The sequence below is a fragment of the Cupressus sempervirens genome, chromosome 7, assembly GCF_028749045.1.
Source record: "Cupressus sempervirens isolate cs-2001-9-10 chromosome 7, ASM2874904v1, whole genome shotgun sequence".
Lineage (NCBI taxonomy): Eukaryota > Viridiplantae > Streptophyta > Pinopsida > Cupressales > Cupressaceae > Cupressus > Cupressus sempervirens.
In genome coordinates, this window is record NC_143124.1 from 82,089,839 (window position 1) to 82,234,017 (window position 144,179).

The following is a 144,179-nucleotide window of genomic DNA, read 5'->3' on the forward strand; positions in this document are numbered from 1 at the left end:
AATAAAAATACTTTATTTTCTAAAGGATTTAGGTGTCTACATTTTGCCCCTCTTTGACATAATGTTGAGATAACACTATTTCAAAGAAGTTTGAATATAAACGACATGAGGAAGATATTTTAGCAACAAAGTTGCCCTAGTCTTGGATAAGAAGGAGAGCCTAAACTATGAGATGTCCCCTCAAGAAGGTGGTAGGGAGAGAAAATGAGACTCGACGACTTCTTGAAAAATACAAGAATTTGGGATAAGCAAGGAGACTCATATTAGCAAACAGAAGGGGCTAAATTAGCTCAAACTCTCACTATGGGAGAATGATAAAGGAGAATTAGATGCACAAGAGGAAGCAAGCTTAAGACTTTAGGGAAGGTGGAGGATGAAGGAGCGGAGCACTATAAAAAAGAATCCAAGATAGGGAGAAGGATGAGGGGATTATAAAGATGATGCAATAGGATTTCAAAGAGTCATATTGGCGGAAGATGGGTTTTGGAGATCCCTAGGACTAGGATTGTGGATCTCAAAAGATGAGGCTTGGTGGATTGATTGGATTGGTGGATCCCTAAGACTAAGATTGTGGATCCCTAAAGATAAAAATGAAGATTGATTCAAAGAGATACTAATGCATAAGCTGGGGTAGGAGAGACAGATGCTGGATATGGATGGGGGATAATGGAGATGAAGGGAATCCATTGAAGCTTTTGGAGTAGGGGGATACTTCAAAGAGATGTACCACCATGTAGTTGAGCACTAGATTTTCTATAGGACTATTGGTTAATTACCAAGATTACCAAGAAAATCGAGGCCGTGTCACCAACCATCTAGAGGAAAAACAAACTAACTCGAAACCAACACACAAGGATTGCCCCAGCATCAAACATGAAACCTAGAGGAAATAGCATGGAACTGACACTTGGTAACCCACAAGCAAAAAAAGAAACAAATGAATGACTTGATCAAAACTGTACGCTTAGAGTGCCCCATTCGTAGCATACCATGATATGGAAGATCATGGCAACCTTGAGGAGGGAACAAAAAGATTGCTTGGAAAAGATACTTCAAGACCCAAAAGGGAAGATTCCAAATCAAAAGAAAGTGAAAATCCAAAAGAGAACCATTAGCCAATGAGATGGGTAGGATGAGGTACTAGCAGACCAAGATCAGACATGAGCAAAGCTATATCCTTCAAGGATCTATCGAAGAGCACCTAAACTGGTGGATTTGGATGAGTGATGCATCTAGAAAGTTGAACTAAGAAGGATAACACTTTGGTGATAGAAGATCTAGCTAGAGGATGCATTGGAATAACTAGCCAAGATTTGTGCGATGTGTGCAAGATGCTAATCAAGGATGAACTGGCATGAAAGCTGGATAGATATAATGGTACTAAGCTAAAGAGGATGTACAAGCTGACAGACCAAGATATGTTACAAATGTACAAGTTGTTTTGGACAAGATTGGATATACAAGCTATGATACAAGCATTGGATACAAGATTATTTACAAGCTGTACATGAGCTCCAGATGATAAGATAGCGAGATGGCTCAAGTTGGTGCAAGATGTAGAAGCTAAGGATGAGGTGATAGCAGAAGATATGGATTTGGTAGGATCCATCTAATGATGATGGATGTGCGACCAAGGATGGGGACAATGCAAAGGTTGGTGGTAGCTGAGCTGATAGATGGTGCTAGAGTGAATGGCTAATGAGAGGATGACATTGGACTTGCATGAGGATAGCCTAGAGCAAGATACCAATGACAAGGGAGGATGGAAAAGACAAGATCTCCAAGGAATATAGTGCCCACAGTCAGAAGATGACATGCAGAAGGAGGTCTTATGATGGATGTGATAGGATTCAAGCTAGGATGGAAAAGTTGAAGGCACTAGGGAGATGGATGATAGCTAGGATGATGGGGTGAGGTTGCAGAAGATAAGTGGATAGTGATAGATAAAAGCTAGAGGATCAAAGATAGGTGGATGAATTGGAAGATGGAGCCAGATGGTAAGATGTGACCAAAAGCATGAGAATGATAGGCTAAACTAGGTATGGCTGGATCATGCATGACGCTTGTTTGCCAAGTTTTCATCATGGTACTTGTCCAAGGTGCTTGAATTGCCAAGTTTTCACTAGTGGATGCTTTATTTTTCTTTATTTTTTTAACTTTTTGACTTTTGACTTAGCTAGAATGATTTTGGCTTTCTTCAGCTATTTTTGGTTTTTTTGGGATTTTTCACTAGCTATTGGAATGTTCAATTTTGTTGCTAGCTATTTGTACACTGGATGTGTTATTTATGCAATAGATCAAATTAGATGGGATTGATGGTAGGAGATGGAGGGATGAAAATGCTGGAAAGGAGCATGAGATTTCGATGCTTGCAGGATCAACATTGGCACATGTTGGGACGGGTGTGAAAAGAGCATATGGGGGATAGATGGTAGATGCAAACTTGATGGAGGATTTTTGGAAGCATGCTTGGGGATATAGGCACCCAAGATGGAGTTAGGAGATGGGGGACACGAATCACTAGATGGGGGATTAGCAATGGTGGATGCCATTATGCATTGGGTTTCAACTTTTTTCTTTAGGATCCACATGGTTTTGGATTTTCTTTTCATAGGCTTTTGCATTGTTTTGCATTCTTTGATTGGATTTTTCCTTTTTGGAGTTTGTCTTTTAGAATAGATATATGATTTCCTAGGATGTGGATTTTTAGCTTTATGCATTTTGAAGTTGGCATTCACATTTTTGTGGTAAGCTTTGGGAAGATGGTTAGGAGAAGCTTTGAGAGATGGAGAGGATATGGAAGAGCATGTAGGGGGATCATGATGGATGATGTGCCCTGATATGTGCCTTTGTTGATCTTGCATAGGAATGGAGGGAATAGGCTTTTTATGATGGTTGATAGGAGGATGGAGGATGGTAGATTTTGGGACATGGGGACCCAAAATGGATTTAGCGAATGAAGGGGGGATATGGTAGGTTTTTTTGGGTTACAAACATGGTGGAGGGGGGATGACATAAGATTTCTTGAAGGAGTGAGGGGAGACTGGCATAGTGGGCCTAGAGATAGGCTTGGATTGGGGATGGCGTGTACCAACACTTTTAGATGGTGAGCTTTTGGATACATATCCAAGACCATAAAATCTTAGATTTTTTTATGCAATAATAGGCTTTCTGATTCCTTGTTGTTGTGGTCCTAAACCTTGACCTCGATAATGCCATTGATTGAGCATTTGAATGAGCTAAGGAAACTTTTTGCTTGTGGAAAATGGTAGAAGTTCTTTATTAGATGTACTGAAATAGGGAGATACTATTCTTATTTCTTTTTTTGAGAGGTGGCTAAAATGGATGAATGTAAGTGAACCAAGAGGGTAGATTATAGGTGGTGGAATAGCTTGGATAGGTGGTAAGATGGAAGCATGGAGTGGAGGAGATGGTAGGATAGGATCTTGATTTAGCTAATGGGATGAAACGATATCCTACAGTAGAGGAGGTATGGCTTGAGGTTTTGGAGATGGAGGGGATGGTGACTGCACTATGGATAGAAGACATGGTACGATGATATCTTTGTTTATTCTTTGGGGGATGTCAACATGCTTTTGGGCAAGATCTTGATAGGATTGGATTTGAGTGGATGGTGTGATAGGAGGTGAAGGGATGGATTCTTCAAAGGCAGTGGATGGATAGATGGGAGATTCGGTAGTGGAGATGGGTGAGTAGAAGATGGATGCATAAGGGTCATTATGGGAGATTTGGGAAATGCTTGGAGGTGATGTGGATAGGATTTGGAGGGATTTGATAGGTGGTGGGATTTTGATGCTTGTGAGAAGTGGGAGGATTTTAAGAAATTTGATGGATGGTATGGGGATGATAGCTATGGGAGATGGAGGTGATATTATAGATGGGGAAGCTTCATCACTGACTACTTCACATGGTTGGATTAGATGACATGGCTTATCCACTGTTGGAGGTGGCTTTTCTTGTATTTCCTCTAGGAGATTCTTGGGAGACCCATGTGTCAGAGGTGGAGGTGATGAATTGACAGGAATAGATAGTGTGATGGGGGTGGAAGATTGGAAGCTTGGTTGATTGGGTGATGGAGGAGAAGCTGTGATATGAGATGGCATGACTAGATAGTTTGGAGGAATGCTTGGATTTTGGGGGATGGTTGGTGGAAGGCATCTAAGGCTCTCAAGATACCTGTCATAGTCAACAAGATTTTAATCATCATTCGAATAGGATGTAGTGGGAGAAAGGACAATGCAACCAAACTCATCATGATAGGGTTGGGATTTCATGTTTTGATGATGAGTTGGATGGGGATGGAGTCTTGCATATGGATGAACACGGAAGCTCATGGTTGGATTTGGATTAAGTGCAGATTTTGGATTGGTTGATGAAGAATTTCCTAGGGAGATTCAAAGCTGCATGACAAACATAAGGAGGATTGGATGGATATTTTTGGCTTTCCTGTGGATGGAAGACTTCAAGGTTATGCTATCAAAAAGTGAGAGTTTTTCTTTCCTATGTGCATGATTGGTGGTTTTTGGTATCAACTTGAGGATAGACAAATGATCCTATGGGCATGACACGAGATTGACCACTTGTGGATCCCAACCTTTAGCTTAAGGTGATGAGGGATGACAAGTGACAAGGCTAGATTACCCTAGACAAAGCTCTATCAAAGGGATAACCTTGGGGAGATTGAGGGATTTGGATAGATTGATTGGATAGCAAACTCTGGTAGAGTAACACCAATTCCTTAAAGGAATGGGTGATTTTGGATTGGGTTGCTAGCTGGTTGGGGGGATGATTTGGATGGACTTTGGATTTGGGATTGTTCTAAAGAAAATAACTAGATAGATTCGATTGCAATGAGGGAGCTTGGATGATTTTCTAATGAGGTAGTGGCTACGCTAAGTATGCCTTGAGCTGGGAGATTTTTTCTTTTTTGGGATTTTGACCAAAGTTGGCAAACATTCATTCAAAAGCTATGAGTAAACAAGCAGACAAAAGTTTGGAGCAAGCACGTCAAACACACCAACATCCTAGGAAGCTTTCTACAAGGATGAAATTTGGTTTAGCTAGGGATTCCTTGATAAACGCAAGGTATGTGAGGCCCAAATCCATACATAAAATGAAAAAGATGTCACACATCCGAGAGGAACGGTAACCCACTTCTCCTCTTTCACTTCTTAAGGGTATAAAGTTCTTTGAGGCTTAGCCCGAGTGACAAAATTTTGATCCCAAGAGAGGTGTCTTTGGATTCACCTCCTAATCTTTATACTCTGCCAAAACGTTTTAGTTGAGGTCATCCCAAGGGGTGATGAAATCTCTGAGCAAGCCTCATAAAACTTAAACAAGATTTTGGATCCTAATCTTATGCACCCAAGATGGCCTTGAAAGAGGACAAGGGGAGATAAGACTTGGATGATCTTGGGCTAAAAGATAGAGTTGTTTTCCAACTAATGCTTAAGCTTTTTGATCTAGACTTTTTGAAAACACACGTGATTAAGATGCAAAGGTTTAATTCTAATTTGAAATGTGCCAACAAAATTCAAGTGATCAAAGGATGAATACACAAAGGAGAGTTAGGGTTAACAAGAAAGTAAACCCGCGTGCCCGGAGGCCCTCCATGTCAAGTATTGATTAATTTCCTTTAAGGCATTCAAGAGTTGGTGTTTGTTCATTTTAAGGCCAAAAAAAAGATGTGTGTAAAGCTCAATTTCAAGTGCATGCTTGGAGGCCCTCCACATCAAGATTTGTTCAATTTTTATGCCAAATGAAGTGTTAGCGAGACTAACATGCATTCAAGAAATTTTCTATCTTAAAAAAACCAATAAAAGCTCAAGTGAGTTGAGTTTGATTTTTGTGGAGCATTTAACACCTTCTAAGGTAGACCCATCTCCATATATGGTGCTGATACTACAACAAATGGTTAGAATGATGAGTGATTAAAGATGGTGAGTCTAACAAAAAACTCACTCAAAGTGTCTTTATTTTTTTTTATAACTTAGAAAGTTTCTAAAATGTGGATTCCTTTTATGCTCCAAAAGATGAAGTGTGATGCATGATAATGATTATTGGATTTGTGGCATTCAAGATTGGATTTTTTATGTATTACAATGAAGAAAAAAAAACTTGATTTTAATCCATGGCACTCAAGAGTGATTTTAGCAACATGCATTCAAAGATGAGTGTTTAAACATTCAAGTTCTTTCCTTTGAGCATTCAAGATTGAGATTTTGTGTGTTGTTTTAAGAACTTTGAAGTGCTTTGTTTTAACCTTAGATCATTCAAGATTGAGTTTTTTTGAACTAAAATTCAAAGAGGGAGGAATAGGGATGTTTTTCTTTCCAGTTTAGATCATTCAAGATTGTTTTTGACTCAAGAAAATGACTCTTTGGACTTTGTTTTTCATTCAAGATTTTGTGTTCTAGTTTGCATGTTTTAAGCCCAAAAATGATATTCCTAGATTGTTTTGATGCATGAAAAACCTAAGAAACATTCAAAATTTTGCAACAAGACATTTGTTTGGAACAAATAACAAAGCTTTTAGGACAATTTTGGCAACCATTTAGGACTCTTAGTTTTCATGAGATTTTAAAATAACTTTGAAATATTTGCAAGTGAAGTTCATTTTAGTTTGATTTAGATTTTTGTGTGCACTTAGTGTTGATTTTGAACCTTTTGAAATGGAAACTTGAAGTTCTTTTTAAGTTTCAAAAAATGAAGTGTTCCTAACTTTTCATGAATGCATCTAAAACATTGATGTTGGAAGGATGCAAACGATTGGATTGATTTAGTTTCATTTGTTAAAAGATTTTTTTGCAAATTTTTAGTTTTTTAATGGATTTAAGTATGATTTAGGGGTTCATTTTAAGCACTAAAACAAGGTGTGTGTGATTTTTCTCCCTTAAAAAAAAAATTGGCCAAGATCCCACAAGAAGAAGAAGAAGAAGAAGTAAATGGAATAGAAGAAGAATATAGACAAGAAGAGGAAGAAGAATTCCAAGTGCTTCGTCCACCTATAAGCTTGAAAAAATTGAAAACACTCTAAATCCCATTTGAATATTTGCAAAGAACTCTTGCTTCATCTTCTTCTTGCTTCCTTGGACCTACAAAACCTGATTAAATGCCCCTACCAATCACCAAAACATGAAAATTAGCCAAAGTTAGTACAAAACATGCAATTCTGACTACAAATGATAACAAGCATGACCCATGTGGGGTCCCACCAAGTGTGCTAGAATGTATACAAGGATTAGTAATACAAAGAACACTAAATATCAAATCAAAAGTATTCACAAAACTAAATAAACGTAACTTGAAGATAGACTAAGATGAGCTCTTAATTGAGAATATGAGCCATTAATGGGCTCTCTCAATGAGAAGCTCTCTTGTTGAGTAGCTTTGTCTAATTAGATAGAATGTATGCTCGATTCTCCAAAGGCTTCAATGGTGTTCTTGATGGATTTTGACTTGGGTGAATGGATTTGATATAAAATGGCTTCTCAAAAATGGCATTATGGCTTTACTTCATGATCAAAATGGCATTACTTTGTTACTATGGGTGATTGTGTTAAAATTTCTTAGGAGAGGATTCCTTAAATAGGCAAAGGGCTTGAGGGATCAAGGGCTAGGATGCAAGGATGGGAGAAAGCTTATGGAAGGTTTAGATTGAATAAGAGGAGAGCAAATGGATTGTGCTTCCTTATAGCTAATCAAAGAGTGACACATGTCACAGGGTGATTGGTTAGAGAAAGAGGGGTTGAGGGGTCAACAAAGGAGGCTCAAAGCTCACAACGACCCTTATAATGGCTTGTAAGAGCAATAAATAGGCTTGTAAGAGTCATTTATGACTTTTTGGGCTTCATAAAGTTTTATGGTTGGAATATTTGTGAGAGAGTTGAGATATTTTGACTTGGGTTGGATTAAGAAAGTCTTAAGCTTGACCTAGGAATGTGCAAATGATTAAAGCTTGGATTAGGCTTGGGTTATGATTAGATTAGGCTTGTTAGAGATGGGCAAGTGGGTGGAATTTAATGAGGGTGGGTGAAGGAGGAGATATTTGTTGGCTTTGCCTTGGGTTAGCAAGTCTTAAATCATGTTTAGGGAATGTGACAAGGTTGGGGGGGGATTAGGATTAGGGTCAAAGATAAGGATTTACATCTTCTAGAAGAGTCTAGGCTTTGGATTGAAATCTATCACTAAACCTATATCTAGAAGACTAAATGTACCTTTCTATTCTAGACCTATCACTATGGCTATGTATGCATGTGGACTGAACTGATGTAGTGACCTCTCACTATAACTATCAATAGAACCCCACATGTTTGAATCTGTTGAAGCACTATTGCTAGTGTCACTATTAGTTTCCACACTGTATGATGTGGGAAGAGGAGTAGAGGACAAGCTAGGTGCACTTTCCTCAAAGTAGACATCCTTCTCCATAAAAATATGATGTGTCTAAGGATCTAGAAGTCTATATGCCTGCACACAATCTTCATAACCAATGAAGGTACAAGGCTGAGGTGGTTGTTCCTTGTAACCCTTGGAAGATCTATTCACCCATGTAGGACAATCAAAGACTCTAAAGTGTGTCACAATAGGTTTTCTCTCACACCATGCCTCAAAAGGAGTTTTTCCATCTAAGGCTAGATGAGGAGAATGATTAAGAATGTAAGCGGAACTTGAGATTGCTTCAACTTCTAATGATAGATCGAGAGACTTGGCTTGAAAAATGTAACTTTCCATAGACTTAAGAGTTTAGATCTATAATGCTGCAACATCTATCTTATGTGGACTGAATGCTTGTAGAGTTTGAAGATCAATTCCCTCAAGTCTACAAAAGTCCATAATTCTTCTATTCACATACATGCTTGCATTTTCCATGTGGAGTGTTTTGATGGATTTCTTGTATTTATATTCTACATGAGTCTTGAAGTCTACAAACATGTCCAAAACTTCATTCTTATTATGAAGAAAGTAGACCCAAGTGAATCTTGAAAAGTCATCAACAAAGGTAAGTATATAGCAACCATGGCTGAATCCAAAAGGACCTACTAATATCATGTGAACCATCTGTAAAAAACCTGGTGCTCTTGAAGACTTCCCTCCTTGTAACTTCCCCTCTGGATGCATATCCATTGAATCTATTGAACATTCACCCTTAGAAAAGTTGATTTGAGGTAGACCTTTAACCATTGTTTTTGTGCAAATTTGCTAAAGATAACGAAAGTCAAGATGCCCATACCACTCATGCCATAATTGCATGTTTGAAATGGATTGTGATAACAAGGCCTTTAAAGGAGACTTGGGCATAAAATGGGAGAAAGAGTATAACCTTTTGTTATGATTCACTTTCCCCACTGCAACCAATGAATAATCTTTAAGACTGTGCACCTTTACTGAGTCTGGAAGTAACTCAACTCTATGTTCATCTCCAAGGTTAGTGATTTGGTAGATTGAGAGGAGATTTGAACTTAGGTTTGGAACATAGAGAACCTCTTGAAACTCACCATTTTCCATCTCCATGTTTCCTTTTCCTTCAACTTCCATTTTGCTATCATTTCCAATGAAGATGTGTGGTACATTGGACTGCTTCATTGAAGAAAAATCCTCCTTTGAAGAACCCATGTGATATGAGGTACCTAAGTCAAATATCCATTCCTTTGAAGAGTTTGAATTTTCCATGAGTGCTTGCCCTTTGCTCTTTGAATTTGAATATGATCTTTTATCCTTATAAGCATTAGGCAATGGAACATTATGTTTCCTCATGATGTTGGTCAACTCATCAATCTTCTTAAGATAACACTCATGCTCTTCACGACCCTATTTCTGTCAATAGGCACACTTTTTCTTCTCCTTATTATTTTTGTCCCCTTTCTTGTTGGAATTTGAGGACTTTCCTTGTTGATTGGATTATGGTGTTGTCTTTTTTGCATCCTCTAATTTGTTCTTCCACTTCTTCTGACCCTTTCCTTTATTTGAAGACTGTCCAACTGAATTATGAGAACCCTCATTGTTAGCCACCAATTCTTTAGATTGAGGTGATTTGAGAATCCCCATTGATTTCAACTTATTTTCTTCATAATCCAAAAATTTAGCATATTTATCAAAAGTGACTTTCTTGCAGGTAGACCCTAAGGTTGTCTTAGAGGTTTTAAAATAAGATAAAAATGTGGAATACTCTGATGACATTTTTTTATAAATGAGATAGATCAGTCTCTCATCTTTGATAGAAATCCCACAATTAGTAAGCTTTGTCCTTAGTTCATTCACCTTGATGATGAAATCTTGTATTGAGTCATATGACTTAGGATCTAAGGAAACAAGATCATCCTTAATTTTGAAAACATCCTCTTCAGAAACTTTACCATAAAGGTTTTCGAGGGTATCCCAAGCTTCCTTGGATATAGAACACTTCTTGATTTGATACACGATCTTATCATCAACCCCCAAACATATATCACCTAGGGCTTTCCTATCCATTGCTACCCTAGCAAAAATATCACTTGCTAAAACTTTATCACTTGCTGATTTAGGAAGAGTACCATCTACATATTGTGAAATGTTGGATACAATTGTTCAATTGTGTGTTGTCATTGATGTTACACAAATGTCATATTAGTTATTAGTCAAAGTCTACCGAGCTTAGTTGATCAGCAAGGCAAAAGATAGAGTCTACCAACTTCAAAAGGTTAGCAAAGAAGATTTACAACATCTACAGAGTAGATAGTTGTTACTGAGCTTTCAAGTTTAGTAAAAGAAATTCAATGTCTACCAAACTTACTTAGTTATCAAAGGGAAATATGGCAAAGAATAGTTCTTACCAAGCTCTCATGGTCAGCAAAGGAGATCAAGTTCTTACTAAGTTCACTCAATAACCAAAGGATTTTAAAGAAATTTGCCGCATTAACCGAGTTGAGATACCTAACTCAGGAAATTATTTTCGAAGTAGTGTTTACCGAGTAGGGTCGGCCAATGAAGGATTTCATTGTTTTGAGAAATAAAATTTATTTGTTTAATGTAATATTTGTAGCCAATTGATGTATGGTTTATTGGTAAATGTAACTTTTAATTGAGCTGACTTGACAATTTGTAATGTATAAATAAAAAGGTCAAGTTGTGGATTCTAATTGCAAGAAATGAGTATGCAATAAGCTAATTGTGTGAAGAGGTAGTGTAAGAAAATTTTGAAGAAGGATCAAATATCGTTGAAGAGAAATAGAGTTGTATTTGATCAGTAAGGATCTATTGAAGCAAAGTAGAGATCTGTATCAACAAAGTTTAGTTGCATCTCATTTAGGTCACTTATTGTTACTTACTCACCATTGTAGCAATATTTCCTAAAGCTCTTAATAGAGTTGGTTTAATAACCATTTTGTAAATCCTTTAACAAGGTGGATAGTTCAACTAAATTGTTCTGAAGACCTCTAGCAAGGCCACTCCTAGCAGGGTGATTAAATCCTCCAACAAGGTCACACCTAATAGTGTTTTTGTAACCTTTAATAGGGTTGGCTCCTAATAGGGCTCACTTCAAATGAGTGAAAATTGGTAGCTAGTTACTTGGTATTTTTTTCCATATTGGGTTTCCATGTTAAATCTGGTGTCTCTTGTGTTCATGTTATTTACTTTTGCATGCATGTTAATAATTATGAATGCTTAAAGATTAGTAACAATTTAATCTACCAAGTTACATGATTTTGTGAATGTTTATCGAGTAACAGCAGTAAGTAACTTGTTTGACATCTAAGGGATCTATGGATTTGTTTTTGTAGTAACTGATTCACCCCCCCTCTTAGTTACTCCATCTATAATTCCAAAAATTGGTATCAAAGCTTTTGATTCTTGCAAAAAAAGATTTCAAGGATCTAAGCTAAAGATTAGGATGTCTTACAAGAGGGAAATTCCAAGACAATAGGGATAACTTCTCAACATGGTAGGGATTGATGAGACTTCATCTGACTTTAATTGGAGATACAGGACAGAAATATTTGGATGAAGCATATGTAAAACCTACTGACACATTATTTGTCAATGATATTGCTGAAAATAAGACTCACAACAACATGATGATAGATATTGCATCTACCCTAAGTTATGAGGAATTTGATGATATCAAGGATTGTAAAACTACTTTTGCAATGTGGAACAAGCAAAAGGAAATTTATGGAGGAAATGATAATGTGAGAAGATCCAAAGTAGAAAGTTTAAGAGGTCAATTTGATCTAAAAGGATGAGAGAGAATGAAAACATAGCAAAATATGTTGAAAAAGTTAAAGTAAGTGTTAGTGCAATCAAAGCATTTGGAGGAGATATAAAGGAGGAAACAATTATAAGTAAAGTTCTTAGAACACTACTTCCCATTTATGCAATTAGAGTTTTACAATTCAAGAAAAAAGATGTGAAGCAAATCATAAGATAAAATTAGAATCCATAGTTGGAAGATTGACTGCATTCAAGCTAGATAACGATGATAATTATGTTTCAGCTACCAAGAAAATTGAATCAGCATTTGAAGCACTCAAGGAGAAAGGGAAGAAGATAAAGGATCCTCAGTCAAATAGTGAAGAAGAATCATAACAGAGTTCTGATAGTTATCTTGAGGTGGTTGAAGCTCTACTAGCAAGAAAATATTCAAGAGGCAAAGGGAAATAAAAAGGTAAAGTTCCTCTAATCTATTTTTCTTATGAATAAATTAGACATATTGCTGCTAGGTTCCCAAATAAGTAGAAAAAGGATGAGAAGAATGGTCACAAGTGCAATGGCAAGAAAGACTTCAAATCATTCAAGGACAAAGGTAAGAAAATTTGTTTAATGGCTAAGGATTATAATGATTCTAATGATGAAGAAGAAGATGAAATTGTTTACAATACTGTAAAGGATGAATCTGATAATGATGAGGAAATGACACTCATTTCTCATGTGAGAAAAAATGATACATGGATTATAGATAGTGGTTGTTCTCATCACATGACTGGTGATAAAACTAAGTTTGAACATTTTGAAGACTATGATGGTGGCAATGTGAGGTTTGGTAATAATGAACCTTGTTGAATAAAAGGAAAAGTAAGAATCTCACTAACCAAAGAACTTTTATGTGATAATGCATATTGGGTAGAAGGACTAAAACACAATCTATTGAGTGTGGTACAACTACTCAATAATGGATTCAAACTAGAATTCATCCATGGAAAAGCAAGACTGCTGGATGACAAAGAAAAGATGATTGGATCAAGCACTCAAACAAAAGGAAATTTGTTTTATCTTGAACTTGGTGAATGTTCATGTTTTATTGCTCAAGTTGAAAAATGTAGGCTATGGCATAGGAGGTTGTGTCATGTGAAGTTTGATAACTTGGTGAAAATAAGTAAATTTGGAAAAGTAAGAGGCATTCCTAACATAAAGAAACCTGAGGTTGATCTATGCGAAAATTGTCAAATTGGCAAGATGGGAAAGACTAACTTTAAAAGTAGAACTATCAGTCTGAAGAAGTTTTAAAAATTGTGGATATTGATTTGTGTGGACCTATTGGAATTGAAAGTTATATTGGTGAAAAATTCTTCATTCTTTTTGTTGATGATTACTCAAGAATGATGACTATCATGTACCTAAGAGAGAAATCGAAAGGATTCAAGAAGTTCAAATGCTATTTGTCCAGAGTAGAGAAGGAAATAGGCCAAAGACTGAAATGCTTGAGATTAGACAGAGGTGGTGAATTTATTTCACATGAGTTCAATAACTTTTGCATTGAAAGGGGAATCAAAAGGCAGGTTTCAGCACATGGAACTCCTAAACAAAATGGAATAGCTGAAAGAAGGAACATGTTTATCATGGACTGTGCAAGAACCTTAATTATTGAAAAGAACATTGCTATCAAATACTGGAAGGAACTTATCAGCATTGTAGTTCATACCTTGAATTGAGTACAACTAAAGAATGATTCATTCAAAACCCCCTATGAGTTATGGTATGGCTACAAACCCAATGCAAGTTACCTAAAAGTATTTGGAAGAAAATGTTAGATTTTGTAAGAATCTAGAAAAGGTAAATTTGATGTGAAGGGTGATGAAGGAACACTTTTGGGATATTCTTGCAAAAGTAAAGCATATAGATGTTTGAATTTGTCTACTCACAAAGTCATAGAAAGTGCACATGTGAAAGTTGGTGAGTTTGTAGAAAGAACTGAAGAAGAAAGCAAAAGATAACTAGAAGACTACAGGAGATTTGTTTTCATTGAACCTGATATAGTGCTACGTACACCTATCAATAAAAAATATTCTACTATAGAATCTTATATAACTGAGTTATAGGAAGTTCAAATTGAGCTAATGCCTACCAAGTTGCAAGGACCTGAGTTGCAAATAGAAGCTACCGAATCAATAGCTATCGAGCCCGAGCAACTAGAACTAGAAGTTGAAACACAAAAAGATAACAATGCAAGTCATTCAAAAGGTAAGGAGCCTATGCTAGCCAAGTATGTCAGCAGGCATCATGCACTAGATTAGATCATTAAAATAAATTTGAAGGAACTATGAAAAGAAGTAAGTTGAGAGGTACTTGTTTAGTTGCTGAATTTGAACCTAGAAGTGTTAAAGATGCATTAGAAAATGAAATTTGGGTTGAGGCTATGAATGAAGAGATAGAGTAGATAGAGAAAAATAAAACATGGACTCTTGTACATAGGCCTAAAAACAAAAATGTGATTGGAACTAAGTGGGTATTTAGAAATAAGCTAAATGAAGATGGTAAGGTGTTAAGAAACAAAGCTAGATTAGTATGCAAAAGATACTATCAAGAAGAAGGTATAGACTATGGAGAAACTTTTTCTCCTATTGCAAGATTGGAAGGTGTCAGAACGTTTCTTGCATATGCTACATATAAAGGATTCAAATTTTATTAGATGAATGTCAAGTTAGCATTTTTCAATGGTATACTAGATGAAGAGGTTTGCATTAAAAAACCTGAAGGTTTTGTTGATCCAGAAAAGAAGGACATGGTTTGCAAATTACATAAAGCATTGTATGGTTTGAAAAAAAACCCTAGAGCATGGTATGAGAGATTACATAACTACCTTATTCAGATTGGTTTTCAAAGAACTAGTGATAATAGTAGCTTGTATATCAAAGAAGGAGCAGATAATAAGATTGTTTTGGTAGAAATATTTGTAGATGATACTTTGTTCATAGGAAATGATGATCTTTGCAAAGAATTTTTAGAACAAATGAACAAGGAATTTGAAATGTCAATGTTTGGTGAGATCAAATTCTTTGTTGGTCTTCAAATTCAACAAAATAAGAATGGTATTTATATCACTCAATCAAAATACATCAAGGAGATACTGAAAAAGTTGGTATGGAAGACTGCAAACTAGTTGAGACTCCAATGTGTATTGGATTGAAACTTACCAAGGATGATGAATCAAAGGAAGTGGATCAGACATTATATAGATCTATGATTGGGAAGTTTTAATATGTAGTGCATAGAAGACCAGACATTGCCCTTGCAGTATAAATTGGAGCAAGATTTTCAGAAAAACCAAGAGAAAATCACATGATGGCAATCAAAAGGATCATGAGATATTTTAAAGGCATTGAAGATTATGGATTGTGGTATAAAATTGGAGAAAATTTGGATTTAAAAGTGTTTATTGATGCAGATTGGGTAAGAAATATTGATGATAGAAAGAGTACAAGTGGAGGAGCTTTCTTTCATGGGAAGAGGTTGGTTTCTTGGACAAGTAAAAAGAAAAATTGTACATCCCAATCCATAGCAGAAGTAGGATATGTTGTAGTAGTAGTAAACTATTCAAACATTTTTAGGTTTAAATAATTATTGGAAGCCATGAAGGTAGAGATTAAAGAACCAGTTGTCATGTTTTGTGACAATACAAGTGCAATCAATATATCCAAAAATTCAGTGATGCATTCAAAAACCAAGCATATTGTCATAAAGTATCACATTGTCAGATAATTGGTGCAAGATAAGGAGATTAGATTTGAATATGTCCATATAAAGGAACAAATTGCTGACATATTCACAAAGCCTTTATCTAAGGATGCATTCTTATATCTAAGAGGTAAGTTAGGGGTCATTCCCCTATCTGAACCTCACTAAAATATAGTTTTAGTGATGCATGAATAGGAACAGAATTGAAGATCTATCAGTTGATGTAGCAAAGTAATGAAGACATTGCATATGAATCAACACTTAAGGTATGTTGGAATTCATTTGAGTTGTGTTGTCTTTGGCATGTTTTGTCAAAGAGGGAGAGTTTACTATCATATCTTTCTAAAATTTGCAAGAAAAAGAGAGTTTATGCAAGAGGGAGATATTACTATGAAAGAGGGAGATTTTTGTATTTGAGAAGTTTTGTGGAATGAAATATAAAAGGGAGAAGCATTCTGTCATAAAAGACTTGTTTTCAAATTTCATTCTGCTATACATGTTGTGTTGCCATCAATGCCAAAGAGGGAGATTTTTGGATACAATTGTTCAATTGTGTGTTGCTTTTGATGTTACACAAATTTCATATTAGTTATCAATCAGAGTCTACCAATCTTAGAAGGTTAGAAAAGAATATTTACAATGTCTACCAAGTAGACAGTTGTTACCGAGCTTTCAAAGTTAGTAAAAGAAATTCAATGTCTACTGAGCTTACTCAGTCATCAAAGGGAAATATGGAAAATAATAGTTCTTACCGAGCTCTCATGGTCAGTGAAGGAGATCCAATTCTTACCGATTTCAGTCGGTAGCCAAAGAATTTCAAAGAATTTGTAGCATTAACCAAGTTGACATGTTTAACTCAAGAAATTATTTCTAGAGCAGTGTTTACCGAGCAGGGTCGGCCATTGAAGGATTTCATTATTTAAAAAAATAAAGTTTATTTTTTTAATGTAATATTTGTAGCTGACTGATGTATGGTTTATTGGTAAATGTAACTTACAATTGAGCCGACTTGACAATTTGTAATGTATAAATAAAAAGATCAAGTTGTGGATTCTAATTGCAATAAATGAGTATGCAAAGAGCTAATGTATTACAATCGTCCACTTGCAAATTTTGGCCTTCATGGACTTCTAATTTTTCTTATTACAACCTCTTAATGGATTACAAATCTAGAACTTTACAATGTGGTACAATTCTGAAGCAATACAAAGCAAAGAAACACCCTAATGCTGAAAGTGAATTTTTTTCACATAATGTTATAATCTGACTGAAGATTTGGAAAGTAGATAAAAAATAACAAACATTCAAAAAAAATGGAACCTATTTTTAACTTTAGATGTTCCCATACAGAGCGTTTAAAGTTGAAAAATGTAGGATTATGCAGGTACAGTCACAAAAAAATGCAATTTCTAAATAATTCATGCACCAAAACTAGAAAAGAGTTGTACCACTAAAAAAATTGGGAAATTCTACACGATTTCAAAATAAATTTCACCTAATTTGGAGTCTGGATGTCTGAGTTATGGCCTCCCAAAGTTGGACTACAAAAATGAAAATCAATCTGGAAAGGGGTTGCATTAGTGAATGATAGGGTTAAATTTGATGGTCATAAAACCATCATAATAGTTCTAATTTGGCCAAGAATGATGGCAGATAGCCATCAAATTTAGGCTCATGAAAGTGATGACATTAGTGACTCCAAGCTCAGTGATGATGTCATCCATATGAAATTATATGGATGGGTGACATGGAAAAATATGTACGCTGACTATGCAAGTGACTCAGATGGTTGATTGTGCTAGCATGTGGATGTTGTACACTAACTAGATGATAGCTAGTCTATTGATGACATGAGTAAATAAAATGATGACATGTGTCTCAAGTTCCTACAGATGCAGGTTAGTGAAATGACACCGCATGGAGGTAGGTGGGAAAACTATTGCTACATGGCCAAATAATAGGAGGTCACATGTCTAATCATGTGGCACTGAGACCACACAATGTTTCCAAGTTGTTTAAAACTTTCAATGCCAGAAAAGTTTGGGGAAGTTAGGATATCGATTAACAAGGCCAGAATGTGTTGTTGTCATGCTAGAAGTATTACAGTGGCCAAAAAATGAATTTGAAATTGTTAGTTATGCTTGTTCATTCACTTGGTTGGATTTCATAAATCCCACATGCATGGGGTAAGTTCTTAATGTGGCTTTTAAATAGAAATGCTCATGGTTAACATAGAAATAAAGGTTGGGGGTTGTGTGTGAAGGCATTCACTGCTAGTGGGGATTGGTGGTTGCCAGTTGGTAGAAATTATATACCCTCCACTGGATTGTGTATATTATGTAGTATGGCTCTGATTTGGTTACTGGATTAATGAGACCAAAAATAAATAATAATGCCCTAAATTAAATAAACCCTCAAAATACAAAGCTGAGATCTGACAGCCTAGTTTCATAAAAAAAAAATTCTCTGTGACTAGCCTGAATGGACTAAATATTTTCAAAAATAAAAATTTGAAAAAAATATTGCAGAGAAATTAAAATGATTCAGATCTAAAATACCATAATCAAATCAATTAAATGATCAAACCCAAACTGCAAATTAGGGCTCTGGGTTCTGATTTGAGAATTTTTTTTGCCTCATGATCAAATTTCACCTAGCATAGGTAAATTTATAGTTGATCTTCACTGAATCGATGCTCTAGATGCAATGGTGAGGTCAAATCTGGCTCTAGATGCTCTCAATTTCTGTGGATTCTTTGGATGCGTGTCAAGGTGTTGAAGCATGAACGACCTCAAACAGCTATGTGTAGAGAATCTCCCCAAGCTCTGATACCATGTAAGAATTTGGGTTATGCCAGAATTCACCCAAGACCAAGGAAGTTAGACAAAAGCACAACAGTAGATGAAAATAGAGAGAGTATGATCAGAATGATGATATTCATTCAATATGCCAGCTTTAGAGTACACTAGGAGTGCCTATATATAAAGGCCTCAGTAGAGCTTCTAGAATGCATAGAATTCCTCTAACATGATAAGTCATACAACTAGGCACATGTCCACCAAATATGAGTTATCCTCCATTAAACATAAAATTAAGTGCGATGATGTGAGGATAAGCCTACAATGGTGTAGCACACAAATTAGTGTTGTAGACAACATGTGCTTAATTAGGAGTGCTAATAACTATGTTTTCAACATGAGAACTCAGTGAATGATGCATAATCCTATGTTGTAGACACCATGTATATAATTAGAGTTGCGTAACTCATGAGAGTACACAAACTCCTAAGTGTCTCACCTAAATAAATAATAAAATAATGCAAAATAATTAAATAATGCATTAACCTAAGTAAATTTAAGTAAGTGTAATAAATAAATACTTATCTACAACAACAATGTCCTTAAGTGTAATAAGTAAGTACTTATTTACACCAACAATGTCCTCATTATCTAAAACAAGAAATTGTATTAGTTTGTTTCAAGTAAAGATTTAACTCAAGAACTCCATTATAATCCAAGAGTAATTTTTTCTCTCTAAACTTGTTTATAATTGATTTATATCTTGAAGTGAGTGTTAAATATCTTAGCTATACAACAAAAGTCTTTGAGGCCTCTCATTTGTAGCTTGAAGTTTGGATGCTAGAATTTGTCACAAGTTTTACCATGCCAAATAATGAATACATCACTAAATCCATTGTCATCCACTCAATGTGATCCTTATAAAACTAAATAGTGAGCATACCAAAGTATAATTATGATGGATACATTTAAATTTCACAATGTATGTGTGAATTTTGAACCTTTAAATTTGTTTCCATCACATTATATGTTTCTAAATAGATTCCATTACCTACTATGTTAGATAGCTAGTGAGGTTCTTGAGCTATTCAATATTCCCCAATTAGAAAATAATTACATTCACCATCCTAGTGCATAATTATTATAAAATAATAGCACTATTCAATATCATTTACTCATTAATATACTTAGAGATATTAACAGTTCAACTAAATTGAAAATGGAAAGCATACATATAATACAATCCTTATCACATCAATGACTTATGTTGAATAATATTTATGCATGAGTGAACTATGGAAATGTTAAAGTCTATTTGGACACTAACAAGCTTCATTTCCTAAGATATGATTTGTGATTAATTGATTACCTCTGACTTGCATGAGTAGTTAACCATGCTTTCTATGAGTTTCGACTCTTTACACCAATAACATGGAACTTACTAGTGGGAAAAATATATTCCAATGGTATTTCTCCCATTTTTGGCTCCTCTGAGAAAATATAATTTCCAAATAAATATTACAAACATTAAATGTAAACATTTATATAACATTTATCATTACAAAGTAATTAAATGATATTAATATATGCATTTTTATGTTTATTAGGAGTCCTCTATGTTTTGAAATGAATTTTGTAGGAATTTGAAGGAATTTAGAGTTAGCATCAATAAAAGTTGCAAAAGTGACAAAAAATATTGTCATGCAACAATTTTTTTGCTGAGCAACTTTTGGAATTTTTTGGGAAGGTAAAAGTTGCTCAGCAACAAAAATTGTTGCATGAAATTTTTTTTTAGAGTTTAGAGTTTATTTGATGTTTTGACATGAATTTGAAATAGTTTGAAGGCATTTACAGTGATAATCAATAAAAGTTGCAAAATTGACAAAAAAAAAATTGTCATGCAACAATTTTTGTTGTTGAGCAACTTTTGGAATTTTTTGGGAATGCAAAAGTTGCTCAACAACAAAAATTGCTGCATGACAATTTTTTTAGACTTTAGAGTTTAGTTGATGTTTTAACATGCATTTGAAGGAATTTGAAGGCATTTAGAGTGATAATCAATAAAATTTGCAAAATTGACAAAAAAAAAGTTTGCTTGCAACAATTTTTGTTGCTGAGCAACTCTTGCAATTTTTTGGGAAGGTAAAAGTTAATAACAAAAATTGTTGCATGAAAACTATTTTTAGAGTTTAGAGATTAGTTGATAACTTGACATGCATTTTTAGGCATTTGAAGGTATTTAGAGTAATAATCAATAGTGAGGTACTTACTTTTAGTGTGTAATATATGGGAAATGATGGTACGTAACATTAATAGGCTTGACGCAAGATATAAAGATAGGTATACTAAGAGTTTTGTCCAATATTTTTAAGTCTTTAATATAAAGTCTAGGTCTGCATATTATGTGTTTTTTGTAGGAGGTGTTTGGCCTACAAGAAGCTCCAAGGGGCTTTCACAAGATTCATCATCTCTAACTACTCCCTTGAGAGAGAAAACTAATTTATGGAGTTTGATCATGTAGTAGTTGGGGAAGTTATGAAGTTGGAGATGGATAGTGTAAGAAAAATATTATACCCCAACTAATACACCACTAAGGTTTCATTGGAGTTATTAAGTGGAAAAATATCTCTGAATCAAGTCCTTCAACTCTTTCCAACAATGCCTTATAATGTATAAACTCTATTTTTAAATAGCTCATTCCAAAGATATAGTTTACTAATCTTGAACCCTCTAAAGAAGTTGACATGTCAAGACAAAGGAAGAAGATAGAAAACACCATCCTTATCAAGTATATAAAAATAATTGCTAATTAATTCTGCATAGTTTGTAACCTTTAGCATATAGAAAATGTTGGGTATTGATCATCATGCACTACAATCATCCTTAACTACCCTAGCTAAGCTCAATATCCACACTAAACCATATATATCAAATTGAGAAGTGTCATTTATGCATTAATTGGGACATAGTGAAAGGAGTGAAGATAAAGATAAAATGTTGTGGATCAGATAAAGACAAAGAAATATTGAAAAATGAAATAAAAGAAAGAGTGAAAGAGGAAGGAAGAAATATAAATGTAAAGAGAGAGATTATGTACAAAGAGATATAAATAGAAATACAAAGAGATACATAGAGAAAGAAAATAGTTTGGGAAGACAAAGAGGAAGGGTGATTAGTATATAGACTATAAGAAAAATAAATAGATAGAGAAGAAGAGATCTATAGAAAGTTATAAAGGAAGAGAAAGAGTGAGTGAGGGGGGAAAATATTAGAGGAGAGGCTAATATGTGTGCAATTATGATTTTTGTATTAGTAGTAAAAAAAACAAGAATGTTGCTCATATAAAATAATAGTCCAAAAGGCATAGAGGGAATATATGCAACAAATACATTTTCTTAAAGTCTATTTTTTAATATAACAAACATTTCTAATTCAAACTTCTAAGTTATCAATACCTTAATAAGTAATTCATAGTACTTATGTTTAGGCCATTTTTAGGTGTTCATCTAGAACCTACTATGTTCAACCACTATAAGTGAGAAGTATTTTGGAGAATTCAAAGTTCAAGAATCCCTTTCTATAATAATGATAATAATGCCTATGAGAGACAATAATGACATGATACAAAAATAAGTTATAGCTAAAATTCTTTTAACGGGGATATAAAATCCACTAATGTTTTAACCAAATCATAAATTAATAAAAGGGACTGTTAGCGTAGTAACAAACCTCAAGTATCATTGTAACTTGGGCAATCCAACTTTAAGTTTTCTAGTTTTTTTTCTCAATACCCTACAACCAGATACAATGAAATCATGATCAATTAGCATTTATAACAACAAATTTAAGATCAAGATCAACATGTTAACAATATGGTTGCAGTTAGAAGAGATTAATTTTAGTGAATAAAGGCATGACACATTTCAACAAAGGAAAAAAAACATTATCTTTTATAACATCAAAATGTAGAATGTAGCAATATTAAAAAAAAAAGGAACTCAACAATAGAATGTAAATAGTGAAGAATCATTATCTACAGCTAGTTAAGAATCCATATGTCTTTGATTTCTCTCCCTCCCATCCAAAATAAGATTCAACCACTATGAATTGAGAATGTCAATGCAACAGTGTTCCATATGCATAGATAATAGGAAAAGTTGAAAAAATGCAACACATTTACATTAATGACCTATATAAAATATGCAAACATGTTGCATTTTTCAGCTTGACCTAATGTCCTATGCATATCAATTGAGATTGCATATTGAACTAGGGCCTCCTTCTGCATTGCTTGAAATCAAGATGGATGAAAAAAATTAATCCAAAATATAGATTTAATCCAACTCTTAGAAGAATGCTTTCATTATTGTAAGCTGAAATATATTAATGGAACCATCCTTAGAAAAAAAATACAAATAAAAAATGACTGATGCAAGAGGACCCTCCATAAATCATATATTTCATTCCTAATTTTTTGCATTTAAATCACTGAGGAATTATATTCTAGAAGAAATTACACTTATCATTAACATTTAAAGCATATTTATATGTTTTGATTGATATAACAACACATTGAATGGATTTTTGAATAATGGAAAGAAGAAGAGAGAGAAAGATGAGAAAAGGAAAAAATTGTGTGAGGAAAAGAGGTAGAGCTATACTACTGAGAAAGAGATAGATGATAAGGCTGGATTTCATGGAGCGGAAGATGGGGTTGAAGCAGTAAAATGATGAACAACTTGAAAATGAGCTTGTTCAAGATTTGTATGGTTCAAGATCTGTATGGTTCAAGTGCATTGATGTTATTTATTTGGTTTGAAGGTGTGTTCAAAAGGTTTGGATACTTTCATGTATCACTATTATGCCACAATTGCAGTATGACATCTAAATAAAATTGTGATGGAAATGGCTAAGCTTCCATTGGGAGTTTGTTCATAAAGCCTTTGTAATCAAAAATTTAGTTTGATACATTTGATCCTATTTAGAAGGTTTTATGATGCTATTTAGTGAAGGTTTATTAAAGTTTCAAGTTGGTAAGGCATTTGGAAACAATTTATGGCACCATGTATTGTCGTTTAGTTTTGATAGGTTTAGTTTGAGCTTCACTTGGTTTCGAGAATCATTTCATATTCTCTACTTACCAAGGCTAACAACATGAAGGTGGAAGCTTATTTGGCCTCTCCCCCCTATAATCACTCTAAATTCCCCATTAACAACCAAGTAAATGTTTCATTCATTCATTTTACAAGTATATCATTGAATCATTATAATCACATAAAATTCATTAACACAACATAAAATTAATTAATATGTATAAACATTCATCAATAATTTGTGAACACATCAATAATTATATTCACATAATATCCACTAACATGACATACAATTCATTAATACCTATAAACATTCATCAATAATTTGTGAACACATCAATCATTATAATCACATAACAATATTCAATAACATGACATAAAACTCATTAATAAGAAAAATTCATAAAAAAACATCAACACATTCTTCATCAAACAAGGTTTTTAACATTCATTTCTTCTTTTATTTTTTTCTTCTTTTTTTTCTTTTGTTGAATATAAGGGCTAATAGGCACATTGTGACTATCTTCATTATTCTAGTATGGCTCTTGAGGTTCTAATCTTATGACTTGAGGTTCCTATTCTTTTCTTGAGACAAGGTGGATATGCCCATATAAATTGAAATAAATGGGTTTAATTCTAATTTTTAAAAAATATTATAAGTATTTCATTAATCAAAAGCACATAATAGGGATTTTTCTTTACCTGATAGTGCCACATCATCTACTCTCACATTTTGTTCAGCCCTAACCTTAACATGCTCAACACTAACATCATGGTCTGCATACTCAAAAATTATCACATAAAGGTTACACCAATTTCAATTTTAGATGTTAAATTTTATTAATAATTACATAATTAATGTTTAATAGAAATTGAATTGGTACTAGTATCATTTGGATGCACATCAAGGCCTTCATCATGTGTAGGATCTATGCTTTCATCTTCATGAGTAAGATATATGCTAGGAGTAGTAGGATGCAGTGAAATGTAATGCATGCATTGTTATCATTGTTGAAAATTAACATCAAATAGCTTATTTCTCATAAGGTCCTAAATTTTAGTTAAGATTCATTAGGCCTATTTACCTATGTGTGAACCGGTGCACCTAAATCTTCCATGTATCTCTTTGGCCACTAAAATCTGTGTGGTTGTAGGAAACCATTGGTTTATAGCGTTTCTTGAATTTCTTTTTTTTTTTTTTTTGTCTCTAGATTAAATTCAATGCCCTACATTTTTTGCATAATATCATCAATATTGAATGTATTTCTTATTTGTAATATTATATAAAAAACATCGATATTAAATTCCATTTACTACTACTTACAAGGTGTGACTAAAGTTTCATATATCCACTAGAGTCAAGATGGTGTTGACCAACCTTCTCTTTCCTAGCTTGTGTAGCATTTGATGTGTCTTATAGCCTGTATATGTAAATTTTGAAATATATTAGCAATATGTTAGATTATATAAATATAAATATCACTAATTTGTGCATAATTACATAAATATGACCATATACCTTTTTTTATCAGGTCTTGGGTTAATTTCTTTATCTCTTAGTCTAGCCTCTTTTGCATCATTAATGATTTCATTCCACTCCATCTCTAGAACCTTAGGAGGACACTCATTATTTGGGTGTTTCTTTAGAGCCCTTCTATATTGGTCTTTAATACTCTTTAGATGTCTTCAATATTTTTTAAGAATTTTTACTATTTTCAAAATGTATTGACCAAAGATCTCCTCCGTAGTTTTTATGAGCTGATCTTTTAATTTAGGGCCTTGTTCATTCCACCTTTTAACAAAAACCAAAATTCTTAGATAAAAACATTAGTTCACACTATGTACCTTGAATATATTATACCAAATGGATGAATGAAAAAATGTAGAAACCAATTATTGTTGGAAATACAATAGAAAAACTAAACTCTAAGTTGGGGAGTGAATCAACACTTCAAAACCTTAACCATAAATTCATTCACCACATATCCATCTCACAATTTGCATGTAAACTAAAATACCAAATTAAGCATATACATCCATAGCATGTAAAATAATAAAAATTCACACATATGACACAAGATATGATTACCCAGAACCCGTTCAATGAGAAGGTAAAACTAGGGGGGGTGACATTGACAAATCTTCACTACTATAGTTGTAAAGTGTATCTAATAAGGTTACAATATTTGATCATGAAACATGATCTCGCATGTGAAAGGTCTATTAGAATATTAAAATAGGAAGAGTACTTCTAGGGGGTGGTGAATCAGAAGTACCACACTTTTCACCTTATTCATCCTTTAAAAATATAATTGAAAAATAAACTGCATGCATGTAAACATATAAAGAAACATAAAGTAAATCACGTACAATAAAATATAACACTAGAATTGATAACCTAGAAACCCTCTAGGAATAAGAAGGTAAAATTGGGCTGGGGATGATACCCATAAAAATCACTACAACAATAATAGTTCAACCACTTCTAATGGTTTGCTCTGTGAAAGGCCTGCCCTGTTAAAGGCTTGACATTGTGTCAATAGTGACCTGGTCAGAGGATTTACAAACACTTTACATGAAGTGTCACCTTGTTAAAGGATTTACAATAGGTTGTTAAACCCACCTAATACATATGATTTTCAATCATCTTCTCCAAAGGTTCTCCAACTTAGCTATTAAGCTAACCTATCAATATGGGATTACTGCATCTAATACAATTGTAAGAAAGCATTAGAATGTTTGACCTGATAGTATACAACCTCTAATTGTTGGATTCAGGCACTTGATCTACTCTTCTTGATCTTGATCCTTTGAGATTTGAAGTCTGATTGTGTTCCTTGTCCCTTATGCTATTTTGATCAACTAGATATAAACTTGTTGCTCTGTTTCTCTAAGTCTTTCCTTCTTCACACTAAGTTTTTTGCTATAGTCTTCCCATACACTATTTTTATCCTCATATGCAATGGGTTTTCAACCTCCTTTTAAAGAATGTGAAGACTTAGGGTTAGGCATGGATCTACGATCCATATTGAATCTCAAATTCCTTCTCATACCTTGCATTTTTCTCATTGGTTGCATGTCTCCCCCATTTTTCTTATTGGTTGCATGTATATTTCATAGGGAATGTAAATGATTCATCCTTATCCTTTTTCCTTTTCAAAATCTCTCTATGTCAGCTCCAAAAATGGTTTACATTTGAGTTTGTGAAGGCACAAACTCGTATGCTAATTCTATGTTACTCATGACTTACTAGACTACTGATGCTCAACACATACTATCCTAGATTGCTCGGCATTAACTATACTATGTCTTGCTTGGCACATATATTATCCTAGTTTACTCAGCATATACAACATTCTAGCTTGCTTGGCACATACTATGACTTGACACCTATATATCACTTGACACTTATATATTGCTCAGCACTTGATGTCACTCAGCACTTGTTGAAATACTAACTCGAGACACATTGTGGTTTAGCATACATGGTGTACTTAGCTTCAATAAAAAAAGTGATTAAGTGTGTTGACACTCAAATGTAAAAAATTTCTAAGGGCTAGCAATCCCCCCATTTGACATGAGTGTCAAAAACACTTAACTAGACATTTATTCATCTATTCTTATGCATGCCCTATCTACAATTTTTCAAAATTTGTTCAAAATACCTTAACTCCCCCAGAGTTGATTTGTACCTTGTCATTTTGCAATAAAAATTATTTTTTGACTATGTTGATATGCTTTATCTTCTATCATGTACCTATATTCTGTACTTGTGTCTCTATATTGAAGTATTTTCCATGTGAGTGTAAAAATGTCAAAATTTTGTATCTCCCTCTCTTTGAATGTCAAAATTTATATCTTCATCAAAACATATATCTCCCCCTTTTTGTCAAAATTTCAAAATTTTGTATCTCCCTCTCTTTATTAATTCTTCCCCTTTTATTAATTCTCCCCCTTTTTGACACTTATTTCAAAGGGTTCTAAGGAGTAATACCATATTTAGCCAAAAAATTATTGTTTACCTCCATTATTATTTTTAGAGCTACATCCCAATTATCCAAAGCTATGTCAAGTGACTTGTGCTAGATTGTAGTCTCTATAGCAAGGTGTACAATTTGGATCTTTCTTTAAAACTATATCAACATAGACATGTTCCTTGTGGAGGACTTCTAAATGAGTGGTTATGGAGGACTAGATCTGCATTAATTTAGCCTTAATATTTGCTTCCTTTGCTGTTAATAAAACTAATTCACTTTGTGTGTGAAGTGATTGTGCAAAATGCTTCACTTTGAGCTAGATCTCTAAGTAATTATATGCTAGAGATTTTCAAGTTCCTCTCCAAGCTCATTATTCTTTGATTAGTTTCTTGTCTAAAATTGAAAAAGTCACACAACTTCCTATACAATGAAAAAATGTTTTCAAGAACAATTTTAGCCTTATCTATTGTCTTGGCCAACTCTACCTATTTAAGAGCAATGCTTCTTGATATCCTTTAATTAACCTTCCCTTGAAACTTTCTTTTTGAACATTCCATGAGTTTAACATTGGTCTCCTAGTCTTCATTTGTCACCTGGTCAACTATGTCTGATAGTTGCTGAATTATTTCCTTTCCTTCATTTGGTGACTGCAAGTTAAAAGCATGCATGAAGATGTCCTTGATGTCATGAAGTCAATGCTTGTATTTAAAATATTTCCTCAATATCTCTTGCTTGATCCTTCTATCCAATGCATTTTTCATTTTAGTCATTTGTGCTATTGTGATAGTTTTGGAATCATAAGAGGGTATCACAATCTCTTTATCTAATTCAGGTACTCCATAGTGAAGTGCCCTAGCCACTCTTGTTGAACTCAAGCCTGGTGTTGAAAATTGCAAGGGGATAGCATCATTTCTTGGCTTCTAAATGGTCTTAGTAGGAGTACCAATATTTGGTAGTTCTACCAATGTCTGAATGGCAACTTCCTCCTTCTCTTTTATTGCATCTTCTTTTTCCGCCAATTTCCTCTCCTTTGCACTCGACATTTGAACATTATCACTTGTTGCACTTGTTGGAGGTGGTGTTGGTAGCATCAAAACTTTAGTTCTAGTAATAGTGTATGTGAAAGGTTTCTCCTTTGGATTTAGCTTTTCTTTTTGTGGTGTTGCTACTGGTTTTTGTAATTCATCTACACTCACCAATATAGGGCTTGTACACAATTGTGCCTTTAGAGTAGATTGGTGAAGGATCTTTGAGAGATCCTTTGCAGTAAGTGGATTGATCTTCTAAGGTATCTTATTAGTAACACCCTTTATGATTACTATCTCTATAGGTGTAGTGATTAATTGTGTATCTTGCACACTCTATTCATTTTCTTACTACTTGTTAGTTGTTGCCATAGTTTCCTCTCCCTTTGTTGATTCCTACTCTTCTTTATCCTTATTCTCCTCTTCTCCTTTCTCTTCCTCACCTTTCTTTTCCTCTTCCTTTTCTTTATCCTCTCCTTTCTACTCTTCTGCCCTCTTATTGGCATTGGTTTTTGCCTTATTAGTTTCCTCCATTTTATCATCAGCAATCTTGTATATTGTTTTCTAGATTTCTGTGGATTTAGTTACTACATCCTCAATCTTGTTTTGAAGAATGCAAAAATCTCTGTATTTGGGTGCAAATTTCCCACTATGTTTCTTATTAGCCTTGTTTATTTGAGCCTTTAACATATCAGGCTTTACCTATGCTAGAGTGGATTCTCTAATTTCCCTTTCCATCTTCAAACAATAATGCCACTTATCCTCTACTATTTCATATAGTTCCTTTGGCATTGTGTTATCAAGCTCTAGAGGTGTGTTTTTGAATTTTTCCATCATGGCATACACAAATTCCTCTATCTTATTCTACTCTTCCCTACTAAGCTTATTGAAATTTAAAGATTTTAAATCATTTAGATCTACATTTCTAATCTTATTATAAAGTTTGTTAATTGTAGATTTTGGAAGATGACTTACCACTTTGAATTGGCTTATATCCTCAGATTTTATTTTCTCATCATCTATATCTAATTGAGCCACATATCTTCTTCTTTTCTTGGGCTCTTTAGCTAGCTACATAGTGGATTTCTTCTTCTCCTTTACTACCTCTTTGGCTTTTTGAGTTAATGCTCTTGTTGCGGCCCTTGTTGTTGGTGGTTTACCTAGAGTTGGCTTCATTTGAGCTTTCCTTGTGACCTTCTTGGGCTTTGGCTAAACTATAGGTGGTATTTTTTTTTTCTTTTCTTCTACTTGGTAGGTGTAGGTGCTTCCTCATCTTTTTCTTCCTTAGCACCTTCTTCTTTGTCTTCTCCATGGCCTTGTTCTAGCTCAATTGGCCCTTGCCTTTGCTCTTGTTCACCTTCTTCTTCACTATCACCTTCTACTTCTTCTACTTCTTCATCTTTTCTTTCAATGTCTACTCCAAATGTCTTCTTTATTTTTCTTACCATTTTGTCTTTCTTTTTGATGATTGAAGTAGTTTTCAACTCTTTTTCAATTTTGGGCTTAACCACATCATAAGTCCCAAGGTGAGGAGCCTCTTTATCAATTACTTTTGCTAGAAATGTCACGATTGTTGTTGTGGCTTCATCTATGTCAATCTCATAACCTAATGGCCTTATCCATCTTACCCTTGGTATTATTGCTTGAATATAAGTAAAATCAATATCAACCAAGAAACATATATCATTGACATGTTTCTCACCTAATGAAACTGGTATCCTCATTCTTTGCTTCATAGACTTCTTAAAGTCTTCAAAATAGCTTGTCATCTGTGCCTCAAAGTTATGTCCCATTTGACCAATGAAATCATTAATTTGGGTGATTTCTGACTTATTAGAGTTCCTGTTCATCTTTCCAATTGAGGGGAATTCTTCCATCACATAAAAGAATATGCACATGAGAACTGAACCAAATTTGCATTGTGCACCCTTTCATCTCCTTATAGCTCATAAGTTCTCATCGATTTGCTACGACATAAGTTTAGCTAGATTATAGGTATGATCCTTCTTCACCAGTTTATATGCCACACCAATAGCTATGTAGGGTACACTATTCAATATGCTAGATTGATAGAATTAATGTGAAATTACCCTCACAACAAAGTCAAGTAGGGGTTCAGTCACAATTTCAATAGTCATTCCCCTATTGTTTCATTTTGCACCTATGTTCTTCTCAATTACTTCCTTCTTGTCACTTCTCAAAGTCTTTGGCTAATCTAGGGTTGGGAGACCAGTAACCCTATGCACAATCCTCTTTGTAATCCTGATAGGTCATGTCTCTAGCCATAGAAATCCATCATGAATTTGGCTCAGAACAATGTGAATCCATTCTATTTAGAACACCATAGGAAAAACTAGGGTTTTGGTCAGACCCTTCTTCTCAACAATTTGAAACTCATCCTTTAGTATTCCATTGTCACACAGCTTATCATAGGCATGAAAGATTTCTAAGTCTCCTATGGCACATATTTTGAAATTTTAGCACTTCCTAATATTTTGAACCATAATAACCTTGGGTGGAATGATAGATAATGCACCAGCTGGGTTAGTTCTATATGCAACTTTAGGTATTGGTCTGAATTCAAGTTATTTAACTTCATTGCTGACTAGTTGAATCCATGGTCTTCCTTAGCATTAGGGTTTCTAGAGCTTAAGGTCATTTTACCAAATCCAGGGATTTAAAAAGTATTAAAAGTATAACTCTTCATAGCTTGACACTTGATAAATGCCTTTGAATCGATGCATTCATGTTGAATCTCTATTGAAATTGATGCAATCAATTGTAAGGTAGCTGCTTTCTCACCTCTTCGCTCTTCTCATCTTTTTTTTGCATTCAAATGATGAAAATGAACAAAATTTGACATTATACCTATCAATAACCTAACATTAAATGCTTCATGCTTACAGCTGTAGAACTCAACACTCGAAGGATTTGCCATCACTTAGTTTCTTTTGTAGTTCATTTACTTGGCTTCTACTAGACTTCTACTTCACTTGGCTTCAAGTATTAGCTCGGTAGTTATTGGAAACTTGGCATCCATTGAACCTTCACTCGACATCTAAGGGTAACTCAACAGCTTCTTCAAAAAATTTCTTGGCATCTTTTCTCATGCTAATTTCTTCTTTGCAGTACTTCTTTGTTATTTTGGGCTAATGTATGATACATCTTTTATATATATCAGCCCCATGTACCTATCTTGTACTTAATTAGATGGAGTGTGATCACTCGACCTCTTGGGTGAAGTGATCTCACCAGTGGATGAAATTGATCCATCTCTTCTTTGCCATGTCTTTATTATTTTTTTCCTGATGTGTTCCACATTAAGTTTTCTTTTACCCTTATCAACTTTTGGTTTGGGTACCTTGGCCTTTGTTGGGAAATTCCTACTAATATGACTAGTCTTCAAGCAACTAAAACATGTGGTTTGGCTTAACCATCTACTGTAATTTCCTCAAAAATGCATCCTTATGCAATTTTCAGGAATGTGTCCATACTCTTAACAATAGTGACAACTATAGCTAGTATTGTAATCCCACAGTTAGTGGTATGTATTGTTTTTCCTCCTTGCAGGCTGATTAGGTATCCACTTAGGCTTTGATCTACACTCAGAAGCTTGATGTCCATATTTTTGACAATTGTAGCAGTGACCTTCAAATCTTGGTGTTCTCCTAGTCTTGATTTTGCATTCATGTACTTGATGTCCCTATTTCTTGCACTTGTAACAAAGGCTTGCATTTTTAGGCTTATCATACTAATTACTATTCTTGCTCCTACACACATTAGAGGTATGTCCCTTTTTTCCACAGAAATGATAAGTAGGTTTAGTGTTCTTACCTTTGTTGATTCTTTCTATTGCAGCCTTGGATGATTCTCCTTATTTAATACTAGTGTAACCAAGTTCTAAAGTATCATTACTAGCCCTTCATGATTTTAGTAACTATTCAAAGTCCTTGATAGCCTCATTAGGTTTTTTGTAGCATTTTGCTATTTCCTTTTCTCTCTTCAACTCATTCTACAATTGTTCATTCTGCATTTTCAAGGTGGAGATCTCAATGCCCTTCATGTTTAGCTTATGATGAACATTCATCATCTAGCTTAAGGTGTTTAGCTACATGTTTTAGTTCTTTTCAAACTCAATTGTGATCTCTTCCATCCTATTGGTAAGATTTCTCTTGTCATCTTCTATCATGGCCTTGTCTTCAATAGCTCTTTTCTTTTGTTTAGTCACTTCACAAAGCATTATGGCTTGTGATTCTTGTTCCATTTTAAGAGATCTGATCTCTTCTACTTGAGTTCTATTTTTCTCCATCAATTCTACTATTGCTACATCAAACTCCTTGGAGTCTCCATTGGAAAACACTTGTGTGGTATCAATCTTCTTGTAGTGTATGCCATTTTTAGCTATGGCTATCTCCTTTCTTTTTTTCAAGGATTGTCTCAATTCCTCTCTAACTTCCTCTACTTTGTGTAGAGCTAGATGCACATCAATCACTTGATTTTCAATAATCTTCCCGAGTTTGAAGACTTCTATCCTTTGATCTTTTTCTCCAAGCTATTAGACTTCTTCCTTGTAAGAACCAAGCTCTGATACCAATTTTTGGAATATTCAAATGGGAAGATTACTTCTAAGAGGAAGGAGGGTGGGGGGGCGTGGGGTGAATCAGAAGTACCACACTTTTCACCTTATTTAATCCCTTAAACATATAACTGAAAAATAAACTACATGCATGTAAACATATAAAGAAATATAAAGTAAATCATATGCAATAACACATAACACTAGAATTGACAATGTAGAAACCCTCTAGGAATAAGAAGGTAAAACTAGGTTGGGGATGATATCTACAAAAAACACTACAACAATAATAGTTCAACCACTTCTGATGGTCTGGCCTATGAAAGGCCTGCCCTATTAAAGGCTTTACACTGTGTCAATAGTGACTTGGTTAGAGGATTCACAAATACTTTACATGAAGTGTCACCCTATTAAAGCATTTACTAGTTTGTTAAACCTACCTAATACATAGGATTTTCAATCACCTTCTCCAAAGGTTCTCCTACCTAGCTATTAAGTTAACCTATCAATATAGAATTACAACATCTAATACAATTCTAAGAAAGCATTAGAACATTTGACCTAATAGTATGCAATCTCTAATTTTTGGATTTAAGCACTTGATCTGCTCTCCCTTATCTTGATTCTCTAAGATCTTATATCTGATCATGTTCCATGTCCCTTATGTTGTTTTGATAAACTAGAGATAAACTTGTTGCTCTATTTCTCTAAGTCTTTCCTTCTTCACACTAAAATTTTTGCTATAATCTTCCCATACACTATTCTTATCCTCATATGCAATGGGTTTTTGACCTCCTTTTAAAGAATTCAAAGACTTAGGGTTAGGTATGGATCTACAATCCATATTGAATCTCAAATTCCTACTCATACCTTGTATTTTTTCATTGGTTGAATATCTCCATTTTTCTTATTGGCTGCATGCAAATTTCATACGGAATGTAAATGATTCATCCTTATCCTTTTTCCTTTTTGAAATCTCTCTGTGTCAGCTCCAAAAATGGTTTACATATGAGTTTGTGAAGACACAAAGTCATATGCTAATTATGTGTTACTTGGCACTTACTGGACTACTAATGCTTAGCACATACTATCCTTGATTTCATAGCATGAACAACTCTTTGTCTTACTCGACACATATATGATTCTAGTTTACTCGGCATATACAACATTTTGGCTTGCTCAACACATACTATGACTCAGCACCTATATATCACTTGACACTTATATACTGCTTGACACCTAAAGTCACTTGGCACCTATTGAAATACTAACTTATCATGCATTGTGGATCGGCATACATGGTGTACTCAACTTCAATACAAAAAGTGATTAAGTGTGTTGACTCTCAAATGTCAACACTTTCTAAGGGATAACAAGGTTTGCCTTGTTAAAGGCTTACAAGATTGTTAGATCTTACCCTATCATAGGATTTCAACACCTTGTTAGGAGTGTGCATAGTTAAAGGACTTAAAACTTAAATTGAAGTAAGAACCTTGTTAAAATATTTACAACAACCTGTTAAGACTACTTTATTAAGATATTTAACTGATTCACCTGTTAGAATGTCTCAGCAATGATCCTACGGTTAGCACTGTACTACTAGATAATAGATCACCTCTTTGCATGTATCCTTGATCATCTCCAATAAAATGTATCTCTTCTATCCTCTAATTCATTTCCTCTATTCTCCTCTATCTAATTCTGTAATTAACAACTTAATGATCACAATTCCTTAGTCACCCCTAAGTGCTCTATTTACACATGCAAAATTCTCTCTTCACTCTTCTCACACTCAATGTTTTAGGGTCTACCTTCCTTAAGAAGATGTAGGTGACATAGGGTTAGGTATGAATCAATGATTGAAATTTAGCAATCTAGCTACTAAATTCATCCCTTTAACTTATTTGCTACATGTATAGCATAGGGATTCTCAATAGAGATTTGTTCTTATCATCTAGGATGGAAAAAAAATCCTTGTGTCAGCTCCAAAATAGTTTACATAGATGTTTTTGCTATTACAAACAACTATGTACAAAATTATATAACTTGGTATTTGAAGTCTCTAATGCTTGACATCTACTATATCTTTAATATTGTTACTTAGCCTCTAAATGGCTTAGCATCCCTTGATCACTCAACAATTGAATCAGTCGACACATACTAATTACTCAACACTTGAGTGACTTAGAACTAACCTTTTACTTGACACATACTATATATTTGGCTTAGCATACACTATCCAACATCTTATTCCCGACATGCATTACTTGTTTGATATGAACTAAGTACTAATTTATAGTTGACTTAAGTGTATTGTTACTGATATTGCAAAACCAATCTAAGATTAAAAATTTCCCTCTTAGACATGAGTGGTAAAAACACTTGGTCATGCATGAATAGCATTAACTTATGAGCATAAACTCAGATACTCTTTATTTTTACTCAGCATATATACAAATTTCAAAAAACTTGTGACATATCAATCATACCTCAAAATTTTGTAACTCCCCCTGAGTTGATTGTAGATTTCTGAAACTGAATCCAATACTCCTGCTAAGTAAATATGCTGAATTGTTGTGCTTTGTTCTAACTCTATTTTTGACTCCCCCATGTTTGGTCTCCCCCAAAATGTTGGGTGATGTGACGCGCTCCCCTACCCATAGGTGGTTAATTATGTGGTGTTCCATGTTCACTAAAAGTCATGGCTTTTGGTGCAACAACAAGTGCGACCTAAAATTGGTATCAGAGCCTGGTTTTGGCTTGGTCATGGGTTCAAATCTCCCTGGTGCCTTCTCGACCCATGTAAGCACCTGGTATGAGCGCCAAGGGGGAGATTGTTGGGTGATGCAACGTGCTCCCCTACCCACAGGTGGTTAATTATGTGGTGTTCCATGTTCACTAAAAGTCATGGCTTTTGGTGCAACGACAAATGGGCCCTAAAACAAAACTTATCCATTCTCTCCTTTTCGGTCCCATTCACCCCTTGTATTATTAATATTATTATTACTCCTTCTTTTTGACACTTATTTAATGGGTTCTACATGTATAGTGTGTTTGTCTAGGAATGATTTATGGACCTCTAGTATTATCTTTAATGTTGCATCCTAGTTACCACATACCACCTTCAAAGATTTTATTGAATGTCTAACTCAGAAACAAGGTAAAAAAAGCCTTCATGTGTAGAAATATGTGGATCTTTATTCATCACTATCTCTACAAAGGTGAGAGGTTAACATGGACTGGATGTTGATCAATGTAGCCCTAATATTTGCATCTTAGGCTTGCAATGCTGCTAATTAACCTTGGTTTGAAAACAAATTTGTAAAATGTCTTTGACTTTGACTAAGAAATTATTGTAGAATTGCACCTTTTTTCTTCACATCTCCCTCCACATTGTCAATATGCCGCTACACATCTTGTATGAACATAACTTGGTGAAAAGAGAAAATATTTTCTAACACGTTCTTCACACCATCAATTTTAGTTTCTAGTTCAACCTGGCTAAGTGCAATGGCACTTGATATTTTCTCATTGATCCTTTCTTGAAACTTCTTCTCAGACCATTCAAGTAATTTAATATTTGTATCTAGGTCTTCATCACTAATCTTATCCATAATATTTTCCAACTGCTTAATGATTAGATTGTCTTCCTCAAGTGTAAGAAGGTTGAATGCTTCAAGAAATATATCTTTGATGTCATGTAATGCTTGTTTCTACCTATGCTCCCTTTTGAGCAGTTCTTGGTGTTTCTTCCTTTCTAGAGCATTGTGGAGTATGCTCATTTATTTGATGGTGATTGCTGAAAGATCAAACTTTCATAGTTAAATCATCTCATTCAATTTGACATCACCATATGATGTAACCTCATAAATCTTGGACATACTAGGACTAGACCTTGATGACTACAATTGTATAGCTTCTACACTTGGCCTTTGAAGTTCTTGACTAGGAAGAGGAGTAGCAATTTTTGGTAGTGTAACCAGTGTTTTTATTGCTAATTTTTCATCTGGCTTCATAGTCAAGACTAAAACTTCAATCCTATCCTTCTCCATTTCTTTTAACTTTATTTTACCTTGTGTTTGTGTTGTAGGTACAAGACTGGCTTTTGACCTGTATGGAGTGGTGTCCCATCTTCCTCATATTTCTTATTTGCTTCATCTTCCATCCTTTTCATCTACTAAGACTATTTGCACTACAAAATTTTGCACCATTGTGCTAACATTAGATGTTTTTGTCTCCTTCCTTTGGTTCACTACAATAGGCATTGTATGTTGTACCACTGTAGATTGAGGGGGGGATATAGATATTTCTTTTTTTTTCTCCCATTAAGATACCATTTCTACCTTCTCAATCTCATCCACACTTACCAATGCAAGATGGCTACATCATTTTGCCTTAGTGGTGGAGTCTATCAGTATCATTTTCATGTCCTCCTATGTTAGGGGATTGATGTTTTGAGTGGTGGTATCAAAAAAATCCTTTATCTTTACTATTTTTATTTGAGGATCACCTTCTTTCACATGAGGTGGACTAGCACTTGGCATATGTACCTCTAGTACATTCAATTCTTGTTGCTACTCTTCCTCAATTGTTGCTTAGTATATAGCTTCTTTTATTGTGCCTTCCTCATGTCCATCATCTTTTGTAAATGCAACTATTCCTTCCTCATCTTATTCTTTACCCACTTCAATAGGTGTTTGCTAAGCTGCCTCTAGTGTTGTCAAACCAAACATTATTTTCCATAGCTAGGTGGTCTTCCAAACAACATCTTCAATATTTTTCTATAATATATTAAATGCTCTAGATTTTGGAGCAAACCTTGCTTTATATTTCTCAATGGCTATTAAAATTGTAGCCTTATCCAATTATGGCATCATTCTTGCTAGAGTAGTCTCTTTTATGTTTCTTTCAACTGTGAGACTATACTATCATCTTTGCTCAACTTTGTCATATAGACACTCAGGTAAAGATTTGGCAAACTCAATTGGAGTTTTCTTGAATGTTGTCATCATGGTATATATAGAGTTTTCTTCTTTATTCATCTCTATCTTCCCAAGTTTGTCAAACTCAACATGTATGCATCTTGATAAGTCAACATTATTCTTGATATTTTTGCACAAGTTGTCCAAATCAGAAGAGGGACTCTGACTTACCACTTTGAATTAGTTATTGTCATCTGATTCTATCCTCTCCTCATTCAATTTAGCTGGGAAAATGTATTTTCTCCTTTTCTTTTTCTTAGGTTCATCCTCCTTTGTGGTTGTACTAGCTATCTTGCCTTTAGGCTTCTTAGTTTCTTGAACCTTCTTAGTAGTAGCTTTTGTACTAGCCTTGATGACAAGAACTATAGGCTTTTATTGTGAGGATTTCAAAACCTTCTTAGGTTTTCTGACTGCTAGCTCTCTGGCTTTTTTCTTCTTCTTCTCAGTAGACATAGGTTCTTCATTGGCTTCTTCTCCCTTGACACCTTCATTAAACTCTTCTTCCCCTTAACCTTGACCTTTTGTAATAGTTAGTGATGCTTGGGAAGGTGTGTCATCTTCATTATCTTCATTGTCTTCTTCCTCCTAATCTTCTTCTGCCTCTTCACCAACTTTTTCTTTGAGATTCTTTACAATCTTTTTGTTCTTCTTCATTATAGAGGCTATCTTAAAATTGATTCTTATTTTGGACTTTGCTACCTCATAGTTCTCAAAAGTAGTAGCCTTCTTATCTACTTCCTCTGCAATAAAAGAAATGATGACTAAAGATGCCTCTTCAACATTAATTTCTTAAAGTAGAGCCTTGAGCCATCTCACCCTTGGAAGAACTACTTGAAAATAAGTAAAATCAACATGAACTAGAAAAAAAATATCATTGTAATCTTTCTCTACTAGTGACACTAGTATTCTCATTTTTAGTTTCATTGAATTCTTAAAATCTTTGAACTAGCTAGTCATTAATGACTCAAAATTCTCTCCAAGTTGCTCAATGTACTCTCCTATCTGTACTGCAATATACCTGTTTTTCTTCCAAGAAACTTTTCCAAAAGAAGGAAATGATTTTTACACATAGTAAAACATACAAAAAAGTATCGAATCAAATTTGCATTGTGCACTCTTTTTTTTCCTTATGGATCCCAATTTTTTTGATAATTGTTGGATTTGTAACTTGGCAAGGTCATAAGACCAGTCCTTCTTAACTATCTTATAGCCTAGATCAACAACTATACATGGTACACTATTCAATCTGCTGGATGGAAAAAATTTATGAGCTATGATTCTCACTACAAGTACAATTAGGGGATCAATGATTGCATATATTTTCATTCCTCTCTTGTTCCATACTACCCTTGTGCTCTTTTCAATTACCTCTTTTGTATCACTTCTTATAGTATTAGGCCTGTCTAGGGTAGGATACCCTATTAGCCTACGAACAATCCTCTTATTGATTTTGATAGGGCTGTCTTCTAACTATATAAAATTATCATATATTTTTCTCTAAAATATTTTGATCCATTCTGTCTTGGTAATGTTGGGGAAATCTAGGGCACAAGTTAACCCTTTTCTTTCTAGAACTTATTAGAAATAGGGATTACTAAGAGGGGGTGGGGTGTGAATCAATAATCTAGAAACTTTGGTCACCAACTAGATATTATTTCTTAATTTAAACTATACATAAAAAATTAATAAAGTAACGTTCAATAGTAATAGTAACCATGCACAAAGATAACTCATAACACCATATTTTGTTAACTAGGGAAACCTTGGCCAAGGGAAAACCCTAGTGGGGATGATACCCTCTAGATAATATAATAATATATAAGTTCCTTATTAGAGGATGGACTCTGTTAGGACACTTTGAATCCCTATTAGGAGATTCCAACCTTGTTAGTAGTTGTGGTACAATAGATGCAAGATGAGCCCATTGCCCAAACATGCACTTCCAATTATAGGAAGAGCTCATTGCCCAAACAAGTAATAAAACTTATGGAATATAGGTACTATAACTTATTTGATCTTTAGCTCAATCTTAGATCACAAAGTAGCTTCACAAAACTTCACATATATCACTTTCACAGTAAGTTCTCATATCTAAATACTCGCATAACTTACATCACAATTACACTTCACATCCCAAGATGCCCTTTGCATAAATACCATGCCTTTATATAAATTTATACTAGGTTAGCTAAGACCACAATAAGCTTTTCCAACTTAGAGTAAACATCTAGGATGTCAGCCCTAATTGGACAAATAATTATTTTGTAAACAAAATAATTCTTTTCCTTTAATTTTGCTGTCTTATTTTTCTTAAAACATGAATATCTATTTTTTGCACAATCTATAATGACTTCCAAGGTTATACATTTCATCATCAACGTGTATACTATCTCCATCTAACTTCACTAGTAATAATATGATGTCAGCAACAAGTTACAAACAAAATAATACATTGATTTATATCAAATTCATACTTAGACAATTTTCTAAGTAACCAAAGCTAAGTATCTTTATTTCCAAGGCTCCCTATAAGCATGTACATCATCTGTTGCCATAAATGACAAAATTACATATCCTCATTAGCCAATTGTCAACAATCTCTCCCTTTGCCATTGATGGCAACAAAATAGGGAAAATTGGCTAAGTGACAAAAACTTAACAAAAGTAATATAGTAACATTACTTGTTCATTTTACATATGTTGCCCCTTACAATATGATTTCATACTTTACAATTGTCTTTTCTTTACTTGATTTACAATTTTCTCGTGCATTTTTTGTTAGAAACAATATTCAACCAAAGTAAAAAACAACCATAATAAAATGCACATAGATAATTACACCAAATATGTTGACTAGGGAAACCCTTGATCAAAGGGAAAAGCATAGTGGGAATGATTCCCACAAGATGATATACTAATATAAATATTCATTGTTAGAGGATTGACTCTATTAGGAGTCTATTACAACATTTAGTATAATGAGTCCCTATTAGGAGACTTTACATCCCTGTTAAGAGATTCCAATCCTATTAGGAGTTGTAGTACAATGTATGTAAGAAGAGCCCACTACCCGAACATAAAATTTCAATTACAAGAAGAGCTCACAACTCAAACAAGTAATTTACTATTATCTTCCTCTTTCCTTTGTTCTATCAACTGAACAAATCAATTTTAGACCTTGTAGACCAGCCCACAAATCTCGAAGCCAAATATTAAACCTCAAATCACTCAACAAAATCTTGAATATGAAGTTTCCTTCACTTCTACACTGCTCTACTCAAATTCTCATTCCACACTCTCTACTACTTATTATCAATCACAAAAACATATCATTCCATACCATGATCAAGGAAAATTTCCTTCCTTTATACCGAGTCCTCAAAATAATTCCCTAGTTTTGGCTATTAGACCTTCTCAATTAATTGTTATAGGACCAGATTAAGAACACGTTACACTAAGCAATAACATTAATCTTCCACCTTCCAACTTGAATAAATTTTTGTACATGCAATATTATCATGAGTGAGCTTAGCCACATCATCACCAACATGTATTCTTCATGTACTAAACCTTGATTCTTAGAATAACAACTCTGCTAAGAGATATAACACATTTTCCAGAACATGCCTTTGTAAACAATATCTCAAAACAAACATCACCAAAACTTTCATAACTTCTTCTATACTTATTCTTTCTTCTTTTTCCATTAACTACATATACTAGATACTTAGAAGTATCTCTCACAACCTCAGATGGTTAGATTTCTAAAATATCCATCCATAACAACTTGATCTTTCTATTTTTCTTTTGTCAAATACCACAAAAAATTGCTAGGTTTATATCAATGACAAGCTCAGTCATGAATGTAAAATACCATCATAGTAATATATCTACAATAGTCCCCCATACGAATATCATTAGCGTTCATGCTTGCAACCAATCTTCTAACAATATCCCCCTTTAGCATTGATGGCAACATAGATGAAAAACATCTACTTCTGAGAATACCAACAAAGGACTGCCAATGTGCTTTTTGTCAAATTGTCATTCCATGTTATTTTTCATGCAATACTTCTCCCTCAACACAATCCTTTTCATATAATATTATCCCCCATTGACATCAATGTCAAAGGTTTCAGTAACTAATCATCTCTGCATCAAACTCTGCAACAACTGATACTTACTAGCTTGAGTGTCAAAAGACACTATTCAAAACAACATCCAAAAAGAGTCATAGATGACTCTATCCATCACAAATACTCCCCCATATAGGAAGCATCAACATTAAATCTAGAAAAACAATGGTACTTTGTTACCCTAGATTGATGCACTCTTGCATGTTCTACTCTAATGTATGCAATGGCATAACCCCAAGTATACCTCACAAATATTCAAAAGACTCTTTGGGAAGAGGCTTAATGAATATATCTACAATCTACTCTTTATTAATTACATACTTCAATCTAATTTCCTTTTTTGCAACTTTATCTCTCAACATGTAATACTTGATAGAAATTTTCTTGGTCTTAGAATGCAACACTAGATTCAAGGAAATATTTACCATCCTTGTGTTGTCACAATGTATGACAACAGGTTCACTAATTTCTATCCTTATATCCTTTAGCACTTGCTTTATCCAAATAACTTGATTATAATTATTTTCTACTGCAATATACTCTCCTTCCACTATACTTTGAGATGTACAATTTTTCTTCTTGCTTAACTATAAAACCAATCTTCCTCCAAGAAAGAAAGCTCCACCACTAGTGCTCTTTCTATCATCCATATTGCTTGCCCAATCTATATTAGTATAAGAACTTAGAGTAAAATTATTAGATCTAACATACCGCAATCTGAACTCTCATGTTCCTTTTAGATATCTAAATTTTTTTTTTACTCCTACATAATATGCTTCTCTGGGATCAACCTATAATCTTGCAACAATTCCAATAGAATTTTCTATATCGAGCCTTCTGTGAGTTAGATATTGCAATCCTTCCATCATAGATCTATAGTTTTTCTATTCACTAGTAGCTGTCTCATCCTTTGTGGATAACTTGTGTCTAGTTACCATTGGTGTTCCAATGGGCTTACATGCTTCCAATCCAAACCTCTTTAGTAAATCTTTCAAGTACTTAGTTTGAGAAATAAAGATTCCTTCTTTATTCTATATAATCTGCAATCCTAGGAAATATTTCATCTCTCCTGTCATACTCATCTTAAATTCTTCCTTCATCTCCTGAAGAAACTTTTTTCTTTCCTCATCATTTCCCCCAAATATGATATCATCAACAAATATTTACAAAAATCATTAAACTATCATCAATTTCTTTCCAATACGGATTAATATCATACCTTTGCTATATCCAATTTTTTTCAAATGTTTGTCTAACCTTGCATACCAGGTTCTGGGAGCTTCATTCAATCCATATAATTCTTTCCTTACTCTACATACTATGTCCTTGTCATCTATCAAAGGACATCCTTCAAGTTATTCAATGTATACCTCTTCCTCAAGTTCTCCATTCAAAAATGTTGACTTGACATCCATCTGATATACTTTTAATTTCTCTTGTGTTTCATAGGCTAATAATAATCTTATTGCTTCCATTCTAACCACTAGAGCATAGGTCTCATCATAATATATTCCTTCTTTCTATGAGTAACCTTTACATACCAATCTTTCTTTATTTCTTACAACTTATCCTTTCTTGTTCATCTTGTTGTTAGAAACCTATTTAGTTCCTATTAAATTCTTGTCTACTGGTCTAAGGACCAATTCCCATGTCTCATTATTTACTGTATGATCTAATTCCTCTTTCATAGCTTGTTTCTAGTAATCATCTTTACATGCTTCATCTACGTTCTTAGGCTCAACTTGAGATATTGAGCATAGTTCTTCATTAACTCTACTTCTTATCATCAATCCTTTATCTTTGCTTCTGATGATCTACTCTGATGAGTGATTCTTTATCATATTCTTTCATGAAGTAGGAGTTGCTATCTCAACTCTTAGCTCTACTAAAGGTTTTGAATTTTGTTCCTTCCTTGCCTCTTCTTCATTCTACAAACCATTGTTAGTATCAAGAAATACTTTATCATTCCATGTCTTAGTAACAAAATCATCATCTAAATTGTAATCAACTATTCTCTCTTGTATTCTTAACTTCTCATCATTTCTCGCATTTGCACTTTTTGTAATAGTCTTAGTTCTCTGATTATAACATCTATAAGCCTTTCTTTTTAATAAATAACCAAGAAACATACCTTCATCACTTCTAGCATCAAACTTACCAATATCATCACCTCTTTTGATATAACACTTTCTCCTAAAAATTTTGAAACATTTGACTGTAGGTGAGTGACCAAACCATGGTTCATAAGGGGTCTTGTTTGTGTCTTTTCTAACTTGCACTCTATTCATAGTGTAGACTATTGCATTCAAAACTTCTCTCCAAAATGTATTATATACATCATTCTCTTCTAACATAGCTCCTATAGCTTCTGTAACTGACTTGTTCCTTCTCTCTGCAATGTCATTCTGTTCAGGGGTTCTCAAAACTGATAACTATCTTTTGATTCTATTTTCTTCAAAAAACATGGTAAACTCATTTGAAGTAAATTCTCCTCCTATATTTGATCCTAAAAATTTAGTCTTCATACTAGATTCATTTTTAATTCTATTCTTGAATATCTTAAACTTATCAAATGCTCAGATTTCTCTTTAAAAAATGCACCCCACATCATTCTAGAAAAATTATCAACTAGAATCATAAAATACATTTCACCATAGAAATCTTTAGTCTTTGTAGGACTATTGAGATCTATGTGTACAATCTCAAACTTTGATATAGTGGTAAACTTCTTGCTGGGAAAATAAGTTATGTTATGCTTTGCCAAAACACACTCCTTGAAAATTATGTTAGTAGGCTTTACAATCTTCAACAAATCATTAACTGCAAATATTATACTAATCTTCACAATACTATAAAATTTAATATGAAAAAATATCTCATGCCATAACCAATTGTTATATACTTTTACTGCCAAATATATCATTTTAGTAGGATTCAACTGAAATAAATTACCTCTAGATTTGGTTCATGTTCCAATTCCCTTTCTATATTTGTTTTTAATCGTGCATGTCTTTTCTATGAACTACATCTAATAACCTTTGTCTACTAATTTCCCAACACTCAAATTATTGTGCTTTAAACCATCAAAAAACTATATATCTTTAGTGTAAGTCTTATCATCAAGAGTTATAGATCCAATACCTTTAACTTGGCATGTTGCAACAAATCCAATTTCATCATCACTAGCATTTAATGCTTGTTCATTAGAATTATTATCTTCATTTGCATACAAACACTCTCTATTGCTTCTAGGTTTGTGATTTCCCTTATACTTTTTCTCTCTTTTAGGACACTTAGATGCATAATGACCATATTCATCACAAGTCTAACATTTAAAATTTTTCCTACCTCCTTTTTCTCTTCTTACTAGAAGGACTACTCCTTCAATCTTTCTATTCTCCTCAAATCTGCTACTGCTAGCAAAATCTCCTCTAGCACTTGTGCTCCTTGTTAAATTAGGTTGAATATTCAAGGCACTAAAATCTGTCTCTGTTCTAGTTAATTCTCTAGATTGTCTAAGTTCATTCTCAATTGCTTCAAGTCTTCCAAGAAATGTCTCCTTTGGGAAATCTTTGGTACAAGATATCAATAATTGTATCATCTGAACTGCTAACTTAAATGGTGGTGTTAGAGTCTTCAGTATCTTCCATATAACCTCATCATCTTCTTTGGTTCCTCTTTTGAGCTTTGATACCTGTAGTAATGTCTAATATCATTCCTATATATATTCTTACAGATTCATCTTCCATCATTTTAGCATCTTGAAATGCACAAATCCAACTTTGTAACCTCAATTTCTTAGAATGTGCATCACCTTCAAAACTATTTTCTAAGGCTTTCCAAATCAAATGTGAAGTAGCATGTGATTTTACCTAATTGTACTCAATTTTAGGAAGTGCAGTCGAAAGTGCTTCTCTAGCTCTCATGTCACACATAAAAATATCTCTTTCTAACTTAATGCAAGTTTCCAAGTCCTTTTTAGCAATGATTTTGTTCTCTAATTTTGTCAAGATCCAATATCCCAGACCCATACACAATAAATGTGTCTTCATCATTTCTTTCTAGCTATCATAAATTGTTCCATCAAACTTTAGACTATATTTCATGAACATATTTTTTGTGTATCTCCCAAAGTTTTTAAACTTTATCTTAAAGGAGTTGATGCTCTGATACCAATTGTTAGAAACAATAGTCCACCAAGATAACTAAGAAGTGGGAGGGGGGGGGAGGATTGGGGTTGCTGGTGGGATAAATCAATTATCCAACAATTAAAAACCCTGGTAGATATGATACCCACATGATGATGTACTAATATAAATATTCCTTGTTAGAGGATGGACCATGTTAGGAGTCTATTAAAATCTTTAGCACAATGAGTCCCTATTAGGAAATTCCAACCCTATTAGGAGTTGTTGTACAATGTATGCAAGAAGAGCCCTCTGCCCAAACATGCAATTTCAATTACAAGAAAAGCCCACTACTCAAACAAGTAATTTATTATTATCTTCATCTTTCCTCTATTTTATCAACTAAGCTAGTCACTTTCATATCTTGTAGACTAGGTCAAAAACTAATGTAGGAGCATCCTAGGCTTCCCTAAAATCCTGCATGTTTGGAGGAATTTTGGTTGAGTGTTGAGGAGCATCGAGCTTGTAGTTTTTATGGAGTTATGTTTTCATAGTTATGGATGTGTTGAATACACATTGAAGAAACTTTCCTCATGATTGCATGGAAATTGGATGGTTTGAGTTGAAGTTTGAACTATTTTCACCTTGTTGTTGGAACTATGTTTTTTCTTGTTTCTGGGTGCCCTTTGTAGAGCATATAACTAATTATCCTTAATGAAAAAGAGGCTTATCAATTCAAAAATTGAACAGAGCCTAGATTAATTCCTTGTGTCAAGAGAAAAAGTCCTGATTCATTATAGGTTGGGAGATATAACACTTCTCCCGACGTATCAATTTTTTGGCATTTTTACATGATAGTTTGTTGTATGTGAATTTCATGATAGATTTCAAAATTTCCTTTTGGAATAAGCCTTTAAATATTTAAGGGGTTGTAGAGGACCTAAATTAATACCTACAATTAAAATTATGAGTTATAATTCAATTGGAGCTAGGAGATATCATGATTTTACTCGGATATCGATTTCTGTACATTTAATTGATGTTCCAGGCCAACTTGTGGCATTTAATTTATATATTTGTATTTAATTTGTGTTATGGGATGACTTGTGGATTCTTTTAGTAATTTTATTTAGGTTGTATGGAATGAAAAATATATGAGAATTTGAAGAGCTAGAGCTCTAGCTTAGGAAATAGAGGATCTCTTGGTGGACCTGAGGGTACAAGTGTGGATTCATTTTGGTGTTCTTATCTAGTTGTGTATCTGGTCTAGATAAGATTTGTTGTAAGTTGGATCTTGTTAGATTTGCAAAATTGATTTTTTAATTCCTATTTTTATTTGGCCCTAACTTGGAAGGCCTTACATCCAAGCATATTGCCTGTAATCAATTATATTTATGAACAAATTATTGTGAGTTGGTATCAAATCTTGCATTATTGTTTCTTGCTATTGTGTTTCAATTATGTGGTTATATTATTGGGGGCTAGGATATCTTCTTTGGGGATTCTCCTACCTTGTACTATTTTAGGTGGTATCAGAGTGGAGTTTTTTCCTAATTGTGTTGATAGATTGTCGAAGCTGAGGTAGTTTACACTAGGATTTACAAAGAAGGTTGATCTTGTGGTTGATTGATCTTCTAGATTGGTGGATTTGTTTCTTAGGGTTTGCTAAAATTTTTGAAGATGCCTCCAAGAATATTGGACCCTAGGGAAATTGATGATCTTAGTGATTCTTATGGAAGAAAGGATCTTAGAGAAGATAAGAGTAGAGTTCAGATTTGAGATCGTATTAATGAAGAGTGACATGATTATTGAAATTGTAACTGATTTAGGTGGTGTACCTAGGCATGTGGGTAATGAAGGAAGTTATGAGGAACCTATTAAAGACTTTCAAGATATTGGATCTAGTGGTGAGGGCAGAACTAATCATGTGGAGAGACCTATTGGAACTAGGGCTAGTTAGTTTGGTAGACCTAGATCTTAGTTGAAGCTGAAACATAAGATGGAGGTTTCTAAAATTTTAGGTACTTTCAATCATGAAGACCTAATTTATTGGATTAGTGAATTGGAAGACTACTTTGAGCTTGAGGATATTGAGGATCCACTCAGAGTGAGGTTGGTACAAACTAAATTGAAGGGACATGCCACTCTTTGGTGGAAGGAACTGCAAAGAGATAGAGAAGAGGAAGGTGAAATGAAGATCACTAGATGGAAATTGATGGTGAATAGATCGAAAGATAAGTTCATTCCTATTGATTATGAACTTGAGTTGTTTAAGAAGTTATAGAATCTAAAGTAGAAGGATATGAGTGTGAAAGATTATACTAAGTTCTACAAATTGGAAATTTGGTCTAGCTATAGAGAATTGTCAAAAGAGAAGGCAGCTCAGTACATTAATGGTTTGAGATTCAATATTCAAGATGAAGTTGGTATGCTGAATATTTCTTTAGTTAAGGATGCTTATCAATATTCTTTGAGGGTAGAAGAGAAGTTAAAGAGGAAGAATCAAGGTAGTTCCCAAAGTAAGGAGAAGTAGGATAGTTTGGCAAAAGCTAAAATGAAAGAAAAAGGTGAACCAAATATATTGAATAGAAAAGAAGGATAGATGATGCAGGAGCATCCAAAGGTATAAGGGCAATCCTGTGTCACCCAAAAAATGTACTTAGACTTAGTTTTTGTTTTATGTCTTTACATTTTTGGATACCCATTTGGCTCAAATAAAGGTTCCAACTCTCATAGTTCAACTATCAGTGCATTTGAAAATCCCGAAAAAATAGGAGCATGCAATTTGACCATCATTTTGGTGACCTAGAAGGTGTGACTTGGCCAGATGAATGTAATTGAGATTTAGATCATTTCAAAAAAAGAATCAGGTCAAAAGGCCCCATGGTTTGAAATTTATTGCAATTTTTTGGGTTTTGGAGACCTCCTAAGAATGCTTCAAAGTCAAGTTTGGGGCATTAAATGACCTCGAAAAGGGTCAAAAAATGAGGGACGAGTGAAGCTTGTCCATATGCCTATAGAGCACTTCGAGAGCTTTCCAAAAATGTAAACGGTTCGTCAATCGGAGCTACGGTTTAAAAGTTATGCCTCCCGGAAGTTCGGCTACCGTTTCTGGATTCTTCTAGATTTGCACCGACTTCTAACGCGGCTTCTGGAACCTTCTATTTTGTCGGTGGATGCCTACTAGGACTTTCTAGAATGAACTCCTAGTTCTTAACCCTTCGGGGTCTATTTAAGGAGATTTTTGGCATTGTAAAAGGCAGTTCGGATTGGAGCTTGAGAGGAGGTGCTAAAAGGAGAAATATTCTCCAGATTTATGCTATTGTAAGCCCGCAGGGCATGTTTTGAAGTTTATTTTCTCTGCACTATTTGTACTGGCATATTTTCTCAGTTAATATAATTCCCCTTTCTATTATGTCTATTTTGTTGTTGGGTTGTGTCCCCATCAATAGATGGAGGTGTGTTCAAAGGTAATTGTTTCAAGTGTGGTCAAGAAGGGCATTGATCTTTTTAATGTCCAATTGGGAGGAAAACTACTGTTGTAAATGAGGTTGTAGTCCAAGATAGTCAGCCTAAGCAAGGAGAGAGTTTGCTAGCTCAATGAGTACTAATTGGTGAGAGAACATTGGATTACTATCAAAGAACTAGTTTGTTCAGGACTTTTTGTAATTCTAGTGGTAAATTATACAAGGTGATTGTAGATGGTGGTAGTACTAATAACCTTGTTGCTAAGGAGATGGTTTAGAAACTTGGTTTGAAGAGAATGAGACATCCTTATCCTTATAGGATTGGCTAGTTGTAAGGTGAGAATGCTTTAAAATTAAGGGAGCAATGCCTTGTTGATTTATAGATTGGGTAGTATAAGTATCAAGTGTTGTGTGATATTTTGGATATGATCATTTTTTATGTGTTACTTGGCAGACCTTGGCAGTATGATTGCAGGGTTATGAATCATCGTGTTAGGAATGTGTTTATTGTTGAGAAAGGTGGTAGGAAGTTTTCCTTAATTCATTTCCAAAATGAGTTGGCCCAATAGGAGGAACCTAAAAATTGGTAGCCAAGTTGAGGTTGTATACTATGAGAGGGTTGGAGATCAACATGGAAATCAGACTTATGGAACACCTATGGTGGATGTGAAGAAGAAGAAGAAAAACAAGGGAAAGAGTGTGCAAGTTAAAGATTTGGAGGACATGTATGGGAAGAACCAATTTGGGATTTATGTATTGAATCCCAAAATATGTTCTTCTAGTTACTAGAACATCTTTTTGAACCTGGGGTGTCTCATGTAGGAGCATCCTAGGCTTGCCTGCAATCCTGCATGTTTGGAGGAATTTTGGTTAAGTGTTGAGAAGCATTGAGATTGGATTTTTATGGAGTTATTTTTTCATGGTTAGGAATATTTTGGAGACACATTTAATAACCTTTCCTCATGATTACATAGAGGTTTTATGGATTGAGTTGAAGTTTGAACTATTTTTACCTTGCTGCTAGAACTGTGTTTTTGCTAGTTTTTGGGTGCCTATTGGAGAGTGTATAACTAATTATCCTTAATGAATGAGAGGTGAAAAATTTATATGCTAAAGAAGGCCTAGATTAATTCCTTGTATCAAGATCACAAGTCCTAATTCATTATAGGTTGGGAGATATGGAAATTCTCGCGGCATATCAATTTCTGGCAGTTTTGTGTGATAGTCTGTTGAGCATGACTTTTAGGATGGATGCACACTTTTCCTTGGGGAATCAGCATTTATGAATTTAAAAGGTTATATAGGACCTAAATTAATACTTATATTTTTATGAAAGAGTTCTAATTCAACTGGAGCTAGGATATATCATGATTTTACTTGGATATCAATTTTTGGACATTTAATTGTTGTTGTAGGTCGACATGTGGCATTTATTTTATGTATTTGTATTTAATTTGTGTTCTGGGATGACTTGTGGCTTATATTTTTATAATTAGAGGTCTTGTGGAGTCTTTTAGTCATTTTATTCAGCTATAATGGAATGAAGGATAGATGTAAATTTGAAGAGCTAGAGTTGTGGCTTAGAAACTAGAGGATCTCTTGGTGGACCTAAGGGTACAAGTGTGGATTCTTTTTGGTGTTCTTACCTAGTTGTCTATCTGGTCTAGCTAATATTTTTTGCAATTTGGATCTTGTTGGATCTTGTAGAACTAATTTTTCAATTTCTATTTATATTTAGCCCTTACTTGGAAGGCCTTATAACCAGGTGTATTGCATGTTATCAATTATATTTATGAAAAAATTATTGTGAGTTGGTGTCAGATGTTTTATTATTGTTTCTTTCTATTGTGTGGTTATATTTTTTGGGGCTAGGATATCTCCTTTGGGGATTCTCCTTCCTTGTAGTGCACCAGAAACCTCAAATCCAAATATCAATGCTCGGATCACTCAACAAAACCTTGGCAATGAAGTTTCCTTCACTTCTGCACTACTTTGCTCAACTTCACATTCCACACTATCTGCTACTTATCATCAATCTCATAAATATATCATTCCATACCATGATAAAGGAAAATTTTCTTCCTTTATACCAAGTCCTCAAAACATTTCCATGAGTCAGTTGTTAGACCTTCTCAATTAATTATTATAGGACTAATTGAGAACACATTACACTTAGAGATAACATTAATCTCCCACCTTACAACTTGAATAAATTTCCATACAAACAATATTATGATGAGAAAGCTTAGCCACAACATCACCAACATTTATTTGTCATTTCCTAAACCTTGATTCTGGGAATTAAAACTCTGCTAAGACATATAACACATTTACCAGAACATGCCTCTGTAAACTCTATCTCAGAAAAAAAACATCACCAAAACTTTCATAAATTCTTCTATACTTATCATTTCTTCTTCAAAAACTAATTGCATATACTAGATACTCTAAAGTATTTTCCATAACCTTAGATGTTTAGAGTGCTCAACTATCCATCCCTGCCAACTTGATATTTTCATTGTCCTTCTGTCAGATACCACAGAAAATTGTTATGTTGACATTAGCAACAAAATCATTCTTGAATGTAACATATCATCATATTAATATATCTACAATACTCCCCCATGGGAATATCATCAACATTCATTCTTGCAACCAATCTTCTAACATTTTATCCTCCTTTGACATCAATGAGAAAGGTTAAAATGTCAAATACTATCCAAAAATTGGTGTCAAAAATGATGTCCTTTTACCTTAAGCTAATAGAATCTTAATGCAATCATCAAAATCTTCCTTAAGATTTCTCATACTTTTTGTCCATATATCCTTTTCTGATTTACTGGAGGTGATAATTGCACATAGGGTATATGATGCAATCTCAACTGCATTAAGGTATAAATACAATAAGTTAGAATAAGTGTCCTTGGCATTGACACATTCCTCCAACTATTTCTCTACCATAGATATTTTTAGAGCAATAGACTCTTTGAAATTCGATACTTTCTTAAAAATTTGTTCCTTCCAAAGTTCTAGTTTCTTAATATCATTCTAAATACTAGCCACTTTTCCTTCAAAATCATCAATCTTACTAGCTAGGTAAAGCCTTTAGCTCACTCATTTTTCCTCCAATCTGACTATCAATATCCTTAGTCAATTTATAATATAGGGTACACTTAATGTACAATATTTTACCATCATGTTGACACTTCCAAAGTTCCTTGATACAAATATCAAGACTTATCAAATAATTCTTAATATTTTGACAAATGGTGCTAAACAAGTTAGCATCATGTGACATTTATGCCTTTGTTTCTGCAACGCTCAACAAATTAGTGAATTCTTCATCAAATGACTTTAGCACTACCTATGCCCTCTATTCTAGATTTGCCTCTATGTGTTGTACTGCCAGATTACTATGTAGTCTGTTAGTAGCCTCCATCAAGGATTTATGTAGGATCTTGACTATTTTGTTCTTTTGAATGAGTTTTGACAAAGACAAGATCTAGTCAGTTTGATCATCATCATTAGTTGTCATTCTAGCAAGTAAAAGTGGAGTAGATGAACTAGAAGGTTTAATGTCATCTTCCCTTTTCTTCTTGGCTGCCTCTTTGACTCTTCTCTCTTCTTCATCTCTTTCTTCTCTTTCCTTCCTTTCATTTTCTCTCTTTTTTTCTTCTTCTAATCCCTTCTTCTTGTCTTCCTCTATTTTCCTTTTCATTTCTTCTTCAAGAAATGTTTTCTTTTCTTCCTTTATTTTTATTTTCTTCTCATCTTCAAGCAATTTCTACTTGGCCTCTTCTACTTTCCTCTTTTCTTCCACTAATAGCCTCTTCCCTTCTTTAATTTTCCTTAATTTGTCTTCTATATCTTTAGAATGAGACTTAGGTGGTTCTAAACTCACAAATGGTTTAGTGTCCTCAATGTTAATGGTCACATTGGTCTAATCTATTTGCATTTTGTAACCACTCACTGACACTTCTGAGGGTTTGGGTGCTAGTGAAGATGCTTCCTTAGACTCTGTCATCATCTAACTTATAGCTATGAAAATCTCACTTTTTAACTTTTCCTTCTCACCCACCATAAATAGAAATGGTCTTACTTTGTTCCTCAAGTATGGTGTTAGATTTTTTAATAATATCTTAACTTCCTCTTCATCATTAGTCTTGCAAATAGTCCTTAACATAGACTTTTGAAGTTCAAAATCTTCTTCTCTAGATGGTGCCTTCTTTTCAATAAGTCTGTCATAGACCTGTTTGTTTACTATGCCTTCAATATCCTTTAGTTTTAGATTGTTGGTTGTTATGTATCTCATAGTACATATATCAATATGATCTTTCTCAAAGTTGTTATAAAAATATAGAATTTGTTTATCTAAAAAAAGTTGCTTTCATTAGCAATAGTTAAATTTATCATCTCTATCTTTGGCTTCTTGGGTTGTCGAGCTTTACCTGCCGACTTCTTAGAAGTTGTTACCTTCTCTTTCTATTTGGCTTCTTTTTCTTGTTCTTTTTCTTTGCTAGACTCAATAATTGTCAACAATTTCTTTTGTCTCTTGCCTGGTCTAGTGGCTTATTGCTTGACCCTTTTAGTCTTTATGGTCACAACTTCAACTAATCTCTCAGATTTTCTCTTTGGTTCACTTGGTTACACATTTGATACTACTGAATAGGTAATTCTCTAATCTAAAGATGTTTTTGCAACAGATACTAACAAAGGTTGCACATTTATTATACCTTGATTCATGGTTTTCTTGATTGGTTGTGACTCACTCTTAGTCATACCGGCATCTGATAAATCTTTCTTCATTATAGTTTCTATCTTCTTGTGAGATTCCTTCTCCAAGGATGCCTAATGAGTTGACTGGGTAAAATCATCATAGGTTCCAAATCTATACTTAGTTTGGTCCTTCTCAGATTTCAACAATAAATCATTGTATCCAACTACTATATCATCACTTAATTCATAACCAAAGTGATAAAGAAATATTTCCTAAGGTTATACTGCTTGAATATAAGTAAAATCTATATGAACCATAACACAAATGTCTTCCTTAAATCTTTCTACAATTGCAAGTGCAATTCTAAATCTCTATCTCATTTCATTCTGAAATGTCTTCATTATCAGGTTCTCACTGTCCAATATCTTATCTTCTAGATGTCTTCGACATATTTCTATGATCTTCTCCATTGTACACCTCTCATAGCTCATAATCTATGTGACTGATAAATGTTGAAATATCTTAAGCACATGAAAGAATATGTGATTAATCATTGATTGAAATCTTAACACACAATTGTTAGTCTACTTGATCTTTTCTAGGTTCTCAAGTAGTTGCATTCTTAGTATTTCATTGAGGTTAACTTGTTCCTTCTCTACACATATCTTGTAGGCTACATAGATGAATTCGGATAAAAATTCATTAATCTTTGAGCTTGCAAATATAGAGTAGGCAATAATTCTACTCAGGAATCTTACATCATCTTGCTTAATGGTGTTGATCACCATGGCTTTCCATTATATATTGCCTTTGTGTAGTTCTCAACTTTCTTCTTAACCATTTTCTCACCTATAGGTACACTACCTTTTTAACAAATACTAGTCACCTCATGTATAAGGTTGGCTAAGATATCAAATACACTATCTTGCATCCATAGTTTCCCATCATGTATTCTACCTAGTATGATCCATGTCCAATTCATGGTAGAAATGATATTTGAATAGGTCTAGTTCCTTTAAACATTCAAATCTAAGTTTCATAGTCATATCATGGTTAAATACTAATTCCATATTCATCTTCATATAGTCACTTCCAATGGATTCAAACTTGTTGGTAAGATAACCTCCCATATCTTCCAAATCCACTACTGTAATGCCCCGCTAAGGGATCCAAAGAATTAACCTAGAATTTCACTAAATTTAGTAGCATTTTTTTAAAAAAAAACATGAAAGTAATATCATTTACAACTAATCCAATTACTACTAATACATAATTACGAAAGCAATAGCAATAACCATACTACACAGACACATTGGGAGGACTATCGCTATCTAGTGGAGTTTTCTTACAACAATGGGTATCATAGTTCTATTGGCATGGCACTATTCCAGGCAGTATATGGATGTCCTTGTCATACACCCTTGAGTTGGGATAGTCTTGAGGATCACATCATATTGGGTCCTGAGATGCTTTGTGATATGGAGCAATAGGTAGTGCATATCCATGAGCACTTGACTACGACACAGGATAGGCTGAAAAAGTACGTTGATGCTCATAGGATAGATAAGTAGTTTGTTGTGGGAGATAAGGTTTTCTTGAGAGTGCATCTATGAAAGAGTCTGATCCGATATGAAAAGGGTTCTAAGCTAGCACCTTGCTTTGTGGGACCATTCAAGATTCTAGAGAGGATTGGCCTAATTTCTTACCGCCTTGCTCTACTGCCTAGCCTAGCTCAACTCATGATGTTTTCCATGTTTCGGTACTTAGGCAGTATAGTCCTGATATTGTACATGTTCTTGATTGGAATGCATTGCAAGTAGAGGACAGGTAGCTGGCTTTGGAGCTAGTTCATATTCTGGACCAGCGAGATTTGACCCTCAGGGGTCAAGCCATCGAGCAGGTAAGGGTCCAATGGGACCCTACTGATGATTCTTCAGCTACATGGGAGGATGTAGCTAGATTACTGGAGTTATATCCCTACTTGTTTGTAGGCTTCCAAGAGTAAGCCTAATCCAAAGGGGGGGTGGATGTAGTGCCTACCCTCATTCACATCTTTCTACACATTGTTGCTATTATTATCAGACTATGCTAAACTAGTTTTATTTTGATGGATTAGTGGTATTGTTTTGACACTATCAAACATTATGTTATGGATTCAGTGGATATATGATGAGATCATTTAAACTTTACATTTCATGTATGCATGATGATCATTACATTGCTTTTAGTTACTAATGATGATTAGTTAGATGGTTTATTATCTCATATGTATATTCTCTTAAGCTTTTCATACCCTATGACATGTACAGTGGATGATTGAGCATTTAGAAATGTAATGTATAAAAATTGGACTTATCATTATTATTTCATGTGGTTGTTGTATTAGAGAGATTCAATAATGTTAGTTGATTTAAATGTAATTCAACGTTAAGGGATCTTCAAAGAATGTAACCTGTTATGTATGTTATATTTACTTTTAGATGGTTATTGCTATTGCTTCCATATTTATGTATTGGTTGTAATTGGATTAGTTGTAAATGATATTACTTTCATGTTTTTTTAAAAAAAAAATGTTACCAAATTTAGTGAAATTCTAGGTTAATTCTTTGGATCCCTTGGCGGGGCATTACAACTACATTGTTAGGAATGGTGGATAATGCTGAGTTAAGGTTTCCTTCTTCATTTTTCATGGAAACAAACTTCAATTTTGGTCTCTCCTTGTTATCAACATTTTCAACTATAGACATATCCATCTTCTAATAAATATGAACTTTTACCAAATAAATTTTGTGGATAAATGATAAAATACCTTTTCCAAAAATAGGGTTTTCTTCAAAATCACCTTAACAAGCCACTTCTAAATGATCTCTACTTCAGATGTATTCATAATAAAGTGGAAATCAAGTCTATACTCCATTTATTCCATCAACTTGAATATTTTATTAATTGTGTACTTTGCAAACACCAAAAAGTTGTTAATCATGTTTTGAAATCAAATAACTACTCAAGATCCTCTATTTTGAGATGTCTAATCCTTTTACAAATGCCTCATTGAGTTCTTGTCAAAGTTCATTAACAACATTTTTTTGTTCCTCAATGTCTTTGTTAGTTCCAGAGTTCCTTTCATGGTTCCTTCTATTATTATCAACCTTCCTTACATCATTCCTTCTATTTCTAAATTTTCTTCCATTATTCCTTCTATCTCTAAAGTTTTTGTACATTCTACAATACTTTGTTGTATGTCTAAAGTTGTTTCATAACTAACATACTAGAGTTCTGCTTCTAGGATTTTTCTTATCATCAGGTGCATGACAATTTCAAGCTATGTGTCTAAATTTTTTACACTTATAACACATGATTTATCTTCTTTCTTCATAAGGTCTTCCTTCTCTCAATGTCCTTTCATTAGATCTTCTTCTTTCTACAGGGTTAGTACTTCTAGACATTCTACTATTTCTTCTATCATTATCATATTTATATTTCCTACAATCAATTTCTTTATGACCCATAGCATAAAAATTATGACAATAAAAGTCCTTAACATGACTAAATGACTTATTTGTATAATCTCTTTTCATATGACCTCTTTCATTACATGAAAAAAACTTACCTCTAAATTCATACCTAGTTTCCTTGGGAGATTCCACTTTCTTTGGTTCATCCAATATTTCAACTTCCTTTTCTTCTTTGGGTTTATCAGAAGATTGAGTGGATTCAATCTTATCATCAGATATATAGTTTTTTTTGAATCTGATCTAGTCTTAGGTTTTTTTGCAGACATGTTAATTAGATAACCAAGACTAGTCTTATCAGAAGTAGGTCTTTGTATTGACATTGAATCATCAAGCTTTTCCCTACTAGAATAAAGCTTCTTAAGTTGTTTCTTGCACTTAGTTAGTTTACCTTCCACAATAGTTTTGTATTTCTAAAGTTCTTCATGATCTTCTTTCAATGTTTCAAGCTTAGATGTCTTCTTTCCTAGACTTGCACTAAGATCTGCAATCATAATCTTCAATTCAGTTTCAACTTTTTTAGGATCACTCGTCAAAGTTAACTTCATATTTTTAATCTTCAATTCATGCTTCAAGGCCTTGTACTTTTTCATTAGCTTCGAATAATCATCACTAGTTTTAGATTCAGTAGATTCAGGCTTGGATTTGAGATGTTCAATCTTTTCCTTTAATTGTCCAATGTATACTTTGGAGTCTTCATATCTGTCCTTCAACTTATCTCTTTCTTTAATAAGGAGATCAATTTGTTCAATTGCCTCTTCAAGGTTTTTCATCAGCTGTTCCATATCCATAAGGATCTTACTCAAGCTATTAAGCCTCTTCCAAGTAATTGTGCTCTGATACCAATTATTAGAAATAAGGATTACTAGGGGGGGAATGAATCAACAATCTAAAAAATTTGGTCACCAAATGGATATTATTTCTTACTTTAAACCATACATAACAAAGTAATAAAGTAATGATGAATAGTAATAGTAATCATGCACAAAGATAACTCATAACACCATATTTTTTTAACTAAGGAAACCTTGACCAAGGGAAAAGCCCAGTGGGGATGATACCCATTAGATAATATACTGATATATAAGTTCCTTAATAGAGGATGGACCTTGTGAGGAGTAAATGAGAAAATTTAGTATAAAGAGTCCTTGTTAGGAGACTTTGAATCCCTATTAGGAGTTGTGGTATAGTAGATACAAGATGAGCCCACTACCCAAACATGCACTTCCAATTTGAAGAAAAGATGACTTCCCAAAAAAGTAATCAAAATTTTGGAATATAAGTATTGTAACTTCTTTGATCTTCAGCTCAATCTCAGATCACAAAATAGCTTCACAAAACTTTGCATATATTGCTTTCATAGTAAGTTTTCATATCTCAATACTCACATAACTTATATCATAATTACACTTCTCATCGCAAGATGTCCTTTGCATAAATACCATGTCTTTACACAAGTTGTTGCTAGGTTAGCTAAGACCAAAATAAACTTTTCCAATTTAGAGTAAAAATCTAGGATATCATCCCTAATTGGATAAGTAATTATTTTGTAAACAAAATAATTCCTTTCCTTTAATTTCGCTATCTTGTTTTGCTTAGAGCGTGAATATCTCTTTTCTATACAATTCATACTGACTTCCAAGGTTATAGAAAAAAACAATACACTATTGTATACCAAAATCATATTTAGAAAATTTTATGAGTACCAAAAGCTAAATATCTTTATTTCCGAGGTTTCCTACAAGCATGTACATCATGTGTTGCCATAAATAACAACAATTACATATCCTTATTAGCTAATTATCAAAATAAATTTGTTTTCCTCCTTTAACACACCATTTTCACACAATTTTGCATATAGATCTCTAATTTCCATATCTCATATGCTTCCTACCTTACAAGTGTATCAACACCTTACATCTTGTATCATCAAGACTTGTGGTGGTATCATAGATAATTACCCTAAAATTTGGCTGAGTAACCTCATTAATAATTAACTACACATTTTAAACTCATGTTCCTTCCTTAACCACAATAGCAGAAGAGCTAGACTCCATAACATCTAACCAAGGTTTGCACAAATTCAAATAACATAGCTTGGTACACGATAAATACCTTTAGAAATCTGATGATTGGTGGCGAGTAATGGTTGAATGTAGCCTACTAATGCTTGGATTGAATTCTTCAATTTTCCTTATGCTCTTCATTCTCCCTTCAAATTTGAATGATTGCAAATGAGTCAAAAATGGACTATATAGCCCTCAAAAAATTGTAATAAATGCTCAATGCTTACATAGTTGTAAGCTCGACTTCAATAGAAATTTTGACTCACTCAACTTCCATCTAGTATCTATCATGCTCAAAAACCACAATGACCTCATCCAATGCTATCACCTTTAATAGCTCAGCATCAACTAAGTTTTCACTCGACAGCTACAGTGAAACTTTTCATGCTCGATAGCAACATGAAAATTGACAAAACTTATAGGTTTCTTCCAGGTTCTAATCAACACTTTGCATCTTTCTTCATGCATATATTATCATTTTAGAACTAGAATCCTTGGAACTGATGTATGCTTTATCATTTTAATATCAGTCCCACACATACCTCTTGATTTCCTAGTTAGGGGTGGTGTGATCACCTAATCCATTGGATGAAGTGATTCCATCTGAACTTGATGTTAGGCAATGCAAGGTGCCTTTGACCTTGTTAGACAATGCAAGCTTATGTGACTAGTCTTTAAGTAACTAAAAAATGTAGTCTAACTTAATCATCTACTGTAATCACTTGAAAAATGTGTTCTAATACAATTTTTAGGAATATGTCGATACTCTTGACAATGGTGACAACTATACCTTGTATTATAATCCCAATTATAACATTTTTTTATGAATTATCTTTGTCTGCTTGTTTGATGACCATTTGGGCTTGAATCTACATTCATATGATCTATCTCCATTATTCTAAAAATTATAGCAATATCCTTCAAATATTTGTGTGCTCATGGTCTTGGTTTGCATTCATGTGCCTAATGTCCTTGCTTGTTGCACTTTTGGCAATGACCCATGAACTTCTTTTTAGGATTTTGATTTGCAGTCTTGCTCCTACAAACATTAGTTGTGCATCCTAGCTTTCCACAATTATGAAAAGTAGGCTTGGAGTTCTTACCTTTGTTACTTCTTTGTTCACCACTTTTAGATGATTCTCTTTCCTTGGTACTAGTGTGTCCTAATCAAGTAGTATCATCTTTGGATCTAGGAGATCTCATCAGTTTATCAAAGTATTTGATGGCTTCACTTGGTTTGTTTAAAATTTTAGCAAATTCTTTTTCCTTCTTAAATCATTACTTAGTTTTTCATTCTATAACTTTAGGGTTGTGATCACAATGTCTTTACCATTCAATCCATGATTGGTAATCATTACTTGATTCATTGTCATCAATTGCATGTTGATAATTCTTTGTACCTCTGATGTCTTTTCTTCCAATCTATTGGTCAATATCATTTTGTTATCTTCAACTTTATTTCTCTACTTAGTCACTTCACCTAGCAATTCTTATTAGACTTCATGTTCTATCTTTAGATTTCTAACCTCTTTAATTAAGGTTTAATTCCTTTCCATCAGATCTGCAACCACTGCACCAAATTCACTTGAGTTTCCTTCTACAAATAGTTCAATGGTTTCAATATCTTTGTAGTGTGTGTCATTCTCTTTGATAGCTATTAATTTCCTTCTATTTAGTGAACACTTTAGATCTTATCTTGCTTCATTTGGCTAATGTAGGGAAAGTTGTATTTTAATCACATGATTCTCAATAGTCTTTTCCAACTTATAGACTTCCATGTTCAAGATCTTTCCTTACTAGAGAACAAGGCTCTAATACCAATTTTTGAAAATACAATAAGAAAAGTAAATACTAAGAGGGGAAGGGTGGGGTTTCAATTAGCACTTCAAAACATTAACCATAAATTCATTCACCACACATCCATCTCATAATTTGCATGTAAATTGAGATACCAAATTAAGCATATAAATTTATAGCATGTAAAATAATAAAAATTCACACATATGATACAAGATATGATTACCCAAAAACCCTCCAATGAGAAGGTAAAATTGGGGTGGGGATGACACCCACAAATCTTCACTACTAGAGTTGTAAATTGTATCTAATGAAGGTTACAATATTTGATCATGAAACATGATGTACCCTATGAAAGGTCTACCCTATTAAAGGCTTAAAAGATTGTTATATCTTACCCTATTAAATAATTTCAACACCATGTTAGAAGTGTGGCTAGTTAAAGGATTTATAGCAGCCTATTAAGACTACCGTGTTAAGAGATCTAACTAAATCACCTGATGGAATGTCTTGAAAATGATCTTATAATTAGCACTATGCTTTTGGATAATAGATCACCTCTTTGCACGTACCCTTGATCCTCTCTAATCAAATTTCTCTTCTATACTCTAATTCATTCCCTTTGTTCTCCTCTAACTGATTGTACAATTCACAACTTAATAATCAAAATTCCTTAGTCACCCCTGAATACTCTATTTGCATGTGAAAACTTCTCTCTTCACTCTTTTCACTCTCAATGTTTTAGTGTTTACCTTCCTTAAGAAGATCTAGGTGACTTAGGGTTAGGTATGAAACAATGATTGTAATTCATCCATCTAGCCACTCAATTCATCCCTTTTACTAATTGGTTGTATGTACTCCATAGGGATTCTCAATAGAGATTCATTCTTATCATCTAGGATCACAAAAAAAATCCTTAAGTTTGGTCAAAAATCGTTTACGTAGATGTTTGTGCAATTACAAACAACTATGTCAAAAACTATATAACTCGGAACTTGAAGTCTATGATGCTTAGTATCTACTTCATCTTCAATATTATTACCTAGCCTCTAAATGACTTGACATCCATTGATCACTTGGCACTTGAATCACTTGGTACATACTGACTGCTCGGCACTTGAGTGATTTGACAATAACTATTTACTTGGCACATACTATATATCTAGCTTGGCATAAACTATCTAACATCTTATGCATGACATGTATTACTTGTTTGGCATGAACTAAGTACTAACTTATAAATGACTTAAGTGTATTGTCACTCGTATGTCAAAACCAATGTAAGATTAACTATTATATCAAGCTACATACCTATTATGTAATGTGGGCCCAAATATCTTCCATGAAAAATCATAAAAAGGATAGTTTCCTATAAAATCATCATGGGATCATTAGTTGAAAATGACTTATGAATAAGTAAACTACAATTACACTCTAAATTATTACAATTTTTAAGTACCCAGAAGCTTAACCAATTATGAGAGAATCATATATTTCTTGGCCATCAACAGTGATGCCTCCAATGATCCATTAAAGTAACATGGGCTACTCCAATAAAGGCTAGTAAATTATCACCAATATTGGTATCTTTTCTATTAAAATGAGAAGGCGTACCTATCACTCTACAAAGTTAATCAATTTCATACTATACTCAAAAGAATTAAAAAGTAGAAAACAAATCATATTTAATGCATAAAAAAATATAGCAAAACAAATTTACTAGCTCTAAGTGTAGTAGGTGTGGATGTTTGGATGCTTCTTGTTGTCAATCCTACACTTGGAAATCTTAGAGTGTTAGCAGACATCATGGAAGGAGGCATATGCACATCAACACACACACACACACACACACACACAAAATAAAAGTAAAAAAAATTATTGTCTTTTTAAAATAAAGATTACAAAAACATGACAATAGTAATTTAAAACTATCCATAATAATCATGAAGAAAATAATGTCTCTTCTAATGATTGAGTATTGAAATATACCTATATGAGCTATACTAGAACCCTCATCAAGTGGAACAACTCAAAAAGGTCTCAAAAATTGTTGTAACAAAACATACATATTGTGGTTTGTGATCCATAAATTAAGTATAAAACATAAATTTTTATTTAACTATTTTCCTAGCAAAAGATTCATTGTTTCTTACTTCTAGAAACCATGCTCTACAACACAATTCTTTTCTTCTAGCCTCTTTCTCTTCTATTAGATTTAGATCCATCACAAGCCCAAGAATTTGTAGATTGATGCTCTTGAGGGTCATTTTACACATGGTTATAGGGTCACTGCTATATGAGATGTCATGATTGCATAATACTATGGCCACCATATTAGCAAGTATTTGTTGTTGTGTAATATGTTATTTTCCCTTTCCCTAAGCATCAAATTGTGAAAAAAACATCAGTAAAATAATCAAACCAAGCCTAAAACCTTAATGAAAATAACATAATAATATGAGATTTTGTAAAATTACAATTCTATAAATTTTTATATAGAAATTTTGTGTGTTGGACAAGGGGTGGAACTAACATCAATGCTTCTGTCATCTAAAGGATCAGCTATGTCACTCTATGACAAATAATGAATATAAAAACATCCATGTAATGAAAGGAATAGTTGACTTAGAAAAGGAAACTTATTAATAAAATGGTATATTGTATTTTGGAGTTCTAATTGGAATTAATTAGTTTAAATATTACATATATAGTACTTACAAGTACCATTATAGTAACTTTTTTTGTATCTATGTGATTCAAATTGTAATCTATTAGCAATTCTTCCCTTGAACTTATTGATTTTATTGCACATATAAAAACATGATTTTCCTCACATAACTCAAAAATGCAACTGGGCCACTTATTAGTTGACCTAGGATGTTTACTATTTATAAAACCTACAATGTTCCCTATTACTTTTGGCCTTCCATAAATGTACACAAGTCTTTTACTTTGATCATTTTCTTTCCATTGTAGATAATTGGCTGACAATGCATACCTACACATACATTTTTTTTATTGAACTATCCACATCCAATTTTGTAATTGTAATGAGGTCCTTCATACTCCATCAATTCTAAAACTTTGTTATAACTGGCCTCTATGCCATCCATGGAAAATAGGCCCAAACCATGTAATGATCATGGACCTATGTGATATATCCTCCCATTAACACAAAAATTAGTGTGAATTGAAGGTAATTCCTTGGCTACCCATTCTTTCTCAAGATGTGCGTACCTCAAGGGAACCTTTATGTTTCCCTTTATCTCATCATCATAAGAACATGGACCACCTTGAGAAAGGAAAAATTGCATATATTTATTGAATATTCTTCTAATCTTTTGACCTCTATTTTGTCTCTCTTTCATAGACCTGCTACATATCTCACTATTCTCTTATATTCCTGTAGTTTTCTCACTCAAGGAAGACAAATTTGACAAATACCTATTTAGTGGTACCTATAGCCCATCATATGAGAGATATAATTGAAGGAGAAAAATATTTTTCTATAAAATGAGGCTAACATTAATGAAATTTTCCTAAATTTAATGTTGAAGGTAAAGACAAAGCAAGCATGTAATAAACTTATACATCTTGGTCCATGTCATTGTGTATGATCCTCATCAAAGGGGTATAGCTTCATGCATATGCAAATCATTTTTCTTAAGTTAGTTACAAATTACATGATATTTATGCTACAACTTATATAGAACATAATATGAACAATATACATACATCATAATTATTGTATACTTTTTAATTGGTTACCTCTACAAGAAACATAATATAAGTAATCAACACCAAGAATTGAACAACGTAACAAATATTTCAACCTAATCAACACCTAATACATTTCCATTGATTATGTCATTAATCATCTTCTTCATCCATCTCATCATCATTATTACCATCATCATCCATATTGTCAGAATGACCAATGTCAACATCGTGATCATCACTATGACCATCATCATCAACATCATCAACATCATCATCATCACCATTACCATCACCATCACCATCACCATCACCATCACCTTCACCATCACCATCACCATCACCTTCACCACCACTATCATCATCACCACCACCACCATCATCATCATCATTAATTCCATCACCATCATCATGAACATCTTTGCCATCATCATCATCAACTACATCTACCACTTCTTTGGTATCTTCTTATTCAATCATATTATACATTATTGGTCTTCCTCTCAGATTTTGTTTTACAAAAAGTGATTAACCCTATTTATGTGAACGCTAAAGTAAAACACTTGCTCACATTGGCTTGGAATAACATTGGGCGCATTTCCAATTAGCTCAAATGACCTTGTATTAATCATTTTAAATCCATTATCATGTTCAATAACAATTCTATCGGTATCATTTTTATCCGATTTTAGCCTATACCATTTGACAATGAATAGAACTAGTTTTAAGGAATTAAAGTTTCACTCAATTATATCATCAAAAATGCCATATTATCTATTTTCAAATTGTTGAGGATGCATGTCATTTCTAAATAAAATATTGGTCCCCTTAGAGATTGTAGTTATCCTAGAATCACAAGTTCTGTTAGTGTCGTCCACCTTTTTTATGCAAAATTTATAGGCATTGTATTACATAGCTTTGTGGTGCTTAACCTATTATTTTTCAAACATATCCAAATTATTAATCCATCTGTGAGTTAATATTAAACAAATGGGTCATGATAGATTAACTTATATGCACCTTTTCACATCTTAAACCATTTTCTAGATCAATTACCACTACCATAACATTGGGATATCAATTATGATGATCTTCTTTAATCATTGAAGATACACCTTCTTATGTTAATGAGTGACCATTTTGTTGAGATTTTTTAATCCATACTATCATTCAATCAAGATTGTTTGAAATATACAAATAAAGTGCATCCCACTCACAAGTAACTGTATAAAATAAATAGACCAGTTAGAAAAAAAGCTTATATTGATGATGGATAAGAATAAATTAACTACTTTTCTCAATCTACCTTTCCCCATCAAGTACTCTGCTTTGAATCTGTTAATGGAGTTGGGATCCCAAATGTGATCTGCATGGATCTTTGATACAAACTTGAGAAGATATTCACTAATGTACGCCATGGTCTATTAGACCATATATACCTTGACCATGGAAGCCTCAGGACATGCTCTCTATTGAACCAAGCCATTCAAAAATTTCAAGTGCCTCTCAATCATCCACATCGATCTACTTGGTATAGGTCCAACAATTCAATCTCTTCAACTAGATGTATGAGGTAGTGCTCTTGTGCATTGAAAAAAGTTTAAGGTAGAAACTTTTTCATCTCACACAAAAGTTGAGGAATTGTTCACTTCCAATTCTTTATGTCACTTTGATACAAAAAATCTAACAAATTACACTTCTAACCTCATGTATTTCCCAAGATCGTATATAAGGTGTTTTACATTCATGTTGGCAAAGCTGTGTGGGAGAGATGTGGAAGAGATTGAGGTAGAATGTACTAGAGTAATAATAAAATGATCTTTTCAATATATTATCAAATACAACAATCAAAAGTACATGATGTTTTAAAAAAAATTTGTAAATAGAGAAGAACATGACATACCTTAATGAAGATATGTCAAACATGTACTTTTAACCCTAACCGAAAGTCACCTTTCTTTTATATGAGACTACTTTTTTTGCAATGATAAATTTAGTTCTTTTAATGGGTTCATATATGAAATCACTTTATTGTTGTGTTAATAACTAAGGAATGACATCTATATTAATCTGAGTTCAATTGCTATTTTATTCAAGGAAAAAATTCAATGCATGATTGGATTCATCAACGTCATTACAAATTTTGACCAATTTTTATTTGTCACACCTTCCATCCAATATTTTCCATAGTGTCTCTATTACATTCTTTCCAATATGCATAGCATTACAAAAATGCACGATTGGGAGGTACTCATAGTACAACAACCTACTAAATTTTCTAAGATAGCTTTTAATTCCTTTGAAAGTTTCTCATAAATTCCTTGATGACCTTCACAAACACCAATTACATCATTACTAAACAAAAGATAGTATCAAAATTTTAATTTCATACAAAAACCTGCATCAGATGAAATGACATTACATTGATAATTCATTCTATTGTATTCCAACTTTCACATGTGAGGTGTCATTCTTCATGGATTTGATGTTGTCTCTTCTTTCCCATCAAAATGATATTTTTCAGTAATTAGATACTTATTATTTTTGTGGAGAAAATATCTATGCTATTGAAAACCTACTTTCATAAAAATTTTGAATGATGAGATTTCATCTTTGGACCACAAATTGGACATGAAAATTTTACCTTTGTTTGAAGACCTACAAGATCATTATAATTGGATGAGATGTGTACTTGAATATTCATATTTACAATTATCATATGAAACTTAAACATACAAATAAAATGCATTAGCACTATTACATACAAAAAATATGCATTAATAGTTTTACATACCACAAAAATATGTTAGTCCCAAGTCATCATGTATTGTCCATCAAGCATTGCATAGAATTGAAATTGTCTTTCACCAATTGGTCTAGAGATATCGTACATAGTGACCCCATTCCATAACTCCAACAACTCATCAATCAATTGCTCAATATATATATTCATATCTTTCACTTGGTACTTAGTTAGTTGAATGAACATAAACAAAATATAATTATTATGGCCATTTTGATAATGTGTTTGTAAATTAGTTTAGAACACTATTAAATGGGAAAATACCTAGTAAAATCATTGAAAACATTATGTACTCCCACTTTATGGACATCCAAGGAAGAATGTTATTGTTAATAACAAAAATATGCTAGGCTGAGTAAATAGATCTCATCTCTTGAAATGTATTCACACTATCTGTAGCTAATGAAAGCTTTAGATTATGAGGCTCTTCTTTAAATACTTTCCATTTATAGGCATTTTTATAATGTCATCTTGAATTCTATTGTGCACATGATAATCCATAAATTGTGCCAAGCTAGTACACCTCAATAATCATTACAGACATGGAATAATGAGAATATATTGAAGAACCTTGTAAGGCACCTTTTTGGTTATTTGATTTTATTTATATCTACTAATGTGACAATCAAGGTATTGTGTTGTAAATTCATGTTATTTATGACATATACTATGATCATTGGGATGTTCATGTATTTTTTGATACTCCATTCCAATATCTTTCATAATGGTCTATAATTCTTAGTAAGAGCAAGGTAGAATGTTTGATAGTGGTAACAAACACTCACCTATCAACCTATGTAAAAATATTGTTAATATAAAGAATATTAATGGCATGTTGACATAGAACATGAAAAAAGTGATACTATACCTTAGCATACATGAGATTGCTACATTGGATATACCATTCATACATGAAGTTTACCAACAATAATACATTGGAGTGAAGCATTGTTTGGGAGCCTTGGTATAGGGGATCATGTGCATTTTCGATTATAGGTATATCAAGGTTCTCTTTATCATCATCATTAGATGCATGACTATCATCATCTTCATTATTTTCATCAGTTGCACTAGTAACATCTTCTTCAAGCCTATTCTCGAGCACATTATTAGTTGCACCAATATCAACATCTTCAATTGTGTTCTCTACCTCAGGATCATCTTCTCCTGTAGGAACATTACCTTCTCCTTCAATATTCACACTTCCAGGTTTCACTAGTTTTAAATCCACATTCACTAAAGGACAAAAATTATTTCTATTTGAAATATATGTGATAGGCTAAGTTACTGAGAGGGGAGGGGTGAATCAGTAACCAATAAAACTTTAATCCTTCATGTCTATTTTGATCTAACTGCATGCATGAGAAACTAAAAACATAAAAGCAATCATAAAACTTTGACACACAGTTTGGTGACCTAGAAACCTTTCAAAAAGTAAGTAAAACTGGGGTGGGGATAATATCCATAAGCTTTAGTATTGTAGTATAAAATTGACTTGTTAAGGCTTTAATGATCACTTCTGATGATCTACCCTATGAGGAGCAATAAGGACTACTAGGTACACCTTGCAAAAGGATTTACAAACATATAATGAAGTATGCACTCAGTAAAGATATTTATAAAAGACTCTTACATCTACCTTATGAAAGAATTTAAATGATCCACCTATTAGGATGAAATAGTAGTTGATCTTTGATTCGCAACTTGGCTTCTTCAATGAGATTCCTTGAGTATAATGATCACCTTGCTGTGATAGATAAATCTTTGCTACTACTAATACTATTAGAGCCCTTTTAATTCACTCTTCTTCTTATTATCTTTCTTGCATATGATATGTTGGATGTAATACACTACACTACATATATACCAATCCAAATCTACAAATTACAAAGTCAACCACAATACAAGTTTACACAAAAATCACAAAGTCGACCACCAAAGTATAGAAACTCAAGCTCTAAAGACTATCTTGGTGAGGTTCTAATACTTGACATCCACTATCAATGCTTAGCATCATCATGCACTCAATAGATGTAGAGGGTCAGTCCATATTGATCACTTTCAAGTAGTCTAAACTTGGTCTGCACCGGTGACTCAGTGAATACTGTGAAACTTGGCATATAAATTGAATCACTTGATTCATATTGCATAGCTTGGTCAATGCTATCACTAAAATATTGGTATAAACTGAGTCACTTGGTTAACACTGAGTAGCTTGATTAACACTAGACTCACAACACATCATCTACGAACTCAATAAAGTCTAAAATGCTTGGTTAACACTATTAACTATACAATATGCTTGGTAGATACTTACAATGTAAATAAGTGTTTGTCACTAATAATAAACATGAATTTAATGTCAACAACTCTCCCTTTGGCATTAGTTGACAAAAACACTTATCAGTCAATACTAAACTTAAAATAAATGTCCTTTTATTCATCACCTTGTGTCTCCAACTTGGTAGAGTACTCTGTTTTTGAGATTTTTCAAAATTATTTTTGTAAGAGATGTATCTCTGAGTATTTGTACATTAGTAATATTATAATTATCTCCCATAAATAATATACAATATACTTTACATCTTTTCACATTTGATATATACATTTTCTCCCCCTTTATGCAATGTACATCTTCTCTACAATATACATCTTCTCCCCCTTTTTGACATTAATGCTAAAGATGTATGCTATCTATATCATATGCTAATGCCAAAATGTGACAAGAAATTTACATGTTCCTTTAGGATTAGTGCCATTTTCTTGTTCCAATTCTCTTGCAACACCTTGCATATGTGCAGTGCAATCTGCACTTCTATTGATAGTTCTATCATGTGGTTTGTAATTGAGAATTTGTTTTCATGAATGAGAATTTTGGCATGTGCAATATGATTCTACAATGCATCCATGTGTGGGAGAGTCATGCTTTGAATGTCTATCAATTTAGCTCTTATTCTAGCTTCTTCTCTGAGCAATTATTCCTACATATTAGTCAAGAATCTAATCTTTGTGTAGTGGCCAAAGTTGTAACTCCGGTCAAGTTGCAACTATTGTGTACTTTCCTTTAGATCCTCATTAATTTTTGATAGTTTTTCTTTAATATATTTGGTGAAAATTGAAATTTCATAGAGTTTACCGAAAAGTGAAGACACATTATTTCAAGAGATCTCCAATGAGCCTAGAATAGTAGATAAATCTACTTTTTGAATAGCAACCTATTGAGCTACTAGTTCCAAGACTTTATTGTCCAACTTCTTTTCAGCTCTTGCCAAAAATTTCTCCTATCCATTTTTATCATCATTGACTTTCTAGACTACCTCTGCTAACTAATTCAAAATTGGTTGAGAAGTGTCAACCTCTGTGTTAAGTGCCTCAGCTAGGATATTCTTGATGTAGGAGCATCTTGGATGTAAAGACAATTTTGCATCACACAAAAATATTTTATTTTTAGTATTTTCTATTTTACTAAGGGCTAGTAGACAGGGCAGTTACTATTTATGACAACTTGCTATTTTTAGTAAGTTTTCCATATGAGCTTAGAATGTTCTCATTTTCTATAAGAAAGTTCATTTTAGAGATATAAGCTTACCATAAGAATCTCACTACTCTGGCTTTAGTATCAGAGAATTTATTGTGGATTTCTGCTAGAAAAATTTGCAAAAAAATCTTTAGGATTGTCGTTGGAGGCCTTAGAGTGCCTGGATGAGGTTTGTAAACTTGGTGGAAGGGTGCTAGCATGGTTTTGAGCCTATAAGTTAGGAGCTGGTGTTTCCAAAAAGTGGTTATAATACCCAATCGGAGCAATGGTTTGAGAGTTATGGTCTTCAAAAGTTGGGCTACCAAAATTTCTAAAATAATTTGTTAGAGATGTATTTGGCTGACTCTATGTGTATTGTTAGGGTCTATCAGGCCTAGGTATTAACTTTGAACATCTAGAAACTTCCTGGGTGGCATAAAACTATCTATTTAAGAAAGGCCTAAATCTTGTCTTGGACAGCTCTGGGTGATAGTTTGCAGCACTCTCTTATAGATTACTATAATGAAGGTGTATATGAGAAATATGTTAGCAAGAAATACTAATCTATTAAGAGAACAAAGCATTAACTAGCATAAAAATTATAACATATATGAGAGACAAAGTGAAACCCTCAAATGAGAATATGAGCCATAGAATGGCTCTCCCAATGAGAATGGTCACTTGATTTAGGAGTGAGTCTAAGTAAAGGATTGGTATGTATGCTCAAACTTGCTCTATGGTTCAATGGTGGGGATGAGTAAATGGAAAATTGGTAGCTTTGTGAGCTCTCAATTTGGCATTATAACTTTGGCTTAAATGTTGTGATGAAATGGCTTGGGAGGGGATTCAATTTGTAGGCTAAGGGCTTGTTTTTTTAAGGGCTAAGATCCAAGGAGAGATGAAAGCTTAAGGAGGGCTAGGATGCACTCAAAGGGGAGCACATGGATTGTGCTTGTTTAGCACCAACTAGGGAGTGACACATGTCACATGGTGAGTCGATGGAGGCAAGGGGATGGATGAGTCAACAAAGAAGGCTCAAGGGATAATATCTTCATAAAGACCCTTCATAATAGCTTGTAAGAGTCTTTATGGCCTTGGTAAGAGCATTCAAAGCTTAGTAGTTGGGATATTTTGGAGGGAGTTGAGATTATTGACTTTGCTTGGCTTAGGAAAGTCTTAAGCTTGCTTAGGAAATCTGGCAAGGTTAGGGGTGGGATTAAAGGTGATTTAGGATTAGATTAGGGATGTTAGAGATATGCAAGTGAATGGCATTTAATGAGGGTGGGTGAGTTAGTGGCTAAGCTTGGTTAGTATGGGTGGATGGGGTGGAATAGGCTAAAAAGGGGGTTTAGGATAGTTTATGGGTTATTAGATTTGAGGGCTTTATTTATCAAATATATTTATTTAATAAATGAGGATTTTGGAAGTAGATAGAAGAATAGGATGAATTGATAAATAATAGTTTATTTGATTTATCAATTAGGATTATAGATGATTAATTAAATTAATCAGCTAGGGGATGGAAAAAGATTAATTAAATAGGAATTTAATTAATGATGTCTTTAGAGATAACTAAATAGGATTACCAAAGTAGTGTAATCAAGTTTAGGTGTCTACATTTTGCCCCTCTTTGACATAGTGTTGACATAACACTATTTCAAATAAGTTCGAATGAAGAAGACACGAGGAAGATTTTTTAGAAACAAGGTTGCCCCTGTCTTGGATAAGAAGAGGAGAGACTAGACATAGAGATGCCCCCTCAAGAAGGCGGCGGGGAGAGAAAATGAGGCTCGACGACTTCTTGAAAAATACAAGAATCTGGGATGGGAGGATGAAGCATGGCTTAAGAGAAGAGGCTAAATTAGCTCAAACTCTCACTAGGGGAGAATGATAAAGGGGAAAATCATAGGCACAAGAGTAAATAAGCTTAAGAATTTAAGGATTGGGGGGAGGATGAAGGAGCAGAATGCTATAAAAAGGAATCTAGGATAGGGAGATAGATGAGGGGACTATAAAGCTGATGCAACAAGATTTTAAAGAGTCCAATTGGCGGAAGATGGGTTTCAAAGATCCCTAGGACTAGGATTGTGGATCTCGAAAGATGAGGCTTGGTGGATTGATTGGATTGGTGGATACCTAAGACTAGGATTGTAGATCCCTAAAGCTAAAAGTGAAGATTGATTCAAAGAGATACTGATGCATAAGCTGGGGTAGGAGAGACGGATGTTGGATATGGATGAGGGATAATGGAGATGAAAGGAAACCATTGAAGCTTTTTGAGTGGGGGGATACTTCAAAGAGAAGTACCACCATGTAGTTGAGCACTAGATTTGCTATAGGACTATTGGTTAATTGCCAAGGTTACCAAGAACATCAAGGCCTTTTCACCAACTATCCAGAGGACTGACAAACTGACTCAAAACAAACACGCAAGGATTACCCCAGCATCACACATGAATCTCAAAAGAATCATAGTGGAACTGACACTGGGTAACCCATAAACAAAAAATACAAACAAACAAAAGACTTGATCAAGACCTTACTCTCAGATTGCCTCATTCACAGTATACCATGATATGGAAGATCGTGGCAACCTTGAGGTGGGAACAAAAAGATTTCTTGGAAAAGATACTTCAAGACCCAAAAGGGAAGATTCCAAATCAAAAGAAAGTAAAAATCCAAAAGAGGACCATTTTCCAATGAGATGGGTAGGATGAGGTACTAACAGACCAAGATTAGACATGAGGAAAGCTATATCCTACAAGGATCAATCGAAGAGCACCTAAGTTGATGGATCTGGATGAATGATGCATTTGGCAAACTGAACTAAGAAGGATAATAATTTGGTGACAGGAGATCTAGCTAAAGGATGCATTGGAATAGCTAACCAAGGGTTGTGCGATGTGTGCAAGATGTTGATCAAGGAGGAACTAACAGGAAAGTTGGATAGATACAATGGTACTAAGCTAAAGAGGATGTACAAGCTAACAGACCAAGATATGTTACAAATGTACAAGGTTGTTCATGTTTTGGTTTTATGAGATGGAAATGTTTGTGAAGGGTGAGATGTCTACAATAATTGATAGGCAGATAGGTAGATGGTTTACAAAAAGCTTAAGGAAAATGGGATTCTTTGTGTGCATGTGATAGGATACAAGCTTATTTACAAGTTGGAATATGGTACAAGCTTTGGACAAGATTTGGATATACAAGCTATGATACAAGAGATGATACAAGATTTACAAGCTAGGATACAAGATTTACAAGCTGAGGTACAAGATTTACAAGCTGTACAAGAGGTATTTACAAGCTTTATTGGATTTTGGATATTTGGTTGGAACACCAAGGGAACAAGCAGGTGTTTTATGGGATGGTGGGTGGATGGATGAGGGATAAGATAGTGATAGATAATGGATTTGGCAAGATGCATCCAATGATGATGATAGATGTACGACCAAGGATGGGTATAATGCTAAGGTTGGTAGCTGAGCTGGTAGATGGTGCTAGAGTCAATGGCTAATGAGAGGATGACATTGGATTTTCATGAGGATAGCCTAGAGCGAGATACCAATGACAAGGGAGGATGGACAAGACAAGATCTCCAAGGAATATAGTGCCCCTAGTTAGAAGATGACATGTGGAAGGAGGTCTTACAATGGATGTGATAGGATTGAAGCTAGGATGGAAAAGTTGAAGGCACTATGGAGATGGATGATAGTGGGGATGATGGGGTGAGGTTGCAGAAGATAAGTGGATAGTGATAGATAAAAGTTGGGGGATGAAAGATAGGTGGATAATTTGGAAGATGTATCTAGATGGCAAGATGTGACCAAAAGCATGAGGATGATAGGCTAAGTTGGGTATGTCTAGGTTATTCATGACACTTGTTTGCCAAGTTTTCATCATGGTACTTGTCCAAGGTGCTTGAATTGTCAAGTTTTTACTAGTGGACGCTTTATTTTTCTTTTCTTTTTGACTTTTTGACTTTGGACTTAGCTGGAATGATTTTGGCTTTCTTCAGCTATTTTTGGCTTTTTGTTGGGATTTTTCACTGGCTATTGGAATGTTCAATTTTTTTGCTAGCTGTTGGTACACTAGATGTGTGATTTATGCAATAGATTGGATTACATGGGATTGATGGTAGGAGATGGAGGGATGAAAAGGCTGGAAAGGAGCATGAGATGGGGATGCTTACAGGATCAACATTCACACATGTTGGGATAGGTGTGAAAAGAGCATATGGGGGATAGATGGTAGATGCGGGCTTGATGGTGGATTTTTGGAAGCGTGCTTGGGGATACAGGCACCCAAGATGGAGTTAGGAGATGGGGGACATGAGTCACTGGATGGGGGATTAGCAATGGTGGATGCCATTATGCATTGGGTTTCAACTTTTTTCTTGGGGATCCACATAGTTTTGGATTTTCTTTTCATAGGCTTTTGCATTATTTTGCATTCTTTGATTGGATTTTGCCTATTTGGAGTATGTTTTTTAGAATAGACATATGATTGCCTAGGATGTGGATTTTTAGCTTTATGCATTTTGAAGTTGGCATTCACATTGTTGTGGTAAGCTTCGGGAAGATGGTTAGGAGAAGCTTTGTGAGATGGAAAGGATATGGAAGAGCATGTAGGGGGATGATGATGGATGATGCGCCCTAATATGTGTCTTTGTTGATCTTGCATAGGAATGGATGGAATAGGATTTTTATGATAGCTTATAGGAGGATGGAGGATGGTAGATTTTGGGACATAGGGACCCAAAATGGATTTAGCGGATGAAGGGGGGATATGGTAGGTTGTTTTGGGTTGCAAAGATGGTGGAGGGGGGATGACATAAGATTTCTTAAAGGAGTGATGGGAGGCTGGCATGGTGGGCTTAGAGATAGGCTTGGTTTGGGGATGGCATGTACCAACACTTTTAGATGGTGAGCCTTTGGAGACATATCCAAGACCATGAAATCCTAAATTCTTTAGTGCAATAATAGGCATTCTGATTCCTTGCTCTTGTGGTCCTAAACCTTGACCTTGATAATGCCATTGATTGAGCATTTGAACTAGCTGAGGATACTTTTTGCTTGCAAAAAATGGTGGAAGTTCTTTATCAGATGTACTGCAATGGAGAGATATTGTTCTTAATTCTTCTGCTGAGAGGAGGCCACCATGGATGAATGTAAGTGAACCAAGAGGGTAGATTATAGGTGGTGGAATAGATTGGATAGGTGGTAAGATGGAAGGATGGAGGGGAGGAGATGGTAGGATAGGATCTTGATTTAGCTCATGGGATGAAAAGATATCCTATAGTAGAGGAGGTATGGCTTGAGGTTTTTGAGATGGAGGGGATAGTGATTGCACTATGGATGGAAGACATGGTATGGTGATATCTTCATTCATGCTTTGGGGGATGTCAACATGCTTTTGGGCAGGATCTTGATAGGATTGGATTGGAGTGGATGGTGCAATAGGAGGTGAAGGGATGGATTCTTCAAAGGTAGCGGATGGATAGATGGGATATTCGGTAGTGGAGATGGGTGGGTAGAAGATGGATGCATAAGGGTCATTTCAAGAGATTTGGAAAATGATTAGAGGTGATGTGGATAGGATTCGGAGGGATTTGATAGGTGTTGGGATTTTGATGCTTGTGGGAAGTGGAAGGATTTTAAGCAATTTTATTGATGGTATGGGGATGATAGCTATAGGAGATGGAAGTGGTATTATAGATGGGGAAGCTTCATCACTGACTACTTCACATGGTTGGATTAGATGGCATGGCTTATCAACTTCTGGAGGCAGATTTTCTTGTATTTCCTCTAGGAGATTCCTTGGAGACTCGTGTGTCGAAGGTGGAGGTGGATTGATAGGAATAGCTAGTGTGATGGGGGTGGAAGATTGGAAGCTTGGTTGATTGGGTGATGGGGGAGAAGCTGGGATATCAGATGGTATGACTAGATAGTTTGAAAGAATACATGGATTTTGGGGGATTGTTGGGAGAATGTTTCTAAGGCTTTTAATATACCTGTCATAGTCAACAAGATTTTCATCATCATTGGCATAGGAGGTGGTGGGAGCAAGGACAATATGACCGAACACATCATGATAGGTTTGGGATTTCATGTTTTGATGATGAGTCGGATGGGGATGGGGTCTTGCATATGGATGAACATGGAAGCTCATGGTTGGATTTGGATTAAGTGTAGATTTTGGATTGACTAATGAAGGATTTCCTAGGGAGAGTCAAAGTTGTATGACAGACCTAAGGAGGATTGGCTAGAGATTTTTGGCTTTCTTGTGGATGGAAGACTTCAAGGGCAAGCTATCAAAAAGTGAGAGTTTTGCTTTCCTATGCGCTAGATTGGTGGAGATTGTGTCAACTTAAGGATAGACTAATGATCCTATGGGCATGACATGATATTAACCACTTGTAGATCCCAACCTTTAGCTCAAGGTGATGAGGGATACAAGTGACAAAGCTAGATTACCCTAGACAATGCTCTATTAGACGGATAACCTTGGTGAGATTGGTTGATTGGTAGTATTGATTGGATAACAAATTCTGGCGAAATGACAACAACTCTCTAAAGGCTTGGGTGTGATTTTGGATTGGGTTGCTAGCTAGCTGGGGGGGATGATTTGGATGGACTTTGGATTTGGGATTGTTCTAAAGCAAGGAACTAGATAGATTTGGTTGTGGCAGGGGAGCTTGGATGATTTTTAAATGAGGTGGTGACTATGCTAAGTATGCCTTGAGCTAGGAGATTTCTACTTTTCTAGAATTTTTACCAAAGTTGGCAAACATTCTTTCAAAAGCTATGAACAAACAAGCAGAAAAAATTTTGGACCAAGCACGTCAAACACACCAACATCCTTGGAAGCTTTCTACAAGGATGAAATTTGGTTTAGCTAGGGAGTCCTCAATATACACAAGGTACATGACGCCCAAATCCATAGATGAAACCAAAAAGATGTCACACAACCGAGAGGAGCGGTAACTCACTTCTCCTCTTTCACTTCTCAAGGGTATAAAGTTCCTTGAGGCTTAGTCTGAGTGAAAAAATCTTGATTCCAAGAGAGGTGTCTTTGGATTCACCTCCCGATCTTTATACTTTGCCGGAGCACTAGAGTTGAGGTCATCCAAGGGGTGATGAAATCCCCAAGCAGGCCTCCTAAAAAGTGTAAAACAAGACCACATACATGATCTTGGGTTTTAAAAGACACGTGTTCATTCCAATTGATGATTTAGATTTTGCAAGTTATGATTGAAGACACTTGTGATTATGGCATACAATGTTCATTCCAACTTGACAGCATCATCAACATAATGGAAGTCGAGAGATCGTCAATATAAAAAAATGCAAGCGTCATTGAAAATGCATCAAAATGATGCAATGTTCAATGATTGTTAGTCATTCAAGATTGAGTGTAAGTTTGTTTTAAGCCTAAAAATAAGATATGTGAAACTTGATTTGTCAAGCGCATGCATGGAGGCCCTCCACATTAAGATTTGTTCAAATTTTAATGCCCGAATGAAGTGTTAGTGAGCCTAATGCACATTGAAAAAATTTTCTAACTTAGAAAAACCACTAAAGACCCAAGTGAGTGGAGTTTGATCTTTGTGGAGCACTTAACACCCTCTGAGGTGGACCCATCCCCATAGATGGCACTGACATTGCAACAAATGGTTAAATTGATGGGTGATTAAACAGGGTGAGTCCAACTACAAACTCACTCAAAGCGTCTTTATTAATTTTTATAACTTAGAAGAATTCTAAAATGTGGATTCCTTTTGTGCCCAAAATTGAAGTGTGAGATATTGCAATGGTTGATTGATCTTTTGCATTCAAGATTGAGTTTGTTTGTTTTAAGCATGCAATCCAACAAAGATTGATTTTAATCTATTGCATTCAAGATTGTGTTTGAGCAACATTTATTCAAAGAAAGATGTGTTTAAGCATGCAAGTTCATTTTTCAAGCGTATTAAACCATGTAAAGAGAATCTGCAAGAAACATGGTTAGTGATTTTATAGATGCTCCAACTTGCAAAGCTACAAAAAAGCCAATTTGATTAATAACCCAAAAAATCTCAAAAATTTGAAGCTTAACTATGGGCAAAATAAAATCAACTTTTTTTGCTCTTTTTCCTAGGCGTAAAAATGCTTAGAAAAACCTCTATTCTATGGAACCACCAAAAGTTAAAATTTGGTTTTTTTATTATTATTATTATTTTTTAAACTACAAAGTGCAAAAACAAAGATGTTAAAACAAAAATGCAACAAAGATAGGTGGAGACAACAGTTCATCTGGCGTAGACGTCAAACCACAAAGACACTGATCTACAGAGACGCTGATCTATGAAGACAACAAAGAAAGAGGTAGAGATGCTGGTCTATAGAGATGATAGTTTAGGTTGGCAACAACAGAGATGACAGTTTAGGTTGGCGGTGGTGGAGATGACAGTTTAGGTTGCAGAGACGATAGAGTAGCTGGCAGAGACGTTGATCTACAGAGACGATAGTCTAGTGGCAGCACTGACAGTAGAAGACTAGGCAGAGATGCCAAACTACAGAGATGACAATTTGGTTGTGGAGACGACAGAGTAGCTAGCGAAGATGATAGTTTGCAGGTGTAGATGCCAATCTACGAAGACGACACTGCGCAAAAAGAACTGAAATGCATAGATTTTTTTCAAAAAAATTAAATTTTTTGGTTGTTTTCGAATTTTAGAGGGTATGTCTTCTTCCCAAGTGCACTCTTCAGCCTGCAAAAATAAGTGAAACACCTTACAAATCACTCAAACAACAAGAAATGTTAGATTATTAGAAAAAACAACATACAGATAGAAATGGATGATTAAATGACTCATAGTGGGGTCCCACCGGGCGTGCCAAAATGTATATGAGAAATATGTTAGCAAGAAATACTAATATATTAAGAGAACAAAGCATTAACTAGCATAAAAATTATAACATATATGAGAGACAAAGTGAAACCCTCAAATGAGAATATGAGCCATAGAATGGCTCTCCTAATGAGGATGGTCACTTGATTTAGGGATGAGTCTAAGTAAAGGATTGGTATGTATGCTCAAACTTGCTCTATGCTTCAATAGTGGGGATGAGTAAATGGAAAATTGGTAGCTTTGTGAGCTCTCAATTTGGCATTATAACTTTGGCTTAAAGGTTGTGATGAAATAGCTTGGGAGGGGATTCAATTTATAGGCTAAGGGCTTGAGGGTTTGAGGGCTAAGATGCAAGGAGAGATGAAAGCTTAAGGAGGGCTAGGATGCACTCAAAGGGGAGCACATGGATTATGCTTGTTTAGCACCAACCAAGGAGTGACACATGTCACAGGGTGAGTGGATGGAGGCAAGGGGATGGATGAGTCAATAAAGGAGGCTCAAGGGATAATATCTTCATAAAAACCCTTCATAATGGCTTGTAAGAGCAATGAATGGGCTTGTAAGAGTCTTTATGGCTTTGGTAAGAGCATTCAAAGCTTAGTGGTTGGGATATTTTGGAGGGAGTTGAGATTGTTGACTTTGCTTGGCTTAGGAAAGTCTTAAGCTTGCTTAAAGAATATGAAAAAGTTAGGGGTGGGATTAGAGGTGATTTAGGATTAGATTAGGGATGTTAGAGATATGCAAGTGAATGGCATTTAATGAGGGTGGGTGAGTTAGTGACTAAGCTTGGTTAGTATGGGTGGATGGGGTGGATTAGGCTAAAAAGGGGGTTTAGGATAGTTTAGGGGTTATTTGATTTGAGGGCTTTATTTATCAAATAATTCTATTTAATAAATGAGGATTTTGGAAGTAGATAGAAGAATAGAATTAATTGATAAATAATAGGTTATTTGATCTATCAATTAGGATTATAGATGATTAATTAAATTAATCAGCTAGGGGATGGTAAAAGATTAGTTAAATAGGAATTTAATTAATGATGCCTTTATAGATAACTAAATAGGATTACCAAAGCGGTGTAATCAAATTTAGGTTTCTACAAAAGGCACCTATTTAGGTTAGCATATTATAAATGAGAATTTTGTAATTCTGCATTTACGATGATAATAAGAAGTCCATATTTTTCCTCACATTTTCTATTGTATCTTTGTTTCTATTATAAGTTTATGGTATAAGGGGAGTCCCTAGCACCAAGTGGTATTAGAGCTAGAGTTCTTGAGTGTGTGGATAGATTGCCAACTGTGAGGCAATTTACACCAAGAATGTGGTTTGGGCTACGTGTGTAGATAGATCGTTGATTGTGAGGTAGTTTGCACTCTAGTTTAGTAGAAGCACGAAAATGCCTCTATGAAGGGAGGATGGTAGAAGAGTTGTAGGTCTTACACCTGAGGGTTTTTTAGCCTTCCAAAGACAAATACAAGCATTGGAAGAAAAATTGCATAAAAGAATGAATATTCCCATAATAGATGACAGTGAGGATGAGGATGAAGTAGAAGAAAATGCCAAATCAGAGGTAGTTCTAAATCCAAAGGAAGAGAGGCTTTAGAGCCATCTCCAAGATTAGAAAAAGACCTAAGTTTGAGGTTCCCACATTTTTGAGAAATCTTAACCCAAAGGAGCTAACTTATTAGATCAATGAACTAGAGGAGTACTTTGAATATGAAGATATTGAGGATCCAGACAGGTTTAAATTTGCAAAGGCAAAACTAAAGGGACATGTGAAGATTTGGTGGCAAGAGGTTCAGTTGGAATGAAATAGAAAGGGAAAGGAAAATATCAGCACATCAGATTGGATGATAGCTAAAATGAAGTGAAAATTTGTTACTATGGATTATGAACTTGATCTATTAAAGAAGACAAGGAATGAAGCAAGCAAGAAAATTTGTTCAAGAGTATACCAATGAATTCTATCAAGTTCTCATTAGAATCAGCCATGTAGAAGCGGATAAGGAGAAAGTCATATGTTATCTTAATGGGTTAAGGCCAAGAATTTAGGATGAGCTAAGTCTAGTTTGAATGAGCAGTATTGAATAGGAGTACCAGTTTGCCCTAAGAGTTGAGGAGAAATTGAGCAAGAAGTTTGACAATAAGAATAATGGAAGATGTCATGGTGGAAGATTTGGTGGATGATCTTATGGAGGCTGTAATGATGATCAGAAGAACAAGGACGAGGCTGGAAGTAGTAATTAGAACCAAAGGGGAAACAATTCCAATATATTCCATGATCAAAACAATAGAGATTAGAGAGGAACAGGCATAGGACAAGGATCTGGAAGAGGAGACTTCTGTGGAAAATATTTTCACTATGGAGAAGAAAGGCATAGAGCATTTTAATGTACCTAGTACCAAGGAAGGTTAGATTGAAGAACTAAAGGCCTAGTCAGAGTTGCACATGTTGATGAAGATGTCAGATCCTGACATTTTGAAGATGCTGAAAGAGGAGAAGTCCTAGTTAACAGAAGAGTCCTATTGAGTGGTGAGAATGAACTTGATCAAAGAAGGATTTTGGTTCACACAAGGTGTATATGTGAAGGTAAGTGTTGTGATGTGATCATTGATGGTGGAAGTCCTAACAATCTAGTGTTAGAAATCATGGTCACTAAGTTGAAGCTGAAGAGATAGAAACACGTGTGCCCATACCATATTGTTTGGGTGCAAGATGACCACAAGGTCATGGTCAATGAGTAGTGGTTAGTGAATTCCAAGATTAGAAGCTACTAGGATGAGTTACTATGTGATATCATATGTTGTTGGGTAGGTCATGACAGTTTGACAGGCATGTTATACATGATGGGCAAGCAAATACCTACACTCTAACCAAGGATGGAGTGAAACATAGTTGAAACCATTGAAGGATAAAGAAGAAAAGGTATGTAGTGCTATCAAAATATGTTTTGTTGATGGAAAATAGTTTCTTAAAGGTATGAAGCATGAGCATATGTGTTTTGCTATAAATGCTAAAGATAGTAAAGAAGAAGTAGCAGACATACCCGCAAAAGTTGCAAATGTGTTGGAAGAGTTTTTTGCTATTGTATCAGATAATGTACCTAATGGATTTCCCTCAATGAGGAAGATTAATTAGTCACTAGATGGATTTGATTCTAGGAGCTAGTTTGCCAAAAAAGGCAGTGCATAGAATGACACCAGGAGAAAGTGAAGAGTTGAACAAGCAAGTTCATGAGTTGTTGTAGAAGGAGTTGATTTGTGAGAGTCTGAGTCCATGTGTTGTACCAATAATATTAGCATGGAAGAAGAATAGAGAATGGAGGATGTGCATAGATTTTTGCACTATCAACAAGATCACAATAAAGTATAGATTTCCATTGCCAAGGATGGATGATATTATGGACTATTTGAGTGGAGCTCAATATTTCACAAAGATAGATCTAAAGAGTGGGTACCATTAGATTCATATCAAAGAAGGTGATAGGTGGAAGACAACTTTGAAGACAAGGGAAGGACTGTATGAGTGGTTAGTCATTCCTTTTGGGCTAAACAATGCACTAAGAACTTTCATGAGGCTTATGAATGAGGTACTAAAAGAGTTTATGTGTAAGTTTGTCATTTTTTCCCTAGATGATATTTTGATCTTTAGTAAGACATTAGAGGAGCATTTGATTCATATTTTCAAGGTGTTTGAAAAGTTGAGGCAAGAAAAATTGTTGATAAACTTGAAGAAGTGCAATTTTGTAAAGGAGTTGGTATACTTGGGATTTGTAGTCTTGGGAGAAGGTCTAAAAATGGACCCAAAGAAAGTGAAAGCTATCCTTGAATGGCCTACTCTAAGGAGTGTGACAAAGGTAAGATCTTTTCATGGATTGGCTACATTTTACAGAAATTTCATAAGAAGTTTTAGCAGTATTTGTGGACCTCTGAATGAAACAATGAGATGAGTTAGGAAATACTTTAAGTAGACTGTAGGAGTAGATAAGAGTTTCAATCTATTGAAATAGAAAGTTACTGAGTAGCCTATTTTAGCATTTCTTGATTTTAACAAGGTGTTTCAAGTAGATTGTGATGCTAGTGGTACTACAATAGGAGTTATTTTGAGCCAAGAAGGTAGACTTGTTGCTTATTTTAGTGAGAATTTGAATGATGCAAAAAGAAAATATTATGTTTATGATTAGGAATTTTATGCTATAGTCCAAGCATTGAAGAAGTGGAGACACTATCTTCTTCCCAAGGAGATTTTTTTGTAAATTTATCATCAAGCTTTATAATATTTGACTAGTCAAGTAAAATTGAACCGAAGGCATTTAAAGTGGGTTAAGTTTTTGTAGATCTATACATTTGTTTTGAAACACACAAATATAGATAGAGATGGTTGGATTTAAGGAACTTAGTACATTGTATCGAGATGATCCTAATTTTGACAAAGCATGGAAGGTTTGTATTGAACCTATTACACTTGACAGGACAAAGTGGTTGGATTCCATGATCTAGGATAATATGTTGTTCAAAGGAAGCATGTTGTGCATTCCTAGAAGTTCAATGAGAGAGAATCTCATCAAGGAGAAGCATAGTGGAGGATTGGTTGGACATTTTGGTAGAGATAAAACCATAGCTTTGGTTGTTGAAAATTACAACTAGCCATAGTTGTAGCAAGATGTGATGAAGTTTGTACGAAATTGCATTGTACGTCAAATGGTGAAAGGAGTGAAGTAGAATACATGATTGTATTAGCCATTACCTATACTAGAGAGCCATGGGAGGATGTCAGCATGGATTTTGTTCTTGGATTATTGAGGGCATAGTGCAAACATGATTCTATTCTTGTGGTGGTTGACAAGTATTCAAAGATGGCACATTTTATTCCTTACAAGAAGACTAGTGATTTTGTTCATTTAGCAGAGTTATTTTTTAGAGAAGTGGTGAGATTACATGGTCTACCAAAGAGTATAGTTTCAAACTAAGATACCAAATTTTTTGGGTATTTTTGGCATACATTATGGAAGAAGTTGAAGACAAATTTGAAGTTTAGTTCATCACACCATCCACAGACTGATGGACACAAAGAAGCTATGAATCACAATTTGGAAAACTTGCTAAGATGCTTGATTGGAGATTAACCAAATGGATGGGATATGATTTTATCACAGGTGGAATTTACATACAATAATTCTATCAATAGGAGTACACTAGTAAGTCACCATTCCAAATTTTATATGGGAGTAGTCCCATAAATTTTTTTGAATTGAGGAAATTGGATAAGGGAGAGATAAGTAGTGCTAAAGTAGAAGATTTTGTTGAACATTTTAAGAACATACATGAGGAGGTGAGGAAGCACATCATAAAGATGAATACATAGTATAAGCCTAAGGAAAATCTAAAAAGGAGATATAAGGAATTTCAAATTGGAGATGAAGTCATGGTTCATTTGAGAAAGGAGTGTTTTCTAGTAGGTACATATAATAAGCTGAAGATGGAGAAGTTTGGACTATGCAAGATAATGAAGAAGCATGATTTTGGAAATGTGTATGAAGTGTAGTTGCTTGCTGAATTGAATATTTCACTATTATTTAATATTTCATATTTGAAAAAGTACTATGAAGGAGGTGATGGAGATGAAGTTGCAGAAGCACAGTGGAGTATTCTAGTAGCTAGTTTGGCTACAAAGGAGATTGAGCAGATATTGGACAGTCATATTGGGAAAAGTACCAGAAATAAAAATTATGAGGAATATCTAGTCAAATGGAAAGGGAGACTAGTAGAGGATTCATCATGGCTAGCAAGGGAGGAGGTTAACCATCTTGGTTTTCCTCTGAACATCAGAGAGGTGACAAGGTCACTTCTCAAATTACCTTGAGTGTCTAATGTAGGAGAATCCTAGGTGTAAGGACAATCTTGCATTACCCAAAAATATTTTATTTTTAGTCTTTTCTATTTTAATAAGGGCTAGTAGATAGGTTGGTTACTATTTATGGGAACTTGCTATTTTTAGTAAGTTTTTCATATGAGTTTGGAATATTCTCATTTTCTACAGGAAGGTTCATTTTAGAGATATAAGCTTAACATAAAAATCTCACTACTCTAGCTTAAGTATCAAAGAAGTTATTGTGGATTTTTGGTGTGGAAATTTCTAGAAAAATCTCCAAGCTCATCATTGGAGGCCTTAGAGTGCTTGAATGAGGTCCAAAAACTTGACAGATGGGCACTAGCATGGTTTCAACCTGTAGATTAGGAGCTAGCATTTTTGAAAAGTGGTTATAATAGCCAGCTGGAGCAACAATTCGTGATTTATGGCCTTCAAAAGTTGGGCTACCAAAATTTCTAAAAGAATTTGTCAAAGATGTATTTGGATGACTCTATGTGTATGGTTAGGGTTTTTTGGCCCTAGGTATTAAGTTTGAGCATCTAGAACCTTCTCAAGTGGCATAAAATTGGCTATTTAAGAAAGGCTTGAACATTGTCTAGGACAACTCTAGGTGCTAGTTTGAAACATTTTCTTGTAGATAACTGTAATGAATGGACCTATTTGAGTTAGCATATTGTAATTGCAAATTCTATAGTTATGCATTTGCGGCTATAATAAGAAGTCCATATTTTGTCCTCACATTTGTTGTTTTTTCTTTGTTTGTATTATAAGTTTATGGTATTAAGGAGATTTCTCTCCACCAATTCTTTGCATCTTCAATTATCTAAAATTCCCTATTTCTTTCTTCTCTAAGCCTCTGCTAGTTAGCTTTCTTATAAAAAAGTTCTCCAAAAATATGCATCTGATCAGGATTGAAATTTGAGATGTCCCATTTTGGAATAACAATGTCTTCATCAAAATCAATATCCTCTTCCTTCTCTTTGCCTTTATCAAAAAATTGTGTACTCTGTTGAGACTTGGTCTCAACTATCCTTGCACTTATTATTTGCATACTAGGAATGGAAACAATAGTAGAAATGGTAAGGCTTGCTAAAAAAGTAGATACTACAGTTATTATCAAAATACCAATTATAGAAATACTTGGTGTAACCAAAATTGATGTAGAGGGATGCACTAGTTGCTTGGTAGATGAAATGCATGCCACTTCTCTCAATGATGTACTAGGTTGGACAGGTGCAAAGATTGAATGAGTGCCTATACTTAAGTTGTTTGACACAATCAATCCTATTGTAGGCTTCTTAAGGCTTGGTGTTTTCAATTTTTAGCTCAGAGAATGAGAACGTGAGGCTATGACCACTGTAGCAATTTTCTCTAGGTCATTCTCCTTAGTGTTTTGCATTTCTTCCTTAGTAGCTTCCTATCCCTATTCCTCTTCATCATCATCTACATTGTCATAATATGTAACTTCTTCATCATCATCCTTGTCACTAAAATTAACAACAAAATCACTCTACTTGTGAGGAATATAAATGTTCTTCCATATGTTGGTAGCATTCCTTTCCACATGTTCAATGTCATTCAACAATACAAGACAAGTGTTGAATCTCAAGGTAAGTTTTTCTTCATTCTTCTTTAGAGATTCCTTTACCTCCCTCCTTGTCATTCAAACTCGGCATGAGTTTCCTCATATCTACTCATATATGTCTTTTGTAGTTTTCATGGAATTCTCCCATCTTGGCTTGATTTTCTCCATTAGATCATTCAAAAGTTGTTGAGAAAGCTGGTCTAGGGAATGCTTCCACTTACCCATTTTAGACATTAACACATCTTCTATTTTCTTTTTCTCTTCTATAGTCCTAGTCTCATACTTCAGTGCTTTGAAAGTTGGTATGCCTGATCCTAACTCTATATCTTTCAGCCTTTCTTGGAAGGTAGATGGAGGCCACTTAAAGATTACAACTCCTCCTTCTTTATCAAGTTTCTTCCTAGATGACCTTATTCTGAACAAAACAATAGATGCCTTGGCAAGCTTGGTTATAATAACCTTACCTTTCTTCTTTACAAGCTCTTCATCCTCTTACTTTTCTTCATCATATTCAATGTCATCTCCTTTTCCTTAGGTCAATAGAAGAGTGGAGCTAGTTTTTTAGCTTTGCAATCCTCTTCTTCCTTTGTTGACTACTTGAGGGAGTTTAATTTAAAATTCAATTCTTTCCTTAGCTTCATAATAAGTGCCAAAATATGCAGCATTTAGGTTAGTAGGTTCAGTAACTAGTGCTTCAATAATGTCATTGGTTTCATCAATGTTACCTTCATATCCAAGAGGCTTAACCCAAAAAATTCTTGGTCTAACTGCCTAAATATATACTTTTTTACTATCAACCATAAAACAAACATCATCTTTGTAATCATCAACAAGTTTCTTGAGTATCTTGAATTTGTTATTCATCTTATCTTTGAAAGCATCAAAGTAATTTTCCATAATATTTACATAGTTTTCTCCCATTTTAGCTATATATTCATTAATCTAATAAAGAATAGGTACATCCTTCCTCCACACTACTATACCTTTAGATGGGAAAAAAAATTGTGCATAGAAAAATAGACAAGTCAAAAGTGAACCGAACTTACAAGGATTATTCTTGGAAGTTCTTATACTCTACATATTCTTGTTGAACTAGTTCAACATTAACTTGACAAGGTCAAGTGATATGTTATTTTTTACCATCTTGTATGTGAGATCCACTTCTTTGCATGATAGGTTGTTTAGTCTTCTTTCATGTATTTGACACATCTAATCTTCATTCCCCTTCCATCGCACTCAGCAAGGGTTTTCTTCTCTAGCTCGACCTAACTTAAGGTTTTGTTCATTTTCACTTTTTCCAATATAAAAAGACTAGTGATCCAATGGATCATCTTCTTGGTTATCAAGACAGATTGTTCCAACCATAGTTGACCATTGTGCACATTATTAAGAATGAATATTATCCATTTTATTTCAAACTCCCGTGGCATATGTGAAATATGAGTTAAACCTTTTGCTTCAAGATGTTGATGTTTTAGTTTCAACACACCATTCACACATAACTCCTTCAAAGATTCATCCATTTCAAAAGTTCCAATGTCTTGAATAGTACACTTAAATTACAAATGGATATCATTGATTAATAGTACCTTTCATGGAATTTGACATTGAGCTCTACTCAGATCTAGGGTTTCCATGATAGTCAAACTCAACTTAAAGTTTGGTGCCTTCCATTCCATGCCTCAAACTAACATATCTGATCCTTTCTACAATTTGTCACTACTAGATGCTATTGATGCTTAGTAGGGTTTGAGTGAACATGGAAATCTTCAATAGTAATTTGGTCAAATTGCTTTGATGCCCTAAAACTACTTTGCACATATAGCTCTTGAAAATTTGTGGTGAGAAATGACTTTAATTTCACCCCTTTTAACAAAATTCTCCTTTCAATCACCATTAACACCATGGTATGATTGTTTGCTTCAAGTGACAGGCTATCATCCACTTTATCTATATTGAGATCTTAGGAGAGTCTTCCATAACTCAGTAACCACAAAACAAATATAGTTGCTCTTGAATTTTCTCAATAGTGTCTTACAACCCAACCTCACTTGGTAAGGTCTGCAACTTGACCATGTTCAATAAAGACTCGCATCTTTTGAATACTTGGTGATCCCTTTGCATCTTGTATGCTGATATGCATCTTTTTCTTTGTTGACTAGAATCAATGTGAGATGTCTTCTTCATAATCCTAGTTCCTGTTCTCCTGAAGAGATCAAGTGGAAATGATTGAGTCACCCAATTCTTAAGTGACATGATCATCATTTCTTGAACTTTCATTCTCAGAAGAATTTGGAATCCATTGTTGTCTCATATACTTTCTAATTTTATCATCCTTTTCCTTCTTTTCATCTTCTATTCTTCTAGTATTCAAACAATTCTTAGCAAGATGACCAAGTTCTAAACAAATGAAACATCTTTTGGTAGTATCCCTTGTCCTCATGTGATGCTTCACATAATTCATTCCAATGTGTCTAAATTCTCCAGAGTAATGACATATACACTAAGTGTTATGGTTCCAACCAAATATAGCATTTACAATCTGTTCTGTTGGGTTCAATACCCTAGTTTTTCATTTAGAAGATTTATTCCAGTGCTTCTTAAATTTGTGACATTTGTCTTCAAATTTGGATTTGTCTTTGCATTCATTTTATCTATGTCCATTCTGATTGCAATTGTACTATTTTCCATTGAATTTAGCTTTCCCATTGCTCTAACATTTTTTTGATGTATGATCTATCTTACCACGGTGATTGCAAGTAGGTCTTTGACTCTTTTGAGCTCCTTGCTTGGATGATTCACCTTCTTCTATATATCCAATTCCTTCTTTTCCATTTTCTCTGAAATGAATTTGATCATTCAATTGATTCATGTTTTCTTGAGATTTCTTCATTCACTCATTGGTTTTCTTTTTAGTGTTTAGGTCATTCTGCAATCTTTCATTTTCTAATCCTAGATTCATGATTTCTTCATTTGCATTGGTGATATAATCAATGAAGTCTACTTACTAAAGGGATAGATGCTAAATTTCATTATTCTTACCTTCTATCTCTTCTTTTATCTTATTTTTCTCTTCTATGACTTCACATAATCTGATTGACTGAATTTCTCGCTCTCTTCTCAACTTTCTTACTTCTTCTTGAAGTGAGATATTCTTTTCCAATAGTTCCTTGATTGCATCATTAGTTTCATTTGAATTTCTTTCTAAATGGATTTCTTCAATTCTTTCTTTAATGTAGAATTGATCATTCATCTAGATTGCAAGATCTTCTATTCTTTTTATTGATTGAGAGAGTTGCTCCTTTTCTTTCTTGAGCTATCCAATAGCTAATTCCAAATCTAGCTTCTCATTGTCAATAGACTTGTCAAGTCTGAATACCTCCATAGCCTTTGATCTTTGCTCAAGCTATTAAAATTTTCTCTGAGTACCAGAAAGCTCTGATACCAATTGTTGGAAATATATGTGATAGGGTAAGTTACCAAGAGGGGAGGGGTGAATCAGTAACCAATAAAACTTTAATCCTTTATTAGCAATTAATCCTTCGTGTATATTTTGATCTAATTGCATTTATAAGAAATTGGAAACATAAAAGCATTGATAACACTTTGAAACACAATTTTGTGACCCATAAACCTTCCAAATAGAAAGTAAAACTAGGGTAGGGATGATACCCATAGGCTTTAGTACTACAATATATAGTTGGCCTATTAAGGCTTACAATGATCACTTATAATGATCTGCCTTATTAAGAGCAATAAGGACTGCTAGGTCCACCTTGCAAAAGGATTTACAAACATAAAATGAAGTATACACTCAATAAAGAGATTTACAAAAGACTGTTAGGTCTACCTTGTGAAAGGATTTAACTGATCCACCTATTAGGATGAAATAGTAGGTAATCTCTGATTTGAAACTTGGTTTATTGAATGAGATTCCTTGAGTGTAATGATTACCTTGTTGTGATAGGTAAATCTTGTTGCTCTTGATATTTCTGTAGCCGTTTTTATTTTCTCTTATGTTTTTTTATCTTTCTTCCATATGATATGTTGGATGTGATACAATACATTACATATATATACCAAACCAAATTTACAAATTACAAAGTTTGCCACAATACAAGTTTACACAAAAATCACAAAGTCAGCCAAAGTGGAGAAACTTGCGTTCTGAAGACTAGCTTAGTGAGGTTCTGATACTTGGCATCCAATATCAATGCTCAACATTATCATGCACTTGGTAGATGTAGAGGCTTGGTCCATACTATTCACTTCCAAGTAGTCTGAGCTTGGTATGCAATGGTGACTCAGCAAATACTGTGAAACTTGGCATATAAACTAAATCACTCAATTCATATTGCATAGCTTGGTCAATTTTATCACTATGAGCTCAGTATAAACTGAATCACTTGGTTAACACTAAGTGGCTCGGTTAACAATAGACTCACATCAATTCAACTACCAGCTTGGTAGAGTCTAAAATGCTTGGTTAACATTGTTAACTGTACAATATGCTCGGTAGATACTTACAATCTGAATAAGTGTATGTCACTAATAACAAATATGACTATGATGTCAACCCTTTCCCCCTTCAATGAGATCATGTTTCCTATAATGTCTTTGAGATGTTGTGATTAGAATTCTTTGATTCTTTAAGCCCTTGAATTTTTTGCAAGGACAATAACATTTTCCATCATCTTTTCTTTTGAATGTAGACCAAAATCTAGCAATTGTCACCTTATTTTGTTCTGGGTTCATATTGTTAGGTGTGGAATTTCTTCACCAAAAAATATTTGGGCTATAAAATTATATCAAATATAAACATACAAGCATTATTAGTATCTTGTATATAATCACTAATAATAGAATAATAAAATAATACCATCTCTTCATTAAGGGTGTCATCTAAACAAATCAAATGAATTATACAATGTATATATATTATAATAAGAAAAGCATTCATTAAAAAAATGTCACTATAAGTGTTGATGCCTGAAAAGCTACGATCCTTATTGTTGTTGGCTTTGATTGGAGATATATGGAAATTAATCCATACCAAACCTACAACTAGTGCGATTTAATCCATAAGAAATGAGCATGCCATAATTAGATGTGAGATTGTTCTACACATAAATAAGAATGAAATAGACATCTACAAAGGCATCAATCACTAAACATGTTGACAAATGGCTAAAGGAAATATGTAATTGTTGTCATTTATGGTAACAGATGATGTACATGCTTCTGGGAAACCTCAAAAATAAAGATACTTAGTGTTTGATAATCAGAAAATTGGCTAAGTAACAAAACTTAGTAACAAAAAATATTTATATTACATCTAATACAATTTTTCAATCTTTATATATGCTCCCCCTTGCAATATACTTTACAATCCTTCTTACCTATTGTATCTCTCCCCTTAAATGTACTTCTCCTCTTAATAATCTTAACAATTTTAATGTGTACTTCTTCCCCTTTGACATCAATTACAAAGGCCAAAATGTCAAAATCTATCCAAAACTATCAAAAATGATGTCCTTTTTCCTTAATCTAGTAGAATCTTCATGCAATCATCAAAATTTGCCTTAAGACTATTCATACGTTTAGTCCATGTCTCCTTTTGTATTTAGATCTTAATGTAGTTGAGATTGCATCATATGCTTTATGTGCAATTCTCACTTCTTTTGAACCCACCAAGGAGACATGGACCAAAGGTATAAATAGTCTTAAAGAAAATTTGATGATTGCATGAAGATTTTGCTAGCTTAAGGCAGAAGGACAACATTTTTGATAGTTTTGGACAAATTTTGACATTTTGACCTTTGTCATTGATGTCAAAGGGGGAGAAGTACACATTCAAATTGTTAATATTGTTAAGAGGATAAGTACATTTAAGGGGAGAGATACAATAGGTAAAAAGGATTGTAGAGTATATTTTAAGGGTGAGCATATGTAAAGATGGACAAATTGTAATAGATTTAATATAAATGTGTTTTGTTGTTAAGTTTTGTTACTTAGCCAATTTTCCCTATTTTGTTGCCATCAATGCCAAAATAGGAGATTGTTGAAAATTGGCTAAAGAAGATATGTAATTTTTGTCATTTATGGCAATACATGATGTACATACTTATAGGAAACCTCATAAATAAAGATAATGTTTGGTAATTAGATAATTGTCCAAGTATAGAATTTGGTATATAGCAGTGTATTGTTTTGTTTATACCTTAATGTTGACATCATATTATGACTAGCAAAGTTAGATGGAGATAGTATACATGTTAGTGATGACGTGTATAACCTCAAAAGTTAGTACAAAATGTATGGAACATAGATAATCATGTTTTAGTAAAACAAGATAATGGAATTGAAGGAAAGGATTATTTTGTTTAAAAAATAATTACTTGCCCAATTAGGGCCAGCATCCTAGATGATAACTCTAAGTTGGAAAAATATATTGTGGTCTCACTTGACCTAGCAGCAATTTGTGTAAAGACATAGTATTTATACCAAGGACAGTTTGAGATAAAAGGTGGGCTATCATGTAATTGTGATGTTGAGAAATTGTATGCAAACTTTTGTGAAAGCAATTTTTTGATTGGAGATTGAGCTAAAGATCAAAGATCAGTCAAGGAAGAAGTTATAGTACCTATACTCTAGAAGTATGATTTCTTGTGTGGGAATGAGCTCTTCTTGTAATTAGAAGTGCAAGTTTGGGTAGTGAGCTCATCTTGCATCTACTATACCACAACTCCTAATAGGGATTCAAATTCTCCTAATAGAGACTCCTTATACTGAATTTTCTCATTGATTCCTTATAGGGTCCATCTTCTAACAAGGAAATTATATATCAGTATATTATCTAGTGGGTATCATCCCCACCAGGGTTTCCCTAGTTAACAAAATATGGTGTTATGAGTTATCTCTGTGCATTGTTACTATTACTGTTCAACATTATTTTATCACATTTTTATGCATGGTTTAAAGTAAGAAATAATATCTAGTTGCCAACTAAAGTTTGTAGATTACTAACACACCCTCCCCCCCTCTCAGTAATCCCTATTTCTAACAAAACATTCAATAGAGTCCATAGGTAGCAAAGAGATCTTAATCATGAGAACATTGTGCTAAGGATAAAATTAAAGCCTTTGAAATTCACAATTGTGAGAATTCCTTATCATCATCAATATTATATATTGGCATTGATTTTGAACAAAAATTATTTGTTTATGTATGTTGCCACATGAAATATGTTTCTACCACTTTTTATCTTACAACCAACTATAAAAACACCATGGAAGGAAGAACTATGGAAGAGTGAAGATAGTGGTTTATATGAGGGAAAAAGTTGTTTCATTTATGTGATGGAAAAACAAACGATATTCAAAGGATGTAAAAACAATGACATGATTATAGTGAGAACATTAGTCTTTATTAATAACTCATTAATATCTTTGTGGGATTAGTATTAATATTAATTAATGCAATATCTTTAACTTGTTTGGTTGTATAGTTAAATCCATATTATAAATTTTTAACCAAGATGGTATTAATTAAAAATATTTGACCATAGATTACATTTATTTGAAGAGTCCAATCTCAAAAATAGAATACAAACACTTGATATATATTTTGATAATCTTCAAATGTTATGTCATTACAAACACATTATCTAAAAATGATTTGCCATTGTTGATATGTTTTGATGCTCTTTGAATAATGTCAGTAAGATCATATAATCACTTTTTTCCTCAACATTCTTTAAATTGTCCCTACAACAAATGTTGGAACTTCAATTGATCTTTAAACTCAAAATTTCTATTTTTATTAAGTTATTAGGCTGGAGGCTAAAGATTTATTTCCTCCAAATGTCAAAATAATTTCTACATGAATAATTTAAATCTCTACCTTAAAAATGAGAACCCTAGTATTTAGGGTGCAAGTTTGAGTGGGTGGAAAATGTAAGGGTTAAAAATTACTCCACTAGTTTAAGCTTTTTTTTCTTGTCAATCATCTCAAGTTATTAAATTTTTACTAATTGGTTATTTTAAATTTTATTTTTATTAACTATGGTAAATTGAAATGTTAAATCATGAAATTCCTGAGACCACCAACATCTTAATTTTTTTCGAGCTTAACCTTTTAAGCCTAATCTACACAATAATTTTATTGAACCATCAAAATAATCCTTAAAAATCTCAAATTTCAGAGCTTAAACTTGATTTGGACTACAAACTTTATGGAACCATCCACTTTATAATAATCCTAAAAGATCTCAACACCATTGACTAATAAATAAAGGGATAGGATGCAGTTGTACGTGCTTAGCTAATGATTAAAACTATAAAGTCAAAAGAATATACACTCAATCCATAGGGCTCTAGATATGCAAATTTTGACTTATGTTCTTGTGGTTTCTTTCTCATTGATTTTTCCCTTATTGTTGGAGGACCATGTAAATACATCTTTAGACTTTCTCCTATGGTCCTCAAGGGAGTAACTAGGGATGAAACCCCTTTGAGAATAATTACAATATGTACATTTGGTTTAATATGAAAAAGGAAGCCCCCATATTGTTAAGGGCTAATGCTATCATCCTTACTAACATCTTAAAAGGTCCTCTTGGTGTTTTTTCTTATAGTAGTACCATGCTCCTTTGAATATGTTATAGTGCTCACCTAACACTTGAAAATTCAACCTTTGTGTAACTTGAACTTTGAAAAGATTAAGATCACAAGTTTATGTATTTTTTTCTCTTGTTATTATAGATTTGTGTTTTTTAAGGAATTTTGAGCATGCATTTGATGTTGCAAAAAATAATATATTATTAAGCCCTTACCATTGGAATACATTTGTTGGAGGGCATAAAATAAGCCCAAGAAAGAAGACATTTAATGGGTATAAATTGACATTTTCCTTAAGTGGCATTTAGAAATAACACAACGAAGTGAGAAGCGTAGAGAAGATTATAAATTAGGCACTTGAGGAGATATCTTCTAGATATAGATAGCAATAGACTAGTAGAAATAGTTTGGATTGCTTCCTCCCTAAATTTTATTCCTTATTCATGATCCATAAAGGAAGATATATATGCATCTTTCATTAAGCATATGTGTGACTGTAGACTAATGGATGCAAAGTTTCAACATCATCAGCTAAGATTCTATGTTGCTACTGTTATAAAAACTTTATCTAGGTTGGGATAAAGGAAGCCATCTTTTAGTGTTGAAAGTAGTTACAAGACATTGTAGTTTGCTTAAAGATATTCCTTTGGATGTTAAAACCAATATGTGGAAAATATTTTTAAAGATATGGCAATACACATTTTTGTTGGGCATATTAGAGTCAATATGATCATGATTGTGATTGTAGAAAACATCTAGTGCAGTTCCAAATGGCAAGAAAGCTTCAAGTGTGAGCTTTTTAGAAGAAGTGTCATAAACAAAAAAAAATAGCTAGGTAATAGTAGGATCGGATTTATATTCTAGTAATGATAGGTTTTTGGAATAAAAACTTTCCCTAGTTATATTATAGGATTTCATGTAGCTAAAAAACTTCTTCACGAAAGTAACAATGAGTGGTAGTAGGAGTGGATGTGTCATTTTGAATTTTAGGGTTAGTTTTTGTTTTATGTGAGCTTCAAGGGAGGCATTTGAGGTAGTCAATGGTGATTTTGAAGAATATGAAGAGGATGGAGATGAGTTTGATAGCTAGGATGTGCCCTTGCTTAGTTTCTTGGTTTGTTAGAAGTTCTTTTTTCCACTTTCTGCTTCTTTTTAGTGAGTTTTCATGGGGTGCTAAAATGATAGTATTTGGGTGGTATTGCTCATTTCTAGAGACTCTTTGTCATCCTTTCCCTAGTCATCCCTTGCTACTATTGTGTATGAGGTTGTTAGAGAGTAGTTATAGTAGGATATGTTTGGTGTCACATTATAACACAATCAATCAAAATTTAATGACTTTTTGTTTCCTTGGCATTCTCCCAACTCGGTAAAATGATGAAATTACCTTGAAAAACATTGAGAATATCATCGTTATGCCTCGGAACAACACTAAACACTCCCATCTGCACTTTGTTGCATGAAGATAAAATGAAGTTTTGTTTTTGTTTTTCTTTCTTTATATCCACACAACATCAAAATTTTGACGATAAACTTAAGTGTCATTGAAGGATCATAAAAATTTCAATGATATCAGAATCATATTTTAAAAATTAAAAAAATTGACAAGCCAAATTGGCATATCATCAAAAATTTAGGTCAAAAATGCAACCCAATTGTACAAGTGCTCTAAAGTGGGGGACTCACCAGATCAGGTGCTATCCTTCCATTACCCCTCTTAGTTTGATGATTTTCAATTTGCATATGATGCCAAATGTAAGAGAACTTGTTTGTGCATTAATCATGGCCATGGAGAGTTACCACAACTTCTAATTTTGTTTGATTTGTGCCTAGAATGTGAACCGATATTTCCCCAATTTTATTTTTCTAAATACATATACAAGTTAGAATTTTTTATAACTATATGGATTAGTTCATTACTATTGCACATAATGAGAAATCAACTAACAACCACCTGACATTCTTATTTTTTAGGATTTTTTGTATTTAAGTTTTTTTTGTTTTGTTTAGTTAGGCGTTAGTTTTCTTTATGTCGAGTCTATTTAGTTTGGGTTTTTTCATCATTTTGATTCTTCTTCTTTATTATTCTTTGATTCAAGGAGTTAGTGTATTTTTTCAAGGTTGTTCCCAACATGTGGTCCATCCCAACTGGTCTAAATTTCTAGAAGAGCTATTTCTTTTCCAAAGCATTTGGATAACTTTGTTTCTTTTATGGACTAAATATAGATGTTACTCATAGGTAAAGAGGAATTTCAGCATAAAAATCAAATTCTAGATTGATTGCTCTAGGTTGCTTTCAACCTAGCTAGACAATGGCTAAGGTATAGTCCAAAACTTTCTAATTTGAAAAAATGATTTCCTCAGTGGCTTATCAAAATCACTTGTTGGCATGTGAGTTTCCAAAAGTTCATTAAAAGAGGAACACACCAGTCACTAGATTGGAAAATGTTCCATAAGGAAGGAACCCCAACACCCTGACCATACAATCTAATAGATGTCAAGAGAAAATTTACAAAAAAATAAAAAATGGCACAGTCATCAAATAGGACTCCAAAACTTGGTATGAACCAAAATAAGGTGATCAACAGGAGCTAGCAAAATATAATCATTGGCTCACTTCAAATGAAAAAAAGTTTCAAGGAATAATAAAGTGGAAACATATGAGCTCCATGAAGTTGAAAAATGGATCACTAGAAATATAGAAAACAATTAATTAATGACTCTTTAAGAGCCTTCCAAATGGTTTCTCACATTTGGTCATATAATGATTGGAAATTTGTAGATGGGGATTTCTCAAACTATCACTAGTTAGTGAAAGATTGTTTCTATGTTGTTGCAGACTTGTGGTGGTTGGGACTTAGGAGCATCAACTAAATTAAGACACTGAAAACACATTGAGTGTGAAAATTGAAAAGCTTGAGTTTCTTATTTGAAGTTCTCAAAAGTGACTAGTGACATCAACAATCAAGTTGCAAACTTGATACAGGTTTGAAAATTGCTTGGTGATAAAGAAATGTCTTTATCATTTCTTCCTTTTTTTTGAGGCTATTTATTGTGGTTCCAGAACACCCACCACATTTTATCAAACTTTGGAAATGCAGATGCCTTTTCTTGGCTCATAGAAGCATGTTCTTTAGAATAGGGTATCTTCGAAGGGGCCTCAGGGAGTAGAACTTTGTTTTTTAAATTTAGAAGTTTGGTCAATATTTTAACCCCTAATACTAGTATACTTATGTTTATCTTTTGCATAGGTCATCATGACATCCTCATCATCCATAGCACAAAAACAATTACCATGGTATTACATTTGCATTTTCAAAATAGACACCTTGGGATTTTACTAAGAAGAAGTAGAAGGAATTCAAGTATATGAAGGTGTTGGTATATAAAGAGGGGATAAATCATTAAAAATTTAAGAAATAAGTACACTAAAGTGCTCCCAGACCCCGTCTAAGAAAAACCCAAAAATCATTGTCCAAATTAAGAACTTTAATTTTTGGGTGAATTGAGCACCTTGTGCACTTCCTAGAAGGTGCGTAGGTGAAGTTTTGTGAATGTGCACTTTTTGAAGCTACACTTTTTGAAGTTTTTATTTTTTCAAAGTCCACTTTGTGAAGGTGCACAAAGTGTGCATTTCAATTTTCAATATACATAAGTTGGAGAACTCCAAAAGTCTCACATCTGTGAAGATGCATAGGTGTACAATTTGATGATTAGGTGAAGGCATTGTCTCCAAAAGGTGTGCAGGTGTGAATGTGCAAATACATAGAGGTGCATAATGAAAGGTTTGAGCAATACAAATTCACAAAGCCTAAAGATTGCCTACATACAAGAACCTATCTTAGAGAAGAAAAAGAAAAGAAGAGGCAAGGGTTTTGCTCTAAAAATATGAAAATTAATTATCAAAATGAAAAATAATTAAGAGATGATTACAAAATGTCAATCCTTATAGAAGGAGATCAAAAACTTAAAAGGGGAACCCTAAGAGTTAAATGAAATTTAATAATTACTAATTAATTATTAAATGGAAATGCAAAGTGCATAAAGAAAAATTTTTAAAAGGGAGTAAAGGTAATTTAATAAATGAAGTCAAATTAATACTTTACTCTAACAACATCCCTTAAGATGAGAAAAAATGCAACTACAAACAATGTAGAAAAAGAAAGAAAACTACAATGCAATGTAGAAAGAAAAATTTGGTCCTGACAACAAGGCTTGATGAGGTACCCAATCACAACCAAATCTCTATGAAATGAATAAAATAGAGAAAACCTGGTGCAAAAAACTCTACTAGAAAGAAAATAAAGAAGGAAGGACACATCACTAAGACCTCCCACGGACAACTTCTTTCACCCCAAGCATAGAACATAGTTGAAGATACCATGGGGATGCAAAAGGTTTAGTGAAGATGTTTGCAACCTACTTAGTAGTAGGAATGTACTCCAAGCTCACAATGTGATCTTGAATTAGATGCTTGATGAAGTGCATGTGAAGCTCTATGTGCTTGTTTTGTTGATTCTCAATTAGGTTTCCATAAATGTGTATACTGATCTGATTGTCACACCATAGAAAGGTGGGACTATCAGGAAGAACATCAAACTCTGTCATCAACTTTTGAAGCCACAAAACCTCCTAACTTCCCAATACAACTTCCCTATACTCTACCTTTGTAGATGATAATTTATGAGCATGATTCTTCTTGCAAGACCATGTGATAGGAGCAAAACCAAGACAAAAAAAATCTAGAAGTAGGCTTGCGATCATCAATATCGCTAGCCCAATTTGAGTCTATGTAACCAACAATATGAGGATCCTCTAATGTATATTGAATTCCATAACATGTATTACCCTAAATGTACCTCAAGATACATTTGGAAGCTTGCGAGTGACTTTGATATGGATCATGCGAGAATCAAGAGAAAAGTCCAACTACAAAGGAAATATCAGGATGTGTGTGTGTTGGGTACAACAAACTATCCACAAGTTGTCTATATAAAGTGAAATCTAGTGTAGGATTAGTGGATGTGGTAAATAAAACAACACCTAACTAAAAAGGTGTGGGGGTAGGCTTGTAATCAACCATGTTGAATCTTTGAAGCATATCAAGATGATACTTCCACTTGAGTATGGCTATCCCATTCGAACAATGAACAACATATAGGCCCAAAAAATAGTATAGAAGTCCAAGGTGTGTCATCTCAAATAACTCTCTAAATGGTTGTTGAACACTCAATATCATGGAGGATGAGCTACCTATAATGATGAGATCATCTACATAAAGGAAAAGTTTTAGTAAGTCATCCCCATGACATTGAACGTAAATTATAGGATTGGAATGACACCAAGTGAACTATGAAACAAGCAAGAAGGAATTCATCTTCTCATACCAAATGCAAGGGGCCTATTTGAGAACATATAAAGACCTTTGAACCCTATATACTAATGAAGAGTCCTACAAAACCATGAGGCTACTCCATATAGATCTCCTCATGAAGGTCTCCATGCAAAAAGGCACTCTTCACATCCATCTAATAAACTATCCATTCATGTGAAGCTTCAAGGGAGAGTACAAAGCAAATATAATTAATCTTGGCAAGAAGGGAAAGGTATTAGAGTAATCAATACCCTCAACCTATGAAAAACCATTTGCAACACGATATTCCTTGTACCTAGCAATAGAAACATCTACAATATAGTTGGTATAGTACACCCACCAGCACAGAACCAACTTTCTTCTATTTGGAAGAGGAAAAAGATTCCATATGTGGTTCTTCATCAAAGAAGAGTAATCCTCATCCAGATACCTATCCAACTCTAAGTTTCCTATTACCTATGAAAAATTTGGTGGATCATCTAAAATGGCATGACTTAAGAGAGTAGTACCTACAGTCTAAGAACAAGTGTAATGAGCATCAGTAGGATCACTTGCCAGAGGTCTGACCACATCAATGGTATCATAAACCCACATGGGAACTTGTTGAACAACTACTAGAGGTGGTGAATTGGGATCAATATCAAGATCTTCCTTAGATGATGCATAATATTATGGAGGAGTAGAGGAAGTATTGGATAGTGAGGAAGAAGTTGGTGATGGTGGGTCCATCTAAGGTAGAAGCTAGTGATGGTGGGTCCATTTGAGGATAACGCTAATCAAACTAATGATCTCACTAAATAAAGACATCTTTGGAATTAGGATCAAATAACCTATATTCCTTCACATCCTCATAGTAGCCAACTATTGCCATGATTTTAGTCCCCTGTATTTTTTAAGCTTCTAGGACTAGGGTTGACTCAATGTTTCATGTTATCTTGGTATAGGTTTCCATTAGGGTTTCCTCTCCCATCTTTTCCTCTAGGTTGACTAGATGGGAATACAAGACAAATGTAAATGGTTTTAGTCAAGCTAGATGATTAGGATGGGAAGGTTAAGTTAATACATTCCCCATATGAGAGAGAGAAATAATTATATTCATAAGAAATCCTAACTCTATGATCAAGTGTTTCATTTACAACATGATATAGATTAAATGAAAATATTATGGGAATATCTAGAGAAAAATGGCAGTTAAGAACACAAAGACTAAGAATAGAGAACATATTACAAATGCATGAACAAGCTAAAGAATGATCACTTGAATTTAATGTGGAATAAGAACTAAAATATGTAAAAGTATGGAAGAACATGGTCAAAGTATTGAAGATCAAATGTGCTCTTAGATCAATGTTATAGATCACATCTAAATATCCACATCCAAATTTGAAAGGATCGCATGATTGCACTAGGATTTGGCTTAGAAGTGTTTAAGTTGAAAAGAAGTGAAAAACTAAATATTTCATTTTCGCATGGTATTAAAATTAACTCAAGGCCAAGGTCATGAAGATGCAAAAGATAGCTACAATTAAATCAAATAGGTTCTCGCACCATCACAAGTGATATAATAGTTAACTGCCTTCAAGTCATGAGGATGTGATGATGGTCCTAATGGTTAAGATTTAAGATTTCATATAGGTTAGGGTTAATCATAAGATAAGGGTGCAAACATGAGAAAAGTAATCTGACTAGTTAAGTTTAGTAGAGTGCAACATTGCACATTGTCAATGAAACGATTTGAGTTCATATTGTGAAGATGTGAGAAGCATTGCAAGTTAGTATATAAAGTCATTGCAACATTGTAGGTGACACAAAAAATTGATCTTTTCAAGTGGTGAGCTTGAAAATGATGTCAAGGTAAAACTTGAGGCAATTATTGCATCATCATAGGTCTGAAATGATATTTACTTTTAAAATTGTGAGGCTACGAAAACAAAGGCAAGGCTAATATCATAGGCATTGCACCATCACATGGTATCAATAATAGCATATTCTATAGTTGCAAGCTTGCAAAAGTGTTATCACTTAAACATTAAAACATCATCACAACATTGCAAGCCTAAATAGATAATAGGAAGAGAAAGTTGTGAAGTTGCAAAATGCTAGTCATCGCACCATCATACGTAGAAATAGAGTCAAGAAACTTAAGGTTGCAAAGTCATGAAATAAGATAGCAGCTAGTGATTGCATCATCACAACAAGTGAAGGTATCATATAAATGATAGTTTTCAAGGAGCGACAAAGAAAAGATGAAAATATTTTCATGTTGTAATCATGATCATTGATTCAAAGATCAATGGTGAGAGTTTAAAATAGATTTGATCATTGAAAGTTAAGGTAATATTAGGAGCCAATAGATTAGAGAAATACACAAGTCATCCTTGAGGTTTCTAATCATTTCTTCTTTCTCTATATGATATATTGAATTATAACTTATGAATGTTAGAATTCTTGAGTGATTCAAGTGCTCTATTAATGTAACTGATGAATTTGTAACTAGCCAAGAACCCTAAGGGGGGGCCTATATATGTAATTTTCTATCTTAATGGAAAGGATTATAAAGTTTCATGCATTTTATTCCCCTATAGCAGAGACTATTGAGTGAGAATTAAGATGTGTATGGAATGAAGGATTAGATTGATGTTTGCAACTAGATAATGTGATGTTTTAATTCCACTTAGAACTAACATGCCTAGGTATCTTTTATTGTCTCCTTCAGCTGGGCTAACAGTCATGTAGATTAGTCTTTCTAGAATTGTAGGATAAGTACTTATGAAGCTATTAGTATAGTGTTAGTAGTATGGGTAGTCAGAGTGCTATTTTCCATAGGTATTTTTGCTCTTTTCTAGAGTTGTATAACATCTTACATTTGTGATGTGAAGTTAGGATTGAAGTGTATTGGGAATTTTCCATTCGGTAACCTTAACTAGTCAGAGAGCCACTTAGGGGCATGGATGTTCTTCTTCCATTAAATCTTCTTACATCCCATAGTCTTAGCAACATTTAGGAGTAGAGTTAGTGTTAGACCTAAAACCTCACCTAGGTATTTTTATGTCTATGCGTAATCTGGTTAGCCTCTTGTGCTCTCAGGAACATACCCATAGTCACCCTTTTGATCACATAAAAATGTAATCCCAAGTATATATTGCATATAAGGGAGTTATACCTTATAATTTAGAGCGTAGTGATATAACACATACATTGACCCATTTATTGGTGACATCCTTTTGTTTCCTCACATTTTGGATGTCTAGAGTAAAGGTAAAGCCAAGTTGGAAAGAGGGACAAACAATTAACCAACACTAAAAATGATGTGTCGTCAACTCTTCTTCTCCATTTCTTTCAACTAAAAATCTAGAATAAATGTCCAAGCCTTTCTACCAAAAATGTGGAAGGTAGAAATATCGGGCTTGACAGTAATCCAAGCCTCCTTAGGAATCAACTATCACAATGCCTTACAAGGCATTTGATTCTGAATATAATTGGCACAATTGATAGCCTCTGCCCAAAATGAAGAACTCATATCTTGAGATTGTATTATACAATTGGCCATCTCCCGTAATATCCTATTCTTTCTCTCTATAACCCATTCTACTAAGTGGTGTCAGGAACTATGAAATGATGTTGTAAACCATTCTTAGTGCAAAAATATCTAAAATACTGATTCACATATTCCCCCTATTGTCAGTGTGTATACATCTAATAGAAAGACAAGACTACTTATCCACAAATGTCTTGAAGATTCAAAAAGAATCAAAGACATCAAAGTTGTACTTCAAAGAGTACACCCATGTACATCTAGAGAAGTAATCTATGAAAGTGAACACATATCAAGCACCTAAAAAAAATGGAGTGAGAAATGACATAAGATCACTTCACTATGTATCAACTTTAATGGTGGCTTAGAACATATGGATCTACCTGCTAGAAATGGATCTCTATGATGTTTTCCAAGTTCACAACCTTGATAGACACCATCAATACAAGAGATTTGAGATAACCTAATCACTAGCTCCTATGTACTAATTTTCTATAGATATCTATAGTTGACATGGACAAAATTTCATGCCAAAGTTTTCTCATGGTGTTCGCATGAGAAATGAGAGAAACACATATAGAATCAGAGCTCTCAAAGCCATCAAAATGATATAAGTGAGATGAGAGATCACCACTCCTATTATCAACAACCAATTTAGGATCATGGAGGTCTCAAATAGCTACATCATGTGGTGAGAACTCAAATGTCTTTCTAGAGCCAGATTTTCAAATATGAAAGACAAATAGGAGGTTCATAGAAATGGTAGGAACCAAGAGAAGATCTTATACTAAATCACCTTCTAAAGAGATAGTTCCTAAACCTATGACTGAAAGCTATGTAGAATCACTAACTGTAATATATTTAGTAACACTTTGAGAAAGTGAGTTAACCAAAGCAAGCGAGTGTGTCATATGGTGTGAATCTCTGCAATCAAGAATCCAAGTAGCTATAGAAGCAAATGATCATGGAAAAAGAGAATGTTCTTTCCCTGAAGGAGGAGGTGGTGGCTTCAGAGAATCAATACTATGCTACTACATCACCTTCTCTAAAGCTTCAAGACACTTGCAACACCTAGAAGTTAGATGTCCTTCCTTGTCACAAAAACTACAAGGATAACATGTGTACTTCTTATTCTTGGAGGAAGACCCACTAGACTAAGAAGATTTACCCTTTCAAGAGTGTTTCCATGCTTTTAATTTAAGATTAGGGTTAGAGGAACTCTCACTTCTTGCTAAATCTGACTTGTGCTTCATTTTTTTTGGTTTCCCTTCCCTAGAGATGTTTGAGACTAGTGCTTCTATCTTTGAGCTGATGATAGTATCCAACTAGGTAAGCCTAGATTTTTCTTTAGTTAATCAATCAAAAAAGACCTCAAAATTGGGCACAACAAATCTAGGACCCAAGGCATCCATAGTGGAGTGCAAGGTACAAGAGAAAATTTGAAAGTTTCCTTGAAGCTTGGAGAGAATCAGGTAGATGCACTCCTTATCTATTTTCTCTTTCCTACATCCCTATAATAAAGTCCTCTATTATTTGAACCTCATAAAAAAGTACTCAATAGAGAGGAAAGCATTAGGTACAATAGAAGTAGGGTTTGCCTCAATATAAAGTGCTCTAAACTTGTTGATGGTGCCAAACAAGTCATTAAACCTTACCCATATTTCTTGAGGACTGGAACACTCATCAAGATGAAATTGTAAGTTGTTTAAAAAACTCAAAGAAATAAGACCCATGGCTTCATCAATCTTATTCTTGTATTGCAAAGTTTGGTATTGACTCTAAAAAACTTGCTACATTATATCTAGACAAGACCACAAACCCTTTGAATGGAAAAGCCACTGCATATGGGATTTCTATGTATGATAGTTGTGTGGGTTTAGAAGTACTAGACAAGAAGAGGTCTAGGTCATTTTTTAGAAGGGATTTTGAAGCTTTCTGATATGCTGATATCATAATAAAAATTAATATAAAAAACACCCCTAACAATGAAAAAAACCGAACCCTAGCTTATAGAAGGAATTTATATTCAAGAAAAGAAAAAAAAATATTCAGATGTGAATCACAATTACATGTTATAAAATCCTAGTAAATGATAGAGAATATGGAAATTTCTCAAGTAGAAATTTCATGCACTTTTTTTGGATCCAAAAATTGAGCTATAATGAACAAGTTACGCCCCTCAAAAGATGGAAGACATCAGCAGACTATAAGCATAAAAATAGGTGTTGGAAATATAGAACAAGTAACTGAAGGGGAGGGGAGTGGGTGAATAAATTACTCCTAAAATAAATCCCAAATCCCTTAGATGTCAACAACAAAATTAAGACTAAGAAAACTAATTGATGTTGATGCACGATAAATAAACATAAATTATTGTAACTTGGTAAATGCAGAGAGAACAACTTTTAGCTGATCTTAAATTATTAGAAATTAACTTTCGAAGCATGAAAGAAATAACATGAACACATGAAACACTAGGATTTTGATGCAGGCAAGAGGAAAGGAATAACTAGGGCCAATGGCTTACCCAACTATCCTGACCACCCTACAAGAGTTAACACAGTGGAAAACACAACACAAAAATAGCACCAAGGAGAGAGAACGAGATATCTTTATTTAATTCATCAAGTAAATAGCATACATGCCCAGCTGTAAGGCCTTTTGAGTTACGACCAATTACAAATACATTCGCATTCAATGTTCCAACTAGAAATTCACACTTTCAATTTTGCTCTCTAATCTTTTCCAAAAATCTTCTCTAGAACTTCTTCTCCCAGCCACTTACTTAACTCTAAGCCTAAACACTCTATTTATACTTGCCAAAATGGCTTACAAAACATTCTAGAACATAGAGAAGCCACAAGTTGGCTCTCAGTAAATATAACTACCTATACCAAAATTAAATGTGTGCATAGTCAACCCAAATAGGAACCAAACATAGACAACTCAACACCCACAGGATGACTTGGCATCAACTGGAAAACTAGCACTCGACATCACTCAGCATCCACTGGAAATTGGCACTTGGCATTACTCAACATTTACTATTTTCTAGTAACTTGGCACATGAAAGAAACACTCGACACATGAAGAAATGCTTGGCACATGAAGAAATGCTCAGCACAAATGCTCGGTACATGAGGAAACTAACTCGACACCAACTATAGGATGAATAAAGTAAGCAAGATAAAAAAGGCAACTCAGGATGCTCCTACATCAAACAACTATAGTTGAAAGAAATGATTCTCCTAAATCATTGAGATGTCCCAACCTTAGTTGAATCTAACTCAAACTAAGAAATCCATGAAGCATCTTCAATAGGTTTGTTATTCCACTTCACCAAATAGTCATAGTAATCTTTTCCTCTTGTAATTTTACCAACTCTCCGATCCAATATCTATTCAACTTCCTTAATCTATTTCTTAGGATAATCATCAGGTACAACAACTTCATCCTTTGACTCATGATACTTATACAAATTGGCAATATTGAATATAGGAGATATATCCATGTCATCACGTAACTCAACTTCATAAGAATTACCACTGTCAAACTTCTTCAAGGTCTTACAAGGTCCAAATTTCTTCATCTTCAGCTTTCTATAGGTTCCAAATGGGAATCTTCCTTTCTTTAGATGAACCATCACCTCATCACCAACTTGAAAATCATGGTGTCTTCTAGACTGATCAGCATTCTCCTTATACTTCTAATTACTTTGTTCCAACCTCAAATTCACTTCCTTATGCAAAGACTCCATAAAATCAAAAAATTCTTCTCCTACAACGCTTTTTTTTTCTTCACCAGCAACATCTCTCAAATCTGATATACCTCTAGGATGCATTTTGGTAACAATCTCAAAAGGTGTCTTCCTTGTACTCCTATTCATAGAATTATTATATGTAAATTTAGCTTGTGCCAATACCATCTCCGAATTACTCGGTTTGTTCCCAACTAAACATCTCAGCAAATTTCCAAAGCTTCTATTCAGAACCTCTATCTTTCCATCTATTTGTGGATGGAATGTAGAACTAAACTTCAATTCAGTACCCATCTTCTTCCATAAAGTCTTCCAAAAATAACCAACAAACTTACTGTCTCTATCTGAAATAATGCTTCTTGGTAATCCATGCAATCTCACAATCTCTTTAAAGAAAATTTCAGCAACATGCTCATCATCTGATGTCTTCTTACATGGTATAAAATGAGCCATCTTAGAAAATCTATCCACTACAACAAATATGGAATCATACCCCTTCACTGTTTTAGGAAATCCAAAAAAAAAATCCATACTGATATCAGCCGAAGGTTTCTCAGGAACAGTAATAGGTGTATACAAACTAGTATTTTGACTCACTCTCTTTGCAACTTAACAAAATCCAAAACTCTTTACAAATTTTTGAACATCCTTATATATCTGTGGCCAATAATATTTCTCTTTTAGCAAACTCAATGTCTTATCAATTCCAAAATGTCTAGTTAATCTACCACTATGTTTTTCCTTAATCAAATTCAACCTCATAGGACGTCTAGGAATACACAACTGAATACCTTTGAACAACATATCTTCTTGAATGAAATACTCATCATACTTACTTATGTGATCTATCAAATTTGGTTCTCTGCACTCTCTCCATGCCTTAGAAAAATTAGGATCAGCATCATATAACTCTTTCATCTCCTCAAAACCAAGAACTTCAACTTTCATTTCAGTCAACAAAGAATGTCTTCTACTCAATGCATCAGCAACTTTGTTAGTAACTCCACTCTTATTCTTGATCACAAATGTAAAACTCTACAAATACTCAACCCACTTCATATGTCTTTGATTCAATTTATGTTGACTTCCCAAGTATTGTAAAGCTTTATGATCAGTATACAACACAAACTCCTTAGTCATCAAATAATGTCTCCACTTCTTCAATGCTTGAATAATGGCATAGAATTATTGATCATACATAGAATATTTCCTTTTAGAATCATTCAACTTTTCACTAAAGAAAGCAACAAGCTTACCTTCTTGACTTAATACAGCTCCTATTGCATTACCACTTACATCCCATTCAACTTGAAATACTTTGTTGAAATTTGGTAAAGCCAATACAAGCAATTCAACAACCTTTTGTTTCAAAGTCTCAAGCTCCACATGTCCACTTGAATTCCTTTTTATCTCCCCTCAATGTTTCAGTCATAGCATTACAAACAGTACTGAAATTCTTTATAAACTTTCTATAAAAAGTAGCCAAACCATGAAATGATCTTACCTCTCTCACATTCTTAGGTGTAGGCCATTCCAAAATTGCTTTAACCTTCTCAGGATCCATTTCAAACCATTAGCTGAAATCAAAAATCCTAAATACACAATCTCCTCTTGCATAAAAGAACATTTTTTCAGATTAATCAACAACTTTTCCTCTTTCAAACTCTGCAATACTTGCCTAATATGCTCAAAATGTTCTTCCTCTTTCAAACTCTGCAATACTTGCCTAATATGCTCAAGATGTTCTTCCTTAGTCTTACTCAATATTAGAATATCATCCGAACAAACAATCACAAACTTACCCAAGAATCTTTTCAAAACTTCATTCATCAACCTCATGAAAGTACTAGCTGCATTAGTCAAACCAAAAGGCATAACCAACCATTCATACAAACCATCTTTTGTCTAGAAAGCAGTCTTCCATTCATCATCTTCTCTGATTCTGATATGATGATAGCCACTCTTCAAATCAATCTTGGTAAAATACATTACTCCACTCAAACAATCCATTATGTCATCCATCCTTGGCATAGGAAACCTATATTTCACTATTATCTTGTTAATGGCTTTGGAATCAATACACATTCTCTATTCTCCATTCTTTTTAGGTGGTAATATAGTAGGTATAGCACATGGACTCAAGATTTCTTTGATCAAACCTTTCTACAACAATTCATGCACTTGTCTATTCAGTTCTTCATTCTCTGCAAGTGTCAATATATATAGTGCTTTGTTTGGCAAACTAGCTCTAAGAATCAGATCCATACAATGACTTATACTTCTTACTAGAGGTAAACCATTAGGAATATCTTTAGAAATAATGATTTTATACTTATTCAACAACTCTGCAATTTCTTCTAGCACTTGGTCAATACTACCATCTGTCACTTAGTCACCACTGACTGGCACTCGGTCTCCATAGACAAAACTCAATTTTCTTGGAATTATAGAAAAAAAAACCTAATTCTTCTTCACTTCTTTCTCAAATTGTTTCCCGTTAATCATGAAAATTTTTATAGCAGTACAATTAACCTCATCTAGAACTTCAATTGAAGGCAACAATGTTTTTTTCTTCCCATTGACCCAAAGAGTATATTGTTTCAATCTTCCATCATGTATAGCATATCTATCATATTGCCAAGGTCTACCCAAAAAAATATGACAATAATCTATGGGCATAATATCACAGAAAACTTCATCAAAGTAATGTCCAATTTTGAACTTCACAAGGCATTGCTCACTTACCAATATCTTATGCTCATCTTTGATCTATGAAACATGATAAGGTTTGGGATGTTTCAGCCTCTGCAACTCCAACTTTGTAACTAGCTCTTTTGATGCCAAATTTGTAGAATTCCACTGTCAATGATCACTTTACAACATTTTTCAGCCATCTTACATCTTGTCTTGAAAGGACTTCTCCTTAAAACAGGTTCTTCATCACCTCCCTTATTACATAAAGTTCTTCTCACCATCAAATTTTCTCCAGCCTCAAGTCCACTTGGTGAACTCTCAATGTCTTCTTGAATCATAGAATTTCTATTATTCTACCCACTTTCAAAAGATCTACATCAAAGGATGTATGCCCTTCTTTGCCACATCTAAAACAATTACCATGAAATGTACCTCTAGAATAAGAATTACCTCTTCCTCATTAAGAATTAGTGCCTCCTCATTAAGAATTACCACTTTTCCATTCAGTCTTGCCTTCTTCATCATTCTTCCATTTAGATTTTCCTTTATCCTATATAGAATTGTCAAATCTGCCACTTTCTCCATAAGATCTACCTTTGGCTCTTTGGAATCTACCACCTCTACCTCTCTATCTTTTTTTATGCTTCTTTGCCAAGATCTCCTCAGACTTCAAGGCATACTAGTATGCTTCTTCTACATTTTCCAACTTCACAAAACTTATTTCATCTTCTATTCTAGATCTCAATCCATTAATGTACCTTGAAATTTTCTCAACATCATCATCCACATGTCCAGATCTGATGTCCACTCTATAGAATTTTTCGGTATACTCTTTCACAGTCATGTCTCTTTGTTTCAAATTTTGCATCTTTCTCAACAAGATAACTTGGTAATCAGTGGGAAGGAATTTGTTCTTTACCTTGTTCACCATCTTTGGCCAAGTTCTGAACCTCTCCTTTCCTCTCCTTTGTCTATTAGTTTACAAGTGCTCCCACCATAGTGATGCATGATCTTTCAACCTAGTGACTACAATCTTCACCTTTCTATTATTAGGAGTGTTTTCATACTCAAAGAACTTCTCCATATCAGATATCCAATCCAACACAACATTGGTATCCAATTTTCCATCATAAGGAACAACTTCTACAGTAGGCTTTGAATTCTCTCTAGACAATACCCTCAATAATCTTGCTTCATCTTGGTCTTCTTTAGGTTCTTGATTAGGGTTTGGTGTTGTTGCTTCATCATCACTTACATCATCAAGATGTTCCCCTCTCCTTTGGGCTGTCTCTACAGCATCTAATCTGGCTGCAATTTGTCTCAACTGATCCAATATAGCATTATCAACATTATTTCCTCTACGACAAACCATCTTTACAAATCAGGTTCCTACAAGATCATAATCCTCTACAAGTTATAGGTCAAATCTGTAGATCTACCACCCTACAACCAAATCCAAATTAGGGTTCTACACGATCCAATCTCCACAAGGATGAATCTATCTCTGATACCACCTAACATAGGAAAGAGGAAGAGAATAACTAGGGCCAATGGCTAACCCAGCTATCCAAACCACCCTGCAAGAGTTAACACAGTGAAAAACACAAAACAAACACAGCACCAAGGAGAGAGAACAAGATATCTTTATTTAATGCATCAAGTAAATAGCATACATGCCTAGCTGTAAGGCCTTCTAGGTTACAGCCAATTACAAATACATTCACATTCAATGTTCCAACTAGAAATTCACATTTTCAGTTCTACTCTCTAATGTTTTCCCAAAAACTTCTCAAAAACTTCTTCTCCTAGCGACTTACTTAACTCTAAGCCTAAACACTCTATTTATACTTCCCAAAATGGCTTACAAAACATTATATAACATAGAGAAGCCACAATTTGGCTCTCAACAAATATAACTACCTATACCAAAATTAAATGCGAGAACAGTCGACCCAAATAGGAACTAGACACAGACAACTCAACACCCACTGCATGACTTGGCATCAATTGGAAAATTGGCACTCAACATCACTCAGCATCCACTAGAAACTGGCACTTGACATTACTCGGCATCCACTATTTTTTGGCAACTCAGCACATGAAAGAAATACTCGGCAATGAAGAAACACTCAGCACAAATGCTCGACACATGAAGAAAGTAACTCGGCAGCAACTAAGTAACTCGGCACCAACTGTAGGATGAATAAGATGAGCAGGATAAAAAAGGCAACATTGAATGCTCTTGCATTAGATTTAACATGGAAACCCAATTTGGGAAAAACTATTAATGTAACTAGTTACTATTTTTCACTCTTCTGAAGTGAGCTTTGTTAGGAGCGAACCCAATTAAAGGTTACAAAACACACCATTAGGTGTGACCCCATTAAAGGATTTAATCACCCTACTAGGAGTGGCCTTGCAAAAGGGCTTAAAATAATTCAATGTAATTGCCACCATGTTTGAGGATTTACAACTAGCTATTAAACCAACTTGGTTAATAGATTTTAGATCATTACTACAATGGTTAGAGAGTAACAATGAAATGACCTAATTGTGATGCAATTGAATTGCTGAATTTAGATGTCTTTTCTACTTAAACTTGATCCTTCCTAATCGAATATTACTTTTCTACTCCACAGGAATACCTGCTTATCCTTCAAGTTTGCTCCCACTTTTTTCCTTTCAATTCAATCAAGACACTTGCACACACACTAGAAATCTCAACTTGACTTTTTACTTATACCTTACAGATTATCAAGTTGGCTCAAATTCAAATTACAATAACCAATATTCATCATCATAGTTGGCTAGAACACAAGTTTACACAAAATTACAAAGTCAACCATAACAAAGAAACTCAAGTTTAGAAGACTGACTTGGTGAGGTTCTAATATTCGACATCTACTATCAATATAGATGTAGAAATTCGGTCCATACTGATCACCTTCAAGCAGTCTCAAACTTGGCCTAAACTAGTGACTCAATGAATATTGTGAAACTTGATTCACGCGACAAAGCTTGGTAGAAACTAACTTTCGAATGATTTCCTATGTTTGTTGGAATTGTGATATATTTATCATTAGTGCAAACACTTATTCAATTCTAAATGCTTATCTAGCTCATCGCTTAGTCTATAGTGGATACCGAGCATTCAGTAGTTACCTTATAAGTTCAGTAGGTAAATAGTTCTTATCGAGCATTTAGTGGTTACCTTATAAGTTCAGCAATGTTTATCGAGTGAAAAAGGTAAAAAAAGTTTAGCAGTGTTTACTGAGTGAAAAAAGTAAAAAAAGGACTCAGTGTTTACCAAGTGAAAAAGGTAAACAAAGGACTTAGTGTTTACTAAGTGAAAAAGGTAAATGAAGAACTCAGTGCTCACCGAGCAAACAAAGGTAAAAAAAAGAAGTTAGTTTCTACCGAGTGACACTATATCTACCAAGTCACCAATGGTTACCGAGTTCCAAGCAATGTTGTGTGGCTAGTATGAACTGAGCCTCTACTCTTACTGAGTGCATGATGATGCCGAGCAATGTAGTGGATGCTGAGTATCAGAAGGTCACTGAGTCAGCTTGAGGAACTCGAGTTTTCTACTTTCTGGCTGACTCAGTAATATTCTGTTCACTTGTGTTTAGGCCGACCTTGCAATTGTAGATATTGAAATGGTATATATGTAATGTATGATATCATTCGCAATATGGTGTGTATAAAAATATAAAGAGAGTAATTTTCGCATGTGAAGAATGTATTGCTATATTTTGAGAAAAGTGAAAGCGAATCAGCAGCAAAGTAAAACGAATATAGCAAGGTTAACATAGAAGCAAAAAAGTTATATCTATCACATCAGATGATCAATGAAAAAAAGATCTTATCAAAAAATATTTGTAAGTAGATCCGTTGCTTCATCCTAATAGGTGAATCAATTTATAAATCCTTTAACAGGGTAGACTTAACAGTCTTTTTGTAAATCTCCTAACAGAGTGCATACTTCACTGTATGTTTGTAAATCCTCTAACAAGGTGGATCTAGCAATCCTACTTGCTCCTTACAGGGAAGATCACTAGAAGTGATCATTGTAAGCCTTAACAGGCCAACTTTATGTTGTGGTATTGAAGTTTTGTGAGCATCATGCCCACCCAAATTTTACTTTCTATTTGGAAGTTTTCTGGGCCACCAAATCTCTGTGTACATGTGCAATGAATGTTTGATCTTTCATTTATGCAGTAGATTAGATGAATGAATGATGAATGGTTAAAATGTTGAATTATTCAAAAGTTTTATAAGTTACTGATTCACCCCTCCCTCCTCAGTAACCTATCTTATCCTAAATATTTCTAACAATTGGTATCAAAGCTTTGTGGTTCTCAAGATAAAGTTTGTTAGCTTGAGCAAAGATCAAGGACTATGGAGATATTCAAACTTGACAAGTCTATTGAAAATGAAAAGCTAGATCTTGAAATGATCATGGCTCAACTCAAAGAAGCAAAGGAGCATCTTTCTCAATCTCTAAAAAGAAGGAAGGAACTTGCAAGACAAATGAATGATCATCAGTATGTTGAAGAAAAGATTGAAGACCTTTTACCATCAAGTAGTTCAAATGAAGTTGATGAAGCAATCAAGGAACTCCTAGCAAAGAATGGTTCTTTGCAGGAAGAAGTAAGGAAGCTTAAAAGAGAACAAGAAATCCATTCTATCAGGCTATGTGAAGTTTTGGAATAGAGAAACAAGGCAAATGAAGACTTAGAGGCAAGAAATATTCAATCCCTTTAGCATGAAGATCTTGTAGGTCAACTATCCAATACAAATGTAGAAATTATGAATCTAAGATTTGAGAATGAAAGTTTGAGAAATTATTTAATCATTGAAAGACAAATCAATGCAAGCTTACAAAGTGATCTAAGATCTGAAACACAAATCAATGAAAGTTTGGAAAATGAATTGATCACTGAAAGACAAGTCAATGAAAGAATGATGAAATCTCAAATAGACATGAATCAATTGAATCAACAAAATGAGCAGAATCTTCATAGAAAAAAAGGTAAAGATGGTCTTGGATACAAGGAAGAAGGTGAATCCTCCAAACAAGGTGCCCAAAGGAATCAAAGACCCACTTACAATCACTATGGCAAGATAGGTCATACATCAAAAAAATGTTGGAGTAATGGAAAGGAAAAATTCAATGGTAAATGCTTCAACTACAATCGGCATGGTCACAAAGCTAATGAATGCAAAGAGAAACCAAAATTTGAAGGCAAATGTCACAAATGCAAGAAACAAGGTCACAAGGCATCTGAATGTAAATAAAAAATATTCAATCCACCAGAACAAATTATCAAAGTAATATTTGGTTGGGACTACAATACTTGGTGCAAGTGTCACTATTGTGGAGAATATGGACACATTGGGATAAACTATGCAAGACATCACCTAAGAAAGAGGGATACAACCATAAGATGTTACACATGTACTGAACTTGGTCATATAGCCAAGAATTGCATGAATGCTGGAAGAATTGAAGATGAAAAGAAAGCTAAAGCTGATAACATTTGGAAGCAGATGAGACAACAGTGGATTCCTAAATCTACCGAGCAAGACAGTTCAAATGATGGTCATGTCACTCAAGAAATGGGTGACTCCACCATTTCCAATTATATTTAAGAAGAATCAAGAACTGCATCTTCTAGCCATATCTTAAGCAGTTCCAAAGTGAAAGAGTGCAAATGATCAAATTAGTATTTCAGATACAAGGACCAAAGAAAAGTTATCATTCACTATGTTGCATCTACCAAGCAAGGTTGGCTAAAGACCTTACTGCACTGGGACGGGAGTATCAAAGATTTTGTTCAACCACTGAGTTGCAAGGTTTTATTGAGTAAATCAATGAAAGACTGGCACGCACTATGTCATCTCAGCTACCTTTGTACCAAGCATTAATGATAGTATTTCCATCAAAAGGGAAAAATTCAATTTCATTTTTCACTGCGACTCAAGTATACTCAGAGCTAAAAGATTTCTAGTTGCACACTAGTGATTCCAAGTGATTTGAAGAGAAATTTCCTACAAAGAATTTGTTTGAAGAATTTATCATCCACCAAGTAGCAATGGAATCCACAAGCACCAATAGCAACAAGGCAAAGAGGGGTTCTCAAATGTTCGTGAAAGGATTCAAATGGAAAGCTAAAAAAATTTAAACTTGTGCCCACAATTGTTGAATCACTTGACCCATACAGAGCTCAATCACAAATTCCACCTAAGGTACTTCTCATTAATGATATTCACGCTCATTTCAAATGCACTATTCAAGAAATTGGTACATTAGATATGGACAATGCCCTGGGAAAATTATGTGTTGATGGAGCCATAAAACCTTAGCATAAACACTTAGAAGAAAAAGGCTTGACCCACATTCCACACCTACCAAGGAATTTCCAAGTTAAATGGGTAAGATATGTTCTGAGCCATGTACACAATGGTCAATTGTGGTTGGAGCAACCCGTATTGATAACCAAGAAGATGATTCATAAGATCACAAGTTTTCCTATTCTTAGCAAAGCCAAAACCACTAAAACCCTAGGTCAGGATGAGTTGCAGAAGAAAACCCTAGCAAAATGGGATGGAAGAGGACTAAAGCTTAACAATATATCTAACATGGAACTTAGATTTGGCATTTATGTTATTGCATATAAACTATATAATTCCAGCAGATTGAATAGTGTACCATGTGAGGCTATGAATTTAGCATTTAAGGTAGTAAAGAAAAATCTAGAATTGACTTGGTAGACTTACTGTTGAAACAGTTAAACAAGAATATGGAAAGTATAAGGACTTCAAGGAATAGCCCTTGTAAATTTGGCTCATTTTTAATTTTCTTATTCTTCTATGTGCAAAAATTCTTTCCATCAAAAGGAATAGTAGTATGGAGAAAAGACATTCCTATTCTATATCAGATTAATGAGTTTATAGTATAAATGGGTGAAAATTTTGACAAAGTCATGGATAACTATTTTGAAGACTTCAAGGAGAGGATGAATAATAGGTTTAGAATTCCTCCTAAGCTTGTTGAGGATTATAAAGATGATATATGTTTCATGGTTGACTATGATAAAGTGTACATACAGGTAGACATACCCCGAGTGGCATGGATAAAACCATTGTCTTATGAATTAAATATTGATGAAGCAAGAGACATCATTGAGGCATTGGTGAATGAACCAACTATTCCTAACATCCCTGCCTTTGGAACTCATGAGGAATCCAAGGCCAAAATTGAGCTTGAAATCAAGCTACCACAGGCCATAAGCAAAGGCAAGAGGAAGGTAGCTAAATTAAAAATTGCAACTGGTCCTCTCATGCTAATAGAAGGAAAAGGAGAGGACAAGGAAGATGATGAAGAAGGAGGAGGAGAAGAAGAAAAAGAAGAAAAAGAATCTGAAGAAGAACCTTCGAAGAAGAAAGGTAAGGAAATCATTATCAAACCTAAGAAGAAGCCTACCATAGTATTCACAAGAAGAACTAGAAAAGGCAAGCAGGAACCTATACTGGTTAGGCCTCCACCCACATTTGAGGAAAGGCTCAAATAATTGGAAGAAGGATCAGGCATCACAAATTTCAATGCATTGAAATTTGAAACAAGAACATATTCTAAGAAAGCAAGAACATATTTCTTTTCCATTTGCTCAATTTATTCATTCATTTCCCCTATCCAACCTTCATTTTCCAAAGCATCTTTTATAGATATGGGTTCAAATTCACTAAGAAAGCATGTACCTTTTAATTTTTTCCCTATCAGTATTCCATCTATCTCTACTTTAATTACCATTTTAGGTGCATGACTTCTTACATGTTTTGTAGGCTTGGGTTATTTATTTCTTACTTCTAAACTAGGTTCACTTGGTTATCCATTCTTGTGATCTTCTTCCTTTTCGTTGAGCTTCTCTATCTGACTCGGGTTTCTTTGCTGAGATGATTATAACTCGAATTGTATTATCTGTGACTTGGTAGGATTAATTTTATATTGCTCAACTTTAGTTGATTGTGAGTTGGGTAAAGTCTTAGGTTCCTCCTCATTGTAAACAAACTTTCTATAGTCTTTAGGTTCATTGTTGGTATGTTTTTTACTTCTTTTTGAAAACTCATCAATCTCCACATGTGCAGTTTCTATAACTTTGTGAGCAAAAATATTCAAACATTTGTATGTCTTGCTCATTTTGGATTAACCTTAGAGTATACCTTCATCATGTTTTTCATCAATTTTTCCTTTCCTAATATCTTTCAAGATATATAATTTTCTTCCAAATACTTTAAGATAACAAACGTTAGGTTTCTAACCTTAAATTAATTCGTTAGGTGTTTTGTCTATACATTTCTTTAGTCAAAGTTGGTTTAGTGTATGAACTATTGTGTTTATTGTTTCTCTCTAGTATTTTGGTGCAAATTTTTTCTCAATCATTAGTGTTCTTGAACACTCTATGATGGATCCATTCCTTCTTTCTACTATACCATTTGAACTTTTAAAAAGTATCAGATTTATCTTTTAATAACTTTACAATCATTATCCTAGAATAGACATCAATTGTTGGAATTCTTTTAGAATAACTGAGAGGGGGGATGAATTGGTTACTCAAGGTCTAGATATACAAATAAAACATTTCACAATTTAGTGAACCCATAAAATTTTCATAAGTATGCATGCATTCATTGGGTATTAACAAAAACTAATATGTTACTATCAAATCAACTTGTAGAAATGTAAAGCACAAAACACAACATACCCATCATCACATTTGACGCAATGATTTAACATGGAAATAAAATTTAAAAAAAACCACTAGTAACATGTTACTCCTTTTCACTCTTCTAAAGTAATGTCCTATTAAAGGCCAACCCTATTAAAGGTTACAATACACACTATTAAATGTGACTCGGTCAAGAGATTTTAGTCACCCTGTCAAAAGTGAGTCTTGTTAGAGGACTTTAGGCCATTCACTTGGAATACCACCCTATTAAAGTATTTTTTAATGAGTGTTAAGGAAACCTTACTCTAAAGGATTTACCCTAGGCTGATACAATTGTTAGAAAGTAACAATAGAGCTTTGATCTGATACAACTTACAACCTTACTTGTTGATTACAGATCACTATTCAATCCTCAACTCTTCTTGGCTTCCAATCTTTGCAGCTCTAATAGCTTATTCACCCTTCAAGCATTCATCCTCTTTAAGTCTTCTTTCTTAGTATGCTATTACAGAATTCCTCACTTGGGTCACTTGATGAAGTAAAACCCCTTTCCTTCTCCTTGTCAAATTTTCACATCAAAACTCTCTAATTCTTTGCTTCATGACTAGAAATCCCTACATACAAGAAATTAGAACACATTTATTGCTCTTTATCCATCACAAAAATTAGGGTTTTTGATGGATTAGGTAGGATAAAATATATCTACCCTATATCTTGTCTTTTCTAGAAACTTCTCTTTGAAATACATTTGAATTTGCCTCCAAAATGGTTTACATAAGATTCTGTGCCACCAACTCATCAATCTTATTTTCCTCTTGATTCACAAGTTCCAAGAAAACAAACTTGTCAACTTTTATTTGGCAAATCCTTGATCATTTTCAAAATGTAGCAGCTCAGCATTATCACTCTTTTGATGCTCGGTACATACTATGTTATTCAACATCCACTACAAAATCACTTGGCATCAACTAGATTTTATTGGCACTTAGAATCAACTAAAAATTACTCGACATCAACTAACTTTCTTAGCATTTATTAACTAGCCTTCACTCGGCTCCAACTAACTTTTTGCTCAACTTGCACTAACTTTTCTTAACTTTATTCTTTTGAACTATCTAAGTGCAACCAGTCATTTTGTAACCTTAGGTAGATCATCATCAATACATTATGTTATCACTATCGTAACTAATTCTTGCACTTCAATACATAATCATAACTCAACCTTTCCTCTAGGTACTTTTGTTACATTTTTTTCATCAAATCCTATTCATCAATCAATAAAGTGATAGTGCTTGAAACATATAAGCAATTGTCTTATTAGCATGTAGCAAGTTTGACAGCAATGACAAAACAATGATTGAAACACACACTCTTTTTCAACAAATTTTCTATTCAAATGTTCTTTTCAATCATATATCAATAATCTCCCTCTTTGGCATTGATGGAAAACCAAACTAATCAACCAATTTTTCCATCAAACTAACTACGTTAAAATAGTAAGACAATACCAAAAAGAAAACTTGGATCAGTAGTACTCCCTCTATCTACAACTTTCATCTTCTAATTAGGTTACAAAAATGCTTTCTTATAACTCCCTCTAAGTTTCTTCACTTGTATCTCCCTTTGACTAGGTAGATCAAAATTTCTCCCTCTTACTTGTACTTTCTCCCTTTCTGATTAGCAATATCTATAAAATCTCTGGATGTTCCTCTTTAGTAATATTGTTGATCAACAACATTACCTCCCTCTTTGACAACAATACCAAAGACATATACTCAATACTTGACATCTTTGTTATATGTAGATGTATAATTTTGTAGGTTCTTCAATTTTCTCCCTTTCTCACCTTGCTTATGACTAATTTATAATTCCAGTTCTATGATTACTTTAGGAAATTCCTAAAGTAAGATCCAATGCATCAATTTGGATGAAATGAATATTAGCTTGTTTGATGTAGGGTACTCCCTCTATCTTTTACATAGTCTTTGATATAGGTATCACCCCTAGTTTACCTCTCAGATACTCATAAGCATCTTTAGGTAATGTTTTTGTGAAGATATCAACAATTTGTTCCTTTGTGTTAATATATTTCATCTTCACCTCTTTATCTTGAACCAATTTCCTTACATAATGATACTTGATTGCAATGTTCTTTGTCTTTGTATGCATTATAGAATTCTTTGATATATTGATATCACTTATATTATCACAATAAAGTGCCTCTATTTTAGTGATATCTTCTTTCATTCCCTTAAGTAGCTATTTGATCCATACAATGTGTGTGCGGTCAATAGCAATAGCAACATGCTTAGCCTCAGTAGTAGATTGGGAAGTACAACTCCACTTCTTTCTAGTCCATGTAACAAGTCTTTTATCTAAGAAGAATGCTCCTCCATAGGTTCTCTTTCTATCATCAATATTTACAGCCCAATCAACATTAGTGTAGGCTTTTAGTTCAAACTTTTTATTCTTCTCATAGTATAAACCAAACTCTTATGTTCCTTTCAAGTATCTCATTATCCTTTTTATAGCCATCAAGTGATTCTCTCTAGGATTATCAAAGAATATTACAACTATCCCCACAACTAATGCAATATTAGGTATGTTGTGTACTACATATTGCAATTCCCCAATCATGGATCTATACAATTTTTTATTTACCTTAACTAAATCATCATTCTTTGATAGCTTGAGTGTTGTCACCATAGGTGTACTTACTAGTTTGGAATCCTCTAGTCCAAAAATATTCAATATCTCTTTGACATATTTTGATTGAGTGAAATATACACCGTATCTCATTTGATAAACTTGTAATCCCACAAAGAATTTGATCTCACCAAACATTGACAATCCTTATATAGAGCATCTTGTCCTCCAAATATGATATCATCAACAAATATTTTAGATAATAGTATACCTTTTTCTTTATCTATCTTCATGTACAAATTGTTGTTATTATCTGTCATTTCAAATCCAATCTTGACAAGATAAGTATGAAGTCTCTCATACCATGCTCTTGGTGTGTATTTCAATCCATATAGGGCTTTGTGTAGTCTACATACCATGTTCTTATTATTTTTATCAACAAAACATTTTGGCTATTCTATGTAGACTTCTTCTTCTAATATGGCATTCAATAAATGCAAACTTGACATCGATTTGATAAACTTTGAAACCTTTGTATGTAACATAAGCAAGCATAATTCTTACTCCTTTCATTTTTGCAACAAGAGAAAATGTTTCACCATAGTAAATTCCTTCTTCTTGTGCATACCCTTTGCAAACTAGTCTTGCTTTATTTCTTGTCACCTCACCATGCTCATCTAACTTGTTTCTAAATACCCATTTTGTGCTAATCACATTCTTATCTTTTGGTCTAGGAACTAGACTCTAAGTCTTGTTCTTTTCTATTTGCTAAATTTCTTCTTCCGTAGCCTTGTACCAGTCATCATCTTCCAATGCATCTCTCACTATATTGGGCTCCTTCATGCTTAACAAACATGATTCACTTCTCAACCTATTTCTTGTCATTGCCCTTGCATCTTTGTCTCCAATGATTTGATCTATAAGATGGTTTCTTTAGACATATTTAGATATTCTAGGTTCAGTTCTTGTGGCTACATTCTATCTCTCAGCTTTAGTATCACTGTGTACATCTCTATCAGGTGTTTTAGCATCTCTTTCATGTGTGTTAATCTCAGAGTTAGATTGTGCATTTTCTTCATTCTGTAACTTGGCATCTGAATGCAACTCGACATTCACAGGATGTGACTAGGTAGTTGTTGAGACTTGTTATTGGTTTCCAACATGATTTGTAGCATCTTCTTCAATAGAAATTCCTTCATAATAGTATGCAAATGATTTGTATTTTTCTAGTTCTTTTGTAGGTGCAGCTTCACGTGCTTCTATAAACTCATCAAAATTCACATTTTCACTTTCCTCAATTTTGTTAGTATTAATATTTAAACACTTGTAAGCTTTACTTCTAGTGGAGTAACCAAGGAATATATCTTCTTCACTTTTTGCATCAAACTTTCCACTCATAACATCTTTAAGAATACAACATTTGCTTCCAAATACCGTAAAGTATTTCATATTAGCTGGATATCCATACCATAGTTCAGAAGGTGTTGAATGAGTACATTTCTTGACTTGCACATGGTTCAAGGTGTATACATCAGTACTTAAAACTTCTCTCTAGCATTTTAGAGCAACATTCTTCTCTATTATGAGTGTTCTAGCATAGTCCATTATTGACCTGTTTCTTCTTTTAGCAATTCCATTTCGTGGAGGGGTCCTAGGTGTAGATGTTTGTCTCTTTATTTCTCTATCATTACAGAACATCTCAAACTCATTTGAAGTGAATTCTCCTCCTCTTTCTAATTTCAAACATTTCAAACTCTTACCTATTTCTTTTTCAACTCTTGCCAAGTACCAATTAAACATTTGAAAAGCATCTGATTTTTGTTTTAGAAACATGACTGTCATCATCCTAGAGTACTCATCAACAAACAACATTATATACTTATTTCCTTTGTAGCTTTCCACTTCAATAGGTCCACACAAGTTAGTATGAACAATTTCAAGTATTCTCTCAAAGGTATAAGCTTTACTTTTAATGCTTGACTTTGTCATCTTCCCTAGCTGACATTGTTTGCACATTATATTTTCTAGTTTCTTCAACTTAGAAAAACCTCTAACTCTTTTCATGTTTCTGATACTAATCAGACTAAAAAAATTTACATGTCATAATCTCTTGTGCCAAATTCATACATCATCAAATTCTACAATAAGACAAGTAGCATCTTCTATATCCAAATAGCAATAGATTGCTTCTAGTTTGATCACCTTTTCCAATCAAGTTTTCATTTGTGTCATATATCTTGGCTGATTTATTTTCAAACTCAACTTTGCATCCAAAATTATTCAATTGTGATACACTTAACAAGTTATAATTTAATCCTTCAACATAATAAGTATTGTCACATGAAATTTTTTCTAGGAGTTTGATAGACCCTTTTTACCTTTATCAAGCATGGTGCATCATTACCAAATCTTACACTATTTCTATAATAATAGGTTAAGGTAATGAACTTACTTTTTTCTCTAGTCATGTGATTTGAGCATCCATTTTCAATGATTTTTTTGTCATTCTTGTCACACAAGTCATAAGTACAATTTCCTCATCCTCATCAAATTCATCCTTCATTGCAACATACACCACTTCATCATCATGATCATCAGATTCATCTATAATATTCTCTTCAGCAATGTAGCATGACTTCTTTCCTTTGTCTTTGTAGTCCTTGTTGTTATCATCTCTTCTACTCTTGTATTTTTCACCACCTTTATGATTCTTCCTCTGTGGATATCTAGTAGCAATAAGAACAACCTCGTCATAATTAAAAAAAATGATAGGTAACTTACCTTTGAACTTGCCTTTTCCTCTATGGAATCTTCTTGCCAAAAATGCTTCAAGATGATCAACATCTTCCTCATCGATGTCACTACCACTAGACACACATTTTACCTTTCTCCTTTTCTTCTACTTGATGGGCTCCTCAGAATCCTTCAGTAACAATTTTTCTTTAAAATTTGATTCAATACTCTATGGTTTGTAGTTATCAAAATTAGATAGCTCAAAAGTAGTGAGTCTTCCTACTAGATCTTCAAGGGTTAGATCATTTCTTGGTATACATCTTAACTCTTGGATTTTAGATACTCCAATACCATACATAGGAAAAAATGTTCTTAAGACTTTACTCGGCACAGTATAGTCATCTATTTTACCAGTGGCACCTTTTATTGCACTAAAAACTTCTTTTATTCTAGCAACATATTGATCAACATTCTCACCTATTTCCATTCTCATGTCATCAAACTTACCTCTGAGGCTCTCTGACTTGGCTCTTTGAACATTTTTTTCTACTCCATACATGGTATCTAGGGCATCCCACATCTACTTTGCACTTTTAAGGCCTTTGATATCATCAAATTCAACATAGCTTAGGGCAGAGAAAATCTCCAACATTGCCTGATTGTGTTCTTTTTTTTTCTTAAGATCTTTAGTAGTTAGGGCTCCTACTAGATCAACATGTTCCACTTCAATGGTAGTTTGCACATGATCTCCAATTCCTCCAAGGTGTAGCTCCATCAAAATTTGTCATGCAAGAAAGTTATCTCTATTGAGCTTGGCTACCTCTCTTTTTGACATCTTGATCTTTGTGCTTTCTGTACCTTAAAACTAATCCTCTTAAATAGATGGCTTTGATACCAATTGTTGGAATTCTTTTAGAATAACTAAGAGCGGGGTGAATCAATTATTCAAGGTCCATATGTACAAATAAAACTTTTCACAATTCATTGGACCCATAAAAAATTCTTAACTATGCATGCATTCATTGTGTGTTAACTAAAACTGATATGTTACTATCAAATCAACTTGCAGAAATGCAAAGCACCAAACAAAGCATATCCATCAAAACATTTGACACAATAATTTAATGTGGAAACCCAATTTGGGAAAAGCCACCAATAACATGCTACTCCATTTTCACTCTTCTGAAGTGATGCCCTATTAAAGGCCAACCTTGTTAAAGGTTACAATACACACTATTAAATGTGACCCGGTTAAGGGATTTCAATCACCCTGTCAAAAGTGAGCCTTGTTAGAGGACTTTAGGCCATTCACTTGGAATGCCACCCTATTAAAGGATTTTCCAATGATTGTTAATTCAACCTTACTCCAAAGGATTTACACTAGGCTAATACAATTGTTAGAAAGTAACAGTAGAGCTTTGATCTGATACAACTTACAACCTTATTTGCTAATTAAAAATCACTATTTAGTCGTCAGCTCTGCTTGGCTTCCAATCTTTTCAGCTTTTATAGCTTGTTCACCCTTCAAGCAATCATCTTCTTAAAGCCTTTTTTCTTAGTATGCCATTGCAAACTTCTTCACTTGGGTCACTTGATGAAGCAAAATCCCTTTCCTTCTCCTTTTAAGATTTTTGCATCAAAACTCTCTAACTCTTTGCTTCATGACTAGACATCCCTACATATAGGAAATTAGAACACTTTTCCCACTCATTATCCATCACCAATTAGGGTTTTCGAGGGATTAGATAAGATACAATATATCTATCCCATATCTTGTCTTTTCTAGAAACTTCTCTTTGAAATCCATTTAAATTTTCCTCCAAAAAAATTCATATAAGATTTTGTGCCACTAGCTCATCAATCTTATCTTCCTCCTTATTCACAAGTTCCAAGAAAAATAACTTGTTAGCTTTTATTTGGCAAATCTTTGATCTTTTTCATAATGCAGTAGCTCGGTATTATCAATCTTCTGATGCTAGGAAAATACTTTGTTACATGACATCTACTGTAAAATCACTTAACATCAACTAGATTTTACTGGCACTTAGCATTAACTAAAAATTACTTGGCATCAACTAACTTGCTCAGCATCTATTAACTTGCTTTCTCTTAGCTCCAACTGACTTTTTTTTTACTTTCACTAACTATGCTTAACTTTATTCTTCTAAACTTTCTAAGTGTAGCTAGTCATTTTGTAACCTCAAGTAGATCATCATCAATAAATTATATTATCACTATCTTAATTAATTCTGGAACTTTAGTACATAATCATCACTCAACCTTTCCTCTAGGTACTTCAGTTACATCTTGTTGATCAATTCATGTTCTTCAATCAACTAAGTGATAGTGCTTAAAACATATAAGCAATTGTCTTACCAACATGTAGCAAGTTTGACATTAGTGACAAAACAATGACTGAAACACAGTATTTTTCAACAATATTTCTACTCAAATGATCTTTTCAATCATATATAAACATCAAAAAATAGAATGAAGTGTGTTTTGACAGTAGCTTTCTATACCTATTGGTCTACAGAGATTTGTATGAACTAGATCCAAAACTTCTTTAGAATTGAAATTCTTATTTCTAAAACTTATTTTACTCATTTCTCAAATTTGACATTGTTTACACATGGTCATCTTAGGCTTCTTTAGATTTGGTATGCCTTTTACTATATTTTTCTTTCTTATAGTAACTAGGTTATCAAAGTTAACATGATACATCCTTTTATGCCATAGCCAAATGTTGTCTATTTGTACCAAAAAACATGTTTTATTATTAAGATCTAGGTAAAACGAGTAACCTTTTGTTACATTGCCAATCCCAACTAGGTTTTCTTTCCCATGCAATAACTTATCTTTTCCATTCATGAATTCTACCTTATATCCCATATTGTCCAGCTTTGCCACACTAAGTAGATTGTTTCTTAGTCCTTTAACCTAGTAGGCATTGTCACATTTGATTGATTTATTTAATGATATGAATCCTTTTTCCTTAGGATAACATGATTCACTATTTCCAAACCTAACACTTCCACCATCATAGTGTTCTAAATGTTTAAACTTAGTTTTTTCACCAATCATGTGATGAGAACAACCACTATCTATTACCAAAGTATCAATTTTTCTAACATTAGAAATAAGTTCCATCTTTTCATTTTCCTCATTATCAGATCCATCCTTAATAGTAATATAGACTACTTCTTCTTCATTATCATCACTATCAAAATCTTTAGCCATGTAACAAGATTTATTATATTTGTCTTTGTAGTCCTTGTAGTACTTGGAGTATTTCTTTCCTATGAACCTATTATTTCTTATTTCATCTTTATCTTCTTTGTTTGGACATTTTGTAGCAATATGACCAACCTCTTCACATGAGAAACAAAACAATGGAATTTTGCCTCTAAATTTACCTTTCTCTTTTGGTAATCTTTTTTGCAAGTAGGGTTTCAAGGACTTCAAGATCATCATCAATATCACCTTCTTCTTCACTATCAACCTATTTTCCTTTTGATTTTCCTCCTTTTCTAACATGATTTAGTTTGACTTTGAATGCTTATTCAAATTTTCTAGGATTAGGAACATAGTTATCAAAGTTGTCCAATTCAAAAGAAGTCAATCTTCCCTCGAGTGCATCCAAGTTTATATATATTTTGGATTGCATATCATCTCTTTATTTCTTGAGACTCTAATTGCATAAATAGGAAGAAGAGCTCTTAATACCTTTTTGACCATTATTTCATCAATTATTTATCCTCCTATAGCTTTGATTGCACTCATTCTTTCTTTAGTTCTTTCACTGTATTGGACATTGTTTTCACCTCTTTCATTTTCATTTGATTAAACTTGCCTCTTACACTTTTTTCCTTGGCTCTTTGTAAATTTTTATCTATACCTCCATAAAAATTTTGAAGTTTTTCCCACATGTCAAATGTAATTGGAAATTCGTTAACCTCATCAAATTCATAATGGTTGAGAGAGGAAGCTATACCAATCATCATTGTATTGTGATATTTTTCCTCCTTCATATATTCCAGAATCATAGCTCTAGGTGCTGACACATATCTATTTTCCAAGTAGAATAGACCAATATCTCTAATGCTTAATAGGTCTAGCTTCATCAATTCCTGGCATGTTGAAATTTTTTCTCTATTAAGCTTGGAAATCTCCCTTCTATATGACATCTTGATCTTCAAATTAAGTTTTTGAAACCTTTTTTTCAAGCACAAAATGCTATGATATGAATTGTTGGAAATGAAGAGAGTAACTAAGAGGGGAGGGGTGAATTAGTTACAACAAAAATAATTCCTTGTCCTTAGATTTCAAATCAAACCTTTTACTCATGATGCAATTCTTTGTCCGGCTCAGTTAAAACTAGGTTCTTGTTGTAACTTGATTAAAAAGGAAGTCTTAATGATTTTTTAATCATTTTAACATTTACTAACGTAGTTTTAGAAGAATAAATCATAAAGAAAATATCATAAAAACATATGAAACCAATATTTAACATGGAAACCCAATTTGGAAAAATCACCATGCAACTAGTTGCAATATTTTCACTCTTCTAAAGTGGGCCCCGTTAGGAACCAACCTTGTTAAAAGTTATAATACAAATTGTTAAGGATGACCTTGTTAGAGGATTTAGTTCACCCTATTAGGAGTGGCCTGGTTAGAGGTCTTCAAACACTTCAATTTTGAAATGTAACCTTGTTATAGGATTTACAATTTGACTCTTAATTCAATTTTATTAGGATATTTCTTCACTGCTACAATGGTTAGAAGGTAATAGTAATTTGAACTAATTTATGAAGAAAATTATTTTACAAATTCAGATCTCTATTTTGGCTTGACTCTAGATCCTTACTAATCAGAATATTCTTTTCTTCTTATCTTCCACACTTGCATCCTCTTCCTTTTTCTTTGATCATATATCCATATTATTACATATATTCCACACTTCATTACACTTCTTGAAATTTTTGATATATCATAAGATTTTTCAAGTCAACTTGAATACCTTTTAAAATAATCATTAAGCATCCAACTAGTTAGCCTTAATTAGTCAAATAATTAACAAGTATAAAATGATGATACCTAGTTAATACTATGATTCCTTTGATGCCTAACCACTAGGTTGACATTGTGATTTCTTTGTTGCTTGACCTCATAGTTGATACTAAATACTGAATGTCCTTTATTGCTTGACTACTTAGTTGAAACTGAATGTCCTTCATTACCTGACTTCTTATTTATTACTAACTATGGTTGGTAAATATTGACATTTGTGTAACATCAATGACAACATATAATTTGAAGAATTATTTCCAACACCTCTATGGGTGTCCCAATTATTCCATGAAGAACTAAAGCCATGCGATCTCCTTTTCTTCCTCTATAGAAGAAACATACTTTTCCTCTTTAGTGGATAATGCATTCACCTTATGTAGCCCAGAAACCCATCTTATTTCTTCCTCACCAATAGTTAATGCATGACTTGTAGTACTCCACATGGTATCAATATCCCCTACACATCTAAGTCAACATAGCCCTATAAATGAATAGTAGATGTCCCAAAATGTAAATACTTACTGGATGTTCCTCTCAAATATCTGAGAGCCAATTTGACTGCATTCCAATGATCAATCATTGGATGACTTATATACCTACTAACAACTCCCACTACATGTGAAATATTTGGCCTAATACATACCATGACATACATTAAAATTCCTATAGCTAAAGGATATGGTACCTTTGACATTTTTTCCTTCTCTTCCCATGTCTTAGGACATATCCCCTTAGTCAATTTTAAATGACCAGGTAAAGATATGTTGATAGCTTTATCATTTTATATAAGAAATGTTACAACACCTTTGCAATATAATTAGCCTGAGATAAAGTCAATTTACTACTCCAATTCTTTAACCAACTCAAGTGTCCAAAGATACTATTCAAGACCAAATACCAAGAGTCCTCAATGACTCTGTCCATCATAGATACTCAATCATAAAGGAAGCATCAACATTTGGTCTAGCCTAGCAATAGTTCTATTGGCCACTAGACCAATGCACTTGTTGCATCAACTACTCTGAAGTAGGTAGGGGCATAACCCCAAGCATACCTCTTAAGTACTCAAATTCATCTTTAGGTAAGGGCTTCATAAAGATATCTGCAATCTAATCTTTAGTACTCATTTATTTCAATTTGATCTCCTTTTCTACAACTTTATCTCTCAAAACATGATACTTAATAAATATATGGTTAGTCTTGGAATGTAATACATGACTCTTAGACATAGTCATTGAACTTGTGTTATCATAGTATATAATAATAGGTTATAAGAATTCTATCCCAATATCCTTCAACATCTACTTCATCCACATAACTTGATTACATTTATTTCATGTTGCTACATACTCTCCCTTAGCTATACTCTGAGAAATACAATCTTGTTTCTTTCTCATCCAAGAAACCAATCTTCCTCCAAGAAAGAATGCTCCACCACTAGTACTCTTTTTATCATCCATATTGCCTACCCAATCCACATTTATATAAGAACATAAAGTGAAATCACTTGATCTATCATATCATATCTCATAGTCATGTTCCTTTCAAATATCTAAATGTCATCTTTACAGCTACATAGTGATACTCCTTAGGATCAACTTGAAATCTAGCTACAATCCCAACTACATCTATTCTATCTTGTCTGGTGTGAGTCAAATATTGTAGACCTCCAATCATTGATTTGTGCTTCTTTTTCTCAACTATAGGTGTCTCATGTTTTGTAGATAAATTGTGACTAGTTATCATTGGTATACCAATAGGCTTATAACTTTCCAAGCTAAATCTCTTCAAAAAATCACTAAAGTACTTAGCTTGTTAGATAAAAATACCATCATTGTTTTGCATAATCTACAAACCTAAGAAGAACTTCATTTCTCCTATCATACTCATTTCAAATTCATTCTTCATTATTCAAAAAACTTATCAATTTCTTTATCATTACCTCCAAATATGATGTCATCAATGAATATTACTATTATCAAGAAACTATTCTCAATTTCTTTCAAATAAAAGTTACTATTTTTTGTACCTTTAGCAAATATAGGTTTTTCCAAATGCTTATCCAACCTTACATACTAGGTTCTAGTTGCTTGCTTTAGACCATATAGAGATTTCTTTATTTTGCATACCATATCTCCTTCTTCTATCAGAGGGAATCCTTTAGGCTTCTCAATGTAAACCTCTTCTTCAAGTTCTCCATTCAGGAAGGCTGACTTGACATCCATCTGATATACCTTGAATTTCTTTCTTGCTTCATATGCTAAGACCTTCTTACTACTTCCATTCTAGCTATAGGGGCATATGTGTCTTTAGAATCTATTCCTTCTTGCTATGAATATCCTTTGCACACAAATCTAGCTTTGCTTCTTACAAATTTTCTTTCTCATTCATCTTATTTTTGAATACCCATTTTGTTTAGATAACATTCTTATCTTCAGGCCTTGGAATTAGCTCCCAAATATCATTCTTCATAATCTAATCTAGTTCTTCCTTTAGTGCTTGAATCCAATGATCATCTTTACATGCTTCATTTGCACTCATTAGTTCTACTTAAGAAATTAGACACAATTCCTTATTAACTTTGTTTCTTGTTATCACGCATTTTCCTTTTCTCCCAATTATCTTCTCTAGAGGATGATTATTTCTTATGTTTCTATTAGAGGCTACCTCATCTCTTGGTTTAGATCTCTAATCTCTTCTTTTTTCAACTTCATTATGAAAATTATTGTTACTCTCAAAGAAATTTTCAACATTCTTTCTAACAATTCCAGTATTATCTTCATCATCATCAGAATTATAATCTAACATATTTTCCTTGGTTCCAAACTTTTCATCAATCTTTACATTAGCACATTCAACTATTGTCTTGGTTATATCATTAAAAAAAATGTATTGCTTGATTTTCAGTGAATAGCCAAGAAACATACCTTCATCACTTCTTGGATCAAACTTACCAATATCATCATCTCTCTTAATGTAGCACTTGCTTCCAAATATTCTAAAATACTTAATTGATGGTGAATGACCAAACAATAATTCATAAGGTGTCTTGTTCATAATTTTTTTTATCTATAATATGTTCATAGTGTATACTATTGTATTGACTACTTCTCTCCAAAATGTCTTAGAAACATCATTCTCAAACAACATTTCTCTTGATGCCTCTACTACCAATCTTTTCCTTCTTTTTGCAACCCCATTCTTCTAAGGAGTCCTTGGTGAAGATAATTGTCTCTTGATTCCATTCTCTTCACAAAACATGGGACTGACATGTACTAAATATATTTATCGACTCTTAATAAGGAACTTTTATATTACTACATCATCTTGTGGGTACCATTCCCACAGGCTTTTCCCTCTGATCAAGGAAATCCCTAGTTAACATATTTGGTGTTATTGTGCATGAGTATTTTAAGGTTGATAATTTTCATAAATAGTTGGCTAATTAGTTTACTCCTCACCTCCTCTCAGTCATATCAGTAGACTATATATTCTAACAATTTCTATCAGAGTACAAGGTCATCGAAGGAAAAGCTTAACAACTTTGGGAGATCAATGATAAATCCTTTTAGAAAGGATAATCCTAGATTTGATGGGGCCAACTAGGATAGTTGGAAGGAGAAGATGTAAAAAAATCTATTATGTATGGGCCCAAGTTATAGGATTTTGACAAAAAAGGATAAGAAAATTATCGAAGAAGAGAAACTTGAAGAATGTAGTGAAGCAGAGAGAGATCTATTCATGTGAAAAATGAGAGCTAGAGAATCTTTACTATCAACTTTTCCAAAAAATGAATATAGTCAAGTAAAGTCACTTCAAACATCTAATCAAATTTTGAAAGCATTAGAATCTATTTTTGAAGGTGATATACACATAAAAAGAGTAGGATTGCAGAATTGGATATGTGCATTTCAAGATGTAAAACTAATGGAAGATGAATTTGTAAGAAGTTATATTGGTAGGATATCAGAGTTTTTTGCAAGAATAAAGATACATGGTGGAACCAAGGAAGAAGATGAGGTTGTATGGAATATATTGAAGTCTTCGACACCACCATTCAAGAAAGTAGCCCAGATGATTCAACTACTAATACCTAGTATTAAGAAGTTTACCAAGGAAATGTTTCTTGGAAGATTGGAAATAGCAGAAGTAGGTCTAATAAAATTTAGAGAATTAACAAAAATGGAGACAACCTTTAGTGCCCTTAATATTTAGCCAAGTCTATCTAGAAGTGCAAGTATATAATGAAATAACTTGCACAATAGACAAAATAATATGAAATTTTTGGGATTACAAGTGGGAAAGGAGTAAACTTCTTAGAGTGGGGGTGAATTAGAGTTTTAACTTGGACCCATAAAACTTTCACCATTTATTAGCTAAATTCAATGTATAAACTAAAATAACATATAAAGTAAATGCATCCAAAACATGTAAGTAATTAAACACACATAACACTAGAAATGGTTACCCAAAAACATTTTAAATGAGAAGGTAAAAATAGGTTGGGGATGACACCCACAAATCTTCACTAGTATAGCATTAAAGTGTAGCTAATTAAGGTTATAATGGTTTGACCATGAATCATGATCTACCCTGTGAAAGGACTACCCTATTAAAGGCTTACAAAGACTATTAAGTCCCACCTTGTAAGATGATCTCAACACCCTGTTAGAAGTGTGCCTTGTTAAAAGACTTTAGCTCATTCACTTGGAATGCCACCCTGTTAAAGGATTTGGTAAAGCATGTTAGGACTACTCCACCTAGGAGATTTAACTAAAATCACTTGTCAAAATGTCTTAGCATAGATTTTGTGGTTGGCACTTTACTTGCCTGATAATAGATCACCTCTATCCAATCTCTAATTAATCCTTCATGATTTGATGTATTAATGATGTATCCTCTATCCTCTATTCTTTACTTAACTGATTTTTCAATTCACTCTTATTTCTAAGTCATCTTGAATGATCTACAAACTATCTTGTTTGCTCCTCCAATTTGATCATTCACCCCGTTTGCAATGCTCTCAACTCTCTTAAAAATATTTAGGTTTTCATCCTCCTTAAGATGAATGAGGTGGCTTAGGGTTAGGTATGAATTTATGACTAAGTTTCATCCATTTTTCCACTTAAACCTTCCCATTTTTTGATTGGCTACATGTAATTTGCATAGGGAATCTAAATATAGATTCATCCTTATCTCTAAAGGATCAAAAACAATACTTAGGCCGGTTTTAAAATGGTTTACAAAGTTTATTTTTCTATAAAAAAAAAATATGTCTAATCTATGTTACTGGGCATATGTAGATACTGATGCTCAACATACACTATTTTGACTCGGCACCTAAACTTCTCAGCATCTATTATTCACTCACCACTTGAATCACTCAACATGGTCTATCTACTTGATACTTGAGTGACTCAACACTTGAGTGACTCAGCACATGAATGACTTGGCACATGACTGACTCATCACTCATTGCAACTCAACATGGTCTAATATTTACATGTTGTAGTCAACATGTATTACTAGTTTGGCATGAACTAAGTAAATGATTTAAGTGTGTTGACACTCACTTGTCAAAACCAATTTGAGATCAGCAATTTCCCCCTTTGACATGAGTGTCAAAAATACTTGAATATACATAATCAATCTAATATTCTAGAGTATAACATATCCATGACTCGACTTATATACAAAACTTCAAAATTTCAAAATAATTCAATAACCTATGTACCTCAAAATGTATAACTCCCCCTGAGTTAATGTGTTTGTTCTATATCCAAATTCTATATCCAAAATATGTTCTCCATTCTGAGTAGATTTGTCTCTACTAATACTCTTTGACTTCAATGCACTTCTAACTGATACTCTTTCATCTGATATGCTCTGTTATAGATGATATCTATATCTATTTTTTGCCTTCCTCAAAAATGTATATCATTGGGGTCAAAATTGATAACTCCCCCTTTGTTCATGCTTCCCCTTTTTTTTTATTCTCTTTCTTTGTTCCCCATATTTTCATTTGTATCTCTCCCCCTTCCATTATTCTCCCCCTTTCTTCTTGCTTACTTACTCCCCCTTTTTGACACTTATGTCAAATGGGCTATACACTTATAGAGTATTTGTCCAAAAAGGATTTATGAACATCCATTATTATTTTAAGAGCTCATCCCAATTGTAGTGTCTGCCCCTAGTTCGCATTTATGTTATCAACACCGAACTCTTTTAGGTTAGTTTTATGCTTATGATTTGTAGCATTATCAAATATTGTTTTACATTTAGTTGATGATATGGTGAGATTACTTGATACTCTATATTTAATGCATGTATGATGATTATCATAGTGTTTGCAGTTGTTTATGATGCTTAGTTAGATGGTTATTGTACGTGTTTTCTTATGAATACTTACCGCATACTTGCATGTGTATGGTGTGTGTGCTTGTTTTCTTTATGCATGGTGTTTCTGATGTGGTTAAGGAAGGGAGTCGTAGTCACCTGCTAGTCGGGATCTACACGATGCACCACTTCCTGCCATTTCTTGTTTAGCTTAGAATATTGTGTTTGTACATGCATGGAATTTATGCAGGTTGCAGGTACCAGGTATCGACTTCCCTGAATTGCTAGGATGAGCATACCCTATCGCATTATCTCAATGGTAAGAGAGGGGAGATAAATCTTAAGTCCAAATCCTAAACCCTTTAGCCATTTGTCCTAATTGATAATTAGGACAAGTATCCAAGTTGAGTACCCTTCAAATGTGTCGAATGGCGTTAATTCGTGATTATAACCCTTTTTGTTTGATTTTGTATGTGCTTTTCTATGATGGGTTTTCATATGTTTTTTTATGAGTCCTTGGTGTATTTTCTATTAATTAAGTCTAAATAAAAGGTTTAATTAATGATTTAATCTAATGGAAAATTAATATGATAATTTTTAATATTTAATTAATTGAGAAATTAATTAAATAAGAAGAATTAAATTTGAAGATGAAAGTTAAAGTTTAAATTTAGAACATGATAATATTTAGTTAATTTAATAATAATATATTTAGAGATTTATTTTAAATAAATGCTAAATATTATTGTTATTTAAGTTAATAAATATTTTATCAATTAAGTTTCTAAAATAAATTAAAAAGTAAAAATATAATTATTTAATAAAAGATTTTAGATTGCATGGTGCGTGCATGAGTTTAAAATAAAAGAGATTAATTAAAAGATAAAATAAGATATTTTAATTTCATAAAGTGTGCATGAGATTAAAGTAATAAATTAATTAAAAATAGAAGTCAAGTGAAAAATTAAATAAAGTTATAATGCAATTAACGTTGATGGAAAAGATTAATGCAAGATAAAAGCAAAGATTAATAAAAAGTTATTAGGGAGTTAAGGGTTGTGAGCAAGGAGTTCTCTCGGGTGAACGCACAATTAGTGCCTTGATTTTTGGGAGAGAACTCCATATCACAACTTGGGTGTTCATTTTTCATGGACACACACATGAATTTGGACGAGGAATTTTTGACACGAATTTTGGGAATGAAATTGAGAGACGAATTTTAGAGGAGGATTTGGATGCAAATTTTGAAAGCGCGAATCTTCTCAAAATTCTCGTTGGTTGCGTGTTAGCATCAGATTTAGGTAGGGTCTTGTGTTTTGATCATTGATTGAATTATGCAATTTGATATTCTTGTCTACTTCGTGATTGTAAGAACTTGTCTTCTCAAATTTCATTATACAAATGTGTCAATTCTTCGTTCTAGATTTATTGCTATTCGATTTCATCTGTAAATCTTCATTGAAAAAAATTATCTAGGAAAACCTGTTCAATAATTGAAAGAAATCAAAATTAAATTGGGTTTTGGGTTTGAATTAAAATGGAATTGAGAAAATTAAATTTGGAAGGAGATTAAATTTGAAATTGGAAATCCTATATTGAAAATTCAGATGGTTAAATGAATTTTTCCTATTAGGCTATAGTTGCAATTGTTATTAAAAATAATAATAATGTTTGAATTTAATTTTATTAATTTTTTTTATAAAATTTAAATTTAAATAAAGATATGGAAAAGAGATATAATTAATTCATATTAAAATTTAAAATAAAGTTAAATTAAATTATTTATCTATTTAAAATATTATTATTATTGAAAATTTAAAATAAAATAAAATAATGCATATTCTCTTATGCATTTTGGGGAGGTATTGTTTAAATGCTTTAATTAAATATAAATTACAAAAATAAAATAATAAAAAAATAATATAAGTGGGAGGGTTTTACCCCCCACCACTTACCATTTTATTTTCACCAGTTACCTAGGTTGCTGATGCGTCTCCCAACGTAGGTCTGCACTACGTTATTCGCATTGTACCTGTACCTGCAATTTGCTTTTAAAATTGCCGCATGGTTATAATAAAACCGGCTGCCCTATTTTCATAAAGGAATATGTTTTAAGTTTTTAAACTTATTACATATTCTTTATAAGTTATATAACATTAAGTTATTATTATTAGATGACTTTTAATTAAAATGATTTATAAATAAATTTTATTATTATTTAATAATTTTTATTAATAGATTTTAATATTAAACAAATTATTAATTAATAATACTTTATTAATAAGTTTTATAATGTAAACTTATTATTATTTAATAATATTTATTGATAGATTTTATTATTATTTGTCAATTTAAATATTAATGTATTTTAATATAGTTTTTGTTTGTAATTATTAATTTATTAATAGTTTTTGGTTAAATATTAATAAATTGAGAATTAATGAAAATATTAGTATAAGTATTTAGATCAATGATTATTAATTAATTTAATTAAAATTAATCGAATTAAAGTTAATTAATAAATGGGTATTATTTGGTAAAATTATAGAATTTGATGGAAGTTATTAATGAGAGTTTAATTAATGATGTTAAAAATTTATAAATAATGATTGTAATAAATTCATAATTATTCTTTTTAAAATCATTAAAGATCATTTTTATAACTTAATAAATAAAATATTATCCTTAGATTGTTATAGGGCAATTGTGCAATCATTTAAATATAGCAATAGGTTAATTATAAGGGCTAATTGCGGAAACTTATTACTTGAGACATACCTAAAACTGGAACTTCAAACCTTACATTAACTCAATAATGTATTATCATTCATACCTAACTATGTGATGATTCTGTTTTCTATGTGATTATTCTATTGTCTAAGTTTTGGGGTTGTTTTAGATGTTTCCCAGTTTAGGTTGTTACCAGAGGCTCAAGGTTATGTAATTGTGGTGATATGATGATTTGTTCTCGATCTTTCTAAACCCAACCATGGTGGTTTGTTAGTATGCTCTATGACATGACTGTATTTACTGGTTGTTATTGCTTGCTAGTTTCCTTGTGTGAAGCTGAGGTGTATGTATTTGAGATACCTAACTTAACCATTTTTGAGTCTCAATCATTTATACTTGGATTACCTTCTAGTTGCTTTGAGAGGACTGAAGTGTTTGTTTAGATCTTGATGATGTCATGTTGTGACATGTTTTGACTTGACCATTTTGGAGTCTTCGATCAATATTGTGATTTATTATTTGGATACTTTCTGGTTGCTCATTGGAGAACCATTGGATATTGTGACTTATCATTGATGCCTTTAGTTTCTGATAGAGAACTGTTGTGATCATTATGATTATGATTTGATGCTTTCCAGTTTCTTGTGGAGAACTGATGTGATTATTATGGCTTATCTTTTGATGCTTTCTAGTCACTTGTATAGGGCTAAGGTGATTTTTTGATTTGTGATTTCATGAGCCTAGGGTAGGTTATCTATGTGTAGTGTCGAGAAGTTGCTTGCAATGGAGGTCGGGGCCCTAAGTGGCTGCCAGGGTAACTCATTGTAAGTTTTTTTAATAAGTGATAATATTTACACTAAATTAGAGTAAAATGAACCTAACAAAATTAATTGTATGTTCTCTGCCATGCCTTGAGTGCTAGTATAGACTAGGATGGGTTAGAGAGAATGCTTGGTTATGACCTTGCATTTCGTAGTATGCCTCATCAATATGAGAGGATACTAGTGGCCATAGGGATCACTAGGGACCTGAGATTCCTAAGGGATTGCTTGGGTAACTTCAACGTGACTTTTACGATGACACTTTCCCGCTTGCATAGTAGATTCCTACATGTTTATGTTGTGCCTCTAGGTCTAGATGTCAATCTATGTGTTGGAACCTTGAGTTAGTATACTTTTAAGATTTCCTAGACTTAGAGAGTACTTGTGTTATGTGATTTGATATCTTGTTTGGGACTTGAGACTATCTCCTCAACACGGTGGGAGTGGACCATTTAGGTTCCACATGGTTGGGTGGTAGTTCTTTTTACTCTTACCATTAGAGATCCATTCGTAGTCACTGTGGCTGGAGCTTCTTGGTATGCTTGTTTATCATATTTAGATGATGTTGTTTACTTATGCTTTATTCTAGTATGTTAGATTTTTATACCTTTTATGATGGATGGATTTATCATGTATGTTATTAGTTTCATTTATTTTACTGTACTTTGTATCATGGATTCATGGAAGTTGATGCATTTCTATTTTTACATATGTATATTCTTTTAAGCCTTTCATACCCTATGACTTGTACAGTGGATGATTGAGTATTTTGAATTATTTTGCCAAGACGCATTTGGAATAAATGTATATTATATGGACATTGGACTTCCTGGTTATTCTTTCATGTGGATGTGGTAGTTGTTAGACTTAGAATTAATTAAATTTAAATGTAACTCAATGTCTTGGGATCCTTAAGGAATGTAACCTGTTATGTATGTTTGTTGATGATTACATGTTATTGCTTCCGCTACTATGTGTTTAATGTGAATGATCTAACTTTCTTGTTCTTAAAAAAAAAATGTTTGGAAAACTTAGTAAAACTTTAAGTTAATTCTTTTGGATCCCTTGGTGGGGCATTACACCAATTGTCACACGCAACATCTAATGACTTGACTTGGATAGCAAGCTCGGTTGTAAGGTGTACTAGGCAATTTAGTGTAGAAAGATTGGGGTCTTTCTTCAGTATAGTTTATGCATAACCTAGTTCTTTATGGAGGATTTCCATGTATGGGGTGAGGGAGGCCTAAATATTTGTCAATTTAGTTCTTATATTAGCCTCTTCTATGGTTAACACAACTAGTTGACTATGTGATTGAAGCAATGTATGGAAATAATTCTCACTTTGAGTTGGGTTCAGACGTAGCTGTGTACTTGATATATTTAGATTCCTCTCCAAGCTCATAATTATATGTCTAGTGTCTTGGGTGAAGAGTGTGGGATCACACAATTTGGTGTAAAATGAGAACATATTCTCAAGTACCTTCTTCACATCCTCAACCTTGGTTGCCAATGCAACTTGAGTTAGTGCTATGTCACCAGATATCTTTTCATTTACTTTTCCTTGAAACTTTCTCTCAAACCATTCTAAAATTTTAGCATTTGTATTGAGGTCTTCATTATTAATCTTTTCCAAAATATATGACAGTTGTTCTAGTAGTGGCTTTGTTTCATTAGGAGGTGGCAAGCTAAATGCATCTAAAAAGATGTCTTTATTTTCTTGGAGAGCTTGTTTCTACCTATATTCCTTCCTAAGCATTTCTTTATGCTTCTTTTTCTCTAAGGCTTGTTGCAAAATGCCTATTTTTTCTAATGTCATTGTTGCATAGTCAAATTTTGGAATCAATATTTCTTCATCTAGAGTTATATCTCCATAGTGAATAACCTTTTCAACCATAGAAGAGCTTGAGCTTGGCATTGAGATTTGTAGGGGTATAGCTTCTGTGCTCAACTTCTGAAGAGCTTTTGTAGGTGAAGAGCTAGATGTTGGTAAAGTTACCAATGCTTGGATGGCCTCTTGTTCCTTTACCTTTGGTAATTATTTCTACTCTTATGACTTATCTTGATCTATGAAAATGACTTGCCTTGCACCTTATGTTTTTCCTTTACGTACAAATGAATCTATCTATCTTGTTTATTTTGTTGTTGTCTCTTTTTCTTCTTTGACAATATACCTCTACTTAACTATGTCTACTATAACACTTTTGTCATCCTTGATAGATGTGTCTATTGTTGGTTGATCACTAATAACTGAAGGGATAATAGAAGGTGGTTCTTATGGATTCACCTTGTCCCTTTTAACTTCAATTACTACCTTTTGAAGTTCTTCCACACTTGCCAAAATAGGATTTACACATAGTTGTGCTTGCAGTGTAGATTGATCTAGAATCTTTTTCAAATCTTTTGTAGTCAATGGATTGATGTTCTGAGCCAATGCATCAAAGACATCCTTGACAATGATAGTTTTTGCAATTACCCTTGTATCATCAGGAGGACTGGCACTCATCATTTGTATGTCTTGC